Source organism: Camelus bactrianus, chromosome 8 (assembly GCF_048773025.1).
Source record: "Camelus bactrianus isolate YW-2024 breed Bactrian camel chromosome 8, ASM4877302v1, whole genome shotgun sequence".
Lineage (NCBI taxonomy): Eukaryota > Metazoa > Chordata > Mammalia > Artiodactyla > Camelidae > Camelus > Camelus bactrianus.
The window spans coordinates 63123060-63267238 of NC_133546.1; the positions used below are offsets into that span (position 1 = coordinate 63123060).

Sequence of the window (144179 nt, forward strand, 5' to 3'; positions counted from 1 at the left end):
AAAAGACCACTGGAAGGATGAGAGAATGGAAGTTGGATAAGGAAGTAAGTAAAAACAAGGCTTGAATTCTAGTTCAGCCACTACGACTTTGAGCAAGTTATTTACTTAACCTCTGTGCTTCACTTGTCTGTAAAATGGGGGGATAACATAGAGACTTTGTGTATCTTTTCACATGGGCTTTTTCTCACTGAAAGTGGCATGTTCCTCTTCATCAACCCTTGCTGCCTTATCCTTTAGGTAGTTTAAGTTTCAATTTAGCCTTTATTTCCTCTAGGAAGCTTTCTCCACCCTCCCAGGGGTTGAGGTAGCCTCTAACTCAACCACACGGTACCTCTCCTACAATAGTTGCTGTCATACAGAATTGCAATTGTCGATCACTTGTCTATCTGCTCCACTAGACCAAAGACTCCACTAGGGCAGGGGTTATGACTGTCCTAGCCCATTTAGCACATATTAGAAACAAAAATATAAATTTCATTGAATTCTCTTGTAGATTGTAAGGGTTAAGCGAAGTAATGCAGGTACAGCTCCTATCAATTTAAGTGCTCAACAAATAGTAGCTTTTTAAAAAATCCGTTATTTTTCACATCTTTATCAAACGGCACAGCTCCTGGCACATACACATTTGTACTGCAATAGCTACTTGCTGAATGAAAAGTTGAGGATGGACGTGATAAGGTCCTTAACTATGTCTGCTGGTAGCGATACATTCAACTGCTACTGATTTTACTTTCAGTATCCTAAATGCTGTCCTCTGAAACTCCAAAGTGCATTGTGTTATTTTCTTTGGAGGAAGCAATAGCAAAAGTAAAATTAAAAATCCAACATAATAATTGTAAGATGCCGCTATAGAATGGGGGGAAAGGACAGGTAGCGGGAAACCAGAGAGATGCTCTGAGATGAGTAGGGCTTGGGATGTGTCTGTGTATTTTCCATTTCTTGTCGGCTAAGGGTGAAACAGAGTCCCATATGCTGGTAACAGAGTTCTTTTCTCACAGGTTTGAGTTTCTTTCAGATGGAAAGTACAAACTGGAAATCACTCAATAAGTTATTTTTTTCCAGGCTTCCCCTTAGAAAGCAGAAGGCTGAAACGACACACAGAGGGGAAGGTTGAGAAGAAGATAAGCAGAGATGAGAAGCGCGGAAATACAAAGACTAGCGTAGCTAAACTACATTTCCCAGGAAGCCACGGGCCGGCGCACCGAACCCATCACGCCTCTTCCGGCTGTCGCGACCCTGCCGTCCATTCGCTACTCCCAGGAGCGCAGAGAAGGAGGCGGCATAGCTTCCACAGGTGCAGCAGTGACCGCTCCTGCCCGCCAGATTATCCTGGGAGACGGCGACCACTCCAACTGCGCCCGGAGAGGCGAAGAGACAGTAACCGCCGCCCCTCGGCGCCCGCGAGCCACGTGACCAGCTTGGGTCATGTGACTCCGGAGCGCGGCGGCTGAAGCCCGTTACCCCGGCAACCCCCAGGCCCTCCTTAGACCTTCCGGGAAAGCGCGGGATTCAGAGGCAAAGGTAGGCGAGGTGTGGATGCTTGCTTCCCGCTCCGGACTGCAGGGCCGCGACTGTCCTCAGACCCACTCCTCGCGCTTTAGTTTCGGGTCACTCCCCGTCGCCGCCCCTCTCCGCTGCAGATGCGTTTTTGTCCTCCCGCAGACTCCAGAACCCGCGCTTCCTGGGGCTGGGGACCCTTTGCTTGGGATCAGCCTTTGACCCAGAATTTGCGGTCAAGACCTTTACCGCCCTCACCCAGGACTGAACAGAAACGCAGGTGAGGGGGAGGAGGTGTTACTGTGCAGGTCTCCACACCTCCCGCCTCTGCGGAAGCGAGCGAGGGTTTGAGCTGCCTCAGGGAATTAAAGTCCGGAAGCCGGCGCAGAGCCGAAGTTTGATTCCTTAGGGAGACAGGAGAGGTTTTTGTTGCAAGTCACCATTGCATAGTTTTTGTTGGCCTTCCCTCGCCCCCAAAGAAACATAATTCGTCCTGATGTGTATATATCCCATTAACTGTCTTTTAGGTAGATTCAGAGTCTTTTAATTTACTAAAATTAATACAGAAATTTGTGCCTGGAAACGTCTCCAAATCAGGAACCAGTCTATTGGCAAAACTGTTAATGTAGATTGATAAATAACTAGCTGAATGACAAGGCTGCACAAATACTATCCTTTGCAAAAGGGGAATGGTCTTTTGGATTTGCTAGTTTATAATTTTTAAAAGATTCCTTGTTTGTGTAAGGGATGTTAAAATATCACACGCACACATACCACAGATATGCTTGATTTAGGAAATATTGTGGCGGCCACTTTAACAATTGGATGTTAAGAATAAAGGTGTAATTCTAAACCCTAAGTACAAGGCAAACTGTGAAAGCTGCGTTTCCAAATTGGTTTTATTAATGTATTAGAAACTTCTTGTCCAAAACACTGGTCAATAATTGTGCATATGAGCTAAATCAAAGGAGAAATGTCTAAAGTTTATGCCTCGTAGTTTTTATGATGTGATGAATTTCCTTAAAGGCTGTTTCTTTTCTCTTGTCATGTAGTGTTTCCAACGTAAATACCTTGGAATGTTTACTTTGGGTAATGAAAATTATTGATAATGGCGCATTATTCCAAAGAAGAGCTGGATGAAGAGTTTGAACAGTTCATGAAAGAGGTAAGTTTCTGTTTTTAAAAGCTATATTGTATTCATATTCTTTTGCATTGTAGGTTACTACAAAATATTGAATATAATTCCCTGTGCTGTACAGAAGAAACTTGTTGTTTATCCATTTTATACATAGTGGTTAGTATCTGCAAATCTTGAACTCCCAATTTATCCCTTCCCACCAAATTTATGTATGTATGTGTATGACTGGAACGTTATGCTGTACACCAGAAATTGACACAACATTGTAAACTGACTATACGTCAGTTTTTAAAAAAGCTATATTGTCAATTTGTCTCATGAGGAACTCCTTCAGTTCTCTCTTTCACCTCTAAGATACAGTCAGTCACCAAGCTCTGTCACCTCTGTCTCCAGAACATATCTATCATCCATCTAGTTCTCTCCTTTTCACTGCCACCGTCCTCATCCAGGACACCATCATCTCACCTAGGCCACTGAAACAGTTCCCAAATATTGTCCCAGCGTTCCTTCACCACAGTGCAGCCAGCGTGGTCTGTGACATAAATCAGACTCTGTTACTCCCCAGTGTAGAACACTCTGTTGGCCTCTCATCACATACAGAACAAAATCCAAACTTCTTCTTGTGGTTTGTAAAGCCCTGGGTTTTGCCCATGTCCACCTTCCTGACTTTATACCACTCTTCTCCCTTGTCCATTCATGCTACAGTGGCCTTTTTTCTCCCCAAACACACCAAGCTCATTTCATATTAGGAGCTTTGTACTAGCTGTTCCCTCTGTCAGTGGTGCTGTCTGTTTCCCTAATCTTCACCTGGCTGGTGAATATCTCTTCTTAAAAATGTCTACCTAAGAGAAGTTATTTTCTGTTGATCAAGTAAAAAAAGTAACCAAGTCCCTTCTTAGTACACTATGTACTTTAATTTCTCTATGTGGCACTTAGAACCATTCACTCTTTTACTTGTTTAGCTCTATGTCCTGCCTCCCATAAGAATGAATGATCTATGACATGATGGCTGTATTTTTTTTTTATTGAAGTATAGTGGATGTACAGTATTTGTTTCAGGAGTACAGCATAGTGCTTTTATATTTTTGTAAGTTATTGTAAAATACTGGCTATCTTCCTGTGGCATACAATAAATTCTTACAACATTTATTTTATACATAGTAGTTTGTACCTTTTAACCTGCTACACTTTTTCCTGTTTTGCCTCTCCCTGCTTCCTTCTCTTGCCGGTAACCACTGGTTTGTTCTCTCTATCTGTGAGTCTATTTCTGTTTTGTTATATTCATTCATTTAATTTTTTTAGATTCCACATGTAAGTGATTACTTACAGTATTTGTGTTTCTCTGTCTGACTTATTTCACTCAGCATATACCTTCCAGGTCCATCCATGTTGTTTCAAACAGCAAAATTTCATTCTTTTTATGGTTGAATAATACTCCATCATATGTATATATACACCACATCTTTATTCATTCTGTTGCTTCCATATCTTGGCTATTGTACGTAATGCTCCTGTTATCTTTAGAGTTAATGTTTTTTGTTTTCTTAGGATATATACCCAGGAGTGGAGTTGCTGGATCATATAATAGTTCTATTTTTAGTTTTTTGAGGAACCTCCATACTGTTTTCCATAGTAGCTGCACCAATTTACATTCCCACCAACAGTGCACAAGAGTTCCCTTTTCTCTACATCCTCACCAGCATTTGTTATTTTTAACCATTTTGACAAGTGTGAGGTGATACCTTTTTAGGGTTTTGATTTGCATTTCTCTGATGATTAGTGATGTTGAGCATCTTTTTATGTGCCTTTTGGCCGTCTGTGTATCTTTTTTGAAAAAATGTCTGTTCAGGTCTTCTGCCCACTTTTTAATCAGAATGGTTCTTTTTATATTGAGTTGTATGAGCTGTTTATATGTTTTAGTTGTTAACCTCTGTCATATGACTTGCAAATGCTTTCTCCCATTCTGTAGGTTGTCTTTTCATTTTTGTCAATAGTTTCTTTTTTTTTCCCCCGTATATTTTAAGTGTATTAAACATAATCACTTTTTTGTTTTTGTATTCTTTTTCATTATAGGCTAGTACAAGATATTAAATATAGTTCCCTGTGCCATGCAATGGAAACTTGCTGCTTATCTATCTTATATGTGTAGTACTGAGTACCTACAAATCTTGAACTCACAATTTATCCCTTCCCACCCCCTTCTCCTCCTGCTAACCATAAGTTCGTTTTCTACGTTTATGAGTCTGTTTCTGGTTTGTAAATAAATTCACTTGTCTTTTTTTTAGATTCCACATATGAGTGACATCATACAGTATTTTTCTTTCTCTTTCTGGCGTACTTCCCTTAGAATGATGATCTCCAGGTCCATCCATATTGCTGCAAATAGCATTATTCTATTCTTTGTATGGCTGAGTAGTATTTCATTATATAAATATACCACAACTTCTTTATCCAGTCATCTGTCAGTGGGCATTTGTGTTATTTCCATGTCTTGGCTATTGTAAATAGTGCTGCTGTGAACATTGGGGTGCATGTGTCTTTTTTTTTTTTAACTTTTTTTATTGAGTTATAGAAATTTTACAATGTTGTGTCAAATTCCAGTGTAGAGCACAATTTTTCCGTTATACATGAACATACATATATTCATTGTCACAGTTTTTTTTTGCTGTGAGCTACCACAAGATCTTGTATATATTTCCCCGTGCTAAACAAGATTATACTGTATAGCACAGGGATGGTTTCCTTTGTTGTGTAAAAGCTTTTAAGTTTGATGAGGTCCCATTAGTTTACTTTCCTTTTGTTTCCTTTGCCTTAGGAGACAGATCCAAAAAAATATTGCTACAGTTTATGTCAGAATGTTCTGCCTATTTTCTGCTAGGAGTTTTTATGATTTCAGGTCTTAACATTTAGGTATTTATCCATTTTGAGTTTATTTTTGTATATGGTGTGAGAAAAATGTTCTAATTTCATTCTTTTACATATAGCAGCTGTCCAGTTTTCCCAGCATTATTTATTGAAGATGCTGTCTTTCCTCCATTGTGTATTCTTCCCTTTTGTGTTGTAGATTAGTTGACCATAAGTGCATGGGTTTATTTCTGGGTTCTCTATTTTCCCTTGAGTTAAGTGTCTGCTTTTGTGCCAATATTACACTGTTGTGATTACTTTAGATTTTTAGTAGAATCTGAAGTCAGGGAGCTCAACATCTCCAGCTTCTTTTTTCTCAAGATCGCTTTGGCTATTTGAGGTCTTTTGTGGTGTTATATAAATTTTAGGGTTATTTTATCTAGTTCTGTGAAAAATGCCATGAGGTACATTAAATCTGTAGATTGCTTTTGGGTAGTATGGGCATTTTAACAATATTAATGTTTCCAGTCCATGAACACGGGATATCTTTCCATTTCGTTGTATCATCTTCAGTTTCCTTCATCAATGTTTTATAGTTTTCAGACTGTGGGTCTTCTCCTCTTTGGATAAGTTTATTCTTAGATATTTTATTCTTTCGGATGTGAGGTAGAATTATTTGCTTGGCAGGTGGAAATGTGTGTGTAGTCATTTCGGAAGTTTAAAAAGTCACCTAGGTAAGACCGTCCTGGTTGGGGGACTGTATAGTGTATTCCAAAGTGGATTTAGTCAGAGAAACCCGAGTTTGAATCCCAGCTCTGTATCACTTAATACCAGTAGCAACTTGGGCAAGTTTCTTAACTTCTCTGAGTTTATTTCTCCATTAGTAAATCTCTACTGGATTGTTTGGAGACTGAGATAACCTGGGTATAGCTTCTGACATGGACCAGGCAAGTTATTAATAAATGTTGGTTTCTTCTCCAGGAAGAGTGTGTAGAATGAGGATGAAAAGGACCAAGAGCAAGTCCTGGGAAGTCTTGTGTTTAAAAGAAGGGAAAAGGGCTGAGAGCTATTAGAGTTGGTTAGAAAAGGTCACAGGCTGCAGTGTCACCTGGGCAGTGGTGCTGCGAAGTCGAGGGGGAGAGTTTGGGGAAGTGAGAGCTGGTCACGGATCCAGTTCTGTGGCGTGATCAGGGATGATGACTGACAGTGGTCCTTTACTTGTGGCGTTCAGGAGGCCTTTGGTTCCTGGAGGAGAGCTGTTCTGGATGGGAACCAGATTTCAGAGGGCTGAGCAGTGAACTTGTGAAGTTGGTATATACGTAAAAAAGAAGTGAAAGGGAGGTAGAAATAAGTCTGTTTGTTTTTGTTTTGCTTGCCTTTTTTTCCCCTTCTTTTTGGTAGAGTAGACTTGAGTGTTCATTCTTTTATTGCACAGTCGTGCCGTGTGCTGTGTGAGCCCTGGGGTGCAGGTTTATACTGTGAGGGAGGAGGGTGGGAAGATGGAGGAGGGAGTGGCCATACAGAGATGCGGTGGGATAACCAGGGAAGGGAGAGCCTGGCGAGGTGGGAAGTGACCCCTCTGCGGGGTCTCCTTGGAGTGGAGGAGCGAATTTCTCTTCTGAGAGAGGAAAGAAATGTCCTGAAAGGTGAGTTTAGTGGTGGAGTAAGGTTTTGACCAGAGGTCTTTATTTTCTCTGTGAAGAGAGAGACCAAGTTATTGACTGAGAGTAAGGGAAGTAGATTGGGGTTTAGAGTAGGGGATACAGGATTGTACTAAAATTTGGACCTGAAGAGTAGAAAAGGACAAATGAAAGTTCATTAATCATTGTGATGTATGCTAATTTCTCTGGTAAACACCTGACACTCAGTTCTTCTGGTCTTAGAATTTTTTGTTCTTCTAGAGTGATGCTAGGTAGTTTTTCTCAATCATTGTTTATTCCTAAACCCTAGAGAGGATTTTTATCCTTTATACAAGAGGATTTTATTCTTTTTTTTTTTTTTTACCTTTCCTGATTAAGATTCTTGATCAAGTTTTCTTTATTTCTTTGTGGTTTTTTTTTGATGTTTTTTTCCCTGGTTAATCGGCTTGTTTCATGCTGGGTGTGAAATCAGTATTCCGAGGTGTATTCTTGGTGTTTAAGTTATTTTGGCCACATATGTTTAGAGATATGAATATATACACTATTACTGAGAGGATTGTTTATGTGACAGCTGAACTGTGAGAGAACTAACAAGAAACGTTTTTAGTGGGAACTTTGGAATTCTTGAATTTAAAATTCAGTGGCTTATATCTGATTCAGCTTTCAGATGATTCTTTTGAAAATTCAAACAAAACACCTAGACAACCTAGAGAAGTGAAGAAGAAAGACGCAGTGCCGTGGTGGATAACTGAGGATGAATTTGAAGATGGTGGTAAATATTGGTTTTTAATTTTAAGTTATTTGACCACAAGGGGGCAGTCAAGACTTTAAATTCTGGATTTTCTTATTGTGCTCTAAATATATAAAGATAATAATCCTAATAGTGTGGATTTTTGAGATTTGAATTGATTTTCATATTTCATTTTATTATATATTTAGTGTATAATTGAGAACCTGTGTTTCTGTATTATCAGGTTATTTTACGTTGAGATAATTTATATGTACTCATATTAAGATGGTGAATAATGCAGGTATATTTATATATTATTGTGTTTAGTAGTAAATTGGTTTAGGGTGATTTAATAAGATATTCTGACTGTATTTTTTTAGCAAATCAAATGTACCTTTAAAAATATAAAATCATGCAACAGAAAGATTGTTCAGAATTTTTTTGTACATTAGATTTCAAACAGCATACCATCAACTAGGGAGAAAGAAAATATTAGTTTGAGAATCAAGAGATTATATGTCAAAGTTGGACTAAATCTTCAGTTGTCTCCAGATTTGAAGTTCTACATTATCTATTTTGTTTGTTTTCCTTTTATTTTATTTAGTTTTTTATTGAAGTATAGTCGATGTGTTAATTTTTGGTGTACAGCATAGTGATTCAGTTATACATATATATGACAATGTATTAATGTCATTGCAGTGGGAAGGTTTTAACAAATCTATGGATTTTGGTATCACTGTCTGTTAATAACAGTAGAAAAAATAATTTATTGCCCTAATGGTGAGGAACTCATTATTGATCCTGCCTGGCACATGTGTATACCTTTCCTAGAACTCTTCCTAGTCACATCTTTACAAATGGAAACTTCTCTCTTGAATATTTTCTTCAGTATACCTACTATATGTGATGTTGCCATTGTCTGTAAGGACCCCCAGGCTATCTCTAATAAGTATGTATGTTCACACTATTTGTGGATCATTAAGCACCATTTTATGAACTGATAGCATTTCTATATCTCTCTTCTAGGGGAGAAAAATTTACCTACAGCTTTTGTATTTTCCTCTAAAAATTGAGCCCAAATCCTTTAATGTGACGGTCAAGGCTCTACATCCCTAGCTAGAAAATGTGCTAGAAAAATCAGTGATTACTCTTCCCCAGGAGACACCACTGGCACCATGCCTCTGTGCAATAGCTCGGGCTTTCTTGCCATGGAGCCCTTCCTGTCGTCATCCTTGTCCAGTAAAGCCTGGTGTCACTTACAGTCCTTGCCTAACTGCTAGCTCTCTTGTCAGCATAGTTCCTTATTTTCTCCCTGATTTTGATGTCAGAACATCACGACAGTACTTACACATTGTGTTTTGGTCTGTAGGGCTACTCCTGAGGGTGGGAACTTTGTGAGGGTGGGAAGCACTTCTTTTTCCTTATATCCCCGACCCTCAACAGTCAATATAAATATGTTTATCAATGAATGTTACGGAGAGTCTGATAGTCACTCCTCTGGTTTTTTCTTAATACTATTTTAAAGGAATTACCTTTTTGAAAAATCTAGTGTGTTTTTTTCTTAAATCCCCAGACCATGCATAATGTTAAAATTTACATGTAAAAGATTCTTTTTGAGAATCTTTCCTTTTATTGGTGCTTGAGAAGGGCATCATATGATTAAGTACTATTGAAATTATTGACAAAGATTTGAGACTTAATTAACATTAAAGTCTCTTTTCTAGAAAGTAATGAATGAGATATAGAAGACACAAACTTACCCTAAAGGGAAAGAATAAGTTCTAGACCTATTCTATAACCTGACTAAAGATACTGAAAATATTTTTTGAAGAATGTATCAATCAGAGTGGATTTGATTATAAAGGATGCAAAGGATCCTGAAGAAGGAAACTCTGACAGTGTCCATTTAAACACAAGGGAGAAGGTACACAAGGGAGAAGGTTTCTCTGCCCAAGGGCATAACCTGGTCCCTGGTTCAATCACACTCAAACATGTTTTGAGTTCATGTTATGTTCTGAGTACTAGGCCCTAGTATACAAAGACAAAATATGGTTCCTGCCGTCAAGAGTGCAGAAGTTGCTAACGAAGAGTTGAACACCCCTTTTGTGGGGAATACATTCCCAATCTTAGGTAAATGCCATTAAACATCAGCATTGAGCTACTTTGACCTTTTGTGCTTTCCCTTTCGATTACCTTAAGGACAAAATGTTCTGCCTAGGTGGTGAAACTATCTAATTCTTCTACTGGCTGTACTCTTCATTAGAAATAACTAAATCATAGCTAAATCAGGTCTTGGTTTTGGATGTATTAGTCGCTTGTGAGGTTGGCTAGTGTGGGTCACATCCCTCAGTCCAGCCACAGAGCTGGGGTGAGACCCTGGACAGATGCCCCAACACACTCTGACCTTGGCATGTGTGTTTTCATTTAAAGTGCCTACAGATACATCTCTTGATTTTTTCCAGCTCTGTGGAAGTTATTATTTGATCCATTAAAACTATTATTCACACAAAGCCATAAAATAGTTTGATTCTGAACTCGTTCCACTTGTACACTAATTAGGAAATTGAAGTTAGAATTTGTGACTTAATAAAGCTTCCTTCTAAGCAAAAGTGATTTTTCTAATCTTAGTATTCATATCATACAATATAGTTACTTGTTTTTTCCATATATCAGTTTTTTTACAAGAAATACATACTACTAAGGTAAAGAAATTTGGATACTGTAGAACTTCATTGTTTTCTGGTGCTTTTGGATAAAGAGCAAAACCCTACCTCTGGCCTCTGAGGATGAGTGTGGTCTAACCATTGACCCCCGCCTGGGGGTTATTTCCTCCCAGACCACCCTGACTCTGCGGATCCAGCCTCAGTGGCCTTTCTGCATCCTCAGACGTGGCCTGTTCCCCCCAGTGTTGACCCTTGGGCCTCCTCATTGCCTGCAGTTGTCTCCCCTTCTCCTTCACATAAGGCAGGAGATACACTTTAAAGTGGCCTGGCGTACTGTATTAAGTGCTTCTGCTTCAAAATAATTTTTAAAAATCTTGTCTCATTATGCAAATTTTTGAATTATTCTATTTAATACAATGCAGTGCAATCAAATAGAATTGTAACTTTTTTGTGAATCTTCGGTCTGATGGATTTTTACTTAATAGACGATATTTATTTAGTAGATACTGTCTACGAGTATAACTAGTATAACTGGAAAAAACTAGTGTAACAGTACTACCATGTTGGCGTAATGATCAAAATAGTCTTCTTAATATAGATATCCAACTATATTAAATCCCATCCCTAGGACTGCGTGGAACAAATGTAAGCTATTTGAAAACGAAGAAGACTTCTCAGCCTGCTATGGAAGTAGAAGAGGAGTCTGCTGAAAGGATTCAATTTCTTAAGAGCAGTGGAACCTCTATCTTAAGTATTGACAGCTTGGAAGCCAATGGTAAGACATGTGAGGGCTGTGAGTTGACAGGTTACTATGCTTATTGTCAGAATTTTTAGAAAAATTAATTTATAACCGTTGTGGAGCCTCCTTTACTGAAGCATGTAGACAGTTGTAATATCTTCCTAGAGGGTTTAGAATTAAACCTCTGGAGAAGCCTTACATCTTTACATATCATTAAGAATGTAAAGCTATATTTAGTGGGTAAGAGTAAAGTAAAATATGTTTCAAATTTTTTGAAGTTTTATTATATATTATCAATAAATGCATCATTAAAATTAATTTTATCAAAATTCTGTATGTTAATAAAATATATTTGTGCTTTCCATTTAGACATAGTAGTTTCTGAGCTCAATCACAGTGTTCTCGGATTGGGATTGGACACATTAGAAGAACAAGAGGAAAAAGAGCAATTTTTTGCCAGGCTTGAGAAAGGCTTAACCTCCTCCATTGATTATTCAAGATTAAATAAGGAATTGGATTCCAATGACTCCATACATTTTAAAGCTTTACCTGGGTAATGTAAATATAATATAAACTAATCATTAAATGATTTTTGCGTCTCTCTGTATTTTTGGAAGGCTGGTATATGCATGGACTTAAATGTGCAAGTATTATAACAGGCGAAAGTTAAATCTTATTTTTAATTCTCTTCTCTGTTCATTAGTTTGGTTGGAATTTCATGTGTGTGTGTATACATATTCATATATACATATACATAAATGTGTATGGAATATGTTGATTTGTATTTGAGAACCTCCAAATATCTGAAATTTCATGCCTAAGATACTATCAAGTCTAATAGCACATTACCAAAGAGACGTAACTAAGTAGTTTATTAAGTGATTTTCCAAGATAAGGTAAATAAGAGAATCCAGGTAGCTCTTACAAACTCAGGGGAGATAGGAACAGAAAGGGAAGGAGGAACCAGGGAGCAAAGACTGATTTGGTTTGTGTCCTACCTTTGTGTGTGGTTGACCCTAATGATAATTAAGAAACCTCATTTATCTTGGAAATCCTACTCGTTGACCGAGCTGGTGCTGTGTAAGTGCAGTAGACCTTTGGCATTCTCAAGACTTTTGTGAAACCTGATCTCTTTAATTTCCTCAGTTTCAGTTTTTCATTTAATTTTTAAAAGTATAAAGGGAAGTCAGGTTATAATTTAAGACTTTAAGAATACCAAACTACAATTAAATGAAGGCTCAGGAGAATCATAGCCTCTGGTTACTAGAGTGCCTGTTCTCCTCAGGATGCTTAGTTTTTTTATACAGTGGACAAAGCAGTCATTGTCATGAGCTGCGTGGGATCTGAGATTTTCAGTCTACTTGCAAGCCAACAAGTTGTTGATTATTAAGCCAGTTTTATGGATACTGACAACAGATGCAAGATTCCTGGATCAGAAGCAAAAGGACTTTATTTCTTATCACAAAAGAAGTACCTGAATGTCACATTTATTTGCCTGGGTTTCCCATGCCCTTCAAGGTTCTTGTGGTCCGTGACGGCTGTCCCTCCATGCAGTGGCCTGCTTTACGGGAGAGGGTCTCTGAGCTTGGGGCATCTACTGCTATGACAGGAAGTGGAAACAAGCCTGCTTTGAGGGCAGAAACACTGCCTTGCCTCATGTCTCCAGGTTCCCCGCTGCAAACAACCCTGAGAAATAACCTAGAAAAGAGGAGTCCAGGCCTTGTGTTCCTGGCATACCCAGCAAAGATATGCAGAGACACTCAGGGCCCATGGTGATTGCCTGTTCTAACAGGGGATAGCACAGACTATAAGCATATGTAGGTTTGCTGGCCTCAAGTTTTTGCCCCTTTGTAATATTTCTTAATATTTTCTTATTTAACAATATTCTTTTTAAAATTTGATTGATTGATTGATTGATTTTTATTTATTTTTTTAATTGAAGTATAGTCAGTTACAGTGTATCAGTTTCTGGTGTATAGCACGATGTCCCAGTCATGCATATACATACGTATATTCGTTTTCGTATTCTTTTTCATTAAAGGTTATTACAAGATACTGAATATAGTTCTTTGTGCTATACAGAAGAAATTTGTTTTTTATCTATTTTTGTATAATGGCTAACATTTGTGAATCTTAAACTCCCAAATTTATCCTTTCCCACCCCCTTTCCCCAATAACCATAAGATTGTTTACTGTGTCTGCAAGTTTGTTTCTGTTTTCGTAGGTGAGTTCATTATTCTTAACTACTGATAGATATCTCTGTACTCAAGAACAGTATGGTATTGCTGTCAGAGCAGTGCAGTACTGAATGTGCAATAGTGTTTGCTATTAGAGTTTATAGTTTCTAGGATCTGCTAATGATCTCACTTAAGACCCAGCTAGGGGACTGAAGAGGTAGAACTGATTCCTTGGTTTGAAAGAAAGCAGTATATGAACTAACATATCCAATAGAATTAAAACTTGCTCAAGCTCCTTTGTCATCTTGCTGAATATTATTGGTTTAAGGCTCTTATTCAGCTTCCATTTCAGGATTAAATGACTTCTCAGCATGTAAATGCTGGCTCTGGCTTTTTTTCCTGACTTCTAGTAGACTTCACTGGTTCCCACAGCCTGTGGTCAGTTCCTAATCTTTAGTGTGGAAAGGCTATCTGGGCCCTGAGACATGAAATGTATATGCATTTATGTATAAAATTGTGTGTATTTGTGTATAGGGTTAAGAACTACAGCATTTTTTCCTTTGTATTACTTTGGCAGCTAGCTACAGTTAGTCTTAAACTTTGAATCTCCTTTATTTTCAAAACATTTTCCTCATAGCTTCCAAATATTTAGCTTTTGATAGAACAGGAGTTCTTGAGAAGACATTTGTATTGTTAGAGGTATATTTTAAATTTACACAAAAGATTGCATGGAAATGTACTGTTAACATGTAATACTCAATTAAGTAAATTTTTTTTAGTAATCAAGCTAATGTGGAACTTACTGAAGATAAACACGAGAATGAATCAAAACATGAAGAACTGGCAGGTAATTTCATTGGCTTTAAAATTTACAATATTTGAAAAGCTAATATAGCTTTCAATAAAGACATTAAGAGAAAAAAAAAGGAAAATTGTATTATTTTGAAAAGAGCTTGAACGGGTAGGTAGAGTTGCTTATGTTACAATCTGAACTACTAAGAAATTACAGGTGCACTGCTGCCTCATTCATTGGGAGTGGGTAGTGGACCCATTGGGAAGACAGAAGAAGGATTTTTATGCTTGGTTGGACCAGGGGAATTCGTGAAGCCAGGACAAATACCTCCAAAGCATGGTTGGGGAGGTATAACTTTTTCCGTCTCCAACTTTTAAGGTGTCTGTTTTTATATTTGAAATGGTTTTCTTATAGATAGCATATAGCTGAGTTTTGCTTTTATGTCCAATCTGACAATCTCTGACTTTTAATTGAAATATTTTACCTTTTGCAAAAATATATTCACTAGTATGAATGTGTTTATTTATTTTTGCCATTTATTTCTTTATCCTTCCATCTTTTTTTGTTACTGCTTTTTTGTCCTGCATTTTTTTGGATTGAGTATTTATAGTATTCCACCTTAACCCTTATTTTGGCTTGTTAGTTGAACTTCTCTGCTGTGTTTTCTCTTCGTTGTCGTATGATTCACAATATGCATCTTTATCTTATCAGAGTCTACTTTCAAATAACACTGTACCACTTTATATGAGTCGTAACAATGATAAACTCCCCCCAACCTTTTTGCCATTTTTGGCATATTTTTTTCTGTTTATCTTAGAAATCCATGATTCATTATTATTACTATTATTATTATTATTATTGCTTTCAATAGTCTGTTACCATTTTTTTTAATTTTAAGGAAGATTAAAAAATTATATAAAAATTTATATTTATCCACATACTTAGCATTTTCAATGACTTATATTCCTTTGCATAGATTTGAATTTTTTTTTTCTTTCACTTTTTAAAATAAGGTATAGTTGGTCTATATAACATTAGTTTCAGGTGTACAACATAGTAATTTAATATCTGTATACACTGTGAAATGATCACCACAATAAGTCTAGTTAACATCCGTCACCTTACCTAATTACAAGAAAATTATTTTTTCTTGTGATGAGAACTTCAAAGATCTATTCTCTTAGCATTTTTAAAATGGTTGCTGTCTAGTATTATTTTAAGTTTCTATCTAGTATTTTTCTTCAGCATGAAGAACCTATAACATTTCTTATAGTGAGATCTAGGAATAAATTCTCTCAGTGTTCATTTGTCTGAAAACATATTTTGCCTCTGGTTTTTTTTTTTTGTTTTTTTTTTTGGCTTGATTTAAAATTGTGGACTTTTTTTTTCTTTGAGCACTGTAATCATTTCATTCTCTTGTCCTCTTGACATTATTTCTCATGAGAAGTCAGTGGTAATTCCTGGTATTGTGATTTTGTACATAGTGTTTTTTCCCCTCTGTTTTCAAAATTTTCTCTTTATGCCAGTTTTGTGCCAGTTTGACTATGATGTAACTTGGTGTGCTTTTGCATTTATCCTGTTTGGAGCTGCTTGAGCATCAATTGATCTGTGAATTTATAGTTTCCATCAAAATGAAAAAAATGTTTCTGCCATTAATTCTTCAAGTATCATTTGCTTTCTGTTTCTAACGACAAGTATGTTAGAAAATTACATTTTTTCCCTCAGGTCACTAAGACTGTTTCATTTTTTAAAGCATTTTTCCTCTCTGCTTCAGTTTTTGTTGCTATGTCTGTCAAGTTCACTGATTTTTTTCTTTAATTTTCTGTTAATTCCTTAAATGATTCTTTTTTCTTTCTGAAAGTTTCTTTTGGATGTTTTTTCCATCTCTGTAGTATGTTTCCTCATGTCCTTTTTTTTTTTTTTTTAAAGTCTTCAACATTGAGCACATTCTGCTGATCCCAGTATTTGTTCATTTCTGGGTCTCTTTCTATTGACTGCTTCTTTTAATTGTGGTCACTTTTTCATCCTTGTAATTCTAGTGATTTTTTAATTCCTGTTGGATATATTGTAGATTTTTACATTGTTGAGTGTCTGGATTTTGTTACCTTCTTTTAAAGAGTGTTAAGCTTTGTGCTGGCTGGTAGCTTGATCCTTTCAAGGCTCTCCTATGCTTTGTTAGGGGACGTCTAGAGTAGTTTTTATTCTAGTAGAACTTGACACTGCTTCCAAGGCACAGCTGTTTAGAGGTTTCTACCGAATACCTCTCCTGAACAACAAGGACATTTTTCCACTCAAGCTGGTTAGAGCTTCAAAGTCCCTTACCCTGTGTGAGCTCTGGGAATTGCCTAGCCTGCAGCTTTTCAGCCGTTCTTTGCTCAGCCTGCACGTAAATGACTTGGTATTCAGGAAAAGACTCGAAGGGGCCCCATGCAGGTATCTAGTGCTCTGTTTCTGCATGGGTGCCTCCTCTCTTTGTCGCTGACCTGTGGCTTCTCATCAGCTCATCTTTTCTGTACTCTTTTATCTTTGTCTCCTTAACACGGTGATACTGTCCTGATCTCCCCCTCCCTGCTCAGTACTCAGATACTCAGTACATGCACCTTCAAGTACTCCTCTCACTGGTTTATTTTTTCTTAGGAATCATATTTTTGCATTGCTGGCTGTTCAGTGTCTGAAAACAGTTGTTTTACATATTTTGACTCATTATTTACAAAGTCCTTGAAATTCAAGATGGCAGAGGAGAAAGTCCACTAATTACATCATAGTTAAATTAAAATTTTCAGCCAGATTTTCCAACAGAGAATGAAATATGTTTCCCAAATGTATCTTTTGGGTCTTTTACATTGAGTGTTATTTACTTATTTTCTGTTTATGCAAGTAATATTTTCAAAGTTGCAAGAGTGTGGAATATAATAGTAGAAATAGTACCTTGAATGGGTAACAGCTTCCTGCCAAAAAAATCAGAACAATAAAAATTAACTTTCTTACCAGTTTTCAGTGTGGAAGGGCTGGGTATTATTATCTCTGATAATTTCTCTTGTGAGAATCACCTTCTTAATTGGGTTTTATTCTTTCATTTTTATATAAACGTAATTTGCCTGTGTGTTTCTTTCGGTAATCTCTGATATGCTGTTTTCCTTCTTTTTATTTCTTGTCTGTCTCATTTCTCTGTGTCAACCAGTGATATTTCTTTCTTGCTTCAAACCTAGTTTATTCAAGACAAATTCCTGCAGAGGGAGTTGGTCACTTATATATTGGACAGTGTTTGCCGATAAACGATTCAGTTACTAAGTGCACCTAGCAAAATATAGTTTTGAAAAGTGCATATTAGATTAACACTTTACTTTTCTTAATCAGAAGTAATATTTGGCTTTATTAACTTTCAATTCAGAATAAGTGCAACACAAGCAATAATAATACTAACAAAGATAATTATTACTACTAAATATAATCAGCAACACTTTGAAATAAATACTATTATCATCCCCACTTTAGAGATGGGAAGAATGCGGCAAAGAGGGTTTGTGACCTGCTGATTGTTCTCTAGCTGAAAGTGATAGAACCAGGAATTGAATCCAAGTCTTCTGGCTCCTGGTTAGGCTCTTAAGCATTTTGCTGTCCCACCAGAACTGTATCTTATACTGCTTCTTTGTAGTGACACAAACACTACATCTCCTTACACTGATTTCAGATAGTTTCCAAATCCTAAGTAGTTGTCTGAGTTTATTGTCATACCCTCCCATATCTCCTCTCTCCTTGTTTATCGTCTTTAGTTAAACAAAACTAATCTCCGAGGTACTAAAATTCAATGATTCCTGCCTAGACTATTAGAATCTTAATCATTTGACATTGGTCCTAGCACCTAGAATTTGTCTAATACAAAGTAATTTCTCAGTAACTGTTTTGTGAATTTAATTATATCTACTGATACTTAGAAAACCCCTGGAAGAGGAACGAAGGTGAGCCTCTCAGCCTCAGAATATAGATATTGACATACTTAACCAACTCCAGTAGCTTTTCCACCTAAGTTACAGTGCCCATGCTGCTCCACTCTTGTATCCCTGTGAACTAAAATGGAGATATTTATGTAAGTAGGTCTCACGGGAAGCATCTCTAACTTACTCATTTTCATACTTTCTTTGTTAACTACACTCAAGTTGTCCCTCTATTCTAAGAGGAGACTGAAGGACAGTCATTCCAGAAGCAGACTCTCTAGTACCTCCTGCAGTCTTTCTCCCATCAGGCCATCCTGTCTCTGAATGTGATCTACTTTCTGAGATACAAATAAGATTATGTTTATTTCTAGAATGATAAGTTTCATACTGAAAAGGCCATTCTTGTCTACAGCCCACAGCCCACTTCAGTCTCAGTCAGTCCTTTGACTGAAGGGCTACAAACAACAAATTAAAAATGGACGAGGAGGTCCTGGCCGGGTGGTCCCTGCCCACTTTCACCACAAGTAGTCTGATGGCGTCGTGTTGACGTGGACACTTTTTCCTTCTGCTGCAAAGCCGTTGAGATATAAGTTGGGACTTGAGCTGAGAAGTGCCCAGGAATAGGAAACAGTAGAAGTCATATAAGGCTAGTATTTACCTGAGGGAGGGGTCAGAGACAACTTTCCATGAGTACTGCTGAAGGGTTACAGGAGAGATACCTGTAAAGACCAAACAAACAAACAAATAAGAAATCAACTTAAAAACGTAAGCAAGATCTAACCTTTTGTTGAGTGTCTCCATTTCACACTAGTGGTGCCTTTTGTAAGCAGTATGAGATTTTTATCTTTAAAAATCAAGTAATTAAAGTTTATTCTAAAGATATGAAATCCTTTGAACAGCTCTAGAAGTTTTTAGTTGGTTAATAATGCAAAATATTAAAGATATAAAACTCATAACTATTTGAAAGTGCAATACACAAAATAAACCTAAATCTTATGGACTGCATTCTCATTAAATCTTTGCCCCCAAAGTATGTTCTTAGAAGTATCTTTATGTTTAAATAAATTATTCTTATGCAGATTTCTTTTGGAAATCAACAATCTTTTCTTGAAATTTGACGTGCCAGTATGATCCTTGAATTTTTTTAAAACCATTTTCTTCAGAATATTACAGTGATGATTTTGAAGATGAGGAGGATCTTGATGCACCGTTGGCTCCTAAAGAAGAGACAAATTCCAAAGAAAATTCCAAATCAGAAAAAATAAATGTGCCCAAACAGGTATGTGTCAATTACACGTTTGACAGTCTAGAAGCTGCTTTCATCACCTTAGCTGACTGTTGTTGTATGAAGAGCTGTACAGCAGAGTTCTTTATAGTCTTGCTCATTGCTGTAAAGTTACAGGTCTCCTAACTCTCAATTAGATGTGTTCTTAACTCAGGATGTCAATGTAAGTCTGAATGAAATAACATGGCAGTTGGTGATTTTCTAAAGGATTTCTTTTGGCAAGTTTCCTTAAGCTTTAGAAATTGAAAACTTTATGAAGATCTCAAATCTAATTTTTGAGCAGGTATATTAAATTATACTTTTCCTTGGTAGGTCTTAGTCTCATGAAATGCAGTACATACCCTCCTCGGTATTTGTGCTAATAGTGACATTACTCCCTAAAATTTACTTAGCTAAGATTGTGACCTCAGTTATTCTGTTCACACTCATTGTCACTGTACCCTAGTTCTCTCATTTCTCAGTTCCTGCCAAGAACTGGCCACCAAGATTGGCTAAGGGTGCTGCTCCATATTCCCTGCCAGACAGAACTTACCCTTGAAGCTGTCTAAAAGTAGCCAGTAGGACAGATCCTTACTATCTGTTGTGTTGGTCTTGACTGTGTGTTAGGACTGGATGTTTTGAACATGTATGAAAACATAGACCCTCTAAATAAAAGCAAGGATCACTTTCTGGGTATTAAGACATGCTCTGGTTTTTTTAATTTGCCTAAAGCTTTGTCCTTGGGTGTCTTTATGTCACTCAGTTTGGGGGAGAAAAGAAGATGACCTTGGAAGTACATGAAGATTAATGTGATCTGATGATTATTCTTGGAAATTTAATGGGATTCATACTAGGAATATGGCAATTACAGTGTTTTGTATTATGATCATTTCTATTAGAAAAATGAAAGGTTACGCAGAAGGCACACAATAGTTTCGTATATTAAGAAAATCTAGCCTGTGTAAAAATGTGTCAGCCTAAATGTGGAAGCCTAGTAGAGAGCCATCTGGGTAAAGGTCAAAATAGGAAGGAATTAGAGCTGTGCTGTTATGGGTTGCTCCTACACACGGCCTATCCAAGTGGAGGATATAGGTGACACCAATGAGAAAACTTGCTCTAAAGGAACCTCTAATTTTGACAAATTTCAGCTATTGCTGTTTGATGACCTGCCTTTTTGAAGATTTTTGTGTCAAAATGTAGGTGAAACAATGAGTACCTGTTCTATTTGATCATTAATTTTGAACAATAGGATAAAGTGATCGGTGATGTTATAATAGCAGGAATCTTACGTAATTAGACATCTTATCTTGGAGTTCAAAAAATGGGAGAATTTCTGAGTGAGGCAGATGAACAGATGGGATCTAGATACTTTAATCAAGGCTCCTAAAGACTTGAATTATTTCCTGGTAATTGCCTAGATTCTGGAGAGGCTTTTAGAAGTTCTCTCACAGCTACATTCTCTAGTCTTACAGTATTGTTAGTGAATGAGAGCGATGAGAGAAACCTAGAAAGCACATTTCTTGATCTTTTCATAATGGAGTAAAGCACTGGCTCTCAAATTTTGTTACTGTTTGCATTGTGATTATTTTATATAACTTTGATTTCAAATCATAAATCATTTTCTTTTTTTAACTTAGGAAGAAGAGAAAACTGGCATGCTGGCCAATGGTAAATATTATGTTCATGGATTTTAGTTGACAAAAACTGATCTGTTTAGAATTACATATAAGTAATTCTGAATAAATTACTATCTTTGTTTTTAAATATCTTTAATGACACAAGTTTGTAAGTTTTCTCAATAATATGTTCTTTACACCTACCTTAAATCCTTCCTGTTGTATTTGAGAATATTTCTTTTTTTAAAAGCCCAGGACCAGATGCCTTTATGGGTAAATTCTACCAAACTTTCAAAGATGAGTTGATATCAGTCCTTGTTAAACTCTCGAAAAATAGAAGAGGGAATTCTTCCAAATTCATTCTATAAGGCCAGCATCACCCTGATACAAAAACCAGACAAGACAAATACACCTCAAGAAAGCAATTCCACTTGCAGTAGCATCAAAAAGAATAAAATACTTAGGAGTACATTTCATGAAGGAGATAAATTTACATAAAAGTATAAAACATTGATGAAAGAAATTGAAGAACATGCAAATTAATGGAACGATAATCTGTCCTCGTGGATTAGAAGAAATAATACTGTTAAAATGTCCATGCTTTCCAAAGTGATCTACAGATTCAATATAGTCCCTCTCAAATTCCAGTGACATTTTGCACAGAAATAGAAAAAACAGTCCTAAAATTTATATGAAACTTCAGAAGACCCCAGCTAGCCAAAGCAAGCTTAAGAACGAACAAAGCATGGAGGCTTCACATTCCCTAATTTCAGAATATATTACAAAGCTATAGTAACCAAAGCAGTATGGTACTAGCATAAAAACAGACATATAAAACCATTGAAACAGAATAGCCCGGAAATAAAGCCGTGTATCGATGGACATCTGATCTTTAACAGGGGTGCCAAGAATTTACAGTGAGGGAAGATGGTCTCTTCAACACTTTGTGTTCATAAAACTAGGCATCCACATACAGAGACTGAAATTGGACCCTTACCTCACACCACATACAAAAATCTACTCAGAATGGATCGAAGACTTAAATATAAGACTGGAAACTGCAAAACCACTAGAAGAAAACAAAGGAAATAAGCTTCTTGACATTGCACTGGGCATTAATTTTTTGGATATGACCTCAAAAGCACAGGCAACAGAAGGAAAAACAGACAAATGGGACTGCATGGAACTAAAAAAAATTTACTGCATAACAAAGAAAACAGCAGAGTGAAAAGGCAGCCTATAAAATGGAAGAGAATATTTGTAAACCATTTATCTGGTAAAGGGTTAATATCCAAAATATACAGGGAACTCTTTCAATTCAGTAGCCAAAACAAACAAACAAAAAAGCAAAAGTGGGCAAAGGACCTGAATACACATTTCTTAAAAGAAGACATACAAGTGGGCAAACTGGTATGTAAAGAGACAACCTCAGTAGTCATCAGTGAAATGCAAATCAAAACCACAATGAGCCGCGCACCTGTTAGAATGGCTTATGAGGGAGGAAAGAAGTTTTGGTGAGAACGTGCAGAAGAGGGAACTCTTGTACACTGTTGGTAGGGATGTAAATTGGTGCAGCCCCTATGGGAAACAGTGTGGAGGCTCCTGAAAAAAATTTTAAAATGGAGCTACCTTATTCAGAATCCCACTTCTGGATATATATCTTGAAGAGATATCTTGTACTCCATATTTATTGCAGCGTTGCACAATAGCCGAGATACAGATATAACCTAAATGTCCACCAGTGGATGAATGGATAAATAAAATGTAGTATATTTAATATTATGCATGTATACATATGTACAGTGTAATATTTAGCTTTTAAAAAAAGAGGGAAATGCTTCCATTTGTGACAACATGGATGAATGTGGAGGACATAATATTAAGTGAGATAAGGCAGACAAAGAAGGACAAATGCTACATGATCTCACCTATCTATGGAATCTAAAAATGTCAAACTTCTAGAAACAGAGTAGAATGATAGTTACCAGGGGCTGATATTAGGGGATATGAGAAGATGTTGGTTAAGAGGTACAAAGTTTCAGTTACGGGAGATAAATAAGTTATGGAGATCCGGTGTACAACGATGTGACTGTAGTTAATGTAGGCTTGAAACTTGCTAAGAGGGGAGATCATAAGTGTTCTCATCACATATACAAAAAAGGGTAATTATATAAGGTAATGGGTATGTTAAATTAGCTTCGTTGTGATGACTGTTTCACAGTGCATACATTTATCAAATTAACAAGTTATGCATCTTAAATACATAGTTTTTAATTGGCAGTCATACCTCAATAAAGTTAGGGGTCAGGGAAAGAATGTTTCTTCTTTTCTAATTCTCTCAGGCCTTTTGCCTTTCGCATAAATGTACATTAGACCTGTATGTAAGCATAGATTTATGTAGATGTTAAGCCTACTCTTTTGTATGTAAAAAGAAAATCATGCTTGTTTTAGATATATGGTTATATATTCTTTATATGTAAATATTTGTCTTTATTTTTATAACAGATTGCATATGGTTTGAGTATTTTACTAATAGAATGGAGCCATACAAACTTGTCTATATTCCTAATATTTTTTCTTCTGTGTTATTCCAGTAGTGCTGCTTGACTCATTAGACTCTGTTGCAGAGGTCAACCTTGATGAGCAGGATAAAGCAACGACTAAGCCAAAGGCCTTGCCAGATGTGACTGATAATGAAATGACAGGAACAGGTAAAAGTGAAAAACTAGTTATTCTCTAAATATGTCAGAGTCTATGACTAATTGACTTCATTTCTAGGGAAATATATGTAATATTTAAAAATAGATATAATAACTATATCAACAATAAAATCTTACATTTCACATTTTCTGCCTCAATGCTAGTAGGCTGAGTAAAGTGTGTTTTAAAATAAATACTTTTTTAAAAAAATGAGTGAATGCTGTTGGTACAAAGTATAGCACTGTAGATGAATATTAACTAATTTTCTGTGCCCCCGAGAATATTCAGTTACATTTGCCATGTGTAAGACAATTGAGACTTCAGTTTTGGGCTTTTCCATAGTTACCTCTGTACAGGAAAAAAGCTAGCTCACATCCCAAAATTCTGCAATGTCTAGGACCATCTAGATTCCGCTAAAGGTTGTAAAGGTCTTTAAGACAATGCCTTTTCAAACTTCTTTAAAGCAGTGGAATCTTTATCTCCAAATGGAATCTTAGGTAGTACGCTCTATATAGATAAAAATGGTATTTTATCAGTATAAATATAAATGTTTACATTTGTGACATTTACTTAAAAAGTTAGTGATAACAGTAATAGCCTATTGAAATTTTTAAAATTAGAAGTTATAGATATTTGTTATATTCTTATATCATCAGGCTTCCAATATATTTGTATATTTTGTTTTTGTTGTATAATGCGAAAATATTCTTGGTTAATCACATAAATAGGTGCAGATGGGAACTTTTCAACTTGCTTTGCAAATCTCAGTTCACTAGTTTGGTCAACTAAACTAACCCAGACATTTTTCAAATGTTTACATTTGTGACATTAAAAAAAGAGCAATAGAAATAATAAATTACTAGCCAACTCTGAATGTTTGCTTGCATTTTATTTTTGCTTTATTTTTTATTTCTTTTTACTTTTTTATTGAGCTGTCATATACTTGTAGAAGAATTCATGTATCATCGTTGTGCAGATGATGAATTTTCAATTACTGAACACAGCCATGTAACTAGCAACCAGATCAAAAAAACAAAACATGATCAAAACCACAAAGTCCACTCATACCTCTTGTTTCTAGTCACTGCCATTCCAAGAATTACCACTATCTTGTTTGATCCACTTCCATTTTAAAATGCGAATATAAAAATTTTAAAGTTACAACAGAAACTTTCCATCAAGACACGTCACTCGTTTACTTATTACCCAATTGAATATTCCACCACGATGAAAGCATGTGCTCAGTCTTCCTGCTGTTTAAGTATATGTCACATATGTGCTGTGATAGTCCACTTGCACTGTTCTCAGTAAGCAGATATGAATTCTTTTAAAAGACCAATGTAGAGCTACAGCTTTTCAAATCAGTGATGCATTATAGGAGGTTCATTTATGTACAGGGTGGCCAGAGGAACTTTATTCTATGATGTGTGTGAAAACAAAGCTGGAGGTGAAAGTTATCATGCTGGTGGTCTTCAGAAATATTATAGTTACATAAAAGGCACATTTGAGTGTACAAATTAATTTCTATTATAGTTTTTATGTTTTAAAATGAAATTTCAATCAGATATCTGTGGAACCCATGACTTTCTCTGAAAACTATTTTATAAAACTCAATATGAAAACCACTGCTATAGATTATAAGAAAAACTCAGAAATAAAAACAGTATTACTGAAATTGGTTCAAGATTTACAGATACTAACTACTATGTATAAAATGGATAAATAAATTTTTACTGTATAGCATGGGGAACTATATTCAGTATCTTGTAGTAACCTATCATGAAAGAGAATATGGAAATGAACATATGTGTATATGTATACTGAAACATGCTGTAGACCAGAAAAACTGACACAACATTGTAAATTGACTATACTTCAATTAAAAGAAAAAGTCAAAAAACTGTATTACTGAAAGATAAAGTCTGTTAAGATGGTCTGGGCATTTATATAATGCTAATTTTTTTGGCCTTATTTCTTTAATGTTCTCAGTTCTGAAATAATTTGATGAGTCAGTTACTAGAAGAGTGTAGAGTATGATCTTATTGCCTTGTGGCCTTGGATCTAAATGCCGGCCTTGCCAGTTAGCAGCTGGGTGACCTTGGACAATTAATGCCTCTAAGCCCGTTTCCTCTTCTCTAAAATGAGACCATGTGATGATCAATGAGATAATGTTATAGAGCCTCGTATATTGCTGAGATTCCACAAGCAGTACCAACTGTATGGTTATTATTTGCATCAACCCTCTATTAATAGTACAGATTATATGAAAGAACCTGAAGGCACACAGTATAAATACCTATTGGCTGTGAGGTATTAAATTTACCTCGTATTTCAAAAATACACTTGAAAAATCTTCAAGTCAGCATCTGAACTTAGTTTAAAAACTGAAAAGATCAGTGGGTGGTTTTGTTTTTTTTTTTTTTACCATGTGTCTTCCAGGATTAAGCAGGCTTGGTTTAGGTGGTATGTTGTCAAAGATTTTCTCATTTTTAATTTTATTCATGAAATTCTTTGTGCTTTATTGTCTTTAAAAAGTTGGTAACTATAAAATGAGAGCCAGATGTAGCCTTTTGCTTGTTTTCATGTGTCTCACGGGCAGGCACTAATTGTGCTGTGGCCATGAGACCGGCGCAGTCACAGGTTGTGACAGTATTCTCCACATCGGGATCCTTGCCTCTGTACAGTAGGATTTGACTTGTAATAATATACAAAATAATTACACGATGTCTTCTCTTTTTAACGTAAAAGACAGAGAAGTCAGTCCTTTACTTTTCTCTCCGTAAAATGCATGAAAAAAAGTTAGCATACATGACCCTGGAATTATTTTTAATATCAGTTGGGTTAATGACTCAAATTAGGAGAAAAGTACCCTTCCCTTGCTCTGTTGTCTGAGCAGCCCCTGGTACCTCTCTATCTTCCATTTCTTATTTCTAACTTTTAGGTCATTTGCTTTTCTGCATATTTGCTCTGCTGTTGCTTTAAGCCAGAACCTCTTCTTTCTGACACCTCATGCTTGCCAAATTAGGCTGAGTGCTCAGTACTACTGTACTGCTTACCATTGGGGTCATTTCTTTTATCTAAGCAGATACTTAAACCCTCTGGTATTTCTATAGAGGAGAAAAAATACCTGTGCCTTTTTTCCTTTCTTCATAAAAATCAGTTCTCTCCTTCAGTCAGGCTACTCTGGATCTGATCGATGATGGTTTAGGGGGAGAATTAGGCTTACCTTAGCAGGCACAGTCTTTTCCTCAAGTTCTACTGAGTATCCCTGCCACTTAACTGTTAGTGATTCTCCTCTAATGGTGTCTCCTACTTTTTTGTTTTTAGTTTATTTAAACAAATCTGTTCCTTTTTTGGGCATGCTTCAGATAGCAGTGGTGACCTGAAGCATTAGATAGACAGATGGCCCATCGTCGGGCATTCTTACACAGTCGTATGTGGTACTTGGCCGCCTCTTATGTTTAAAGTTGAAAATAGTCCCTCACAATTTCATACTATGCAATTTACAGATTATACAGAGGAATAGGAGGCTGTATATAGTATTTTATTTTTAGGCATTAATTAATTAGTCATGGGTATCGAGAGAAAAGGAGACTGCTCACCCTATTTCTCTTTTTTTCCCACCCTTCCTCTTTTATTCTTTTCTCTAACTTTGAAAATTCCACTGTTAGTAATGAAAGGTACAAAATGAGTTAAGAAAACACTCATCAAAATCGTGGATCATTATTGTCATTAGATCCTTAGAATTCTTTTTCCAGAGTTTATTTCTCAGTTGGTGGGAAGAGGAGGAGTTTAATAGGGAAAGAAGAGTGAACGGTGACATCAAATTTTCTATCTTGGATGACTGGGTGAATAGTCATGCCACGGCCAAAACAGCAGATCCTGGGAGTAGAACAGGTTTTGTTGAGGAATATAATTAATTCACTTGAGGTTGTGTTAGATGTGATTTACTGATGGAACAGTCTGAATGTCTGTTTGGAAGTTTAATATTCAGGAAAGAGATAAGGACAAAAGACATAGATTTGCAAGTCACATGCATACAGGTAATAATTAAGCTAAGGGTCTTGATGAAATTAACCAGCCCTCCCCCCAAAAAAGAGAGGTTTTAAAAAGAGGGCTAAAGATAGAGTCCTGAGATGAACAGTGTACCATAAAAGATGGAGAAGTATCCGTCAGGGTGATCGGGAGAAGAAGGTGCTGTAGGGAAGAAACAATTCCCAGGGAAAGGGGGTGTCTGATGTCTCACAGGGTGAAGAAAATTAAAACGGTGGAAGAAATTTAAAGGCTGAATTTGGCCACTAGGAAATTACTTTTTTGTTATAGCAGCATTAACAGAATATTGGAACACATACCGGATTGCAAAGTTAGAGGATTGAATTTCAGTGGAAGACGTGCAGAAGACTACGAGATGCGTGGTGGCATCGGAGACAGAGAGCAAAAAAAGAGGCAGAGGAGAGACAGAATCCTTGAAAAGTTGTGTCAGTTTGAGAAATTTCGGAGTAGTTTTATCCAGTGCAGAGACAGATTACGGATGGTAGGAAGAGACAGTAACTAGCGGAGTGAGATTCTACAACGACCATGTCAGACACACCTCCGCCTGCTGACAGGGGTTACTGAGCCCGCCGTGGTTTCATTCTGGTGGGCTGTGCCACATATTACCAAGGTTTCTATTTCACTCTGTCTTTATCACGTCATGTTGTCCCACAGCCTTGTTCACCATTCCTGGTAGATTAAGGGATGACATTAATGTTGTTTTCATGTGTTCATGTGGTCATACTAGAGATTACATTTATTTCAACAGGTGTTTCTTACGGACAGAGCAGCAGTGACATTGAAGCTCTACGTCAGGCTTATTGTCACGTAGCCCATTCTTTGGAAGATGCAGATGAACAAAGAACTGAGAGTGACGCAGGGGGAAATACCAAGAGCTCAGTGAAAGATCATCTTCAAGAAAATGAAGGGTCCTCTAAAAACATCTCTACTACAGAATCTGGTAAAAGCTTCTTTGTTTGAGACCCTCTCTGAACAGTTTCCATTATGGTGTAATTTAAATACAGTTCGCTATAGTGATTGTTTCTCAGTCTGTGAATTTAAAGGATTTGTTTAAATGGAATCTGGGAATCATCAGTTTAACTATAAAATTAGAGCTGAACATAGGATAAAATTTCAGTTCCTCCTGTAATATGTCTTCCCAAATTAAGAAATCACTTAAGTATTTTCACATTTTTTACACATTTCCATGAACATATGCTAAAGTTATTTTTTAAATGGGGAATGGTATTTGGGGATTGATTAAATACATTACTTAGTGTGTGTGTGTGTGTGTCGTGTACACCCATACACATGTATTTGATGTGTGTACATAAATGAGGGGAGGGAGAGAAAATATATAGATGTATATATTTCTAATATAAACATCAAAGAAGATTTTCTTGTACAAACAGGTGTATACTGGGAAACTGGGATTATTATATGTGCCATTTTGTTAACTATGTCAACCAGAGAAAATGTAATCTTGTTGGTATTTGATATTAAATTAAGCAATTTACATAACTTTTTTGGTTGATGTTTTAACTTTTGTCCCCTCTTAGACCTGCCCACTGTAGAGGAGCTGATGAAACCTATCAGAATAGATGCCTTTGAGGTCGGTGATTTTGATTTACAACCTGTCAGGTATGAGTTTTTTGGAATGGATTGTGCAGGGTGTTTATTTCTTTATTGTTTTGTCACTGGAAGCTTGTGGCATCATTTGTTCTATGTAGCCCTCCCTAGTGAATGATTAATGGTAGCTAGTATGAGTCTACCTGTGAGATACTCCTCTCTTCTTTTAATATTAGTTTCTATCAACTTGTTTATCAAAATTCTTCTAGTGCTAAATTTTTTTTTAAAAAATGGATGCTACCAAAATGTTAATACCATTAGGCAGGTAATCTTAAAGCTTTTCACTGGAAAATAAAATCCCTTCAGCTTTAAATAGCTCAGGGACAGTCAATTCTAATAGTGAGAGGGAACATGAATTTTATTCTGTATACAAGTCATCCATTTGCTTCTTTTTTAAACCAGTTAGTTTTGCAATTAGTCACAGACCATCTGTGATCTCCCAGAGTGAGTTCTTTGATCACAAGAGTAACGGGCTTTGTGAAAACGTTCCAGCTCCAGTACCTTTTAATGGAAGCTTGTGGGACCTTGCTGTCATTCACCAGCACAGAGTAGCATGTCACAGTAACCTTGTCGTAAGACAAGTGTCACATCCATTATCTCATGAGATGTGCACAATAAGTAGGTCAGGCATCTTTATCCCCATCATTCAAGTGATGAAACTGAGGTCAACCAACTTAGTGGGGCTCTCACAAGAAATAGATGATGATAGCTAGCATTTTTACCACATGCTTACTGTGGGCTTGATATTGTACAGGGTTCTTTACGTACTAAATTTCATTTAATCTTACAGCAGCCCCATGAGGTATATTCCATTATCACCTGCATTTCATAGGTAAGAAACTCAGGCTTAAAGAGGTTAAATAAATTGTTCAAGACCACATGGCCATAACCCAGCAATGCACTTGGATTGTCAGGTCTTTGATCTCCATAAAATATTTCTGTGAAAAGCCTGTCATCCAGTCTTGTATTCATTTGTTCATTTGTGTTTTCAACGGACAAGTTTTTGAACCCCATCCTCATCATGAAATCCATTTGCAGTGATTTCTTGGCTTTGTTTGTATTATCTGTGCTAGTTGAGAGAAAATGATGCACTGTAACTTACCCTAAACCCCATCTACATGAACGCTAAGCCTAGTATTGTCCACTGACCTGCAGTGCTAGTTAGTGTTTTTACAAGGCTGTCTGATATCATTGCTGTTAGGGGGTAAGCTTGTGTCACCAAAGGGATTTTTTTTTTACACGTCTCATGTCTTTGTTGGCATAGCTGACACCATTTTAGTAATGTCAGTTCTAAATAGAGATGTTTACATTTTTGTTTAAAAGCTGAAAACAAGTATACTTACATTAAAGGCATAACAATAGTTACAGGAATGTCAGTAGTAGAAACTTGAGTACACATATCCCAAAACTCTTAAACTATAAGATAAGTAATCCTAGCTGCTGTAACACATAATCCTTGAAATTTTAGTAATTTAACATCATCAACAGTTTATTTCTTGCTCACATCATACTTCCACGTGTCTCAGTGAAGTTGGGGTGGGACTCTGCTCCACATAGTCATTAGGGACCTAGGCGTCTTTCTGTCATCAACACATGGTTTTAAGGTCCTCCTGGCCTCATCAGTCGATAAGGAAAAGAAAAGGAGGGTTAGCATACTTCCTTTTAACTGCCTAAACACAGGAGTGTTACCTCACTTTGGCCCACATTTTGTTGTTAAGAACCATCACATCTAGCTGACAAGGTCCAAGAGGGCTAGGAAGTATGGTTTGTTCGTGTGCCCAGAAGGAAAAGTAAATGCTTCTGGTAGACATCTAGCCAGTCTCTACCAGAATCTCCCCTTCTAACAACCAAATATCCATTCCACTCTTCCTCAGACAAAGACCTACTCGGCCCCTCCCCAAAGCAAACAGCCCAGAGTCCCATTCAGAACTGGATCCATCTGGAAGGCCAGGCTTTCCAGGTGAAGCACAGTTCTCTTTGCCAGGTTTGAATGTAGCTCCTCATTGTCTACTAATCAATGAATTAAAAGACAAGTTACTTCCTCACCCCACCTAATATATGGTGTGAAACTGTGAGGACACTCCTATCCAGAAAGGGAAAGAGTGAGGAAGCTACAGCAATCAGTAGTGCAGCTTGGAGATCCACTGAAAGGCCTTACAAAGACCCCCTACCTTCAGATTGGGCAGTTGGGCTTATTTAGGCCATTATTCTGCTCTTAAGGAGGAACTGCTTTATAAATACATTGTTCCTTGGAGCTCCTGGTTCCAGTAGTCTTCTGTTTCTTTACCACTGGCTTCAGCTGAAGTGGGCGCTGCAGGGGGTGGGCATGCCCATCTTCAAGGATGCACTCTTTTCTCCATGCACTTTCTGCCTGCAGGTTTTAAGTCTGCCAGCAAGTCTCTAGCCTTTTTTTTTTTCCCTTAAAGTAGAGTTGTGGTTTCTTTGTCATCTTTGTCTTTACAGTTCCTTCAAAAAGTTTATTAGGCTTTGATCTATTTCCAGTCAGTTCCAGTCAGTTCTGTGTGCCAGAAATTACATTTAAAGAACATTAGTTTTTGTTGGTTTCTCAGTTTAATTGCAACTTTCTGGTTATTATGAGGAACAATAATCTTAAGTTTGAAGATGACACTTCTAATGTAATATTTTCCAAGGAACTGAGTCACTCTTTTCAACCAAGAATTCTCATGAAATCTTGCTTTTTCTCAATTTCTCAATGCTGAATCGTACTGTTTAAGTCCAGACACAGAGTGAACCTGAGAGGTCCTGAGTTTCTAGACTCTGTTCCCTTTGTTTCCTTCTTTAAAAACCAGCCTGTTCTGGCTTGCTCTCATCTTTTTCCCATAGTGTCTTGTCGAAAGTAGCCAGTAGTAGCTAGCATTTACAGACTTCCTGTCCTCTCCTGCCGTTTACAGGCTCTGCTGAGGACCCCAGACTTGGGAGCCAGTGGTCTGCCTTATAAACTACTGTAGGTGACAGTTTAGCAGATGTTTTGTCACTTTACATAGAACGTGAGTTTGCCACCTCTCCAGCCTCTAATATCAGTTTCCTTGCCACCCAGAACCCAACCACTAAGCCCATGACGCATATTTTAGGTTCTGTTTGCTGTAGCACTCACATTCTAAAGGCAGGAACTAGTGACGGTCCGTCTAGATTCAAGGTGGTGAGGAATGTGGTTTAGCTGGTGCACAGCAAGCATGGGAAACAGTGTTAATGAGCAGCTAGCCAGGTTCTGCTGCTATAAAGAAAGAGCTATTGTATTTTCTGATGATTCCAGCTACTTCTAACAGTTATTTCTAGCAATTATTGAGAAACCAGTCTATCTTACATGAAAATGGTAGCCTCTTAAACTTTCCTTTAATCTTATTTTATAAGTCATAAAATTAAATGACCTAATTGACTGTGGTTAAGTAATTTGAAAATGACAATATCCATATTTTTGGAGCTCCCATAATATGCTGATATTCACCCATAGTTATAACATTTCCTTAAGGGATATTTCTCATCTTTTAAAATTTAATGATCTAAAGTGTTACAGTGCATTTAAGTGTTTTAAACTACAGAAATAATTTCATCTAAAAATCCTACTGATTTTGTTCTAAGATTTGCCTGTACATGATGGAATTTATGCATTTTAATACTTGTATTTTATGTTTCATTGATATAAATTATCGTTGCTTGTTTAGTTTCTACTGGAAATGTATGAAATGTTTTTCCTACCTCAAATATATGTTGACTTTATAATATGGATAAAAGATATATTACAAAAAATCCATTTAGAAATTCATTTTTTGTTTTTCTTAAACAAAAGCAATCTCAGTCTTACTTGGTTTGGCTTTCCTTTGAAGTAGGTCATCGGGTCAGCATGAAATCCCTTATATTATACTGCATTAAAATTATTATCTGAAATTTAAAACAGTTATGTGACACTATGTGAGTGTATTCTGTTAACCAGGATGGTAAGTAATATATTCAACATTAATGACCTAATTTTAATAGTTACAGATATTCAATAAATTTAATAGTGTATATATATATATTAATAATATAAATGTGTTTTTACATATATCTCACATGTATACATATATATTAATAAAACTGATATTTGAGGAGTTATATAGTGTTCATTCTCTGTGTCCTATTTTATTTTATAGCTTTAAGAAATTGGATGAGAATAAAGAAACTGAATTGGCTAGCCCTTTACCCCTGAAGATGAATCCAAATGTTATGTCTCAGGAACCACAAAATGTGAACCAATTTTTGCACAAAAATGAAGAGAATATAGTTTTACAAAAGATAACAAATGAAGGTACAGAAAATAATTGTCCAAGAGTAAATACTGTGGAAGAACAAATAGATAAAATGTACCTTGATATTTTGAAGAAAAAAATATCTGTTGGTGACAGATTACCTCAGGATGACAGAATAAATAAGGTAAGTTTTATAATAAATAAGGTAAATTTTATAATTTAAATTCATTTGACATATTGATAAATGAAGTTATATACATACTGCTGATAGGTATGTACTTCTTAAGCCAGCTGGATTGATTATAGACTAACTCCACAGGGATCCTGGGTATCTGAGCAGTGTCTGTTACAACACCCTTAGTCCCCAGATTTCAAAATGCCATTGTAGCATTAGTTTTTTTTAGAAGCCATTCTTGCATTTTTAATTTTTTAAATAAATGTAGTCCAGAATATGAGTAGCATAAGAAAATTAAGTTTATTCATCATTCTAGTGTTTTTTATTCAGTCTTACCAGTAATCTGTGTTCTGCAAAAGGAAGTGAGTTGGCATTTCATATAAATGCTGTCAGCAGCTGTTGAGAAACTTAACATTACTGTTCCTTTTTTCTGTGTTCTTGATTTGTTCTGGTTTATGGGTTCCATAACCCCAGTATTCCATTTTTATTTTACAGTTTTGATTTAAATGTTTACCATAAACTATCTCCAGTTCCTTGTGGAATAAGGCAGGGTTCTGATCAGTTTTTACCTTAAGAAATCTGGAGAAAAAGATAAGATTTTAAGTCATTTCAAACTATGTTCTTCCCACGTCCATTCTCGCAATTATATGTCTTGCTTTCTGGCAAGCCTATTTTGTTTTATTATTTTGCTTTGTTTTACTTCTGACTTTGAAGATGTGCTTCAGAATACTAAAATTCTGATAAATTAGGCTTGGAGACCTTTAATTTAATGTCATGGCTTGCCTTCTATGAACTGTGTTCTTCAATAATCGCTATGGTTTTGCAGTCTGTTAAATCTTACAACTGTAGTTGAAGTTTGTTTAAGTATTAAGAGTTTATACTTGTACACAGACTCTTAGGTCTCAGCTGAGTTCCGGAGAAGAAGGGGCTGGGATTGGTACACAGCTACAACACAAGAAGGCCAGGAGTGCCCCTCCTTTATTTAAAAGAAAACCCCAGAGTGGATTATATGCATCAGTGAGGAGCTCAGGCTACGGCAAACCCAGTTCACCATTCAAGACATTTTCTAATCTTGAAAAGAAAACTTCAAAGGACATTATGAAAAGCAAAAACTTGAGATCTATCCCTGCCTCAAATCAAGCTAGGAAAAAAGGTAATTATACACACTTCATAATAAAATTCTGTACATATAATGTATTATTCCATCTTCCTTATTCTCTGCTTTCCCTGTTTCCCTCTCTCCTTCTGTGAACTTTCCTTATTCATAGAAAAAAATCAATCTTAAGGTACTACATTCCATTTCTGAAAGATGGATTCAGCTCAGGAGGTTTTTCATCATTAGTTCTAGGTTTTCCTGAATGAGACCCAGAAAGTATGGGATGTGAATATAAGATAGGAGAGAGTCAAACCCTTCCTCAGCTGGTTGGCTTTGTGATATCTGAAATATTTGCCAGAAAAGAGCTATAAGTTTAGAATGCAAAGGGCAACATACAAATGAAGGCTGATACAGAGGGAAATACCTGGATATGAGTCGGTCTAGTCCAGTGGTTTTACAAATCACATGCGTGCACTTATACATCACGGGGCCTCTCTTAGTTATTTCCTGGTGGAGTCATTATTGGGGCGGTAGGAAATGGTGGTTTCCTGTGTAAAAGCCCATGCCACTCTTAAGAGAAATAGAAGTGTTCAAGTCAGACCAACATTTCTGTTGCCTTTAGACTCCAGTGGGGCAAGGAGACCAGTAGAACCAGAAGCGTTTTGTCCTTTCCTTTGTGATTAAATCGAATAGGTGACCAGTTCCATCACTGCTGTCTGCTGTGATAGAGGAGAACTAACCTCATTGGAAAATTCATTTCTAGCTTAAAGTGTCTCCCTTTCCTTTCCCTACAGCGGTCAATTCCAGGAGCAGGACTCTATTAAAATTCTTTCAGCATTAGAGACTCTCCTCTTCTCTCTGTGTGGTTGTGTGTTCCCTGCAGCAGCCTATCCATGTCAGATGGGAAGGGCTCACCTCTGTCAGAGTTTAAGAGAACAGCAGGAGGGGCTGGTTATTCCGAACAGACAGGACTTAGATTCTGTTAGCTTAATAGCAGCATCCTTTCCTCTTGTTCTTAACGTAGGGACCTCTGATCCCTTCCCCTAAGAAGTGTCTCGTTCACTTATTTCCTCTCACTTTTTTGTGGAACATCTACTTGTGCTGTTGTCATCTGTTCATTGTTATTAATAACTAACCATCCATTGGATCTAGTGCTTAATGTTAAGAAAAAACACTCAGAACGTTTCCCAAATTTAAGAATCATCAAGAGGCATGTGAAAGTTTTTCATTAATGTTTTAGGAGTATTCTTTCTGTCTGTACTTTTGAGAGCAAGAAAATGAAATTTTGTTTTTAATATTATATTTATTTTAGATAAACTAAACCCCAACATTTTTGAAGTTTGCTTTATCCAAATTCATTCATTTAACAAATATTTTTGAGTACTGACCTTGATCTAGGCAGTGTTGGAGGCCTTCTAGATATATTGGTAAACAAAAAAGGCAGCGACACCTCCCCTCCCCCATCTTGTGGAGCTGTCATCTGATGAGAGACAGACATTTGACAACAAGCATAATAAATCAGTAAATGATGCTATATACTAAGGAGAAATAGAAAGCAGAGCAAGAGTGTCAGTGGTGGAGTCCAGCAGGTCACCATTTGACATAAGATAGAGTAGTCCTCAGTGAGAGAGAGCCCCTTGAACAAAGACTTGTAGGAAGAATCAGAATTGGCTGTGTGGTTGTGCAGGGGAAGCGTATTTCCCAAAAATGAAACAGTCAGTGCAAAAGTCCAAAGAGGGAGGAATGCCTGTCATTTCAGGGATCAGCCTAGAAGCCGATGTGGCTGGGGCAGAGTGGGCAGAGAGGGCAGGAGGAGGAGGTGAGATCGGGGCATCACAGGGACAGGCACAGCAGGCTTTCTGGGGCATTAGAAGCCTTGGGCTCTCACTCTCAGTGTGGAGAGGCGAGCACCTGGCAAGTTGTGAGCATGGGAGTGGCTTCATCTGACTTCCCTTCAGACAGATTCCTCTGGCTGATGTCATTGACCGTATGCATACAAATACAGACCCACACCATAAGGGCACAGGAAGAAGCACAGAGACCAGTTAAAAGGGGGTTTTAAGAATCCGGGCTGGGAGTGATGGGGCTCGACCCAGGGTGGTGGCAGTGGTGGTAATGAGAAGCAGTTGGATGGGGATGTATTCAGAAGATGGAGCCAGAAGTCTAAAAGATTGGTTTGGGGTTGTGAGGGAGGAGTCACAGATGATGGCAGGGTTTTTGGCTTGAGCAAATGAAAGAATGCGGTTCCTCTCCAGCTGGGATAGAAGGTGAGGTAGAGTGGTTTTGGGGGTGGAGAGAAGACCAGGAGTTGAGTTGCTGAGATGATGTTTTTGAGATGCCTGTTCTGCATGCAAATGGAGTTGGCAAGGAGGCAGTTGGAAAGAAGAGTCTAGAGTTAAGAGAGAGATGTGGACTGTAGGTATCAAATGTTGTTAAAAATGAATATTTTTGAAGCCATGGGTTCTTTTTAATTGAAGTATAATTGATTTGCAGTATTGTATTAGTTTCAGGAGTACAGAAAAGTGAATTGGTTTTTTGCAGATTATATTCTGTTATAGGTTATTGCAAGATATTGGGTAGAATTCCCTGTGCTGTACAGTGAATCCTTGTTGCTTGTCTATTTTATGTACAGTAGTTTGTATCCATTAATCCCATACCCTTAATTTGTCCTTCCCCCCGCCTCCCCTTGGTAACCACAGGTCTGTTTTCTGTGTCTGTGAGTCTTTCTGCTTTCATATATATTCATTTGTATTATTTTTGAGATAGCACAGATAAGTGATATATAGTATTTGTCGTTCTCCGTCTGACTTACTTCATTACATGCAATATTCTCTGAGACTAACAAAGATTATCAAGGGAGCATATACAGAGAGAAAAAGCAAACCAAGGCCTGAGCCCTGGGTGTGCTGACCTAAAGAGGTCAGGAGGAAGAGGAGTAACGTGCAAGGACAGAGCAAGGCTGGAGGAAACCTGAGTATGTGCACTCCTGAAGCCAAGGGGAGAGCGTATATAAAAGAGAGTTGATCTGCTCTATTTGTTGCTGCTGAGAGAGAGAAAATGAGGACTGACAGCTGACCTTTGGGTTTAGCAAGAAGGCCATCGGCATTGGACAAGCAATTTCCGTGGGGAGGTGACTGTGAAAGGCAAATTGAGTGGGAACAGGAGAAGTGGAATTGGCTACTTTAAGATACAGACACCCCTGGAGGAAAGGGTGTAAAAGGTGGGGGGAAAAATGGGGCAGTAGCTGGCAGGAGGGTGGAGTCAGGGGAAGTCTTTTGCTTTGTCTTGATTTTAATGAGAGAAATCACGGTATGAGTGAATAACAGTATGTTTATGCTTTTTGGAAAGATGCAGTAGACAGGAAGCAATGCGTGATGAGAGGGGAGAGTTGTAGAGCAGTGTCCTCGAGTAGAGGGGCTGTAACGGGGTCCAGTGCACATTGGGAGAGTTGGCTTCAGATGGGAACGTGGTCAGTTCATCTGTGGAAAAGCAGAGAGGAGGGAAGAGGTGGGTCTGGATACTGGTAGGGGTAGAAGTGGTGAGAGATGGGGGTGAGTTCCTCTGATTGCCTCCACTTCCTCTGAGAAGTAAAATGTGCTGTAATGAGGTGGCAGTGAGGATGGGGCCGGGGTGCTGGAGGAGAGCGGACATTAAAGAGCTCTCCTGGGGGGCTGGACTCCCAGCAGCAAGAAGAGTCTGCTCGAAGTTGTGACCATGAATGTGAGTTGAGACCAGGCAGGCAGGAGGTGTGTGTGTTAATCTGTGTGCACAGCCACTTTCTCCCACATGATTGCAGGTGTTAGGTAGCTGTGTAGTTGGATTTACCGAGAGAAGTGGTTTTACCAAATGAGTGCAGTGAACTGAGAGAGACTGAGATTCAGGAGTGATTGCATTACTGGTAACAGAAAAAGACCTAGAAAGCCAGTGGGGGAGAGCAGCTGGGGCAGAGAGATGCATACAGGAAGGGAGTTGAAACGATCTCTGGTGAGTAGTTGGAAATTGCTAAGAGTGAAGCCAGAAGTCAGGTCACAGTGGGTAGAAACGAGGGGGATGGCATAGAGGTTGATGGATGAAAGCAACGATATTTTTATGAGTATTTTCCCTAATTTCAAAATTTAATAGTGTTTGTGATTGCCAAAATTAACATGAATTTTTAAAATTCTTATTAAAGTACAGTGACAAACTATGATTGTCTGTTTTTGTACTGAGCTACTTTTTTCTCATTAGACTTTCTGTTAAGTAGGATTTTTTTTTTTAAATCTCTGTCTTTTTGTTGGAAAATTGCCCAGAGTGATTTTAGTTTTATTCCAAAGAACTGGAATTTCTTGGGGGTGGTTGTTACCTGTCGTAGGTTGGGTGTCAGAGAAGCAGCCTCTGAGTCGGAGGTGAGAGTACAGAAAGTCTAGAGAACGTGCTTGGCATCAAAACTGGTTCCGAGGAAGCAGCACCCCCCCCCCATGACTGCGGCTGATGCATTTCAAAGGCTTCTCTTTTTCCCGTAACCAGGAAGGCAGAGCCAGTCAGTTCTGAGCTGGTGCGCCTGTGCAAGGAAACAAACCTCCTTATTTCCTCCTGCAAAATCCCTAGTCTGTGACTTTAGTCTTCCTTGTCACCAGACAGCTACACAACCTCCAGCCTTTCAGGAGGAGGAGAGGTGGAACGTCAAAGGTGCATGCCAGTTAATTCAGCAGCTTAATCAGAAAAGGTAGTCGCTTTCCTGGAAGCCCTGTGTTGGAATCTTTTGCTTTCATCTTATTGGTCAGAACTTTGATCCTGTACCCCTGCCCCCCACCCCCATCTCAATTGCATGGAGTCCAGGGAAATGGGTGGTTTTAACTGGCACAGTGCTGCCCGGGGCAAAATTAGGTGTCTTTTAGTGGGGAGGAAGAGGAGATTGGCAGCTAGCAGTGTCTGCCATGTGGTGATTTTCCTTTTTATTCTAAAATTAATTTTCTTTGGCTATCGACTCTTGTGTTTTTATTTTTAGATTAGGAAGTTTATTGTCACAAAAGGAATAGTTGCTCATTATTTAAATTCAAAAATACAGAAAAGTAAAAAGGAAGCAATAATTGAGCCAGAAACAGCTGGTGTCATACTGGTGAGCCTCATTCCGTGCCTCTCCTGTGTGGGTCCGCATGCAGATGGGAGGAAGCAGGGATGAGAGCTGGAAGGAAGGAGAAAGGCAGATACGTGGACAAATAAAAATGGACAAAACATTTTATAAGAACAGATCACACTTTATCAGTTCTTTTAAATAAAATACTAGATTTTGTTCTACTTAAATCTCTAAGAAGAAAAAGAAACTTCATCCTGAGGAATGTTACATCCCAAAAGATCCCTTCAACAAAATAGATTATAAAAACCCCTGAAAGATTGCCAAAACCATGTTATTTTTAACTGCATTTTCCAATTTTTATATGTTATCAATTTTCCCTTCTATTAAATATGTAGTAAAACTCTTACATCCCCCATCGCATGCCTCCTACCCATTTTTGTTGGCTTTATTTCTAATAAATATAGTGTATATTATAGTATAGGATATGGGTTACATATCCTGTTATACATGTTATATTTATATATAATTATATTATTTATAATCAACATATTTATTATATTCTCTCCAGCAGCTGTAATTCCCTTCAGCTTTTGAATGTGGATCTTGGTTCTGGTTATTACAGAGTCCGAATGCTTTTCCCCAGTCCCTTAGCCATCACTTCTCCATTCTGGAATTATTTTGATTGCCTTATTGTTTGACTGAATTTTTTGAATCCATTGTTTTTTTTTTAAGAAGGGTTCAGAAGTCTCAGTGTTCTCATGTTTGAATTTTATATCCAAGCAACTTTTCTTTCCTGTATAAAGGGGAAAGATACTGTCCATGTACTGTTACTGAAAATAACAACTTAGAGAAGTCAAAATTAAGAACTCAGGGTGGGAAAATTCTGGGGTAAAAGCACTGGCTGACTGCAGCTGGAGCAAGAACCACCTGCCACATTCTTGGCTGCCCTGTGCTAGGGAGAATCACAGTGCTGGCAGGTCTGACCCCTTCACTGGCCACATTAATGGACCTCCAGTGACTTGGAAGGATTAATTCCTGCTTTTACAATGACTCAAACAGGTCCTTTATGAATGCTATAAGAGATTTCTCTAGAAAACCTTCTACATCAAACTGTCCAATTGAATATGGTTACTACTCTATAAGGAAAACCTGGGAAAGATTAGAAGGAACTGTTGGGTGAAGTACTACTGGGGGCACTTGTTTCTTCTTCTGACTTTTCTGTATTTTGCAAATCTTCAAGAACCATGTATTTCACTTTTAACAAAAAAGTAAACTTTGCGTTTAAAAAGCTAACATCTTAAAGAAATTATATGAAAAATATTAATTTTTAATTCTTCATTTCCCTCTAAGGTGATCAGATAAATGTTCACTGGGGGTTCAGTTCAGAACCTGTAGTGTTTGAATATGGGCCTTGAGATCTCTTTTAGGTATTTCCCATAAGCTTTTTTTTTTTTTTTTGTATTATTAACTGAATAATTTATTGGCCTCAGAACTATTTATGCTGTTTGGGGATTTATGAGGTACCTTAAAAGCTAAAAAGTTGACCAAAATATATATGTGAATAACATTGTTTCTAACGTAATGTATAATATCACAGTATTAGAGCAGTAATACCATTTATTTTGTAATCAAACTTAAACTAGTTGTTATAAAGTTTCCATGCAATTTATATGATTCCATTGACACTGTATCTTGACATGCATTATATAGAAAACTGTGCTTTGAAAGCACACTTAATCTGAACTAAAATGCTTCATAAAGTTATCAGCTTCTCTTTAATTCATCTTTTAGATATTTCTAGTTGTTATTGCTATGAACATTTAAAAGAGTAATTTATTTAAAAGGGATAAAAGCTGAAATTACCCCAGTCCACATTCTCCTCACATTTATTTAGCTCCACGTGTCATTTGACATGGACCGTGGGTCAGTCGGTCTCTGTGTCAGGTGGAGTAGAATGCCGATTCCGGGCAGCGGTTCTGAGCGTGGGGGGACAGCTGTGTGAGGGTGTTTGTTTGTTGTGTATCAGCCTGTTTTGAGATCCTCGCTTGTCTTAGTGTCCCCGTGTATTAGTACTTCTGGTTACGTAATTGCTGAATACACATTCAACTTAGTTTGTATTTGTGGTGCTTTTATCCATTGTTTACAATATTTAGAAATCTTATCTGGAACAAGACTCATCAAGCCTGCAGCTGTGGGTAACCCATCTTCCCCCAGAGAACGTGGCGTGGCTACCCCTGAGAAGTCTGAGGGCCCCGCAGAAACGGATTCCTGTGTTCAGTTTCCAAAGGTAGGTATTGAATTTCAAAATAATATTCAGAATGTTTTCATGATCTATAATTATATATTGAAACTAGAGTATAAATAATGAAATATATGAAATTTCTTCTGCATTGAGTAATACTCTAATCACTCACTCTTACTGAACATGTATTGATTTTCTTGTGTAGAACATTGTTAACCATGTCATTTTCATCCTTGGTGGGGTTTTTTTCCTAACTACCTGTGTGCAAATCTAATGTTAACTCTACGTAATGAAACAGTGCTTTTCCTTAAAAGGATTCTTCAGGATACGGTGGTGGGAACAAGGAAGCAGAACTGACTATGTTTGAAAGAGTTCAGGAAGCAGAGGGAAGATGGAGAGGGGCACAAGCCCTCATTGAGCAAATCAAAGTCACATTCGCAGAAAAAGAGCGAGAGCTGGAAAATCAGATGGAAGAACTAAAGAGACAGCAGGAAAAGGAACTCTTCAAACTGAATCAAGACAATTATATTCTTCAAGCCAAGGTACTAGACACCTTGTCCTATTTTTCCTTTTATTTATGAAAAAAGAACTTGTACTTCCCGTGAAATGCATTGTCATCCTCTGTCCTTGCGGCTCTTTGACTTGTTGTATTTGCTGAATCAAACATCAACATGTTTCCAGAGAGTGCCTCCTTCCCCTGGGCGGGTATCAGAATTTAAATTGGCTCATTTTGATTGTTCTCTTGTTAACAGTCCGATTTGAAAACAAATCCCTTGGTTCACAGTGACCTTCAAGGAAGACAAAGTTTCAGAAAAATTGCTATGGAAGGTCTAATTTCAGAGAATGACACTGGGTAGCATTTCTGAGTTAATTCCATCATCAGAACCATCAGCACAGAACATCCTGTAATGATTTAACTGTGCCTGGTGTTACCTTAATTCCAGTGTGGTTATAAGACAGTTTTAGGTCTGTGCACCTTGAGTTTTCTTTTGTTCTTCCTTACTTCATCATTTCCTTTCCCAAATAAAACAATTTCTGCATTTTCTCAAAGTTAAATAGCTTTGAAGAATCAAACAAAAAACAAAGGTGGTTGCATTTGGGGGAAACATCTGATCCTGTCACCGAAGAAAAATTGAAGCAAATCCAAAAAGAAATAGAAGAACAAGAGACACTTCTTCAGGGATATCAACAGGTAACAGTTCTTCAACACATAATGAGTTTGTTATGAGATCCTTTGGTTATAAACATAAGGCATTTAGAAATATTTGTGTCCATTTAACAGGTAATGGGAATTCTGCCATTGTGAGGAAGTAATGATTTGGCTGGTCTGCACATTTTTCATGAGCAAAATTAAAGTGGTTAAGAGCATGGGTTCTGGATTCAAAAAATCTGGTTTTAGGCTTTGCTTCACTACCTGCTGTGCAGCCTTAGGCAAATCATATTTAGCCTCTCTAAGCCAGTTTCCCCATCTGTGAAATGGGAATGAGAATGACAGTACCTGTCTCGGAAGATGGTTGTGCAATTAAAACAAGACAGCGCAGACCAACCTTAGTGCCTTCCACACAGTAACCAGTTAATGAATGTTGCCTGTTACTAATTTTAATAGCCATATTTCCTTAGAAACTGTCCTATTTTTCTTTCATTTTCTATGTTTTTCAGTAGATAATATTGGCTAGTTTTGATATTATATTCAGAAATACGAATCTGAAATCAATTGCCAGTGCCCTGAGATTGAAAAATATTTGACTTAAGTGGAAGAAAATGTCTGTGTCCTATAGTCAGACATCTGTTCTGTGTGATGGCATCTTGGTGACACTGATCTGACAGGCAGGACAGGTTTGGTGATCTCCAACATCAGACTTCATCTTCATCTCACTCCCCTTTTTTTCTTTAACTTCTCTCCCCTTCCCCTTCTGTCTCATTACCTTTCTCTCTTTTGACAACAGTAAAGAGAGAAAGGCATTACCGCATCAGAGATGACAGCGTTCACTATAAAGGAAATAGTACTGATTTTGCAGGACACTCTGCCCTAGAGTTAGTGAGAACCTTTCAGACCCTCTGCTTGCCATTCAGAGCTTGCCGTGTAGAGCATGCATTTTAAGGAGGGTTTCACAGACCCACAAGTATGCCAACCCCCCCCCCACACACACAAAAAATCCCACAAAATTTGTATATCAACATATGTACATATTTTTCTGGGTTTCATGAATTCTGCAGATAATTAAGCACAGACTATCTGCCAAGCATTAGGCCAGACACAGTGAGACAGTTCAGAATTTATATTAGATCCAGAAAGTTCTTTGGTTTTCATCAGATTCTTAATTTTAAAGAGGTCAATAAACCAGAGCATGTAACAAGCACAGAGTGGGACTGATCCCTGATCTTCCAGAAACACCTAGTCTCCAACTCCCTGCTCACAGTTCCAGAAACAAGCATGGTTACCCACTGTGGCTCCCTCCAGTTACCTCACCACAGAAAGATGGGCCAAAAACAGAAAAAAAAAGAATGTACAGTCCCGCTGGCCTTTCCATCCCTTATACGCAAAGTCGGGATGTGGTTACTCCTGCAGTCATTCGCCCACTTACGCCTGTGAAATGGAGTACATTATACTGACAGGCTCTTTGGCTTTGGGAATTTTTGCAACTTTTTTTTTCAACTAAGCATTTTGAGCATTTTGGAAAGAATTGTTTTTAGCTAACAAATTTTCTTCCAAGATAATCAAAAGATTTTTGAAAAAGATTTGAAGGCTTACTCAAAAATTGAAGAAATTTAATAAAAGACTTTTAAAATGTTTAAAGGATGTATCTTTTATGAGCACATACACTAATATTATATAAGTACTACTGACTTTTAACTAAAATGTAATTTTTTATTTATAAAAAGGAAAATGAAAAATTGTATAATCAAGTGAAAGATCTTCAAGAACAAAACAAGAAAAATGAGGAGCGAATGTTCAAGGAAAACCAGAGCTTATTCAGCGAATTAGCTTCCTTAAAGTAAGTCCTTTTTAAATTATTAAAATCAAATCAATTCTTTCTAAGCACTTTATTGTTATATTAATAATACATTTAGTTATACCTAGAAATTTTAAAAATTATACACTGGTTTACAGTTCTACAGCTTTCATATTTTTAATTTTCAATGGATTTTCTTTTGGCATTAGATGACTAGTACACACTTCAGTATTTTCAGCATATTCATATTTGAATTTGACCTCAGTTTTAGGAAATTGAACAGTCCTCGTGATCAGTCATTAACCCTGAGATACTTATGTAATGCATCTCAGTAATGATGCTTTTAGTAATAATAGTAATATATATATACAGTATTATTTACTGTCTTAGGTCAGGTTCCAAATAAGTAGAGCCTGATCTGGGGGTCCTTGTGGAGGTGATTTCCTGGAGGATAACTCTTAGAAGAAGGGGCAGGAGAAGCAAGATGTAGGGGTGGGGAAGGCGAGTAGGACCATGGTCTCAGCCAGAGGCTGGCTTCATTCTTCTCTCACCAGGAAGCTCAGAAGAACAGACTGCACCCCAGAGTTGGTCCCCAGTTGAGGCAGATGGGGGAAAGCCTTTGTGCCCCACAGCCAGTCAGTCCCCAGCTGAAGTGTGCCCCGAGAAGTGGGTGGCGGGTATCCTCTGGGCGGGGGCCGGGGCTGCTGTTTGGCAAGTGCGTTTCTCCAGAGAAGGAGAGCCTGTGAGTTGTGAGAACCAGCACTCACCGTGACAGACTGGCAGAGCACCAGCACCTACTTAGGAATCATACTTCACACTATAAGGTCTTTTGGATGTTATTACATCCATCTTTAATACGTTAAGTGAAGGAGCTGAGCCAACAAACATGGGCAAGTTAGGGTCCTGTCTTTTAGGAAGTAACTAATCATTTCACCTAATATTCAAATAGGACGGCTGTCAGAAGAAACTTCTTTGGCTGTGAATGTCATGTCTGTTACATTTATTCACATATTTCTTCCATTTTTTTGTAAGATAACTTAGGGCGTAAGAGGCAGGGCTGCTGTTAGCTCACACTGATCTTTCATGTAAAATAGAAAAAAGCACACATATACAGACAAAGCTAGAAAGTACACAAGTTGGCAAGCAAGGGCACTTCTGTGTAAATTAGGGGGGAAAAAAGCTCCTCTCCCTGGGCCAAGGCTAATAAACCAATACTCTCAGGGTTTCCATTCTTTTAGATTACACATAAACATTTCCCTTAAAGTATACTCCTCTTTTAGTATTTTAGTATTTTATTCTTTAGAGTAAATAAACTTTTTATCTTCAGTGACTCACAGAGTTCCACTGTGCATTAGTTTTTAATTTTTAAGAATTGAATATTTTATATTGAAAGGAGTACCTTGTAAAAAATATTTTTTTTTTCCAAAATAAATCAGAGAACAGATGCACAAAAGCCATTTCCTCTCTCAAGCAGTAGAAGGTGCAGAACCCACCCAAAACCAGAATTTTACAGATCTGTTAGCAGAACTACGGGTGGCACAGGTAAGTTGCATAAGAATTTTAACTATTAATGATAGTGAAGATTATTATAAAAATCCCCATATGTGTAAAAAAATATGTTTTTGTAATTATGAATAAATAAAATCCATTTATAAATTCCATGCCTTTTAAAAATTAAGAAATATCTAAGATGAGCATTTGGCATACATGTGACCTTAATATAGAGGCAGCAGTGTAATACCAGATTTAGATGGCTTCCTCTTTGTAATCCAGCCTCTTATCAGGCATTTATCACATGCCTGGCATATTAGAGACATAACCTTATCTGGGGGTGTATGCCTGACTTCAAATTCATCATTGGAAATGTACAGCTAAAATGGGAGAATAATCTGAAGATGACTATTCAGCTTAAAAAGTTGATTGGCTTTTTCCCTGTCTTCCTAAGTGGACTGTGCACTTCTAGGGGGCAGAGACTATAGCTGCAAATACTTGTATATGATGTGCCTAACACAAAGGTAAAATGTGTAACTTTTTTCTTTATTTTTATTAATTTGTGTTGTAGAGAATATAGCCGAGAACTTTCTAAAGTAGTATTTATCAATGAGAGAAGCTCTGAAATTTAGGGCAGGTTAATTCTATATTAAGCAGAACAGTTCTATGAATTGCATGATTTTTATCATCCCTGTCCCCAGGAACTATGGTCACAGCACCCAGCAGTCATTGTAGCACTTAGAACCACTGCCGCGTTTCCAGACATCCCCTGTGGGAAGGCAGTTAAGCCTCCACTCCCTCCCATAAAGAACCATAGCACTAAACTAAAAAGCCTTTTCAATCTATTTGATTGATTATGTAAATTAGAAAAATTCCAGTTACATAGCACTTTTTAAATAGAAATTCATTATATAAAGTTTAGGTTACACAGAAATTTAAACATGCCATAATTTAATAATTGACGTTTAACAGATTTTTGTAGTATATAAAATGCAGCTTCAAATATGAATCCATTAGAGAAGTTTCTTCAGCTGCATGTATGTATTGAATGATTAGATAGCCAGGCAGATAGGTAGAATGGATGATTGGGCACCCTCACCTATCAGTGGGCCTCAAAACTGAGCGAGTTAAAAGAGAAATTAATATTGCTGTGGTTCATGAAGGCTTGGGAAAACACGGTAAGGCTTTAAGCATAGGATTAGTTTCATTTAAAGGCTGTTGTTAGTGACCTTTTAAAAGTGCTGTTTTGAACACATTTTTCTGACAAGTAGGAAACTAACACTGCCACTGAAATCACTGGAAAACGCCGGATAAAATATAATAAACATCATGTAAATTCATAACTCACACGCATACTTCTCTCCAGAAAGTAAAGAGAATCTCGGGGGGTCAGAAGTGGACAGGCATACAACCTAACGGTAAGCATCTGCTCCCAGGCTGCCAGTGCAGTAACCGCGGGTCTGGGCTCTAACAGCAAAGTGCACACGGGGCCCCGGGACTTCAGAGGGCCACATCCTTCAGTAAAACAGTGGACTAGGAAAGAATCCACCCATCTTCAAAAGGGGCTGAGACGTCAAGGAAGCTTTTTTGTCTTAACTTGATCTCTAGAAAGAGAAGAGGCAAAAGTCTCCTTTGCTCAGTACTTTACTGGTTGTTCAGTTTAAATGTCATCCCTTCGGCCTTCATTTGTGTTTTAATATTTGAAATGACTACCGGTTAGGGTTGGTTATGCTCAAACTGAAAAAAAAAAAAATAGCATAAACTGTGGTCCTAAGTCAGTTATCTCTAGTGTGTCCAGAAGAAATAAGTGCAAACCAATTCTTAGAGGTGTCTGCCTTCAACCCAGCTCACACAGTGTCCCTACTCCTGCTGACCGTACGTTCACAATGCAGAATCTAATTACAAAACCCAGAGAAACAAGCCCCCATGAGCAGGCATGGGGTGATTTAATAAACAGCAGGGTTAGAACCCCAATGGAATTACTGAATAGACTATAAAATAAATAGACTTAAAATGATTAAATATAGAAAATAAATAAGGAACATGTGAGGAAAGAACAAAATAGACCAGGAAAATTCAGAAAAAAATAAACAGTTCTGGAAATAAAATATATTCCTGGAAAGTAAAAAATAAGTAGAAAAGTTAAATAGATGATCATAAACAAATAAGAAATTGGTAAACTAGAAGATAGATCTAAGGAGTTTAAAGTGAAACAGAAAAATAGAGAAATGGAAAATAGAAATGTGATGCTTATAGCATATATTTAAATATTTTTAGGTGATGACTAAGAATGTTCTAGAAATTATAAAAGGGATGAGTTCTCAAATTTAGGAAGCACAGTGAGTTCTGCTTAGTATATGTAAGTATGAATCTACACGTGGGCCTATCTTGGTGAAAACACCAAGGGCAAGGAGAGCCTTAAAAGAAGTCAGGGGAGAAAAGTTTAAGATAAAAATGAGTAGAAATTCTTGGAAGATTTGTGCAAATACTGAAAGATGGAATGCAAATATACCTTTATTTCCATTCACTTTGACATTCTGAGTTTAAATAGTTTAAGAGCAAAAATTCATACTTGGCTAAATATGTAATATTCATATCAAACCTACTCGTGTACAGTCTAATTTGTACCTTAAAAATGAATACCAGTTAGTGCAGTCTTAAGATGTGAGTTCGGGTGGACACGTACTGAAAGCCAAGGCCTAAGCCCTTTCCTTCTAGCTCCCCGGGATGGGGAGGAGGACGGGCTGCCCGCGGCTCAGTCGGGCAGCCAGGAACTCATCCTGGTGTTGGAAGAACGGCAGGTAACAAGACAGGCATGGGCCTTGCTCGCTGGGAACATACAGTCTCCCAGGGAACACAAGGAATAAGCAAACAAGAGTTACTCACAGAGGTAAGTTCTTTGAGGATAATGAGAATACAGACGAACAGTAGGCAGGGCAGTGTAAGGAGCACTGGGTGTGGTCGAGGAGGCACTCTTTGAGCAAGTCGTGTCTGCGTCAGGAGCTGAAGAGAAGCAGCGGCTAACCATGCAGCTGTCGAGCCTTCTAGCCAAGGGGAAAGTCAGGAGTGGGCTTGGTACCTCCCAGAAGCAGAGGCCTCGGAGGCAGAAGTGGATGAGTCAGGACCAGAGTGGTGGACGATGAGATCAGAGAGGCAGGCGCAGCCCTGAGTGTGTCTCCACAGTAAAACCTTGAAGAACCTCAGTGCTCTCCTGAAAAGGCATCCACAGAAGGTCACACAGAAGATTCAACAGTGAAATGATGCAGCCGGAAACTGTGATTATCCAGGGCTTTATGGAAGGATTTATTTTCTTTGTAAGATTGGATTTTAGATCATAAGGCAGTGTGATGCGGAACTTCTAACAATTTTTATTTTGAAACAACTATACCAAGTGTACTGCCATGAATCCAAGAGTTTCTTCTGCCGTTACGAGTTGAGTTTATTGAATACCTGCCCTCTGCTTAGTGCCACACAGTAAACAGGTAGTGACATCAGTCTCGGTCCCCAAAGAGCTTTCAGCTTATTAAAGAGAAAAGGCCTGTGCACAAGTCAGCGTCATATGAAACAAAACACTGAATGCTGTGCTAGAGGTACATGGGAAGTTTGTGGCAGTGCCGGGGGAGGGGGGGTTATCAGGAAAGGCTGCATTTGAACTAAGCTTGGAAGGATGAGAAGTGACTGTGTCAAGCAGAGGAAGGAGGCTATTGAGGGTTGTGTGGAATGTTGGGCACATTGAGATTTCCACTTTATTTTTTTCTAATGTGCCAGGCTTTTTTTTTTTTTTTTTTTTTTTGCATTTGTGATAGAAGGATGAGCAAAATCAAGTTCTGCTTTCAAGTAAACATGTTCTGTGTCAGGTGCTGATGAGTATTTTGAGAAGAAAATAAAGCAACACACTGGGGCCAGGATGGGGGCTGCTGTTCTAGGAAGAGGGATCAGGGAAGGCCTTCCTGGGGCCTCACCTGAGCAGAAATCCTGAGAAAGAGTGGAGTGAGACACCTGGCTCTGTGGGGGCAGAGCTATAGGCAGAGGAAACAGTAAGTGCGAACACCCTGCGGTAGGAATGTGCCAGGTGTGTTCAAAGAACAGCCAAGAAGTCTCTGCGGCTGGAGTGGAGCAGGAGGGGGAAGAATTGTGGGAGATGCATCAGAGGAGCGGGCAAGACTGGGTTATGCAACACCGAAGGTCATGGGAAGGACTTTGGGTTTACCCTAAGAGAGAGGGAGCCACCAGAGAGTTTCAAATGGAGGAATGATACTGACTCTTCAGAACAATTGGTCTGCTTCCTGTGCGGAGGACAGACTGTAGTGCCGGGAGTGGAAGAGGCAGACTGGTTAGGAGGCCGTAGTAATCCAGAAGTCAGAATGGTAGATTGGAAGGGCTTTGAAGCTGTGTTGAGTTACGTGACTAGAACTGATTCTGGTAGGCTCTGGGAAGCTCGTAATCATTCGGAGGGGGCAGTGATAAAATCAGAGCTTAAATTTAGGAAAAATAATGAGCAGCAGTATTTATGATGAATTGAATGAAAGAGAGCCTATACCACAATCTGTTATGGTTAGAAGTCATTTGTTTCTGTATTTCTATGAATGTCAAGAAAGAAAAAACCAGTTTATTGGAAGACCTCAAAAGACTGAAGCAAGACAAGCAAGCTCTCGAAGTAGACGTGGAGAAAATGAAGAAAGAGAGGGACCAAGCCAAAGAGCAGATTGCTTACGTCACAGGTAACTCACGGCGCTGCAGCAGCTGCCTTTATCCTCGTAACCCGAGGGTGGACATGGCCTTCCCCACCGGGAAAGACAAAGGAGAAGTAAGATAAGTATGCGGAAAAGTTTAATATTAAAAAAATTAGAAATAAACAGGAGGGTGCTAGTAAGAGTTTCAGGGAGGAGGGGCATTTGAGCTGGGTCCTGACAGGTGGAGGGGCTCAGGGGTAAAGGAGTGGGGGGAGGCCGCTCAGGTGTGTTTCATGGGCATGTTACTGATCGCACCTATTGTGGAGCGTGGATGGGCAGAACACAGGGCTGGAAAGGTCCATCAGAGGAGCCCTTGTTTGCCGAAGTAAGGATCTTTCCTCTGTGATTTTATGATCTTCAGTGTAAGATGTACAGTAAAATCCACTTACCTGTTTGTAAGAAATTTGCTTTCCTTGTCTGCAAAATAGAATAATAATAATCCTTCCCATCATGTATTTGTTGTGTTAAATAAAATCATACGAACTTTGAGGACTGGGACTATGAACACAGTCTCCTTTCACTAACACACTAGACTAGACACAACCTTGTATATACCTCAGTTGTTTTTTTGCCTCTTATTTTTTCATAATGCTTTCATTAGTTAGGCATTGGTTTTCTTGTAAAATCTTTTAGTTATTTCCATATTTTGAAAAATTACGGTCGGGTTATTGAGTTACTGTATCTTATAGGTGAAAAGTTATATGAAATAAAAATTTTAGAAGAAACACATAAACAAGAAATCAGTCGCCTGCAGAAAAGATTACAGTGGTATGCTGAAAATCAGGAACTTCTGGACAAAGATGCTGTTCGACTTAAAGAAGCAAATGAAGAAATTGAGAAGCTCAAACTTGAGGTAATAAATCACTTCAGAATGTGTTTCTGTAGATGAACTCTGTTATGTTTAACAGTCAGTTCTTAGCCTTGTGTCATTGAATCAGTACTCTAAATTCTGTTAATTAAAACAGCTGATTTGGTTTTAGTTTGCTTTTATTTGTGTAGTCTATTTTAAACTGAGAATACAGTCAGCTCTCCATATCCAGGGGTTCCCTATCCAGCAGATTCAACCAACTGTGGATTGAAAATACTTGGAAAAAAACAAAGTTCCAAAAGGCAAAACTTGAATTTGCCACACGCTGGCAAATATTTACATAGCATTCACATTGCATTAGATATCATGAGTAATCGAGTGATGATTTAAAGTATATGGGAGGATGTGAATAAGTTCCGTGCAAGTATTATGCCGTTTTATACAAGAGGCTTGACATCCATGGACGTTGGCATCTGAGGGGAGTCCTGCCCCATGGTTATCGAGGGATGACTGTAAGTCCAGGCTCCTTATATCACAGCCTGTCAGGTCCCCACGTGGTCTGAATCCTGCCTGTACCGCACTCCCCTAGTCACTCCTCCAGCCACGCCAGACCGCCCTCTGGTTCTTGAACAGGCAAGCTCACCCCACTTGTTGCCTTGGCCCATGTCTCCCTCCTTGTTCAAGTCTCAGCTCAGATTTCTACTTCTAAGAAAGGTCTTTCCTGATCTCTTTATCTCATGTAGCAACCACTCTCGCCCTCTCTGACTCTTCTCATTCCTTCACCTATTTTCTTCATGGTACTTGTCACTCTCTGATATTATTTACTTTTTTAGCTTCTCAACTGTCTCCTTCCATTAGAGCATAAACACCATGAAAGCAGGGATCTGGCTTGTTTTCCTCTGTATCTGCAGCACAGCGCCCTCTCTGGGAAGCAGTAAATAAGTGAATGAATAAACTGCCATTTTGTGTCCCTCCTGTTGTTCCTCTGCTATGTTTTAATTCTTTTTTTTTAATTGAAATATAGTCAGTTTACAGTGTTGTGTCAATTTCTGGTATACAGCATAATAGTTCAGTCATACTGATACATACATATATTCCTTTTCATATTCTTTTTCATTATAGGTGACTACAAGATACTGAATACAGTTCCCTGTACTGTATAGTAAAGACTTACTGATTGCCTATGCTATGTATAGTAGTTAGTGTCAGCAAATCAAAATAAGCTTCTTGGAGGGATAAATTAAGAGTTTGGGATTAACATATACAACTACTATGTATAAAATAGATAAACAACAAGGACCTATTATATAGCACAGGGACTTATATTCAATATCTTGTAATAACCTATAATGGAAAAGCATCTGAAAAAGAATGTATATATATGTAAGCACATATATATGTACATGTATAATTGAGTCACTTTGCTGTGCACCTAAAACTAACACATTATAAATCAACTATACTTCAATAAGAAAATAACATAAGTAAGCTTCTTAACAAGGTCTTTACTTATTAATAGGTTGAGAAACTGAAAGCCGAATCTGGAAATCCATCCATTCAGCAGAAGATTCGTTTAAAAGAAAAAGCAGCTGATGCCAAAAAAATTCAGGATCTAGAACGACAAGTATGTGTTCAGAATAAATTTTCATTAAGGTATTTCATATACAGTGCATTTTTGTTTTCTCTTTTGTTTCAGGAGTTCCTACAGGATATAGTCAACCTGGAAATTCTTGTTTTTATTTATTCATTTTAATATAGAATGATACCTACTTTAAATATGCCTGATATACATTATTTAAAGGAACATTAATAAAAGCAGTAAACAACATCATTTTATATAATCTATGGCTTGATGCATGAGGAATTTTTAGAGTAATGTGTCTCATTAGATGGTAGACCTACTGAAGAAAGGTTATTTTGCATCCCAGCTTATTTGACATCCAGGAAAAAGGAAAGAGAACTTGAAAACTCTGGTGTAGAGCTAGGATTCCTTCTCCTGACAAAGGGTAGGTGAGAGAGCAGGACAGGAAAGGAGATCCTCAGGTTGGGAACTTGTTAGTAGCACTGGGGAAATCTTGCAGGACACTCTGGAAACAGAACAGCCAGCCTCCCAGAGAGCCGGCCATAACTTTGAGCTATTGCTCACCGTTTAGGCTTAGAAATACTCATTTCATTGCCAGTGTGGCTGGAGGACCTTTTAAAAAACCATATGGTGATGCTTATAAATTAAGATAAAGTTTTTTTTCATTAAAATAGTTGTTTTGTAGGCTGGACTATTAATTAACTTTTTCCTTATGTTGTTGAAACCTTGTATAATGTAGTGTTTGTATTCATAACTAAATACTGAAACAAAATTAGAATTTCCAGCCCTTCATAAAGGAACACAATGCTGTAGTCACGTCGTGACGCTGAAACACACCGCTATTATTCCGTCACACACCTAGAACTGTGAGGTCATCAGTGGGCTGAATATTATCCCAGTTTTATGAGAAGAAGGAAAACTAAGCAAAAAATTAGCTTTGTTATTACAGGACCTGTTATATTAAAAGGTGTGATTTGGTAGTTTGGTTCAGTGGCCAGGAAAGGAACAGAACAAAGGTGGTTTGAAGAGCTAGAAATATTCCAAAATAACTATAGTCCAGGATTGCCTGGCTTCTTTTTCAGTGCTTAAGGCTCAAATTAGCCCACGTAGAAGAAGCCATCCAGAATTGCAAGAGAGAAAACCCCAAAGGGACTATTTCTCCACTAGATGATTTTAAGAGAATCATGTGGAATGGAATTACAGAAAGATCATGTAATATGTTATTGTTTAATAGACTAAATGAAAAGCAGTTTTTATGAAGACTTCATTTAATGTCATTTAATCCTCTTTGCTTCCTAATTGAAAGAAGGCATTTTAAAGTAGATTAAACTTTATTTGGAGGAGGGTTGGGATGGGAGGATTGTTGCAGGTAGGAGCAGGTGCTTAGGAAGCTACACGTTTATTACAAAAATTGTGCACATCCATGTGCATATAAGTAATTTTTCAGTCAATAGATAAACACTATTATCTGAGAGGGGTCTGTGGAAGAAAGAGAGGGGAAAGAGCTTTGTCCTCAAAAAAACTGGTTAATACTAGTATAATAAGATCTATTTCACATAAATATAAGAAGATTTCTATAAATTAACCAGTATTAAATTAGATTTCATGCTATAGTGTTGTTTGATCAGATAATCTAGGATATGAAACCTGAAATTAATTTGGGCTACTGTGCATTTGATTCAGTCTTGAGATGTGATGTAAACATCTCTTTGAAATCTAGACCTGACTACAGCATAATCTAAGTTTATATATTAAACTGCTTAATTTTAAAATATTAGTGACCTTACCTGTATACAAAAATATTTTAATAGGTTAAAGAAATGGAAGGAATTCTAAAGAGAAGATATCCCAATTCCTTACCTGCTTTAATACTGGCTGCATCAGCCGCTGGTGATACAGTGGATAGAAACACAGTGGAATTTATGGAAAAAAGGGTAAAAAAGCTAGAAGCTGATCTGGAGGGCAGAGATGAAGAAGCAAAGAAAAGTCTTCGTACCATGGAACAGCAGTTTCAGAAAATGAAGGTGAGCGCCTGGTAGCCTTGGAGGTGGGGCTCAGAGGTGCACCGTGGGGGTTGGGGGCTTCTTAGATCTCATTTTAACAAATAGCTCTAAATAGCTTTTCCCGCAAAACCTTTACCACAAGTGTCAATAGATGAAAAAGAAGCCTAGAGCCCTCCTGTCTTTCTGTCTTCCTTCGGTGACTTCTGTTTTAAACACATAATAATCAGGCATAGGATAATCTTTACATAAGCCCCTCTCAATGATATTAGACTTAGTGGAAATTAAGTCATGAAAGGGCAGAGTAAAACACCGCTAATGTGCATTAAATATAATTTTTTAAGTACTATGGTTGAAAATACTTTTCTGCAGTTCACCCAGACAAGAGGGAACGAGACGAGACAGAAGACTGTGTTTCTAGGGCAGAGCAGGGAGCAGGGCAGTGTCTGCTGAAACTGTCTTCCTGTATGAGTTTTCTGATCCTTGATCAGGAGTGAATCAGAAAATACAGATGCTGGTGTGACCAAATATGAAACAGGGCATTATATTTAATTTACTTAAAAAAATGTATTGAGTGCACAGTTTCTGCAGTAATTCATGCTAGACGCTTTCTCAGAAATTCTTGTTCATCCTGTGTACTCCTTCCAATCACCCATGAGAAATAGATATTTTACCCTGTATTACAGACACTTCAGTCCAGGCCTAGTTTCACCATTTATAGCTCCATGACTTTCCACGAATTAACCTCTCTGAGCCACAGTCTCCTCATATGTGAGAGAGATAGTAGCTGATTGATTGCCAGTTACGCCACTTTTACTCCTAAATTTCTTTCAATTCCTCTGTTCCTCTTAATCACCGTGTCACTCTACTGCCATCATTAATACCACATGGCCTGAATTACTGTCATAACCTCCTGACCTATCCACTTCATCCCGTCCACTCATCAGCTTTTGACACTGAAGTCAGAATTTTCATCTCTATCTGTCTTACACACACACACATCTTTGTTTATACCCCTCAAATAACTTAGGATAAAGAAATAGCCCATAAACCCATGAACAGCCAGGCCCCTCCTTTCTCTCCAGTGTTTCCTCACACCAGGCTTCCTCTGTCCAGTCCACTGACCTGTCTCTCCTATTTGCCATGTTTCCTATGGCCACAAAAATGAGTGTGCTCTGCAGCCTCTGCCCAATGTCCCCTGCCCCCCTCTTCCACAGTGAGGGCCTTCCTAGCTTTGGCTCTCAACCCAGGTGTTGCTTCCCCAGAAAACCCCTGGCCTCCCCGGTAAGCAGATGGCCCCATGCGCCTCTCCTCCACTGCAGTCTCCACATGTCCGGCCGTTTTCATTGATCTCTCCCCACCCAGCTTCTGCACTTCTTGATGGCTGGGACTGTTCTGCTTTCACTCACTGTTTGATTCCATCACTGAGCAGAATCATCTCTAACTCATAGGATTGAGGCTGAGTACATGCAGAGCCCTGGTACCATGCCTGAAGTGTAGCAAACACTCAGTAAACAATTATAATAATTACAATTACTAGTACTATTTCACTGACCAATAAAGGAATGAATTCCAAACCCCCCTTTTTATCTATCTACACCTACCTACCTTTTCCCTTTTCCCAGTCCTACCCTACTCCCCCTCCTGCCCCTGCTCACTTTTGCCACTTCCTCCTTTCACGTCTGGTTCCCAGGACACACTGAGCATTCAGATGCCTTTGCATGTGCTCTTCCTGCTTCCAAAATGTCCCTGCTTTCACTCACCCCAGATTCACACTCACCCCTCAAGGCTGAACTTGAGTGTGCTCTCTTCACCCTGTCTTCCCACATTCCCTCGGGCCTCCAGACACACTCAGGTGCCTTGTCCCCTCTGCGCCATGTTCCTGGCCTGTCATCACCGTTGTCAGAGGGCATTGAAATGGTTGCCATGACGTGCTCTCCCCAGGCCGTGAAGTGTGTGCAGGCAGAGCTGAGTGTGTCTCCAGAGTCCGACACAGTGCCTGGCATGCAGTTACAGCTCAGTACATACTCACTGAATGGACAAACAGAACTCTGTCACACTTCCCTCATGGAGTACACTGTTAGGTTATTTCACTTATAAATACTAAAGCTCCAGTATGCAAATTCTGAGCTGACTTACTCCGTATGAGATTCCTAAATTGATGTTAGAAAGTTGGAAATGTACTGTTTCTTACAGACATCAGTAATCCCAGTTGCTTTCCTTATTTATCCTCGAGGAGTATGGTTTGTCAGTTTGCATAGAGAAAGGTACACGATAATAGGTTTGCTTGTGAGGTTTGAAATAAGTTTCAGTATACAAAAATGTGTCATCTAATGTTTACAAAGCACCAGATAATTATGAAATTATATAACATACACTGAGAATATATAACAGTATGTATGCCCTTCAAGATTAGGACTTAAGCATATTTGACCGACTCGAGGAACATGGAATTGGGGAGGTCAAAATACGTGGTGAGTGCCTGAGGGAAGGAAGAGGCAGGCCCTGGGAGGACGCGGGGCGTGGGTAACTAATGAGGCATTTAGCAGTGGTCTGGCATTACGTGCAGTCTTTTCTTCAGATTCAGTATGAACAGAGACTGGAGGAGCAGGAGCAGCTACTTGCCTGCAAATTGAAGGAGGCAGCCCAGAACCAACATGACAACTCCTCCAGGGTTCAAGCACTAGAGAAGGAACTCGACGACATTAAGGAAGCCCATCAGATCACCGTGAGAAACCTTGAAGCCGAAATCGATGCTCTTAAACATCAGAATGCTGAATTAGAACGCAAGAAAAATGCTAAGGATGGTAAAGATTTCCAGTCTATAGAATTCCAGGTGGAGCAGGCTCATTCTAAAGCTAAACTGGCCAGACTCAATGAGGAGCTGGCGGCCAAGGGGAGAGAGATACAGGACCTTTCGAAAACGGTGGAGAGGCTTCAGAGAGAGAGAAGAACCATGCTCTGTAATCAGAACTCTAAGGGTAGAGAGGAGATAACTGCAAAAAGGGTGAAGAGAGATGCTCTGCACCCAGGTAAAGGAAACGCTGCCTCCCTCCCTGGGGCCCTAGAGGACAAGCTTTACCAACCACAGACTTTCACTGATTCCCGTGTTTCAGAGGTTTTACAAGAAAACTGCAGATTGAAAAATGAACTGGAGAGATTAATTGAGGAGAGGAATGAGCTGAAGATGAAATCTGACGTAGCAGTGAGCCAATATGAAAACTCCATGAAAAGGTAAGAATGAACGTGTCAACGTAGGGGGACATAAAAAGATAAAAATGTAAAGGTTGTAAGATACATTTCTCCTAGGTATTAGTTTGATCCTGAACTAAATTCATAACTAGAGTCGAGGAAACTATTACATTGCTAAGCAGCGATCTGGTTCAGTTGGATCCTCTCCCTGTTGGAAGCCCAGGTTCTGATGAACTTGAATCTCCATGTCAACCCGATCCTTGCACAGACCAGTCTTATCTTTCTGCATGCGTCCCAATGGTGTCAGTAAGCTGGCCCGTTGGGCCTTCCTGCAAATTGAGTATCATCCTTTATTATTGCCGCAGGCAGATGGCTGTCAGAGGACAGCGTACTAAAACTAGTTGACGTTATAAGAGGAAATGTCCTCTTTTCCGGAATAACTCTTTGCAAATTAATCATGATCACATCTATTCATGCCTTTGTTGAACTTTGTTTAACTTTCCTTCTCAGAATCTGCAAGTACTCCCTCCTGTCTCTGCTCTGAGCCCTTTCACATGCTCAGATTAACTTTTTTTAACATCATTTATTGTTTTTTTTACTGAAGTATGGTTGATTTACTCAGATGTCTTTCACCCGATCAAACCAAGTTCTAGGCCTCTTTCTGCCTTTTCTTTCCATTTTCCCACAAGTAGCCTCCTTTTGGTCCCACCTCACTTCCTCTAAACACGGCTCTCCGCCTCACTCTTTTGAACCTGGCCTCTCAGCAGCTGGTCTTTCTCGGCCAGTGGAGTGGTCTCCATCCTCATTTTCCGGGACCTTGTTGACCACACTCCCTTTCCCGCAGTGGTTTCCTCCCTTAACCTCCATGACTTGGCAGCTCTGACCAAAGCATCTTTTCTGCTCCTTTTAACTGACTCCTGACTCTTCCATCCTCCCTCCTCCAAAATCTGACTTTCTGCCAAAGTCCAGATCTTGGCTTTCTGTCCTTCTCCATGGCCGCACTCATCCATTCTTACAACTTCTGTGAACCACGACTCCTAGATTTACTCTTCAAGGCTTGTTCTCTTCCCTGAGTTCAGATGTTTAAGTCTAAGAATTTTTGGATTGTTTCTCTTGGAATCAGTAGTATCTCAAACTGTCTCTCTTACCTGTAAACTAGCTCCCCCTCCCAATTTCCCCATCTGTCTATGACCATGTATTTTCGATTGCCAGGCCCAGCTTTTACCTCCTTCATTCCTTGGGTTCACAGTCTCTGGGGTGCTTCCTTGTAAGTATTTATTTTGCTTTCTTCCTCCTGTAGTGTGGTTTTCCTGGTTTACTAGGCAGTTTCCTCACCCTCATCTCCCCAGCCATCTTGCTTAAAAACCGTGAATATTCTTTAAATGTTCCTGTGTTTGAGTCACTCAGCCCTCCAGTGACTCCCAACTTCTTGAAGTATCAGGACTGAATTTCTCTCTGTCGCCTCAAGTCCCATCACCATTCTAATCCTGCTATATTAGAGTAGATTACTTGCCAAATGTCTTCATTGCTTTTTGCCTGTTTGTGTTTCATTTTCTAGGAAAAATCTTACCTCAGGCTTCCTAGAAACTTCCTGCTCCTCCCTCCAGCTCCTGGGTAACTTACATAAGAAAGCACGAGTCATACACCACTTAATAGCTCCTTGAGAACTGATGTCAGATTATACCTCTTTTGCAATCTATAGAAAATAATAGGTGTGATTATGAGGTTTAAAATAAGCTTTGGGCTGTACAAAAACACATGTAGTTTAATGTTTATCAAGTAACGTATTATGGAATCCTACAACATATATTGACAATATATATAACCGTATGCCCTTCAAACATTAGGATTTCAATACATGTGACCGACATAAGGAACCTAGAGTTGGAAACATCAGAATACGTAACAAGTACCTGAAGGAAGAGGCAGAACCTGGCAGAAAGCAGGGCTCCTACCAGAGCATGAGCTGTAGGAAGCACCTAGCAAATGCTTATTGGTTGATTGGCAGCCACTCTTGATTGAGTCGTCATGGCAGCCATATTGCTTCCAGTTTGAAACCTTGTTTCTTTAGTCCTGATTGTGATAGTAGTCATGAAGCTATTTGGAAATATCTTCCTATTTGAAAATGTTCTTTCCTAGAAATAATTTAAAATGTAGGTTTTTCCTATAAATTTTCCTATACAGAATTTATAATTTTTTAGTATCCTTAATCGATTTTCAGACAGCTCTGGACCTGAGAAGTGAAAAGTAACTTTTCCTAGTCCCAGATTTAGGCTGCTTTTTACATGGTTCAGTTATCTCATGGATGCTTTAGATTTTTATGCTTTTCCTAGGACCCTAATCACACTGTTTCAGTGAAGAATTATTCATATTGTCAAATAAGCAACTGATATATTTGTTTGTAGTTTGGGAATTGCCATATTAATAACTATCAAATTTACTAAATATCTGCTTTGAGAAAAATACCTGCTTTGAGTACCAGCTCTGTAGCTTACTGATCTGAGACCCTAGACTTACCACTCAATTCCTAAACTCAATGTTTGCCCTTACAAAATGGAATAAATAAGAGTGAGCCCAGGGAGTGGTTGTAAGAACTCATGGCAGTAATGCACTAAGCACAGTGCAGTAGATATTGGTGACTTCTCTCCCTTTGCTTCTCTAATTTCCAGGCTTCTTATGCTATTTTTGTGCGAACTCTGAATTGGAGGTTGAAGAGCCACTTTTATGTGTGGTTTTCTTTCATTTGCTCTAAAGGTTCAAGGAAGATACTGCAGCGCACATCACATCTCTCAAAGCATCTCATCAGAGGGAAGTAGAGAAACTCCTTTGCCAAAATGCAGTAGAAAATTCTTCTTCCAAAGTAGCTGAACTAAATCGTAAAATAGCAACTCAAGAGGTAAAAGACTTTAATGAACTTTCTTTGACTGGAATATGATTGTGTTTTCAGGACTGTTGACAGAAGATTTGTTTTGTAAATATTTTAACTTCAGGTTGGTGATAGAAGCGGGAAATTATTGTTGCCTTGATTTCTTTTAATAGGAGATGATGCCACTACCATATATGTGTCTAACTATTCTACTTTGCAGTTATACCTCTGAATAAGCGTTTTTGCAATTGTGGCCCCACCATTTCTCAAATAGCTCTTCCCCTAAATAGGTTGTAACAGATGGCCGAGGGGCACATCCAGTGGGACTGGGACCTTAGTCCTGGGACCTTAAACCTGAATGTTGAACCAGCTCCCTCCACCCTAAGTCCCAGCTGACAAGTAGTTATTCTAGTCATTCTTCTTTCCCCCTTACCTTTCAGTCGTTAAATGATTTGTGGTCTACAGACAGTCAGGCACTGGGGATAAAATAATGAGGCAGGTACACAGCTGTAGCCATTATGAAGCACAGACTTCTGAGAACTATGACAGGGTGTGGTGACAGCTCATCTGCATGTCCTCAAGTGTGTCTTCTTGGATAGCATGTATGTCTACTTGGAATATTTATGAATATCTACTGCGTGGCCTATCTTCTGTGGTGTTTGCAGGTTGAAAAAACAGCATTACTTGCAACTTACTTTGAAATAGTATATCCAAGAAAAAAAGAAGAAAGCAGAGATGTTAGCAGCTGGTAATTCAGGTTGAAGATTATATGAATGTTCATCGTGTTCTTCATCTTTTCTGTAGGTTTTCATTCTAAAAACTAAGCTGAGGGAGAAAAAATTTCAAGAATTATCTCATCACCACTTCTCCCACCTGTAATTGTTGAATAGTATCTTAATTGAAAACAAATCCATAAATTGGGGAAGTTTGAATATGGACAGGATATGAGAGAGATTATAATTATTGTAAATTTTCTTAGGTATAAAAATGTTATTTTGGTTTTGTGAGAAAATGTCCTTATTATAAGGAGATGCATGTTGAGGTGTGTGGGGTCTCTAAGGATGAGATACAGTGAGGTCTGTAATTTAATTTCAGATTGCTTAGAAACAAAGAACTTCGTTTTAATGCTCCAATGAAAAAGATTTAAAGTGCTTTTCAAAAGTAACCATTATACAGCCTTGCAGATTGCTTCTGTAGCTTTTTTACCCGAAGGAGCTGGGTGTCAGTGGGCTGTGTAAGCACTGTGTCGAGTGATTATATCATAAGGAGAGGTCTGAGGGATGGGAAAAGTAGTGACATTTTGCCACAGTGCCATAAATATGTTATTTTCCCAGACGTCTAAGTGTGATATTGTAAATTGGGAGTTAAATGACATCAGCATAGTCTGATTGTAAAAACAGTGAAGTAAATCATTAGAGATAAGAGATGAGGTTTTCCTAAGTTTTTACAGTTTTTTTGATGGAAGTATTTATGTACCTCAGTTTCTTTGTCTAAAAATATGAGACATTTCACAGATACTAGGTTTTATCTTTTTTTAGTCAATAACTCTTTGATAAAAGCTACTATCTTAATTACAAAGTACAGTGATAATATTGGCCACTTTCTTCACAATGTTTAGACTTTAGAGAGGTTTATTTTAAATGCTATTTTTCAGGCCTTCAGAAGAAAAGTACTAGAGATAAAGAAGCCAAGTAGTTACATAGTGATTAATTTATAATGCATAGTATTATGTATAAAATGTTGAAACAGAATAATGAATTTATTTGAGTTTAATTCATTCCATGAACTTAATTTCAGTGGCAATTTATTTGTGTTAGATTTTGGCAATTTTAAAATAGGATCCTTTTTATTTTTTAGTACAAACAAAATTCATTAGTTCATTTTCTTAAAAAGCTGTTTTAACACAGTACTTCTAACATAATTTCCTAGGTACTTATAAAACATTTCCAAAATCAAGTTAATGAGCTACAGGGAAAACAAGAATCTCTTGTAGTTTCTCAAGTTCGAGAAGAAATCCTACAGAAGGAGGTAAGAAATAACCAAAATATTGGGTTAACATAAGCTTTTCTTACTCATTTCAGACATATTTGTATTTCTGTATAAATTTTTTAACTTAAAGGTACACATAGACATAACCCAAAGATACCTATCATGTCAATAAAATATTAATAAAAATCTCCTTACCCCAGACGACACTCACATATTAAGTTATTTGTATGTTTGTATTTGTTACTGGGATTTTCTTGGCAGTGGGGAAATGGCGTGGGGTTGGTTTGGTTCTTTTGTTTGAATTTTTAAGGGGTAAAATTGGATGGTTAAGGCCATTTCTGCATTAAGTACTAAGACTAATTTGGTTAAGAAATAGGTAAAGAAATTATGACAGTGAGGCTGGTTCACCAAGAACAATATCACTACAAGAAATAGGTCTTTCTGAAAACTCACCATTTTTATTACTCTAAGATCCTTTTGATTCTAGAAAGTATGAAAAACCAGATAAGCTATGCATTCTATTCTTTGGAACATATACATTATTTTTTTATTATTCAAAGATTTATTAAATCACATGGTATAAGCAAAACCATCCAGCTAAATTGCATCATGAAAAGATTAATGTAAAAATACTCCACAATTATGCAACTCTGTTTTAAAAATCTTGTTCTAGTAGTTGAAAGGCTGTCATCCAGCATTGTGTATTCTTTTCAGTGTCTAAGAGGTACGTAAACTTTGTTGTGTAAGCAGTGAATTTACAGACCCTCACAGACCTGGAGTAAAGTTTTTAAGAAAGCAGTAAAAGGAAGTATGTGTTCATGTTCATGTTTGCAAGATAAAGAACAGGGTCAATTTTGGTCAGGTTACAGTGTTCTGAGTTTGAGAATAGCTAAGTATTTTGAAAATAGAAAAGCTGTGACGCAGGATTTTTAAAGCTGTTTACGGGAAAACTAAGTAAAGCAGTCTGTCCTTGAATAAAACTAGTGACGGCCTGCCTTTCGCTGTGGAGCGTGTTTATAACAGCTGGTTTAACAGGGCGGATTTATTCCCACTACTGCTCACCCCCGAGGGCCCTCTCTGGTGCCCCATGCTGTGAGGCATTCCCTCTCAAGCCCGTGGGAATACGAGCCACCCCAAGCCTGTGTGAGCCCAGGAGTCCTTCAGACTGCTTCCTCCAGCTTCGAAACTGCGTCCGGGCAGCAAACAACGCGGCAGCCCGTCTTGTTTGCTTCCCTCTCCCGTGAACCCCGGCCGTGCAGTGCTGTTAGCCAGTGTCCAGGGACAGTCATCTCATGTGTTGTCTGGTTTTTCAGTTGTTTAAGGAAAGAAGGTAGAGCCCTGTCTCTTATTCCATTGTGGCCGCTGGTGAAAAGCACACTGTACATGTTTAAACAGTGATAAATTCTGTTCTGTGGTTTTGACTGCTTGTTTTTAATTTTATAGACCTCTAAGAAAACGGAGGGATTTCAAATGTTTCAACATAGTTCAAGTCTGTTGTTGGAGCTTTTTAGGTTCCTTTGGCGGTGTTCCTTTGGCTGATTTGTGTGTGTGTGTGTGTGTGTGTCTGACCCTTGATCCCTTGCATCTGAGTAAATGGTGTCCTCTTCCAGACTTTGCAGGTTTGCTTTGGCAGAGGCAGCTCTTCGCCAGTCAGCTCAGTTTGCGTTTCTGGATGTGTCTGCTGCATAGGTGGGGCCTGCTGTTAGGTTGTGTTTTGGGGCAAGGCCACTGCCCAGGCTCTGAGGCTGGGGGGAGAGGAACGCCGCTTACTCAGGACAGTTGGGCAGGATTTCTGGTTCAGTCCCCTGCCTAAGTGAGTCTGTTTCCTGGCCTTTATCCAGAGTATCAAGTGTGACCTAGGATCACCTCATGACTCTAAATGTTTACTTGAACCTACATTTTCTAATAGAGGAGTCAAAATAGTAAGAATGATAGTTACTATTTATTAAGTGTTTATGGTATGCTAGGCACTGTGTTAAATGGCTCTATGTGGTTCTCACAATGACCCAAAAGAGCAGGTACTATTATTCTCATTTTATAGATGAGAAATTGATGCTAAGAAAAATGAAATAACTTGCCTGAGGTTACCAAGCGGCAGTGCCAGCATTAGAACCCAGGGCCTCTGGCCCCAGGTCCCAGGCTCAGAATTGTTATACCAGTCCCCTGTTGCTGGACATTCAGGTTGTCACCAGTTTTCTCAATAGTATTCCAAGTAGCAGGAAGCATTTTTTCATGCATCTTTGCTTACCTATCCAGTTGCTTCCAATGGATAAATTCACTAAAATAGAAGGATTTTTAAAAAATAAACGCTCAACCGTAACTATACTCTTAAAGATGCTTTTACGTATGTACAATTGAAGGGAAGTTTACTCTGTCTAGAACCAGATTTCTGAATTTATGTAGTTTACAACTGAATTTTTAAGCTTTGAAAGGCAAATCCATTGATTTATTCATGGATAATTATTGAACGCCTGCTCTCTGCTGTGCACAGCTCTAGGTGCTAGGAATACTGAGGAGAACAAAGCAGACAAAATCCCTGCTCTCATGGAGCTTACATTTTATTTGGGGAATCAGCCAATAAACAAATGTATATTTTGATAAATAAGATTAACTGAAACAACATCCAGAAAGTACTCAGCATAGCACCTAGCACATGACAGTGCTCACTACTGCTTGTCTGTCCTTTAAGAGTCAGTTCAGACACAGCTGCCCCAGGTTAAGAATCCTGCAGCCCATCTCTGCTTCGAGTAAGGTGTCCTCACTTAGCACCTCACTACTTCTTGGGCATCACTCCGTCATAGCACGTCATGATAGAATTCTCATTCACCCAACTGCTTCTTCCACTAGACCAGAACTTCCCAGCTGGTGTACCCAGAATGGGTTACCCGTGGTCACAAGATAGTGACAGCTGGAAAGGTGGTCTACTGAGAAGCTCAGAGTCATTCTCCATCATTAAAAGTTTATAGAAGTTGAAGTGATATTTGACCATTCCATGTCTGACAGTGCCTCTGAGCTTTCTTAGGTCAATAATCATTGTTTTTTGTTTTGGGGGTTTTTTTGTTTGTTATTTACAATTTTGTACTGATCATTGTTTAGACATACAAGATTTTTATGCCCAGCATCCATCACCACAGCATGGTATATAAGGCCTCTCTCCCTGATCTTTCTGCAAATCATCCCAATTAAAGCCTGCTTATTTCTTTGGTCACTGATGATATCAAGGATATCCCACTTTTAAAATATTTCGGCTTGCCTCTGATTTAATTTCCAGATAAATTAAGAAGAATATATCAGTTCTTTTTTCTTTTTTTTTAGTGTTACCAGTGTTATTAGATACTGGGTATTTCCATGTAAAACATGATTGAATTTGTTAATTTTACCCATTTTCATTTGCTTATTATTTTCCCTTTTGATGTTAACAATTAGCAAGTTATCATAATTATATGGTGTAGAGAAAATGCAGTTAATTGTTTTATCAAGCCCAGTATAGAGTCCTCACATTCCCTCCATTTCACTCTCTGGTGCCATAAAAATAGTACCATTTTTTCTTTGTGCCATGGTATGAAAAAGGAGGTACTGCACTAGACCATCACCTCCGTGAGCACAGGGAGTACCTATGTCTTTCTTACATCTCTGCATCCTCAGGACCTAAGACAGCAGCCAGCACAGAAAGAGTTCAGCACTTCCTTATCTCTATTTTACATGAATACATTTACTAGTGGAAAGAATTATTATAATTATAAAATTATAAAACTCAGAAGAGAATTACAAATAGAATTATAGTGAGCTGACAAAGAAGATCCATATTTATTGAACTCTTTTTCTGTGTTAGGTGCTTTAAATATATTATATAATCCTTAAAATAATCATCCTATTAACACATGCCTTGTAGCAAGGCTGAATACATCAAAGAAAGTATCCAACTTCTGTTTGAGCATCACAACCAGCCTAGCTACGTGGGAGGGAGAAAGTGGTCCAGTTATCTGGAACCTTTTGGAATGTGAGGTCAGTTCAGAGCTAGGATGAGCCTTTACTTTCTGGACCCAGGGAATGAAAAGTATTAACTATTTTAACAACCCCAGATACCTTTATTGTTAACAAGAAGCCTCTTATCTAGAGAAATTTTATACAAAGAAGATGCAGTGAATGTTCTTACTTCTTATGACTGCCTGTTGAAAATGAGTTATTTCCTTATTATCATAATTTTCCACTTATTTCATATCTCAATTTTAGATAACAAAACTCTTAGAAGAATTGCGAGAAGCCAAAGAAAACCATACACCAGAGATGAAACATTTCATGGTCTTAGAAAAGAAAATTAAACAGATGGAAATGAGACATGAGCAGAGAGAGCAGGAGCTTCAGCAGGTGAAGTAGTAAATCACATTTATATTTGTATAGTTCTTCACGGTCAAGTACCTCCAGTTTGCAATGGTGTGGTCATCCTTAGCAATCACTTCTTAAAGTGTTTCCATTGTATATTGATTGTATTAAAAATAAATGTATAGCTTTTAAGAGAAATTAAGACTTTCTCAAATACCTGAAGATTGATTTGCCTTAAATCTAGACAAATGAGAAACAACTTTTGTATCATGTTTTTAATTTCTGATGGATGCCTAAAAGTTAGGCATTCTACCCTGGGAACAGGGCTCTTAGAAACCATGTTCCATATTTAAGTAATTTCAATAAATATTTGTAAAAACAGGTTTATATTTTTAAAAATGATAATTTAAAATATTATATGCCTAACACTAGTAACATTAGGATTACTACGCATAATTGCAAGTAGATAAATTAATAGAAATTAAAATGGCATAAGGGCATGGTGTGTTTTTAGTTACTAGCCTTTGTCCTGAGATTTGCTTGAACAGTGTATTGGTCTGCTTGGGCTGCCACAGAAAAATATAAACTGAGTGGCTTAAAAACAAATTAGTTTTTTCACAGATCTGGAGGCTGAAAGTCTAAGATCAAGGTTACAGCTGATCCGGTTTCTAGTGAGAGCTCTTTCTGGCTTACAGATTACCTTTTCTCTGTGTGTGCATTCAGTCTAAAACAGTATAAATTTATATACTCTTTGAAAACGACAAATATCACATACCTGCATTATGGTTGACCCAAATTCCACAAAGAAACCCTAGCACTGTTTAATCACATCAAGATTCTAGTTCTTTATCATCATAGAAACTACAAAATGTGACATGGAGGACAAAGAGATTAACTGATTTCTCATTCACTCTGAGACTTTTGTGGACTTTTCTTAAAAACACAGAGCAGCAAAGGGAAAAAATGAATGAAAAAATAATTGAATATAGGTTAAGGGACTTATGGAACACCATCAGATAGACCAACATTCACATTATAGGGTTCCCAGAAAGAGAAGAGAGAAAGGGGCAGAAAACTATTTGACAGAGTAATGGCTGAAAACTTAATAACTTGTGGAAGGAAACAGAATCCAGATCTAGGATGCCCCAAAAGTCCTAAATAAGATGAACCCAAAGAGATCTATATCAAGACACATTATAATTAAATTATGAAAAACTAAAGACAAGTGGAAAATCTTAAAAGCAGCAAGTGAAAAGCAACTTATTCCATAAAAGGAACCCCCATAAGACTATCTGCCGATTTTTCAGCAGAAACTTTGCAGGCCACAAGGGAGTGGCCTGATAGTCAAAGTGCTAAAGGGAAAAATCTTCCAACCAAGAATACTCTACCCATCAAAGCTGTCATGCAGACTTAAAGGAAAGATAAAGGGTTTTCTAGACAATAAAAAGCTAAAGGAGTTGAGCACTACTAGGCCAGCCTTAAAGGATGTTAAAAGGGCATCTTTAAGCTAAAACAAAGGGCACTAATTAGTAACAAGACAATGTGTGAAAGCATAAATCTCACTGGTAAAGGTAAATGTATGGTAATATTCAGAACCATCTAGTGTTAGAAGGGTGGTGAGTTAATCACTTATAAAAATGAAGGTTAGAATGCAGATGGTAGTCAAAATACAACTACACTAATTTCAGGGATACACCACATAAAAAGATATAAATTGTAACATCAAAAACATAAAACATGACAAGAAGGAGTAAAAATGTAGAGCTGTAGGATGTGTTCAAACTTAAATTATCACCTTAAAATAAACTGTTAAAAATATAAGTTGTCTTATGTATGACACAGTAACCACAAAGCAAATATTTTCAAAAGAAAAATGGAATCTAAGCATACCACTAAGAAAATCATCAGGTGACAAAGGAAAAGCACAAGAAAGGAACAAAAGAACTACAAAACACCCAGGAAATAATTAACAAAATGACAATAAGTACATATCCATCAGTAATTACTTTAAACGTAAATGGGCTAACTTTTCCCTTGAAAAGACAGATTATTTGAATGGTTAAAAAACAAGACCCATCTATATGCTGCCTACTTGAGACTCACTTCAGACGTAGGGACACAGACTGAAAGTGAAGGGGTGGAAAAATTTCATGCAAACAGAAACCAAAAGAAAGCGTGGGTAGCTACACTTAAATTAAACAAAATTGACTTTAATAAGACAAAGAGGGTTATTACATCATGTAAAGGGTCAATCCTACAAGAATATACAATATCAGCAAATATGAGCACCCAACATAAGAGCACCTAATATAGAAAGTAAGTATTAACAAGCCTAAAAGGAGAAAGATATAGCAATACAATAATGGTAGGAGACTTTAATACCCTACTTTCATCAATGGATATATCATGCAGACAGAAAATCTGTAAGGAAATAATGACCTTAAACAGTCTTAGACCAGATGCACTTAACATATAGAGGGTATTCCATCCAAAAACAACATACGCTTTCTTCTCAGACACATATGGACAATTCTCTAGTATAGATCATCTAAGAGATCACAGAACAAGTCTTAATAAATTTAGGAAGATTGAAATCATATCAGGCATCTTTCCTGACCACAATGGAATGAAAATGGAAATCATTTACAAGAAAAGAACTAGAAAATTCGCAAACATGTGGAGTAAAACCACGTGCTCCCAAGCAACCAGTGGGTTAAAGAACAAATCAAAAAATAAATTTAAAAATATCTTGAGACAATGGAAAATGGAAACACAATATATACCAAAACTTGTGGGATGCAGTAAAGCAGTTCAGAGAGGGAAGTTCATTGCAATAAATGCCTATATCAAGAAACAAGTCAAAGACAAAGAATTTTTAAAACAGCAAGAGGAAAACAGCATGTTACATACAAGGGAACCCCCCATAAGACCATGTGCATATTTCTCTACGGAGAATTTATAGGCCAGGAGGCAATGGATTGATAAATTCAAAATATTGAAAGACTGTCAGCCAAGAATACAAAACCTGGCAAAGCTGTCCTTCAGGAAAAAAATAAAGGGTCAAAAAAAATTGGGGATGAGGGGAGCGGGGAAGCCAAGGGAATGCATCACCACTCGCCCTGCCTTACAAGAAATACTAAAGGGAATTCATCAAGTGGAAATAAAAGGATGCTAATAAACATCATAAAAAATATGAATGTAGGTGTAAAACTCATTGGTATTAGTAAATATATGATCAAAGTCAGATTCTATAATCTTGTAATGGTGGTGCATAATTCACTTAAAACTTAGTTTAAAATTTAAAAAGCAAACATTAAAAATCATAATTATATTTGTTATTGGACACATAATATTAAAAATACATAAATTGTAATATCAGTAACCTAAAATTGAGGTGGAAAGAAGCAAAAGTGTCAAGTTTAGGTATGCTATTGAAGTTTTTATCATCTTAAAATAGGATGTTATAAATGTATCACATTTTATGTAAGCCTCATGGTAACCACTATAAAAAAGTCATCAAAAGAACCCTAGAAATGTAAGAAGCAAGGATCTACAAAACAGAAAATAACAAAATGGCAATATTAAGTTCTTATCTATCAATAATTACCTTAAATATAAAGTTTAAATTCTCCATTCAAAATAATGAATTGCTGAAGAGATAAAAAACAGGATCCAAACAATAAGCTACCAAAAAGAGGCTCAGTTTAGCTTTAAAAACACACATAGACTGAGAGTGAATGGGATGGAAAAAGATACTTCAAGCAAATGGTAACCAAAAGAAAGCAGGAGTAACTACAGGTACATCAGACAAAACAGATTTTAAGCAAAAAATCGTCAAAAAAGACAAGGTAATTATATAGTGATAAAGGACTCTATCCTTCAGTAAGATATAACACATAAATATTTATGCAACCAACATCAGAGCACCTAAATATATAAAACAAATGCTAACAGAACTAAAAGGAGAAATAAATAGTAATACAGTAATAATTGGGGACTTTAATACCCCGCTCTCAACAGTGAACATTTCATCCAGAGAATCAATAGGAAGCAGCAGAATTCAAATGATACTAGAGAAAAATGGATCTAAGAGATACATACAATACCTTCCCCCTAACAACAGCAAAATATGCATTTTTATCAAGCATACAAGGAACATTTTCTAAGGTAGAGCCTGTGTTAATGCCTCCAAACAAGTCTTAGCAAACTTAAGAAGACTGAAATCATAGCGAGTATCTTTTCTGACCACAATGATATGAAACTAGAAATCAACAGGAGGAAAACTGGAAATTTGACAAACGCATGGAAATTAAACTGCATACTCCTAAATAACCAATGGACCAAAGAAGAAATTGAAAGGAAAATTAAGAAATATCTTGACATAAATGAAACTTGAAACACAACATACTAAAACTAATGGAATGCAGCAAAAACATTTCTAAGAGGGAAGGTTATAGTGATAAATGCATATATCAAGAAAAAGAAAGATATCAAATAAAAAAAAAACCTAGCTTTATACCTCAAGGAACTAAAAAAAAGAACAAACTAAGCCCAAAGTTAACAGAAGGAAGGAAATAAAGATTAGAGCAGAAATAAATGAAATAGAGAACAGGGAAATAGAAAAGATTAACAAAACAAAGGGTTGATTCTTTAAAAAGGATAAGCAAAATTCACAAAGCTTTAGCTAGACTAACCAAGAAAAAAAGTGAGAGGACTCAAAATTATGAATGAAAGCAGAGACATTACAGCTGATACCACAGGACAACGGTCAGAGGAGACTACTATGAACAACTTAGAGGAAATGCTAGAAACACACAGCCTACCAAGACTGGGTCATTAAGAAATAGAAAATCTTGAAAAGGCTATGCTAGAAAGGAGATTTAATTAGTAATCAAAAATCTCCCAAGAAAGAAAATTGCAGAACAGATGTCTTCACCGGTGAATTCCAGATTTTTAAAGAATTTATGCCAGTCCTTCTCAAACATTTCCAAAAAGTAGAAGAGGAGGGAACACTCTCAAATTCATTTTACAAGACCGGCATTATCCAGATAACAAAGCCAGTTAAGGACACAACAAGAAGAGAAAACTACAGACTGATTTCCCTGATGAATACAGATGCAAAAATTCTCCAAAAAAAATTACAAATTATTAGCAAACCGAATTCAACAGCACATTATACACCATTGACCACACACCATTATCAAGTGGGGCTCATCCCTGGGATGTAAAGATGGTTCAGCATATGCAGATCAATAAATTGAATGAAAAATAAAAATCATGATCCTCTCAATAGATGTAGAAAGAGCATTTGACAAAATTCAGAATTGACAGAATTCATGAATTGACCCTTTCATGATAAAGAAAAAAACTCAACAAATTAGGTATAAAAAGAATGTACGTCAACATAATAAAGGTCATAAATAAGAAGACTACAGCTAACATCACATTCAACAGTGAGGTTGGAAGCTTTTCCACTAAGATCAGGAACGAGATAAAGGTGCTCACTCTTATCACTCCTATTCAACATAGTACAGGAAGTCTTAGCCAGAGCAGTCAGACAAGAAAAAGAAACAAAGGCATCAGAATTAGAAGGGAGTAAAATTGTTTCCATTTGTGAATGACATGATTTTATATACAGAAAACCCTAAAAACTCCACCAAAAAACTGCTGGTTAGCCAACAAATTCATCAAAGTTGCAGGATATCAAAATCAGTGTACAAAGATCAGTAATGTTTCTATATACTAACAACAAATTATCTGAAGAACAATCCCATTTATGGTAGCATCAAAAACAATCTTGAAAAACGGATTCACATAAGCAAGGCGATCTGATTTGGTAGTTAAGAGCAGGGGCTCTGGGGCCAGCCTGCCTGGGTGTAAATTCTCACTCTGCCCAGCAGGTGAATCTTTTTTACACATCTGTGCCTCTGTTTCCCTACCTGTTAAATGGGGAGGGGGCAATATGTAGACTCTATCTCCTAGTGTGTTGATAGGATTAAGTGAGTTAACATATGTAAAATGCTTAAAACCAAGCCTGGCACAGGATAGATGTGTGTGCTTTTCTCTTAATTCCTACTGCTACAGTGTGTGGTTCATTAATGACAGGGGTTGCATTAAAACTGTCTTGATTGTATCTCAAGCTCATTTTGGGGATGTTTGGATTCATTCCAAGGTATTAGAAATGTGATGCTTTAAATGGTACCCTTTTCCCCTACTTAAGGACGTTAAAGTCTTTTTCTCTTTTTAACTCCCTATCGGAATTAGGAAGTTAAATTTCCCACTTACTCTCTTCACTTGCAAGCCTATTTATTGACGCTGTGGAGGCTGTTAGGTAAAGCTCCCCTCCCTCCGCGATATTTAGGTCACCAGTTTACCACTGCCCCACTTGAGCTCTTCGAGGTTGTTAGATGGTCTTCACCCCCACTACGAACTTAACAATAACATGGCTTTTTTTTAATTTGCAGATAATACAGCAGACACACCAAGTAGTAGAAACCGAGCAAAACAAAGAAATCGAGAAATGGAAAAGACTTGCACAGCTGAAGAATCGTGAGCTGGACAAGTTCCGCACAGAATTAGACTCAATACTAGATGTTCTCCGAGAGCTGCAGCGGCAGGGCGTGGTTGTGCCGGTTGCTTTAGCAGATGAAGTGAACGCACGAGAGCATTGCTAGACACTCGCGTTTCACGGGACCTCACAGAAAGGCCTGAAGATGTACAGTGGATGGGGTCCCTGCCAGAAGGAGGCTTTGAAAAAAAAAGTGTGCCAGTATCTTGCCAGAATGCAAACAACACAAAAGCAACATTTCAAAATAAATTACCCTTAACCAATTAGAAAAAAAGAGCAGCACAAATGGTCTATGTTACTGAAAAATCATGAACTGGTCACATTTTAAATAATTTGTGGACAAGTCCTTTTATATCAGAAGATTAGAACTAGTAAGATTTATTGTAAAAGTTCTCATTTACATACTAGATATGGAAAGCCGAAATTGCACATACTTTGCCATCATTGACTAAGTGTGTATTCTTAATTCTCAGTGCCTGAAAAACAGCTCCCCTTTCTCATGAAACACAGGAGGAAAGTGAGCACCGTGGCTTGGAAAGTCACAGTCACCTGAGTGGTGGCGCTTCCGTGATTTTACTGTGAGGAGAATTGTAACTTCTGTACAAGTAGACAGCAAACTCTTGTTCTCCCAGATTCCAATCCTACTCTAGGTGCCTCATTTTGCACCTGATGTAAGGTGCAAAGTATATTTCCCAAGTAACAGGAGAATTTGATTTATTCATTGTTTTAATCTTTTATGCTACATGTCTTAAATTCCAGCCCCTTTTTTTTGTAACTAAGAATATAAACAAAATGTGACATTTTTACTTCCTCCATTTAAAAAGTAATGTATGCTCATTAGGAAAAAAAATTAAAAGCATACATAAAAGCCAGATAGCTACTTTATTTTACAATTCCATTTCCAAAAGCAGAGAGTGGGCATATGAGATACTGATAAGTTCAAGTTCTAGCTACTTTGTTTTTAAATGTTCTAGCCTGGTGCTGTCCTATAGAAGTACAGTGTGAGCCACAGGGAATTGTAAATTTTCTTATAGCCATTTTTAAAAAGATAAACAAATGAAATTAATTTTGGTAATTTATGTAATATATCTAAAATAATATAAAAATTGGGTTTTTATATTTTTTTTCATACTAAGTCTCCAAAATCTAGTAAGTTCTACAGCACATCTCAGTTTGGACCAGCCACATTCCAAGTGCTCGATAACCACATGCCAGCAAGTGCAATTCTAGAATAATCTTTACAGAGTGAAATACTTTATAGAGGATAGATGAAATGGATACTGGTGAAATTACAGGTAGCAAATGTGAAATGTGGAGATTAAATACAGGAATGCAATTAATGTCTTAATGTTCATTTTTTTAATGTCCTTTTCCTAAGAGGGTAGAAAGCATTAATTATAGTTTGCCATTTTTTATGTGAAAGAATTTTATAAGTTATAAACTTTTGGTTATTATGAGTGTGCTTTGTATATTTTTTATCTGCAAGCCTGTTGATTTATAGCTATACCCTCCCACCCTTCGCCCTTTTGACTCTCTCTGGGCCATTTGTTCCAAGCACAAACATGACTGATTCTGAAACACAGGTAGTACAGACATCCAATAGAGCATCACTTACAGAGAAAGCACATCCTATTTTAATGAGGAGTCCATATTCTGTACATAAGCTGTGTACATGGCAGACTCAATTTTATCTACAGATTAAAGATCCATAAGTACTATCAGAACTATCAGCTACAACTAAAACCCTTGGGGACCAAGCCCTCTTCCTTAGTTACTGCACTATGGGTCTGCGATGAGAACACAGAAGGTAGACACGTTTAGGCTGTCTTGAAAAGGAAATCTTCGATGAAGATTTCAACTCCAGAAATTTCTTCTTCTAAAACCAGAACTTCTACCGGTGCCATCCCCCTCACTGTGGCATTAAGACACCTGCATCCACAGGACTTCCCTTTAGGAACCATATTAAGATCCATGGTTGCTGCTCACACCACTGCTTTTGTGCAGAGAGGTTTCTGATCGGATCTGTCACGTGTGAGCCCACCGTGTTCTATAACTAGTATCTGTCTACCCATCAGCCCACAGAAATCCAGGCTTTAGTATTAGGGTCCCATTCCATACTGCAAGAATCCTAAACTTGTGACTGAATGCCAAAAAAGACGGAAACATTCCTCTTTCCCGCCCACAGCTACTCAGAGCTCTAATTAGGTAGGTCTAAACTCTACAGGCACATTGTGTAACAGGTCATCTTAGACACTGCAGTTATGCAGCTGTTCAATGGCCACCCTGTTTTGAAGAGCTTCTTAGTGATGAATGGTGGGAAGAATGAAGTTTGAGAGTTCTAATCCAGGTTACTGATAATTCTATTTTAAACATTTGAACCCATTAATTATAGCCTTCCCTTTTGGTTTCTATGAGTCTTTAATGAAAAGCACATGTATTCCTTCTCAGCATCTGCCCAGCTTGGTAAAGGATTAGGTCCCAGCCCTAATTAACGTATTTCCTCCCCTCCAAACCACAGTAGGTCCATTTTTCTCTCCAGGTTTGCCAACAGCTTCAATCACAACCACCTAAATAGAGCAAATAGGAGGAAACATTCTTTCCCACTGACACCTACTTTATAGGATTGTTGCAAGAAATTTAAGTTTGAAAGGAAGTATTAATCAGAGGGGAAATCTACAGGAGGAGAGGAAGAGGCATCAAATTTCATTCGTAGAATAAAACGAGTTGTTAGTAAATTCAGCAATGAGACTAGACTGGAGAACCAGGCCAAAAAAAAGGGGGAGGGAGGGGGTAATTGTACCGGATGTGCATCCTTGGAGCACAGAAGTGAAGAGGCAAGAACACAGCAGGAGTGACCCAGTGGGGCCAGTCTCTGTAAACCTGCCCTGCATTTGAATGCCTCCTGGTCACCTGCCAATGGTCCCCACCCACCTCAGGGTATTGCTATTACAGTGAGAAATTCCCGATGCAAAGGGCGGATAATAGAATTGCAAATAGTCTGTGTAAGTCCTTGGAGAAAGGTCTGCAAGGGATTTGGGGGAAGGATGTGTGAAGTAGGAAAAGTGAAGTCATGAGAGAAAGAATGTTTATAAAAGTGTTAAACTGAGCCTCATTGGAGAATCTTGAGTGGAACGAAGCACCTTTTTTCTCCCACCAGCTCCAGGCAGGCAGTGTCAGTAATCAAAGATAGTTGCAAGCCCAGGTCTTGCTCACTATCATGGCCACGTGCAAAGAGCCCTAATGAGAGCAGGCAAGTGTTCACCCACCCAGCTTGAGGCCAGAGCCTTCACGGCAGCCTCATTCCTCACACGTGGCAGGGGCTTAAGAAATGCATCACCTTCTGTTGTCCTTTGACCACCACCTACATACAGCCCTGTCCTCCCTCCAGTCCCTGGAGATCACATCTTTGCTCACACTCACGGCACAGCTACCACACCAGCAGGAGAACAGGATCATGCTGGATCTGCATCTCTACCTTTCCTCACTCCTGAGTGCCAGACCTATTAACCAATTCCTGCCAGAATTACCACTGTTCTCATAAAAAGTCAACGTGTTTGAAACCAGCTCCTTACTTTTCTCCCTGAATCCAGCTGCTCGCTTCCCTGGGTTTCAACATTCTCCTGTCAATCAATTCCAAACTGAAGCGTTCTCCACTGTCTTCGTCAGTCTGGGATGCTATAACAAACTACCATGGGTTGGGTGGCTTAGACAACCAGCATATTCCTCAAGTTTTGGAGGCTGAGACATTCAAGATCAAGGTATCTGGGAGAGGATTCGCTTCCTGGTTGAAGATGGCTGTCTTCCCTCTATCTTCATGGGGCAGAGAGCAGAGAGAACCAAGCTCTCTTGGGCCCCTTATAAGGGCACTAATCCCATTCATGAGGGCTCTACTCTCATGACCTCATTTTATCCTAATCACCTCCCAAAGGCCCCGCCTCCTAATACCATCACACTGGGAGAGAGGGTTTCAACGTGAATTTCAAAGGGACGCAAACATTCAGTCCACACAGCGACTAACTCTCCCCAACGTGGAGTCGTCAAGCCTGTAGCTAATTTCTTCAAAATAATGCTTATCTCTATCTGCCTATTTCCATTCCTACATCCACTACCACTGAAGCCCTGTTACATTTCACTCCTCATGTTTCTGGTAGAGGTTTAGTTGATTCCTCTACTCCAATGTTCTCCTCACTCCGAATAGTCTGCTCAACAGCCCTGCCAGGTAGTTCTTCCCAAAACTCGGCTTGAGGATACCACCTTCCCACTTCATCCGGTTGTTCCTTAGGTTTAAGTGTCAGAACCCTCTCCACACCCCATCCCAGACCTTTAATCCCGTACACAACCCCTCCCTATGTTAGTTTTCTATGACTACTGTAACAAATTTCCATAAATTTAATGGCTTAAACCAGCACGGGTTTATCACCTGATGGCTCTGGAGGTCAGAGATCCAACGCAGTTCTCATGGGGCTAAATTCAAGGTACCAGCAGAGTGTATTCTTTCTGGAGTCTCTAGAAGAGAATGTTTCCTTGTTTTTTTCCAGTTCCCAGAGGCCACCCACCTTCCTTAGCTTCTGCCCCACAACTTCCTCCATCTTCTTGGCCAGCAACCTTTCTGAATGGCTACACCTCCCTCTGACTCTAAACTCAGCTGGGACGTGTTCTCTGCTTTTAAGGACCCCTGTGATTAGACTGGGCCCACCTGGACAATCCAGGCCACTTGCCCCATTGCCTCATCTCAGGACCCTCTTTTCCCATCCCACTCAGGCATTATGTAGCTGTGACACTCACCTTGGGTAACATTTCCTCTCATGAGCAATTTAAGGTTCAAGACACTTATGAATAATTTTTGTTTTTCTTCCTTAGCCTCTCCACACTCATTATGTCTGGTGAGACTGTATGAATCCTGTTATTTGTAACCCAGCACTAATCTTTAATAATGAATCATGTGTTTAAAAGGCTAATGGACAATTTAGAAGATAGAAATCCTCAGATTTTTTTGTCCTAAAATATCTGCCGTCCCTTTTGCCATGTACAGTAGCATTTCACAGAAGGCTACCCTGAGGGGGAGGAAGGGACATTATTCTGCCCACCACACTCCCCTCATTCACACCAACGTGCTGATCTTCTAACCGAGGATCTATGCCCCCGACTTTGCTCACTTCCTCCTCCTTTCCATTGACCATCCCATTCCCACCACTTTCTTTGTTCACCACATCAGGATTTCATGGCCACATTCTTCTCTAAATGGAACATTTATTCTGCATCTAATGTCTGATCATTGTTCTCAGTGTATATGCACACACTCACATACACACATCCCCTAGCCATCTCTTTATTTTTCTAGAATCTTCTAGAGGAATCCATTCCACATTCCATGATGACATTGACAATGATGACAGGGGCCTCTCTAGGACTCTAATAAAGAGGGAATCAAAAAAAAAAAAAAAAGAGGGAGTCACTGCAAAATTGCCACAGAAACAGGCTTAAAGGTAAATAACTGCTATAGTATTTAATGAAATCGACTAATATTTAATTATGTTTAAATTTTTATATCACTGAATTTAAAGTTTTCACAAGAATTTTCATTCACCACTAACCAAGATTCGACTTCAGGAGAAAAATCTAAGAGTATTTCTAACTTCTAACAAATTGTCCATTAGCCTTTCAAACACGTGATCCTTTTAAAAAAATTAGTGCTGGGCTGCAGATAAACAGGATTCATATAATCTCACCAGACGTAATGAATGTGGAAAGACTAAGGAAGAAAAACAAAAAGCTATTCACAGTGTCTTGAACCTGACGTTGCTCACAGGAGAAAACATTAGCCAATGTGAGTGTCACATCAACACAACGCCTGAGTGTGACGGGAAAGCTGATTTCCCTAACCACACGGTCATGCTGCTAATTTGTTAGGCGCCAAAACAATTTCCTCACTGTATTTGCTCCTAATAAGTATGGAACAGTTTAGGCTCTACAAAAAGCAGACTAAACATTTTCCCCTGCTGTCAGATCCCTGGACTGAATGTCCCCATAAGAAGGACATGATTATATTTCACACAAAACTTCCTGAGAAACGACTGGCTTTCAAAGGGCATAACTGCAGTTCCTCCGGTGGAGGGCTGGAGGAGGAAAGAGGGAGCCACTGGAAATATTGCAGGAGTGAATTAAGATACTGCTGCTCAGGCAGCCAAACATACCATTGCTATCTCTAAGGATATGACATTCTCCCAAACATTAGACAATAGATGCAAACCCACAGGTGATGTGGGTGTTAGAGTTAACAACAAAGACAATAAACTAATTACTTTAATGTATTCAAGAAAATAAAGGCAATGCTGGGACCAAAGATAATAGGATAAAAATTCTCACCAGAGAAACACACTGGGATATATTTTTAAGAAACATCAAACAAGATACTCTAGAAGTGAAGCTTTCAGTTCTGGAAACAGGTGAATAGGATCCATTTTAAGTAAAACTTTTAGTAATGCTGGATAAAATACAACAACAAAAATAACATAGAGCTAACTATGGAGAGAGACGTTCCCAGGCGACCATATAAAGAAGAAACTTAGAACCAGAATGGTAATCCTGTGAGCTGACGCCACAGCACCCTGGAGGGAAGGGGTTTTACTCTGCACATGAATAGGGCTGTAAGGTCCATTTAGAAAAAAAAGCTTCATACCAGACATAGAAGAGTCTTCCTTTACAGAAACCCCACACATAAAGTCTATTGGAAGAATTGCCTCTTGACTGAAAGGAAGACTCGAAGTTCTCCACATGCACGTACAGGAAAGGGGTGAAGAAGCTGGTTCTTCAGGAAAGAACAAAGTCTCTCTTAAAAAATCTAAACTCCAAGCCCCTGCTTCATATGAATGCGGAATCCAAATTGATGCTCCACTTATGATTCAGGAATTCCCAAACAAAAAATGTAACAATTCCAGGTTGATCAAATCACTTGGGGCCTTAGGATAAGCAACACAAAACTGTTTTCTAGGGAGACTTTAAATCCAGGATATAAGGAAAAAATTGTACTTGCTGAAGAGAAGCTTACACACAGACAACTAAAAGCAGAAAGAAATGATTGGCCACGGGGAAGAAATAGTTAACCCTAAAACCCAGGATGATTAATATTCCAGAGCCTAAAATTATGAAACAATCTAAGAGAGCATAAAATAAGTATGACTGAATCATTAAAAAAATAAATTACAGAAAACATAATGAAAAAAATCAGGACATCATGAAAAATAAAACATCAATTTTTTAAAGAACTAAACAGAACTTACGGAAATAAAATACATAACATTTGGCATATAAAATTCAATGGGTGGGTTAAACAACATTTTAACCTTTAATATCTAGTATGGTTCATTAAACTTCAAGAGTAATCTCTAAAATAATTGTTTAAAAAGAGACTAAAAATACAGAAGTCAAAGTGAATCATGCAGAATAGGCCAGTCACTGTTCTAAGTTCTTTACCTGTTTTATCACTTAATGCTCACAAACTCTGAGGTGGACAGTATCCCTCTTTGTATATGAGGAATGTGAGTCTCAAAGAGATTAGGTCTCCTGGTAAAGACCGCACGGTTAGCAGGTGAGGGAACCAAGCCCAGATAGGCTCTCTCTAGACGCCATGCTCGTAACCATGACTGCAAGGCATTAAACAGGTAGGAGAGAAGCAGAGAAAGCAAATAGGAATCACAAAATAAGATGCCAGAAGTAAAACATCATCACTAATCACAATATATTTAGATGAAATAAATAATGAGCTCAAAGATTGACAGATTTCATTTGTTTACCTGAAACCAAGCTAAATTAAAACTTAAAACAGATTGAAAGTTTGAAAGAATAACAGAAAGAGGTCAAAAGTTAGAGAGACAGAAAAAAGAGACACCTGAGAAATACTAATCAACAGAAAGGGAATCATTCAAGCCTCCCCTAGGCTCCTATGTACTTGAAACCCGACTTGGTCTGCCGCTTACTAGCCCTGTGCCTGGGTGAAACTCAGTCTGCCAGAACCCTAGTTCACTCACCTGTGAATGTAAGTTATGGTCCCTCCCTCCATCCAGCCTGTTCTTATTGACTGCTGAGTCCCAGGTACTGGTCAAGCCACCTGAGGCCCATCAGTGAACAAATAATGATCTGTGTCCTGCAGGACTTACATTCTGGTAGGAGGAGCAGAACATAAACTAGTCGTAACAGTCACGTGAAATGTACGGTATTCTAGAAGGTGACAGAAAGAGTATGATCAGGGAGGGGGGGGTTCTGGGGCAGAGATAACAGGAAGGCAGCTTCCAGTTTAAAATGAGATGGCCAGAGCTGGCCTCACTGAGGACACGGAGAAGGGGTGCTAGTTGCTAGGGGCTTCGTCTACCAAAGCACCACAAACTGGGTGAAGCAAACCAGTTCTGGAGGCTGGAAGTCAGCAGGCAAGGTGTCAGCAGGGTTGGTTCCTTCTGTGGGCTGCGAGGGAGAGGCTGGTCCAGGCCTCTCTCCTTGGCTTGTGGATGGCCATCTTCTCTCCACATCCCTTCACATCATCTCCCGTCTATGTGTGTCTCTGTGTCCACATTTCCCCTTTTTATAAGGACACACATCGGACTGGATTAGAGCCCACCCTAATGACCTCATCTTAACCAGTTACATCTGCAACAACCCTATTTTCAAACAAGGTCATGTTCTGTAGTGTATGAATTGGACAGACCAGCCAGGGCAACAGCCCTGTGGGCGCACGTCTGATGTTGCAAAGGGACGGCAGGGAGGCCAGTGTGGCTGGAGCAGAGTGAGTCAGGGAGAAAACAGGAGACGAGATCAGCTGGAGGTGGGGGAGGAAAGCTTTGAGGTCATTGTAAGGACTCCTGCTTCTTCACTGAGAGAAATGAGAAGCCACTGCAGGGTTTTGAGCAGAGAAGTATCACACCCAGGGACACGCATGCCTGACTTAGAGGATCAGGATGACAATATTTAGGCTTTTGAGCTGATAACACTTAGACTACATATTGGACTTTGAGTTGATGGTGTAGTAATTGAGACTCTGGAGAGTGCTGGGATGAGATGCATGCATTTTGCCTGTGGGATGGACATGGATCTGTGGGGCCAAAGGAAAAATGTGGTAGAATAATAATGTTCTAATCCTTAGAACCCGTGAATACGTTACCTTGCTTGGCAGAAGGGACTCTGCAGACGTGATTAAGTCAAGGATCCTGAGATGGGAGATTACTGTGGGGAAGCAAATATAATCACAAAGGTCCTTACGGGAGAGAGGCTGGACGGTCAGAGGCAGAGACGTACAGCAGAAGCAGAGGTCACAGCGACACAGGGCCCTGGGCCAGGGAGGGTGAGCAAAGGCGGGAAAGCGCATCCCTCCCTAGGGCCTCTGTGTGGAGCGCAGCCCTGCCCACACCTGGGTTTCAGCCCACTGACACTGACTTCTGCACTCTAGAACGGTCAGACAGCGAATGCGTGTTGCTTTAAGCCACTGAGTTTGTGGTCCTTTGTTACAACAGCAAGAGGAAATGAACTCAGGAGCCAACAGGAGCATGAATCACAGGCTGCCTGCTGTGCGGGCAGGAAGCTCTTTGTCTCTGACCTGGGAGGGAGCCTCTGTCTTCCAGCAGCATCCACAAAGCTGAGTCATGTGCTAATTTGCCAGCTTGCAAGAGGGGTCAAATCTTAGACCCTGCACAGTTCTTGACATTTAGTTAATATAAATGATGGTGTCATCATGGGTATTTTTCCATCTTTTAAATACCCTTCAGTCTTCTAAGAAATCCACTCCTAAACAAGAGACCACTTAAATAGTTTTGCATCTTAACAATAAATAACCATGGTTTTATTTGGTTACTTAAATTATGAATAATAATATTCACATTAGTAAAAGTTATTAAAGTCAACATTCTTTCATGAAAATACCACGTTTCTTTTTGCATGAACAGGTATTAACTACAAGAAATGTTTCATGCTTCGTTCTGCAGTTTAGTGTTAGGGTCTTAAAGAATAGTATTTTCCTCAAAAGACATTATGGGAAAGGGGTTTCTTTTGGTGGAACAGTTCTGACATGAAACCTGGTGCATAACTCAGACCACTGGGGTCCTAGAGATGATAGAAATTAGGAGGCATTATAAACACGGAATCATTTTTAAAGGACTTAAAAAACTGGATGTGTGAAAACAAAGAACCAGAGAAAACTGTGGTGCAATAAATGTATTTATTTTTCAGCTTAAGCAAGGCAGGGTGGAGAAAAAATCCATTATGAAAATGCCACCTGGAGATCAGCAGTGGGCCACGCATGCAACGTGACTGAGCAAAACCAAGTTGTTTCCAAACCTGTGTGCAGGTTTGATTCCTTCATGAAGCAACTCTGCGTGGCACCAGGACACCTTGAATAAGTGTTAATGGGGTATTTATAACCCCTTCACCATCTCAGCTTAAAGCCCACACACCAGCCACACAACCATCACCTATACAAGTGCAAAGTACACAGCCTGGCGAATAGCACTTGTCTTGTAGCCAATGGCAGGGCAGCGTGAGCAGACAGAGTTCACTGACACAGACACAGAAGGCACCTCCCCTCACTGACAACCTTCCATGCATTTCTGGGGACAGGACGGTCATAAAGATGTACCATGGATTGAGACTCATCCCAGGAGAAGAAAGGTAGGGCTGGCCTCAGGTTTGAGCACGGGTGGCCGGAGGGTCTCAGAAGAGCTGTTTCAGCACAACCAATAGAAATGTGGGCCACCATGTCCATGAGAGACAAGTCTCCTGCCATCCCGGTACACACTCGTGCTCCTGACAAAAGCTGGGCTCGGTTAAGGGTTGAGTGGATGGTACAGACCTGAGGGATGCTCCAACAAGAGACAGGAGGCAGCACCTGGTTATGCTGCTCTGGGTGCATCCCAGCCTCATCTGAATATGAAGTCAGAAATTCGCAAAACAGCAGGGCTGGGATGGATCATCTACTCCAGACTCCTCACCCTACTGTTAAACGTGGCGGCCCCGAGAGGCAAAGCAACGTGCTAAAGGCAGAGCGTGGAGGTGGCAGCGCCAGGTAACAGCGCACCGTGCCAACCCCCATTCAAGGACGCTGACACTGAGTACGGGGCCGAGGTTTCAACGAGGAAAATGAGACAGTGTAAATACTTCTTTCCCCCGTAAACCCCAAATGTGTTTTAAAGGCATAAAAACTCAGCGTAACTAGCTCTCTTCTGAGGGGGCTCTCTTCTCTGTCTCTTCATCTTTCTGTCTCTCTGTCTCCATTTCTCTCTCAGACACAAACACATACACACACTAGTCTGTGAAAGGAGACTTCTTGCCATACAAAGACAAACTCCGCATCTTGAGAAAGACACTTGACAAAACATGTTCTCAATCCAAGTCTTTGCGTGAGGTCTGGGCAACTGGCTTATTTTCTAGAACAGTCGGTGGTTCTGAAATCAGGAGATCATCTTCCCCAAAGGAGGAGTTCTGGTCCGTGTTGACGAAGTTGGGGATATCAAATTTCATGAGTCTGTTCAGCTCCTCCTCTGGCTGCCCGCTGCGTCTGATGGCTTCCTGGAGCTGAATGTCACTGTCGAGGGCTGTGGTCTGGAGACCAGCTTTGGCCTTGTCCAAGTGGTCCACTTCATTGATGTAGCAGTGAAAGAAGGACCTAGATTCCTCATTGCCCTGTCGAGAAAACACCTTGTCGGGCTCCAGTGGTCTTCCAAAGTCTGACACAAAGCTGTTCATTCTGAGTCTCTTCTCGGAAGACTCGGCATTGCTATAAAGAAAAGCAGAATAAGCGACTGCTTACACTTTAGCTCAGTGACCTGCAGAATCACGATTTTTGCCGTCTACTGAGTGCAAGTCCCTGCACAGAGCGTGCTTACAAGCATCGGAAGTGAGAAACATCACTTCTGAACACATACAAATAAACCCAAGGTGAGGGCCCTTGGACCATCCTGAAAAGACATCTTCCCCTGGGGAATGCCGGAGAGCATGTATCACACACCAGTGCTTCTCAGTGGGACCCTCAGATCATCTGCATCAGAATTACCTGAAGTGCTTCTTAAAATGCAGAATTCTGGGGTGCAGACACTCAGAATCTCCGGAGGCAGGGACCAGTAGTCTGTATTTTCATAGAATCCCCAAGGATCACTGCTCATGCTCAGGTTTAGAACCACTGGTCTGCATCAGGCCACCAGCACTATGTCACAGGGGTGGGTCTCATGTTTGCCAAAGCTCTGTCATGCCCGCGTACCTCACCTGAATCTCAGAACTGACCAGTGCAGTCCTGAAGGGCAAAAACTACTCCATCTCACAGAGGCATACGCAGGTCGCCCAACTGATGGATACAATCAGTGACAGGAGAGGGGACAAAGCAAGGTTCCTAATCCTTGCTTCATTTACTGTGGGACAAATTAGCAATTCAAGGGTAGGAAATCGGTGAATGAAAGAATAACGTATCTCTCAGTTAGTCCCAGAAGAGCCTGGAAGAAAGAGCCTGGGCACACTGAACGACCTGAGAGCCCATCTGCTTTAATCGCCATCCTTCCCAGGTTTATACAAAGGTTCCTCCCACCCAGGCAGTGACTCCTGGAGGGCAGGGATTATGTCTGAACACCCTCTCAAGTCCAGAACAGAACCTGACAGAAAGGAGGCCCTGGAGTCTGAGTTCAGTGAGTGTGGGCTCTCAGTGATTCCAGCTTTTACCCCTCTGCCTCCCCCCTCATCCCTCACCATGCAGCCCTGTGACCAAGCTCTCCCGGGGCTGGGGCCACGGAATCCATTTATGGAACTGGAAAAACCTGACCATGTACACTAACCTCCAAATTATTATCAAGAGTCACCTGGATTTCAGGGATCAGTAATCCCAGAAGCTTTGCAGTTCAGGCAGCCGAGGGATTTTTATATCAGATCTATTTCCTACTGTGATTACCTGGGTGATACGAGACAAGGAATTCTTCTCAGAAGCCTGAGTTTCTCCTTTCAGGAATAAGCCTGATTAACAAATCTCATTGCCCACTCAACAAGTGTGATGTGAAGATCAGTGACTGACACAGGAGTACAGCACTCACTAGGTCATGGATTTAGAATTCAGAAAAAAGTCATTTTAGAGAGACTAACAGAATGCGGCTTTAATGCCAACTTAAGTAGTCTTATCCTTCAGTAAATCATCTTCTTCCCCTACTTCTCACTTCACCCAAGTTTAAAAGATGTTTGAGAAAGGGATGAGTGTGCCAGCAATCTGTGACCCGATAAGCTAAAATGTCACCTAGGAAAAAGGGAGGAGTAACACGTTTGGGAAAAGCCTGGGGAGGATGGCGGGGCCACATCATCCCCCAGTTCCAGGCTAAGAAGCTCTGAGTAACAGCTTTCCTGCCTGCCTGGAGCATCACCTGATGTGAAAGTCAAACCAGAAACCCCACAGTGTCCAGCAGCTCTTCCATAACCCAGGCTATACTTTCTCAGGATTAAGAACTGGGTCCACTGACCCGCTTGCTGAAGAACAAAGACACAGGAGACCAAGAGAGTTCTGACCCTCCCCAGGGAAGAGCCCAGACCGTGGACAGGACGATGCCTTCCCTGCCCGACCCCGCTCCCACTGGTCTTTCTCCCCATGATCTACCTGTGATAACATTGCAATTTGTCTGATTCTCCCTCGCTGCGAGCAAGGGAAAAGGTCATCTTGGTACTCTGAGAGTCTGGTAAACATTAAATACTCAGGAGACCATCCTTTTATTCCTTTTTTCTTTCCTTGACTGATACACGAAAAAACATGCATGAGAAAAGCTGTGACCCTGGACACAGCCTGCCTCCATTCAGTTTCTCTTCATCCCACCGTTGGGTAAAGTTTATGTACTGAAATCCACAGATCTCAAGTACAAAATTCAATGTGTTTTTATTAATGTATACATCCATGCAACCGCCCCTCCCACCAATCAAGATATAGATATTTCCTTTCTCCCGGAGAGTTTCCTTCCTTTCAACGTCCACCCCTTTGGGTAACCCTGCTCTGATTTCCATTTTTATTGATTAGCTTTGCCTGTTCTTGAATTGCCGGTCAATTTCCACCTGGAGGAGGCAATCTGTTTTGATTTGCACCGTCACAGATTAGTCTAGCCTGTTCTTGAAATTCATATAAATGGAATCATGCCATATATGTTGTTTCGTGCCTGGATTCTTTTGCTCACCATAACATTTTCTGAGATTCGTTCTTGTTGTCGCACATAACATTAGTTTGTCCATTTTCTTGCTCAGAAACATTCTGTTATACAAATAGACTACAATTTGTTTACTCATTCTTCTGTTAAAGGGCATTTCAGTTGTGTCCAGTTTGGGGCTGCTGTAAGCAAAGCTGCTATGAACATTCTTAAAAACTCTTTGTAGATACACACTTGTATTGCTCTCAAGTAAATCCTAAGAGTAGAATTACTGGGTCATATAGTAGATGTTTCTTTATAAGAAACTGCAGAGCTTCTTACTTGTCTAGTAACACTGAGCATCTTCTCATGTCCTTGTTGGCTCTCGGTTTACCTTCTTTTGTGAAGTGCCTGCCCATTTAAAAACGTGGGTGGTTTATCTTTTGCTATTGATCTGCAGAAGTTTTTACTATATTGTGAATATAAGTCTTTTGGTAGATTTATGTGTTGCAAACATTTTCTCTTGATCTGTGACTTGCATTTTCATTTTCTTAAAGATGTCTTTTGATAAGAAGACGCTTTAAATATCAGTTAAGTCCAAATTATTAACTTTTATCTCCTCTGTTGGTGCTTTTTATATCCTCTCTAAGAAATAACTGCCGACCCCAAAATCACAAAGATACTCTCCTATGCTTTCTTCCAGAACCATGCTGTCCAACACAAGAGCCACTAGCCACAAGCTATTTAAATTTTTTTAATTTAAATTAAGTAAAATTAAATAAAGTAAAAACTTTGGTTTCTCAGTCATATTACCCACATTTCAAGGGGTCAAGAGCCATGCATGGCCAGTGGCTACCTAATTAGACAGCACAGAGAACATTTCTGTCATCACGGAAAGTCCTATTGGACAGAGGAGATTTTATTCTGGGTATGTAGTCTATGTGGAGATAGGAGTCAAGGCTCATTTTTTCCCTATATGAGTATCCTGTTGTTCCAGCACTGTTGTTAAAAAAAAAAAAAAAAAACTTTCTTTTCAATTGACCTTATATAAAAACCACTGTATTTCTACATACTGGTAACGAACAGCAAGAAAATGAAAAAATAATTCCATTCACAACAGCATCAAAACATAGAACACTGAATTTAACAAAGGATGCGTAAGACCTGTTCACTGAAAATTTCAACACTGCAAAGGGAAATGAAGGAAGACCTCAGTATATGAAGAGATGTATCGGGCTTGTGGACTGGGAGACGTTAGGTGAAAAGCCATGTTACCATCGATATAAACTATCGAAGCTTCCTTCCTTCGAGGGACAAAAGCCTTTTTCCTTTCTGTTTCTGTCTGCTAATGTTCACTCTCCAGTGCCTTCCAACAGTCATTCTTTATATTTTTCCCGGATTTTATCATTACTGTTGCTAAGAGGCTCACATGCCCTGACTGTCCTCAGGTTCACCCCATTCAGGAAAAGCGGTGGGCAGTCCAGCCTGCGGGCACCTAGTATTTCCAGCAGTCACTCCCAGTGCACTCTTAGAGATGCATAAGCCAGGCAAAGACCGACTAAGCGAGAAACCACCAGCGAGAAAATAACAATGACCGTGAACGGACCCACAGCCTGTGCTGAGAGCCTTCTCCCACGTAACGAGCCCTCACAGAGGCACCAACCAAACTGTTCTCTGTGTGGTGACTTTTGGTTGCTTTGGCTGGTAGTTCTGCCTTGCCAGGGAGATGTCAGTCTCTCTGAGGCAGGACTCTACTACCTTAGAATGACCCTTGTCACATTCAGGGCAACACTTCTTAATTGATGGGGAATTAGAAGTGACTCCTAAACACAGGTGTATAACTTGAATCAGACACCTAGGGCAGGTGGATATTTTTTCACCTGTTGATATATGGAACATCTTTCAGAACGACAGGCCTTCCTCAGGAACCACTTACAACATGTGCACTTACCTGGTTCCTGTGAGCTTGGTCATTATCAAAGACCTTGAGCACATTCTCCTGTCATTCGCTTTCGGGTGCACTGTACCCATTCTTTAGTCAATGTCATATTCAGGTAAATTACATCTCAAGGTAAAGTGTCACTTCCATTTTTACAAGGTCATGAGTAATCCTGAACTCGCCCCTAGAAGAAGACCATCCCCACCTGTTCAAAAACTACAAAAGGAGGTATCTGAGGTGTATGATATCTGGGGTTTGATCATTTTTTAAGAAGTCCGGAACACTCAACATAGAAATGTGATCCAAGCCTTTCCCATACTCTTTCTCTCCGGCAGATTTATGATAATGGGGCTATAATGCCTTAACAAGACGGCAAAGAGAGTAAATGGCTCCTTAGCGGAGAAAGCATGGGGAAAAATGGTTCTTTTATCTTCACTGTCCAAAAAGGATCCAGGTAAGAGGGTTTCCCCACCCACCCAATAATTCAGCAAATATCCTGTGGGAAAAATAATCCTCATTAAAGCTGCTTCTTGAGCCTAAAAGCTTTTAAGTAAGGTGCTGTCAGCTTTATAGGAGTCTTTCTCCCTCTACAGTCAGCTTTATTCATGCTCCCCCCCCCCCCCCCAATATCTGGTTGTCTTCTCCTTCTGGACACAGAGATTACCCTCCCCAGCCTGGCAGTCAGATGGGTGCCACTCGTTCTAGCCAAGGAGCTGTGAGGGGAAGGCACGTGCGCCACCTACAGGCAGAAGAACGGAAGGGCAGGTGTGAGGTCTCCACGTGCTCCCTTCCCCTTCACAGTACCCCAGGAGGCTGTGCATTGGAGACACTGCAGCTACAGCGGAGAAGCTTCTGTCCACCCCTTGCTGACCCTCGGAAGATGTGTAGCTTGAGCCAGAAACAAGCCCGTGTTACATTATACTGAGATTTGGGGAGCTGTTTGGTGCTGTCTCACAACCTAGTCCGACCATGACACATCCTCTCCTTCCCAGAAGCCTTTGAGGAGTCAGTGACTCCAGAACTGAAGTTCTTAAGCTAATACGATCCCAAGTTGAAAACTTCAGGGAAGCAGCCTGTCTGCCATCCTTGTTCTTAGTACTTTCAAGGGGATGCACGCACTCCTTCCATGGTCGGCAATGACCGGATGCTGGGGAGCTGTCCAGCCTGCCCGGATGCCTCCATGGAGAAAGAGACAGCACTCGGTGGCAGGGTTAGCACTAGTCCACTCTGAGCTCACAGATTTGATCGGGTATCTTAACCAGAATGTTGGAGTCATATTCCAAAAGGGTGCTGCCCGAAACCCCACTTGAGGAAGTAACCGTTCTCCGTGACGAACCACCCCGAGGGCCCCTTATATAAAGCAGTCAGAACTCAGACACGTCGGTCCTTCCAACCCATCACCAACATCTTCTACTTAACTTCCTTTCTAAAACCATCTGTTTCACTGAGAGACCCACCCAAGGGGAAGCCAGGGTAGAGTGAGGCCACATTTTGGCACGTGTAGCTCAACATGAATGCTTAGGGCCTGGCTGTCCCGTGGGGGGATGGGTTTCTTCTTCCCCCTCCTGCCCTTTACTTGCACCCCTCAGCTCCCACCAGGACGCCACCAGCCGCAGCCGGACTCATCCGCACTGAGTGCCACCCTCTGTGAGCCCAGCGCGCACCAGCAGCCCCGCCGGCATCAGCTCGCTTCACCTTTAGAATAATCCTAGGGAGGCAGACAGTTTTACTTTCACAAACCAGAAAACCCAAGCATAGAGAGGTTAAGAATCCAGCCCAAATCTGGAAATGTTTGACTCCAGAGCTCTGCTTGATCCAATATGTGATAAAAGAGAACAACCGTGATTGCCTGCTAATATCTTTGACTCAATAGAAGGGGGAGATTAAAAATGACTGATATGAGATAATTAAATGCAGCGTTAACAGGAGCTTCAGAGTCAAAGAGGCTTTAGTTTAAGGTCTGGCTCCACAGGTTTGTTTTTTTTAACCTGTGAATCCTCCTATGAGTGATTCAGCCTCATTTTCCTCATCTGTAAAGTGGGAACACTTAGAGGATTTACTTCATCTTTCTGTGTGGACTTAGTGAGAATGTATAAAGTGATTAGCAGACTCTGGCAATGGTAAACATTAAAAAAAATGTTCTTAGTGTTATTCTCAATGATGTATCATGCTTTCCTCCATGTCTAATTACCACAGGCAAATGTAAAACTGATTGATTGTTTTATAACAAAGTTGGCTGAATGGAAAAAATAATGTCTATTTTAGTAAAAATTCTTGCCAAATAAATGCCAAGTTTACTAAATCTAAAAGCCTTTTAAAACTGATCCATTTGGGGATTTTTCCACATGTCTGTTTCTTTCAGTTTGATTATGATATACTGCCGCCAAATGCCATGTCTTACACTGCCTCAGACTCAAAAAAGCATTTAAAGTGTGACCCTGAGGGCTGATCCATTATTTTATTAAAAGTGAAAAAAGGTTAGACTTTCTCCTTAACCTCATTAAGAGCATGTAGAGTTACAATGACCCCTGTTCTTTGAGATGACTCAGAATTGCCATCAAAAGAGAAACAGTCTATTAGAAGGATGAACTGCCAATTGGAAGACTGGAAAGGCGGTCTTAGCTACCCAGCGTCAACGTGAAATGCTAAGGAAATGTATTAGTCAGTGTTCTCCAGAGAAACAGAACGAGCAGGGTGTGTGTGTGTGTGTGTGTGTGTGTGTGTGTCTGTGTGTGTGTGTTTCTAAATCTATCTATTTTTCTATCTATCCACCCACCCATCCATCCACCTATCCACCCATCCAGCCATCCATCCAGGATAGGTCAGCAGAGAGAGACATATTTATTTTAAGGAAATGGTTCATGTGATGGTAGAGGCTGGCAAGTCCAAAATCCGTAGAGTAGGCTGGCAGGATGGAGACCCAGGAAAGAGTTACAGTCTCTGCCAGAATTCCTTTTTGCTCGAGGGTAGTCATTCTGTTTCTAGGAAGGCCTTCCACTGCTTGGGTGGGGCCTACTTACATTATGGAGGATGATCAACTTTACTCAGAAAAGCCATCACATCTAAAGAAAAACCTTCACAGAAATATCTAAAGTAATGTTTGACCAAATATCTGGATACCATGGCCTAGACATGTTGACAAATAATATTCATCACTACAGGAAGTCATGTTCTGTTTGGGGCTAGGGTGTTACCGTGGGTAAAATCACCTGCATCCTACATCAAATAAATACACCTCAATAACCCCACAAAAATCCATCTGTCCCTCTAAGGAGAAGGAAGCTAAGGGGGTTATCGTCCCCTGACCACTCTACAAGATGTGTGCTAATCTGAGTTTGTCCTTGGCTTCTCTTACTACTGCTGTAATCCACACCATAGTTTTCAATTCCCTGGACCAACACAATGATGCAAAGGCAAGTGTAGATGCTTATGAGAACAAGGAGTGAGAAAAGGGAAAGTTCATATTTTTTAGTGGCTATTAAAGAGATTCTCAGCTATATATCTTCAGATGCTTCAATAAAATGGTATTTCCCTTTCATTTAAAATGTTTAATTTTTTCACAGACTTTAACATCTGCATGTAGCTGAGTGATGGGCAGAAGTGTTCCCTTTACCTATAACTAGCTGTTACAGTTCAAGTGCAGGCTGAAGACTGAACAGCAGACGCCATAGACTGTATGATGAGATACAAGAAGAACATTGCTGCCAGGCCGTGAGGATTAAGGGAGGTCCTGAACATAAATGTTGGGATTTATGCTAAATGTCTTCCATTTACTTCCCTGGTCACCCTCTACCCTTCCCCAACCCCTGTTCTGTGCTCCGGGAAACTGACCTTTGGTGGAGGTTCTGGCTACTGGTTGTGTTGTGATGTTCAGCCAGTGGCGAGCAATGGTGAGAAATGGGAAGGAGAGAGGGAAGTAAGGTCTGGGTATTTATTTGAGTCTCCCCTCTCCGAGAGGTCACATTGGGCTAGCTGTGTCCCTTAACCTAGGTGACTGAGATCACTCTCTCAGCCAGCCCCTGCAGGATTCCTGGGTGCCAATCAGCGCCCCCTTCAGACCTAGGGTGGTACTTACTCTTCAATGACCTGCACCCTGGCGTCCTGCACTATCCTGGGGGGTTGTCCCCTTCCCTGACCACAACTTGTGAATAGTCCCTTTATCAAAAGCTCTCCTAATTACCTAGTTTGGGTGTGCTACATGTTGCCAACACACATTATTTTTCCCTTTTTGGGAAGAGTTGGGATAAAAAAAAAATCCTCTAGGTATAGAGAAAAGGGAACTCTCCTACACTGTTGGTGGGAATGTAAATTTGTGCAACCACTATTAAGAATAGTGTAGAGGTTCCTCAAAAAACTAAAAGTAGAGTTACCATAAGATCCAGCAACCCTACTCCTGGACATGTACCTGGAGAAAACTCTAGTTTGAAAGATACAACATTCATAGCAACACTATTTACAACAGCCAAGACATGAAAGCAACCTATGCATCCATCAACAGATGACTGGATAAAGAAGACGTGATACACACACACACACACACACACACACACACACACACACAAAATGGAATATTACTCAGCCATAAAAAGAATGAAATGCCATTTGCAGCAACATGGATGGATCTAGAGATTATCATATTAAGTGAAAAGTCAGACAGAGAAAGACAAATATTATGTGATACCACTTGTATGTGGAATCTAAAAAAATGATACAAATGAACTTATTTACAAACTAGAAATAGACTCACAGACACAGAAAACAAACTGATGATTACCAAAGGGAAAAAGAGGGAAGGGATAAATTAGGAGTTTGGGATTAACATATACAAACTACTATTTATAAAATAGATAAACAATAAGGACCTACTGTATAGCACAGGAAACTATATTCAATATTTTGTAATAACCTATAATAGAAAAGAATCTGAAAAAGAATATATGCATACATATGTGTAAAATCAAATCACTTTGCTGTACACCTGAAACCAACATAACATTGTAAATCAATTATACTATACTTAAATAAAAATAAATACATTTTTTTAAATCCTCTAAAAACTTTCTGAATTTTTTGCAGAACAAAACTGACCAAATATGCTTTGATGTCACTCAGTGTTCTTTAAGCATCTAGGTAATCATTCCTTCCATTAATCCAATGCCTGACACAAGTGTGCTTTATATGCCATGAGAATTACATAATCCCAGTGTTTCCACTTTTCAATTGTTTCAAGAAATGTGTTGAACTCAGTGATTATTGTCAATAATTAATTTAGCAATTAATTAATTCAGTAACAACTATTTCCCAGCTACTTGAAATGCTTTTTAAAACTAGTTTTCAATCCTATTTTTACTATTGTCTTTTTTCATTGTTTTCAGTCTCATGAGTCATCTAAATTCTTTTGGGCATACAGAGAAAATACATCCTAATTAATAAACCTTTCAAAATAAAAATCAAGCCTAAATCAGCATTAAGGAAAGAACAGGAAAGAACAAAGAAACCCAGATACACAGGGGTTTACTTGAAAACGAGCCCCAGAGGCAAGAGGCTAAGTACCAGGAAGAAGGCAGATCCTACCTACCAGCACCCAGGTCCAGACAGCAAATCCTTAACCAGCTGCATCTCTCCACCTACTAGAAGCAACCCCAGCCCTGGATACTATTTCTGCTTCTTCAGGTCCCTGTGGGGTTTAACAAACATTTAGGAACAGCTTACTCTTGGTGTGGGGCTCCAGTCTTGGTCAGCAAGGTCAGCACAAAAAACATGAAAATCACGAAGACGGCGAGACCAACCCAAAATCCAATCACAATGGAATCTGCAAGACAGTTAATGCTGGGGTTAGTATTTCCTGGCAGTTTAAAACTGAAATACTCAGGGAATCTGTGCTTTTTGATGCATGAAATGGGAGAGGACATCAGCCATCCTATGAGGTAATCTTGACCCATCAGTCATCGGGGGAAAAGCTCACATGTAGGGGATGAGGGAGACAAAGGAATCTGGGTGCCGCCGGGTTCCTGTCTCAGGTAACACTGAGAGACACCAGCCTCACTGAAGCTTGGTTTCCATATCCCTCTGGAGGAATCTAGGATGGAAAATAGGCCATCTAGGTCCTCAAGATTCCACTGAAGGGTCTTGAGTAGGAAAATCCAATTTTTAGCAGAAGCTGCAATATGAATTTTAAAATGACTTCTGATTCAAACCAACCCAATTTTGCATTTTCACTTACATTCATGCTGGAGTAACTCAGGTCTTCATTACTTCTTGCAGGGAACATACAGATGGCCTCTTGAGTGATCTTTCTGCCTTGTCTTTCCCTGTGCCTCATCTCCCTATGAGTCTGCTTAATTACAGCTCTGATAATATTGCTCTTTTATGAAAAACTCTTCAACAAAAATAGACCTGACCTTTTCCAGATGAGAAGAGACTCCGTATACAGAGCACTCTGACAATGGCTGGCATCGGAGAAGAAGGTGGCCCACATTTGCTGGCTATTACTATTAAAATGATCATTTTTCTCCTAGCTTAGCCCTACTTTAAAACCCCTGTTTCCAATTGGACTAGGGGATATTGTATCCCTGTGTTTACCTGAACTCTTAGGCATAGTTTCCTAACACCCACACCTTTTCAGGGGTTCCTGCCTTCACCTGGCTGGAATGACTTTCCCCAATCTGGAGCTAATAAAAATCTAACCATCCTTCAAAGCCCATTCTTCACACCATCTCCACCACAAAGCCTGACTCCCCCAGCTGATGTCCTTACTCCGTCCTGTGAACCCCAAGGCACTTTTGTCTGTACTTCTCTACAGGGGGCCCCTTCTTGATTCTATCGTGGGTGTTAGTCACTCGTGTGTGTCTCTGGGACGGGGACGGGACTAGACTGTCCACAGAACCAGGCATGTACATCACAGGGTCCCAAGTCTGGGGGTGGCAACAGAGTTGAATTATTTTACATTTTCTGATCTATTCTAAGAAGTTTACCTATGTGGCAATACACTGAGGGTGCTTAGCAATTTAATAAAAGAGGCAGGGAGAGGGTATAGCTCAGTGGTAGAGAGCATGCTTAGCATGCATGGTTCTGGGTTCAGTCCCCAGTATCTCCATTAAAAAAACAACAACTTAAAAAAAAAGGTGAACAGAACTTATGCACTAAATACAAAGCATTACTCTAATTAAATTATCTATATATGTAAGTTTTCTAGTATGAAGAAATCAGATTAGCAACTGACTCTGCATAATTCATTCTACATAAACTATAACCCAGAGGTTAACAACTTTAATTCAACAACATTTATTCAGCACTCTGGATGCAAAACTAATGTATCTCTCCTGGGGTTAAAAGTGCCAAAGAAACAGAAACTGTAGACTTTGCCTTACAACATAACGGCAGTGAGGCCAAAACAATGTAAGGACAAGTACCAAAAAACACATGTGCACAAGTGCAACTAACGTGTAACCACAACTCCTGACCGCGGGGCACAGGCTGGGAAGCACCCCTGTGTGGAGAAAGGGCAGCTCAGCACACTGTACTTCACTGACTGTCTGCACAGCAAAAGCAAATTCTAAAATGACACACCAGCGTTATGCAAGTCCTCAATTGAGAATTTAATCTAGCCGAGTTGATTCATTTTCAAATCTGTTTACTAGGAAGGGGTTCCCTGAGGACAGCTTTCACACTGCCAGTGGTGGCTGGATCCCCATCTGTGCTCCAGTCCCCTAATCCAGGGTGGACAGAGGAGCCCAGCCCAGCCCCTCTCCCTGTCCCCATCCTTCTAGGGCCCCAGGGAGCTGATTCAAAAGCAACAATAACGGGCATGGGGGGGATCACAGCCCTCAGAGAAGTCGTGGGGGAGCAACGTGGGAAGGAGGAGGGCTTTGGTTAGAATTTGAGACTCCCTGTGATTCAGTGGCATTCTCCAGTGTTTTCTTAATAATGTGGTATCCACGTTTCTCATCACAATATGCTTTATGTATTTGCTTATTCACATTATCTATCAAAGGAAATTCTGCTTCCTTGAATTATTTCCATTCATTCTTCTCTACCTCATCCTCTGTCACATGACGCAATCCCAGGGCACAGTCTCACCCTGAGCCCCTTTCAGAGAACATCAGAGATCTCCATCTCAACCCAGGAATAACCAAACTCTCTTAAAGCTTCATTTATATGCCAAGTTTCATGGGCACGAGCACGGCAGCAAAACAAGGAATGCAGAGCCTCTAGTCTTCCCCAAAGCACCCTTCCTTGAGAGGAAGTCAGAACAGCAGTTTACACAGAGGGAAGCTCCAGTGACGTCAGCTGGTTAAGGAAGCCACAAAAGCCTTCCAAAGAGGTTTCTGATAGAGCCAAACAGCAATGGACAGAGAACTTGAAGAGACATTTTTCCAAAAAGGACACACAAATGGCCAACAGGCACATGAAAAGATGCTCAACATCACTAATCATCAGGGAAATGCAAATCAAAACCACAATGAGATAGCACCTCACACCTGTCAGGATGGCTATAATCAAAAAGACAAAAGATAAAAAGTATTGGTGAGGATGTGGAGAAAGGAGAACACTTGTGCACTGAGGTGGGAACATTAACTTGGTGCAGCCATTATTGAGAATAGTATGGAGGTTCCTCAAAAAACTAAAAATAGAACTACAAAAACTGTACTGAAAAACTAAAAATAGAACTACAAAAACTGTACTGTCTAGAGACTGAGCTACTTAGAGACCATTACAGTTAGAGGGTAGAGCAAATTGCCCAGGGGAATTCCAAATAAAATGTGTCCTAATAAAATAATTCCCTTAACTTGGCCGCTAATGAATGAAATGAAACCAGAGAGCTGAAAGCTGACAGCTGCACGGTTTTCACTGGTCTGATCTTTTTCTCCACATATTATCTTTTCCGCTCTATGGTAGGACTAAAGCAACCATCCCATCCCATTCCCCCTGCTCTCCACCCCTTAGGAATAAACTGTGACTCTTCCATCTCGTGGTTGTACAGAAAATGAGAGTTAATGCTTAATTTGAAAGAGAGGGCTCATGTCTACGGCCACACCACCCTGAACGCACCAGATCTCGCGTTTTGAAAGAGAGGGCTCAGGGTGCCAGAGCCAGCCTTGTCTTCATACCACTTCTGCTTCCTAAGGTGTCAGGGTCAGTTTTGTGAAATGAATTCCTGGCAGGGATCCAACAGCGTAGTTCCAACCATGGTACCTACCGTGCTCCCGAGGACACGCCTTACTCCCAGCCTTCGTAAGCTCTAGCTCTGCTTCCCACCTTGATGACATAGCTTCCGGCTGACTCACCCATGCATGTATCTGGTATGATCTGCTAGTTGGCACATGACAAGAGTACGTGAACTGTGGCCACCACTGATGGGTTAGAATGAGAGGATGCTCCTTCAGTCTTATCTCAACCCAGCAGCCAGAGTAGTCCTGCTAAAATGTAAATGTGTCCACTCATTGACCCATAGACTTGTCCACTCATAGACCCATAGAGTTTTGCTTCTGCTTCTCTAAGAACAGCCTGATTCACCCAGCCAAGCCCTTCACAAATGCCCCATTTCTCACCTTCCCTTCACAGCACAATTCTTGAGAGATCCCTCTGTACTTGCTGTCTCTAATCCCTCTCTTCTCATTTTTTCTTGCACAAATTCTAGCAACTTTTACTCCTAATGCTCCACTTTTAAGATCGTTGACAATAACGTCTACATTGTAAAATTCCTACAGTCAAGTCTCAGTCCTCAATTTATTTGATCTTAACAGCAGCATGAGACGCAGACCATTGTCTCATTCTTGAAATTCTCTCTTCACTAGGCTTCCAGGAAACCACGATGACACAGTTTTCTGCCTACCTTTCTATAAATTCCATTCAGGCTCCTTTGCTGATTTCTTCTGAGCACCCCCCAGTTCCTAAAGGCTAGTATGCCCCAGGACTCAGTGCTGGGACCACTTTGATTTTCTAACAATACACATTCATCCAGCTTCTGGGGTTTGAATACAATTTATATGCTGATGACTCTCAAATTTATACCTTCACTGTACACCTCTCTCCCCATATCCTCCTGAAAGTCTGTCAGTCTCAATTTAATCGGTCCAAGACTAGCTTCTGATGGTTCTGCTTCTCTCAAAGTCTTCCCCACCTCAGTTAATGGCAATTCATCTCACCAACTATTCAAATCTCAAGGCTTCACCTCATCCTTGGCTCTTCTCTTTCTCTTGCTCCCCATTGCCAATCCATTGACAAATCCTATCTTCAAAAATACCCAGAATATATGCACTCCTTAACCACTCCACTGCCCCCACCATGGTCCAAACCACCTCAGCAGCTGCCTGGAGTACTGCAGTAGCCCCCTGCCTGGTCTCTGCTCCCAATCTCATCTCCTTCCTTCCCCAGTTACAGAGTAAACTCATTGAAAACTAAGCTACATGCTACCCTTCCACTCCAAACCCTCAAATGACTTCCCAGAGAAAAAGTCTGGTCCTTATCATGGCCTCCAAGGCCTCAATGCCCTCTTCCCCATTCCCTGACGACACCTCCTCTGTTCTGCCTCTGATTCATGCCCCTGGCACCACGCTGGCCTTCTCACTGTTCCTTGCATGTTCTATTTCACATTTGCCATGGAGCATTTTTCTAGAATGTTCTTCCCTAGGCATCTTATAGCTCAATCTCTCACTTCCTTCAGGTCTTTTCTTAAATTTCTTCTCAGTAAGGCCTTCCATGACCACTCTGTCTATACGTTAACCTCCACATCTCCTTTCCCTACTTTATATTTTTATCACCATCTGGTGTAGTTTGTTTATATAATAATGTATTTACTGTATGCCTCTTCCACTAGAATGCAAGATCCATAATAGAAGGTTCTTTTTTTTTTTTTGTCTTTTCTTTTCACTGTTGTATCTCCAGTGCTTAAAACAATGCTGCACAAGATAGGTGCTCAATATATATGCGCTGAAAGAATGAATGAATGAATGTCCATGCTGCTGGTACTAAACGTGTGTCAGATACATGTCCACTTCTGATGCCTTATAAGGTTTAACACCAGATTCAAAACTGAGGACAAAAGGAGAATTCACAGTGACCATCAGAAGTTGTTTCTCAGATGAAAGGCACCCTTTGAAGGTAGGCATCTTAATTTCGGCAGGCAGAAGACCTTAGTCTCACGAGAGATGCAGCTGTTGTTGCTAAGAATGATTCATTACAGGTAAAGAAAATGAAGATAATTGTCTTGTTCTTTCCTATCATCATAAGTGCTTCCCTTTGAAATGACTTGCTTCTATTTTTTTTAAACCCACACCTAACTGGCTTTGAATTTTGGCTCAGCAAAACAGGGAGACGCACTTGAAGGCCAGAACCATAGCATTTGGAAATGGAAGAGACTATATACCAAGGTGCACAGTGCAATAGTTGACTAAATCTTTTTATTTTCCCGCATGTCTGGGGGTTTGTTTGGTTGGTTGGTTTTTATCCTTCTCTATAGATCTCATATATCGTCAGATCCCTGAAGTTAAGTGCCTCTACTTTAATCAGATCTCTTACAGCAGAACAGTAAGGACTCACCCAGGAATTTTTTCTTTTTCCTAATGTGAATGTTAAAACTAACAAAAGCACTCCTTATTGTTGGTATAGTGGTAAAGTATACACGTGATGTATCACACTTCTGCCTACATTCTGCAGGACTTTTTTCCAGCTATCATCATTTCTAAATGTAAAATGCCCCAAGGGATTTTTAACTGTCTCAGGAAATGCACCAACCAAAATTACAGCAGCAGGCCTGTTTTCTTTGCCCCTTAAACTAAGAAAAAGAGACAGGGGCAAAATGACACAAAAATAAAATCTGTGTCACCGAGCTGTAAAAGCTCAGATTACAGGGACACATATGGCAATTTGCCCAGTCATTCTGGTTTCCACTAAAATTCTTACCAGTAAGAATCCTTACCTAAAGATTATTCCAGAAAAATAACAGATTAAAGAATTAAAGTATATTAAGGAGGATGATTTCACACCCTGACGGCAACAGCCATCCGTCAGATAATCGATGACAGCACATCCTAGTGGATTCCATGTGCTTTTATCTTTTTTTACTTCCATAAAGAACTACTGAGCAGACTGATCAATAAAGGAATGAGTGAAAGCATTTAATCGTTACTGTCACTTCAGGGGTAAAGGATGTGTGGTTTAGTTTATGATTTTTAAGGAATAAAAATAGAAAGCTCTTGATTCAGGAAATTAGTAACTCCAAAGCCCTTTACAGCCCCGTCGATGGAGACGAGAAGGCAGGAACCAGCCAGAGAATCGCTGCCCCTGTCACTCTCATTGCCCAGCCAGATGCTTTGCTACAGGCACCAGCAGTCAGGCATCCAGACCCTCAGGACCCACACGTGAAGCCTGGGCTCCTGCGGTCCTTCCTGCAATGAGGAAGCGGGAACAAAGGCTAAGCACTTAACCAGATGGAATTGGGAGTTGACCAAGACGGAGGCTTAGGAAGCCCCCGAGCTCCCCTCCTCCCACGGACACACCGAATAGACAGCTACCCATGGAGCCATTTCTTCTGAAAGAGATCCAAAAACTGACTGAGCGACTCCTCCACGTCTGACAAATGAGAAAATACCCATATTGAAATGAGGAGGAAGGGCTGAGACACACTGTTACCACAAGCTCCAGCCCCAGCACAGCAACACACACTGAGAGGTAACCCCCAGCTCCCGCGTTCTCCTTGAGGAAGGACTGGGACCACACCACTGGAGCCCACTGGAGGCAGTGCAGGTGGTGGTGTAGGAGGATCCTGAATTCACCTCCTCCCACAGACACAACAAAGCTACAGAATCGTTTCCTCTAAAAAAGCCAAAAACAAGACGAGCTGAGCTGCCACAACAAAAGATAAAAAGACGGTATTGAGACAGTTAGGAGAGGCAGAAACAGTCTCACCTAAAAAAATTTTTTTTAAAAATCCCTACCCTAGTTGCAGCGACCCACAATCTTAGAGCATCTGCTACAGAGGCAGGAGCCTGTTGGGACTCTTCCCAATGATGGAAACCCTGGCAGATGCCATTTGTGTGATCTCATTCTGCCTTACTAATGCCAGCACCAATGGGTGCCACTTTGGAACTCTCCCTCTAACTTGCTAGTGCCAGTGGGTGTGCCCCTGAGTTTCCAGTCTGCCCCTGTGCCACAGCTGCATGCCTCAGGTCCTGCCCAGCCCACTCCTGCATGGCAGCAGGCAAGCACATGCAGCCCATGCAGGGGACACCCCTCGAGTGCCTAGCGTGGGTAGCCAGCACTTCTGAGCCCCACAGAACATTTTCTGCACAAGGCCGCTCCTTCAAGACTAAGAGAAGTAGCTTTTTTGCCCTATATAATAGAAATAAACACAGAGAGTCAGGCAAAATGAGGAGACAGAGGAATACGTCTCAAACAAAAGAACAAGACAAAAACCTCAGAAAAAGACCTTAATGAAATGGAGATAAGCAATCTACCTGATAAAGAGATCAAAGCTTTGGTCATAAAGCTGCTCACCGAACCTGGGAGAACACTGGGTGGGTGCAGTAAGTGCTTCAACAAAGAAAGAGAAAATATAAGAAAGCACTAAACAGAAGTTAGAGAGTTGAAGAATACAATAACTGAACTGAAAAATTAACTCGAGGGGTTCAACAGCAGACTGGATGAAGCAGAAGAGCAGATCAGCAAGCAGAGAGAGAAAGCCATGGAGCTCACCAAGACAGAGGGACAAAAATTAGAAAGAATTTTACAAAGTAAAAGATATTTTAAGGGAACTTTGGGATAATGTCCAGAAGAATAACATTCCCATCACAGAGGTCCCAGAAGGAGGAGAAAAACACCAGAAAGCTTATTTGAAGACATAATAGCTGAAAACATTCCTAGTCTGAAGAAGGGAACACATTCAGGTTTAGTAAGTTCAGAGAGTTCTACATAAAATGAACCCAAAGAGAGCCACACCAAGACACATCATAATTAAAATGATAAAAGTCAAAGGTAAAGACAAAGAGAGAATCTTAAATGCAAAAAGAGAAAAAGACTTCTTAAATGAAAGGGAAACCCCATAAGGCTATCAGTAGATTCTTCAGCAGAAACTTAGCAGACCAGAAGGGAATGCTATGATATATTCAAAGTGCTGAAAGGAAAAAAATTCCAACCAAACATTCTCTATCTGGTAAGGTTATCAGTCAGAACTGAAGGAGAGATTAAGAGTTTCCCAGATAAACAAAAGCTAAAGGAATCCATCACCTCTAAGCCAGACTTACAAAAACGTCAAAGGGACTTTAAGTTGAAAAGAAATGGCACTAATTAATAACACAAAAATGCACCAGAGCAAAAATCTCACTGGAAAAGGTAAATCTATAGTAAAGGTAACGGACCAATCACTTATAAAGCAACTTTAATCAAAAAACAAAAGTAGTAAAGTTAACTAAAACTACAATAATTAGTTAAAAGATGCATAAAATAAAATGATATAAAAGGGATTATCAAAAATATAAAACATGAGGGGAGGGTAAAAAATGTAACCTTCTGGGATGTGTTTAAATTCAAGTTGTTATCAACTTAAAACAGACTATTATACACATAGGATGTTATATGTAAACCTCATGGTAACCATAAGCAATAACCAGGAGCTCAGGCCTGGCTGAATGGTAAGGTTGATCTCCAACACTGTTAAGCCGGCTGTTTTATCCAGCGTGTGGAAACCCACATAGAGAGTAAAGGAGAACGATGAGCTAGAGAAACACGTGCCAAACCGAAGAAGAAGATAAATCTCCAGAAACAGATGTTAGTGAAATAGAGATAAGTGAGAGTTCAAAATAATGGTCACAAACACAGGGGGAAACGTCTTTCTTGTTTTTTTTGTATTTTCTTTTCATTTTATTGTTGTCCCCCTTGTGATGAGAACTCTTAAGATATACTCTTAACAACTTTCATATGTAATATACAGTAGTGTTCATTATATTTATCATGTTGTACATTACATCCCCAGTACCTCCTGACATCACTCTTGGTAATGATTTTTTTGGATTTAACACCCAGTGCAAAGGCAGCAAAGGCAAAAATAAACAAGTGGGACTACATCAAACTAAAAGGCTTCAGCACAGCAAAAGAAACCATCAACAAAATGAAGAGGAAACCTTTGAAAGGGGAGAAAACGTTTGCAAACCACCTATCTGATAAAGGGCTAATACCCAAAATATACAAGGAACTCACACAACTCAGTCGCAAAAAGAAAACCCAATTTAAAAATGAGCAAAAGACCTGAATAGACACTGTTCCAAAATAGACATTTAAATGGCCAACAGGCACATGAAAAGGTGCTCAGCATCACTTAAAGGAGATGACATCTCACCCCTGTTAGAATGTCCATTACCAAAAAGACAAGAGATAACAAATGCTGGTGAGGATGTGGAGAAAAGGGAATCTTTGTACACTGTTGGTGGTGATGTAACTGGTACAGCCACTGTGGAACAGTGGTATGGAAGTGCCTCAGGAAATTAAAAACAGAACTACCATGTGATCCAGCTTCCCCACTTTGGGATATATATCTAAAGAAAGCAAAAACATTATCTGGAAGAGGATGTCTTCTCCCATGTTCATTGTAGCAATATTCACAATAGCCAAGTTATGGAAACAATCTAACTGTCCATCAATGGATAAATGGATTAAGAAAATGTGATGATACATAGGTAGATAGATAGATAGATAGATAAGTAGATAGATAGATATTTGAATATTATACAGCCTTTAAGAAGAAGGAAATGCTGTCATTTATGACATGGATGAAACTGGATGGTATTATATTAAGTGAAATAAGCCAGACAGAGAAAGATAAATAGTGCACAGTATCACTTATATATGGAATCGAAACAAAAAAGAAGTCAAATTCATAGAAACAGAGAGTAGAAAAGTGGCTGCCAAGGGCTGGAGGTGAGGGAAATAGGGAGAAGTTGGTAAAAAAAAAAGTACAAACTTTCAGCTATAAGGTGAATAAAGTCTGTGGACCTAATGTATAACATGGAAAGTATAGTTGGTAACACTGGCTTGTACAATTGAAATTTGCAATATATGTTCTCACCAATAAGCAAATAAACAAACAAACAAATACATGTATCTGAGGTGATGGAAGTGTGAATTAACTCGATGCGAAGCATCCTTTCACAATATATACATATTGTGTCTGTTTCATACACTTTATTACAATTTTATTTGTCAAGTATACCTCAACAAAGCTGAAAAAAAGAAAGGCCATCTCACAAGGGAGCAGCAAGAAGGGGTGAGGGGTCATGAATGCCAAGGCAGCCCTGAGTGGCAGCGGCCAGGAAACACTAACAGCGTGAAACCAATTTCTTGGCCACATTTGCGTCTCCAGTTCTAATCTCTCTTCTATTTCCTCATGTGCCCCATGAATCCGAGCCAGTTAAGAACCTACCACTTTTATGGTGCTGCAGTTACTCATTCTGAGAGAACCAAACATCTCTCGAACGTCGATGGGGTCACCGGGACAGGACCGGGAAGTGGACAGCAGTTCCTGCTTGTTACATCAACTCTACTTAAGGGAACTGCCTCATGGCAGCCAGTCAGCGTGCAGCCATGACTAGAGTTGGCCAGTCACCTTTCATAGAATTATATTTCCTTTCTCTGTGCTGGATCATTAATCACTCCAATAACATGAAGCACAATTCATGCCTATAACACGGAGCTGGGAATAATCGCAGGCTATTCTGGTTTGCTCCTAATAACACACCCAAGCAGACTTGTCTGCACAGCCCTGGAAAACCAGCGGGGTGGAAAGGATGCCGTGGACTGTTACAAAAGAAGGTTCTTCAAATAAGAGTTCCAGATTCTATTTTGATAGTCCCAATGTCCCCACAGTTTTGGAGAGCTGGAATCATTAATACTGGTTTTAACCTCAGTTTGAAAGTAACTTCAACCCATGTTCCCCAATGAAGGGAATATTTCAAGTTCTTTGTCACTCATGTTATATCCTTGAGCAAAGACCCTACACTTGGAGGGAGTGTTTTCTGAGCGTCTGAGGGGTAGAGGACAGATTTCTATAAAAAGATAGCAAGTTTGGGAACAAAAACCACTGGGGATTTCATAGGTTAAGGCAAACACATACTTACAATGGAGAACTGCATAAGACTTACATTTGTGAGCCTTGAGTCCTTCAAAGGAAACTGGTCCAATCTCATAATACTCATATTCCCAGGTGTAATCAGAATTAGATGCAGATTGCTGGGACGTTCTGTTAGAGATCAGCCTCTGCGCAGACATCTCCACCTGCACACGTGGGGAAAGGCAAGAGTCGGGTCTGTGTGCTCACCCACAGCAGGTGCTCCCACCACTCTTGAGCACCATGTTCAAGAGATCAGCAGGAGAAGGAGGTCCAAGCCACCAGGTCAGGGGGAGGCCTTCCCTGGCTGCCCCCGCCTCAGCCCAAATGGCCATCATTTCCTTTCCCCTCTCCACTAGCCTGGCACGCCTCTGCAGCCAGACACGATGTCTTCTTTGGTGGTTGTCCCGCTGAACTTAACCCAGCGCCCAGCACACAAACAACCTTCAATAACTGATGAAAGAAGGAAGGAAGCAGGGAGCGTGTCAACATCTCTGAGCTCACACCGTCAGCCTCACCACCTGTCCCTGCATTAGTATGTAAAGAGCTACGGAGAATAAATAAATTCAGGGTCAGAAGAGAAGTCGCTCAGGTGATGTCGATTAAGCACCTACCCAGCACCAATTAAGACCCAAGGCCTAAGTGTGGGGAAACGGGGTGGGGAAAAGATGAGCGGACCATAAACGTGACATAACTGGAGAAGATCCTCGGTGCAAATCCCAATGTTGGCGACTGCTAACTCCTGAAATTTGTCCTATCTTCAGGATGTCCCAATGCCTTGCGTGAGATGATTTTAGGTTAAAAAATGCCGACTTCTTTAAGAGAAGAGATTGCACTGTGCAGCACGGACGCTAGAGGTGGCAAGTCCACCAAGCCAGTATTCAGTCCTGAGCACCTGCTGCGTGTGAGGCACTGCACGTTGTGGGACAGGAATAGGCGCTAGAGACACAGACCAGGACCCCACAGACCTTCCCTAACAATGGGGAAAGAATACAAAGTGACAAATAACAGTAACATAAGGGAAAATCTGGATGAAGTACCAGCCAAAATGAAGATTCCCTGAGCAGTATAATCACTGGGTTCCACCCCCACCAAGAAGTTTCTGAAACTCCCCTGCCCCTACCCACCATGGATCAAGTACCACTCACCACTGCCTCTAGGCACAACCCCCAGAGAAACTGAGGCAAAATCCCCACCACCCTGCTGCCCAGGCAATGAGTCTTACCTTTCCCTCTTCCTTTCCTCCCCAGGCCTAGTCCTGAACTCCAGGGAACCAGACTCCAACCCCTTGGCATCATATTGCTCAAAAGATGATTGCTCTGAGCCAGAGAGGCATGTCAGTGTCAGAATTAGAGGGTGATTCTGAGCCCCCAGTCAGATGAGTCACTCCTCCGAATGTAGAAGAGAATGTATCCAATTCTCGTTTGGGAAAGGAAGCTTCACAAACTCCAAGAAGAGCTGACCTTTAAGTATTCAGTTCCCTTTCTAACACCAGCACAAAGGTAACATAAGACTATTACCACAGTCCCTTCTTTGGCATTTCTATGATTTGAACAAGAGTTTAACCTCCCTCGACAATGAAATAAATTACCTCGGGAAATGAAAATTAACAACTCAACCCAAGAAACACTGTCCTCATTTATATGCACTCTCTCGGGAAGAAACGCATCGCGTGAGGGAGAGGGGTAGCTCTTCAGCTGTGAGGTCCAGAGAGAAATGGCAGATTAGGATGAAACATAACTTTCATTTGAGAATATTAAGAACATCACTCAACATAGAAAAAAAGGCACTGGATTTGAAGCCAGAACACAAAGGTCTTCCTCTTTGCTCTGCCTCCAATTGTTGCCAGCAAGACACTTCATCTCTCTCCGACATATTTTCCTCATCTGCAAAACTGATCATCCCAACCTCCTGAAGTTGTCATCAGGAAGTGGTTCTGGCTAGTCACTGACAGACATCAAAACATCACCCACCTGGACCACTTCTCGAGCCTCCTGTTGTTTGGCTTTTGTTCTGTATTTTTTTCTTCTACTCTTACTGACCTGTTGCAATCCATTCTCTACACATCAGCCAACAATGTTTTAAAAAAACAAACTGCCCTTGTCTTTCCTTTCCTTAATACTTTAAAATAGCTTTCGATTGCTCTGAGGACAAAGTCCAAAATCCTTAAAATGTCCTGCGAAGTTATGCCTTAGGCTCTGCCATCTCCTCTTGTCTCACCTCATAGCCTATCAAGCTGTACTTGGATTTCCTGCAGCTCCTCAGACATGTCTTGCTCCCTGCAACCTGCACACATACCGTTCCCCCCTGCAGGAGTACTCTTCCCATCACTTCAGCCTAACCTCTCCCTCCTTCCCTGCATCCTCTCATCGTCCGCACTGGGGTCGGCACATCCAGCCCACCATCTGTTTTTGTACAGCCTGCAAGTGCAGAATGTTTTTCCATTCTTTCATGGTTGGGGAAAAAAAAATCAAAAGAATGATAACAGTCCGTGACCTGAGAGAATTGTATGAAATTCAAATACCAGAGTCCATAAATAAGGTTTCCTTGGAGCACAGCTACCCTTGTTTGCTTTTGTGTTTTTTGTGCCTCTCTAGTGCTGCAAGGGCAGGGCTGAGCAGTCGGTACAGAGTGAGTGCCACCCCCAAAACCCAAAAATATTTACTTTCTGGTATTTTATAGGAAACATTTGCCAACCCCCTCCTCTAGAGCCATGGGAAAAAAATGATCTGAGCTTCGGTTTTTCCCATCAGGAGAATAAAGGTGATAACAGTTCTCACTTCATGGAGTTGCAGTAAAGATTAAACGTGATGTTGCATGAAACATGTGCAGCCAGCACGCAGGTTAAGATCAATCAAGAGCAGCCAACACTGTGAGAATAAGCTAAGAAATGCTGGTCTGGGATAGAAAAGCCTCGATCTGTTCTTCAGACAATACCAACTCTCCTGTGAGCTCATTCCTTTCAAATTCACCACGTGCTTAATTGATCTATGTGGTCTAGACAAATGAATAAAACTAGTATAATAAAGAATAAGTCAAAAGGCGTTCATTTCGATGGTGGAAAAGTTGTAACAAGAAATATGTATGTCATGGGATTCGTGATGTTTCATCAAGTCAAAAATAAGGTAATAATCTCTGTCTCTCTCTTTCTGAGGAAAATAAGATGAAGCCTGGCTTGATCATATCATTTTTATTGGAAATCAGCATTACAGATAATGTAATAAACAGAACAGAAGGAGGCCCTGGGCTTTATTTCACGTCCAAATAGAAAACAGAAAAATAGCAAAAAGTACATAAGACAATGAAGAAAATAAAGATGGGAGAGTGTTTCCCATGATCTAAGCATCACGCCCCTTGGCTGTGCTCTTCTCCACATCTGAGCTCAGTGGCCCCTCATCTGTGGCTGCCCAGGCTTATGAGACCAGTGTGTTTTCCTGCTATTCTGTGGGCTCAGAAAGAAGCACCAACACCACCTTCACAGGGCCAGCCGGGAGCTAGCAAGTAAAATATCTGTAACAGTGTCAGGTATCAGGAAGCATCCACCATTTAGCTACCACAGGGAAAGAGTTTTTCCATTCCTTCTTTTTTTTTTTTTCTCCCTTACATCCTTCCTGTTCATCTAAATGAACTATTAAAGGATGGCTAGAGACCAAAGGGTAATGAGAGTCACACGTGCAAAGGTCCTGAGGTGGGAAGGCTGTCCTTTACGAGGAGCAATGCCTGGCAAATGCCTGGAGACAAGAGGTTCCCCGGGGAAGCAGAATGGGATATGCCAGCCCCCATACCCTGCCCCCTCGCGAGCAGCCGCCACAGTGGTAACCTTCAGATAAAAGGAGCAGCTTGTGTTTTCACTGGCTGGTTCCTCTCGGTTCCTGAATCCCAAAGATGGGTTTAGAGGACAGAACCTCCAGCTTCCCTTTTCACATCACACCCTCAAGGAAGTCCATCAGGCAGTATTTTTTTCATCCAAGTCTCAAATAAACCACCTTGGGCCATCACATGCACAAAGACAACACGCAGAACGCAGCATTTTGTGTAACGTCCATTATCAAAGCCCAGGGTAGCCTTTCTGAGCTTTGCCAATACTTAAGCTGGCACTGTTTCACCATCTGGAAACTTCCAGTAGGTCTGGGTAGCAGCCCCCGAGTCTGATACTCTCACTGCAGTGAGGACTGGCTGGGCCTTGGCACACGGGGAGGGAGAGGCGGTCGCGCACCCGGGCTGACTCACAGGGGTGCAGGAATCACACAGCTGCTCTCAGAACACAGCAAACAGGAAAACAGGAAAAGCAGGGCTCAACCAGCAGCTGCCTTCTGCGCCCCCGGCCCCTCTCCGGCACCTGCTCCTGAGATTCTCTGCCGGTTTTCTTCATAATATTAGCATCATTAAAAACAACTTCTTGCAGGGGAAACATATCCTAAACAAGCTTTCTGGAGCTGCCCAGAGAGACTCACTGCTCTTCTGAGCAACCGAAAGCCCTCTTGCCAACGTCAATAATGAAAGATACGACTGTGTCTCAGAGCCCCACATGAAAAGGAAGCTGACCTTTCCCAGCTGTGCACAGGGTCATTTAGGCCAATTTACGGGGATGGGAGAAGGAGGGACGATCTCAAAGCAAGCACAGGCTGCAGATGAGCAAGGCCCCAGACACTGGGCATGGCGGCCTAGACATCCCCCTTCTCCCGCCCCCACCCCAACACTTTGATCCCTCCTTCCGATTATCCAGTCTTTCCTCCTCCAACCCAGGTTCCCACACCACTCCTGGGCATTCTCTTGCCTTTTTTTTTTTTTCTTAGTATATACATTTTTTATTGACGTAAGTCAGTTTACAATGTTGTGTCAATTTCTGGTGTACAGCACAGTGCTTCAGTCATACATGAACACACATATATTCCTTTTCAAATTCTTTTTCACCATAAGTTACCACAAGATATCGAATATAGTTCCCTGTGTTATACAGTATGAACTTGTTGTTTATCTAGTCTGTATCAGTTAGTATCTGCAAATCTCTAACTCCCAATTTATCCCTTCCCACCCACCTTCCCCCTGGTAACCACAAGTTTGTTCTCTATGTCTGAGAGTCTGTTTCTGTTTGGCAAATAAGTTCGTTTGTCTTTTCTTTCTTTTTTTTTTTTTTAGATTCCACATACAAGTGACATCATATGTATTTTTCTTTCTCTTTCTGGCTTACTTCACTTAGAATGACATTCTCCAGGTCCACCCACGTTTGTGCAAATGGCATTATTTTATTATTTTCATGGCTAAGTAGTATTCCATTATGTAAATACACCAAAGCTTCTTTATCCAGTCATATTTTGATGGACATTTAAGTTGTTTCCATGTCTTGGCTATTATAAATAGTGCTGCTGTGAACATTGGGGCACAGGTATCCTTTTGAATTAAGGCTCCCTCTGGATATATGCCCAGGGGTGGGACTGCTGGATCATATGGTAACTCTATTTTTAGTCTTTTGAGGAACCTCCATACTGTTTTCCACAGTGGCTGCACCAAACTACATTCCTACCAACAGTGTAGGCGGGTTCCCTTTTCTCCACACTCTCTTCAGCATTTATCATTTGTGGACTTCTCCTGCCTTCTTAAAGACAGGTCAAGCAATTCTCTCCACCTCCTGAATATGGAAGATGTACATGGACATGGAACCTCTCATGGAGTGAATAAACTCTTCATCAATATCCTTGGTGGGTCATGATGGGGACACGTGCCAGGGGAGCTGTTTCCTTGGAACTGGACCTTTATTTCCATGTTAAGGGGTAAACATCAGTAGATGAGTTTTCCAGGTGACCACCAACTTAGGCATGGGACTAGCATATTAAAGAGAGATTCAAAAGATGCCTATAAATCCTAAAAAACAAGGGCACACATGTGCACATGCGCGCACACACACACCTGACAGCACAGCCAGGAAGACACTCCACGCAGCTGCCTGCCAATGGCACAGATCCAAAGACCCACTAGAAAGACCTAATGACCTGTTCATATTTGAGACCAAAATTCCCAGTCAGAGTCATAGCCATTCTAGCTTCTTCCTCTTCAATTCCCAAATCCCCAACATGGGCACGCCGCCCAGGATGCCAACCCCTGCTCTGACCTTGGCCACGAAGGTCTCATCAGTTACTTGTTCTTATCTCTTTCTTCCTTCTATCCCTAGGAACAACTATCTCCATCACAAGAGAGAAGTCACCCTCTTGACCCATCACTGTTACTCTCTCCCAGCAAAGGCATCTGAGAAACCATAGGTAAAGTCTACCCAGGCTGCATTCTGCTCACTGAGGAGCCAAAGATCAGAACGTCAGAATCACAGCTTTAGAAGCTTAATTCCTTCCTTGCACGGAAGTGTGACCAGGCACCCAAGTCAGAACTGACGGCGTACCCAACTTACCTGCATCTAAATGGGGAGAACCACGCAGAGATCAAATGAGAGTCTGCAAGGTTCTGAGTCAGGCCCACCAGAAGAGCAGAGCCAGCTGCATATTCCTAAAGCATCTCTAAAAGGCACCACATCCCCACAAGGAATCGTGCTGGACCCTCTGACATCAGAGCCTCCCCGGGCCCCTCCCAGGTCGGCGCTTATCAAACGCTGACACGGTCTTCTTCCCGTTTACTCCTCTTTATTGTAGGTACCATGTGAACCACCACCTTCTCCTTGCACTTGGCACTTTAATTCTCAAGTTTGCAGATGACTTTTCTATGAATTCATCTTAAGTCAGCAACTTCCTTCACAGAGTGTGGATTTTAACTTCCTTCAATTAAAGAGGCCATGTTTCCGGGACAGTAGACTTCAGTCCTCTTCCTATTATCTTTGGACTTGAGTAAACATCTTACTTTTGAAGTCTGAGACTCTGGCCACTCAATTCAGGTTAGAGATATTATACACACACACACACACACGCTGGGTTCCTCTTCCCTTCTCAAATGGACAAACTTCCCAAATTTCTTTACACTCCCAAGGTTTCTGCCACTCTTGGGCATTTTCAGTTACCCAGCAGACCTCAAAAATGTGGTAACTGACTGACAGCTGGCAGAGAAGTTCTCGATGCATCCGTTTCCTGTCTCTCTCTACTTCTCTACTGCACACCAGCAACTTATATCCAGGGACAAAACATGGAACAGAAAGTGTTTGCAAGCCTGAGGATTTCCTGCCTTAAAATCAGAATCAATGCCAATGGAAGAGTAACTTCCAAATGCAGAGATGGGACTTAATATTGTGTGCAGCTGGGCATGCAGCCAACACCTGAAATGGAGGGAAACTGAATTAATGAGTGGGCACCCTTCCTCCATCAGCTGGTACCTCAAAGAAGACAAGGGGTCAGGACTCCTAAATCCACCTCCTTCAGTTATGTCCTGGGCACCTACATAGTCGTAAACAGGCAAGAAGGTACTTTCTAAAGGTAGCACCTCCTGGCTCTGTGGTACTCCCTGCTTCAGCCCAGCACATGCTTATTACATACATGGTACACAATGGCTGTCCTTGAGCTCTTCAGAGAGGTCTTTGGAAATGGTGACAGATCTCTGAAATACACCACAGTACACACAGGCTATGCCAGGACTGCACGAACCAACCCTCCAGTGACATTCTCTTTCCTTTGATCTCTATTCCATCAGGGCAGGGCCCTCCCCCCTCGCTCACACTGTCTTACTTCCAGCAACCCACCCAAAACCTGGCTCATAGCAGACATGCGATAAATACTTGTTGAGTCAGTTTCTCCTGATGTGGACAAGCCACAAGATTATCTTTCACTCTCTTTCTCAATCCTGAGCCGAGAGCAGAGTTCTCCCATTCTAACAGAGACTTCAGCTGGACAGCGGGAAGCACATCATGGCCATGCAGGGGAAAAACACCCCAGAAAGGCGCTGTAAAGCCTCCATCAGGAAGGACTTCCTGAGAAGTGCCGAGGCGCAGCTCTGAGATACGTGTGGGGGCGGCAGGCACACTGCCCTCAGCTCTGCAGATGGAGGAAGCTGGGTTTTCACAGTCCTCCGAACTGAGTCACGCTGACCAAGCATAGGAGAATGATTTATAACCAGAGCATCAATTTGTTGAATTATGATAAAGATAAAATAATCAAGCAGACCAGAGCACATGTTTTCTACGGTCTGGGAAACAAAACAGCAGATGAGAAAATTAGCTGATGAATGTGGAATCAGGGCAAAGGAGTCAGGTAATATAACAGAACCTCCTACACACGTGTCAGGATATCCTTTTGTCTGTCTTGCATCCCAACCCAGATGTCCTGTTGCAGCCACAAAGTGAGGCCACACTCACCCACAGTGGGATTGGGGTCCCCATCACAGAAATATCATAAGGTTAACTCCTGCCTCTTCTGGACCTTGCTTTTCTTGGTCTGGACTTCAAAAAATTCTAGGTCTGTTGAGGACACCAGTAGAATCCCAACTTGACCAGTTTGTTACAGTTCGGTTTTCTGGGTTCCTATTGCTGTCCATTTATTTTAGCTCTACAGCTGAGCCTTCCATAAAAGTATGGTTAAAAGTACTAGAGTCAAGGCAAAGAACCAGCTATCAAAACTCAGTGCTTTGTAACGAAATACCATTTCACATCCATTAGAATGGTTATTACAAATACAACAACAAAAACAGAAAACAAGTATTAGCAAGGATGCAGAGAAATTGGAACCTTTGTGTGTTGCTGGTAGGAATATAAAATGGCACATGAAATACAGTACAGTGGTTCCTCAAAAACTGAAATATGGCATACCTTACGACCCAGCAGTTCCGCCTCTGGCATATACTCAAAAGAACTGAAAGCAGGGGCCCCAAAAGATATTTGTACATAAATGTCCATAGACGCATGATTCACAATAGTCAAAAGGAGGAAGCAACCCAAATGTACATTGGTGGACAAATGGATAAACAAAATGTAGTATGTACATGCAATGGAATATTACTCAGCCTTAAAAAAGGGAATGTTGACATATGCCGCAACATGGATGAATGGTCACAACATTATGCTAAGTGAAATAAACACAAGGACGAATATTGCATGATTCCACCTATTGAGGCACCTAGAACAGTCAAATTCATACATACAAAAAGTAGAACAGTAGTTGCCAAGGGCTGGGAAAGGGGGGGATGGAGAGTTATTGTTTAATGGATAGGGAGTTTCAGTTTGGGAAGATGAAAAACTTTGAGAAGTGGATGGTGGTGATGGTTGCACAACAGTATGAATCTACCTAATGCTGGTACTTGCTATCTGGTACATTTCCTATAATTTTCTATTGGGTGTAAATAAAAGCAAATGTTAAAACTATGATACAGAGAAAATTAAAATGAACAATGAAAATAATAAAATTTATAAATAATGCCTAGATTATTTGTGCTAACATGACTCCAAAACACTAAGTTGGACACTGAAAAATGGTAAATTTCATGTTATATATATTTGACCCCAAAAAGTATAATTTTTAAAATCAGAAAATAATAATAATAAAAATCAGCACTTCCTGACCCATGTAGGGTGGGGGCAGGGTAATTGAGAGCTCCCCAAAGTAAAAGACCACAAACCCAGGGGACAAAAGATGGTGCTGGGACATCCTGGCACCCTCCCCATGTGGGTCCTTCCTCCACGGCCAGCCTTCCAGGATCCAGCGTGGCTCTGTTCAAGAGCCCTTGTGGCACTTCCTTGCCACACAGCAGGAGTACTCTGCCCAGGCTGTGGGGAATCACACGTCCCCATGCCAGCGAGAAGCTGGGACAGCTGTGCCAGCCATGGTCCTGTCACTCTAACTAGTCCTGGAAATACAGACTGCTTCCCAACCCCTAAGTCTTTTGGCCCAAACAACAGAATTGTTTCCCCTTCCTGTGGCCCTGGTCATTAGCCCACCTCACTCCAGCATAAGTCTATTACCAGTTATCATTCCAAAGCTGCCAGGGTCTCCTCATGCATTACATTTAAAGTCAGTTGCTTCCCAATGACAAAAAGGAAGCAACTTAATCTCAGAAAGCTGGCTCCAGTGTCTGAGAAATGTTTCATGGAGGCCAGTTGGATTTCATGGACCTGGAAAGTAGGGATGTTGACGTTATTTTGCTGAGTAAGAAAATTTTTTAAAAACGATGACCATTAACAATGATCTTTCCCCAGACAAAAATGTTTAAGCACTCTCCAGGCAGGGGAGAATCTCACAACAAAAATAGTCAGTCCTCTGCAAGAGAAGAGAGGCGGCTGTCTAGCATCAGTATTTCATAGCGAGCAGGTATTGCCCTGCAGGTTGGAACTACGTTGCCTCTGTCCACTGCGTCCACATGGTAGTTACCCGGAATGGCTGAAATATTCACTCTCTCTGAAAGCAAAGGAAAAGGACTGAGAGGGATGTGGTGAAATTCCCTTCCAGATCCATTACTCTAGAATGTAACAAAATACCAAGCTCCTTTCCACTTGTATCACAAACTCAATGATGTGTGTCTGTTTGTAAAACTCATGTGTGTGTATAGTGCAATATGGAGAAGGTGTTGTTATGGGCTGAGTTGTATACTGAAGTCTTAACTTCCAGTACCTTTGAATGTGACTATTTTTGGAGACAAGGTCTTCAAAGAGGTGATTAAGTTAAAATGAGACTGTCAGGGTGGGCTCTAATGAAATCTGACTGGTATTCTTATAAGAAGAGATGATAAGGACACATGGAGAGACAACAGGAGCACACATGCACACAGGGACAACCATGTGAAAAGGCCAATACAGCCCAAGGCAATCTACAGATTTAATGCAATCTCTATCAAGTTACCCATGACATTTTTCACAGAACTAGAACAAATAATCCTAAAATTTATATAGAATTACAAAAGACCCAGAATTACCAAAGCAGTACTGAAGAAAAAGAATGAAGCTGGAGGAATAACCCTCCCAGACTTCAGACAATACTACAGAGCTACAGTAATCAAAACAGCATGGTATTGGTACAAAAACAGACATATGGATCAATGGAATAGAATAGAGAATCCAGAAATAAACCCACAAACTTTTGGTCAATTAATCTTCAAAAGAGGAGGCAAGAATATACAGTGGGGAAAAGACAGTCTCTTCAGCAAGTGGTGTTGGGAAAACTGGACAGCAGCATGTAAGTCAATGAAGTTAGAGCACTCTCTCACTCCACACACAAAAATACATCCAAAATGGCTTAAAGACGTATAAAATGCAAGACAAGACACTATAAAACTCCCAGAAGAAAACACAAGCAAAACATTCTCTGACATAAATCTTAACAATGTTTTCCTAGGGCAGTCTACCTAGCCAATAGAAATAAAAGCAACAATAAACAAATGGGACCTAATTAAACTTATAAGCTTCTGTACAGCAAAGGAAACCATAAGCAAAACAAAATGACATCCTACAGAATGGGAGAAAACATTTGCAGCTCATACAACTTAATAACAAAAAGCAAACAACCTAATCCAAAAATGGGCAGAAGACTTAAAAAAGCAATTCTCCAATGAAGACATACAAATGGCCAATAGGCACATGAAAAAATGCTCAATGTCATTAATTATCAAAGAAATGCAAATCAAAACTACAATTAGGTATCACCTCACACAAGTCAGAATGGCCATCATTCAAAAGTCCACAACCAATAAATGTTGGAGAGGCTGTGGAGAAAAGGGAACCCTCCTACACTGCTGGTGGGAATGTAGTTTGGTGCAGCCACTATGGAAAACAGTTTGGAGAGTCCTCAAAACACTAAAAACAGACTTACCATATGATCTAGCAACCCCACTCTTGGGCACATATCCAGAGGGAATTCTAATTCAAAAAGATATATACACCCCAATATTCATAGCAGCACTATTTACAATAGCCAAGACATGGAAACAGCCTAAATGTCTATCAGCAGATGACTGGATAAAGAAGTTGTGGTATGTTTATATAATGGAATATTACTCAATGATTTTTTAAAAAAGAACAAAATGCCATTTGCAGTAACATGGATGGACCTGGAGATTATCATTCTAAGTGAAGTAAGCCAGAAAGAGAAAGAAAAATACCATGCAATATCACTCATATGTGGAATCTAAAAAAAATGAAAGAAAGAAAAAAGAAGACACCAATGAACTCATCTACAAAACAGAAACAGACTCGAAGACATAGTAAACAATCATGGTTACTGGAGAAATGGGGTAGGAAGGGAAAAATTTGGGTGTTTGAGATTCGCAAATGTTAACCACTATATATAAAACTTGATAAAAAACAAATTTCTTCTGTATAGCACAGGGAACTATATTCAATATCTTGTAATAACATTTAATGAAAAAGTACATGAAAATGAATATATGTATGTATATGCATGACTGGGACATTGTGCTGTACACCAGAAATTGACACATTGTAATTGACTCTACTTCAATAAAAAAATAAATAAATAAAATAAAGTTCATGTGAAGAAGCCACAAAAGATGGTCATCTACAAGCCAAAGAGAGATGCCTGGAACAGATCCTTCCCTTATGATCCTCAGAGGAACCAACCCTGCTGACACCTTGAGCTTGGACTTGAGTCTCCAGAGCTATGAGAAAATAAATCTTTGTGATTGGAGCTACTCAGATTCAGGTATTTTGTTATGGCAGTCCTAGCAAACAAATAGAGCTGCTGAAATTAAATTTTGTCAAACTGACGTTCATTTTGATGAGTTCATTAGGTAAACTGTCCTAGAAAGGCCATTAACAGTAACTTACTTTATACCCATCACTCCTACTGCCACTAAATAACAAATACACTTTTGGAAAGAAAAGCAAATGCTATTAATCTACCCCACTATATGCCATCTTCAGCCGACACATTTATCACATTGTCATCAACATGACTTGCAAGCAGAAAGAACACTAGCTTTGAACATGCTAAAATTAGCATGAGTCAATGCAGCCCAATAAGGATATTCTAAACACTATGGCTTTGAAGATTTAGTGGAGGTTGAAAAGTCAAGGCCTGTACCCCCAAGGAATTCAGAGAATTCAGGCTTGTATTTAGAACCATGGTCTCCCTTGTTGAATTTCACCCTCCCAAACACACACACACACACACACACACACACACACACACACACACACAAGTTAAGCAGCATCACAGAAGCCTGATAACACCAACAGACAACAGGTGCAACACAGTCATTAAAAAAGGAAGGGCTCATAATGGCAGAGGGGCTTGGGGTCGGGGGACCCACATGGATGGTCCTCTGAGTCTCTGCCCACACTGTCCCGCCTGCCAGGTGGGGCTGCCACCTCCCTCTCTACAGATCCCGCCTACCTTTGAGGGCAGGGCTCCACGGAGTTCTGTCAACTGTCTCAGCCCCCAAGGACTCTCTCCCTTCTCCCAGATCTTGTCATGGGGATTACTTAAATCTCTCATTTTAATAACGAGAGAGTATATATAAGGATCAGCCTTTGCATCACACTGAACCCTCCTTCAGATTTATACAGATGCTATCACCAAGCATCACCGTCAGGTGAACTACCATTTTAATGGTACCAGGGAAACCACCGTCCTGTCCATTTTAATTAGTGGAGTGTTTGAAACACTGGGCACAATAAGACTGAGGAGGGTGAGACTGGCCATCCCTTAAGTCACTTTGAGGATGATTTGGCAAACAAGCCTACTTTGTATTTATCACCGAGGGTTTCTGTCTCCAAGCAACACACACTGTTCTTTACAGCCCGGAGCTGGATCATTCTTATGACAAACAAGCAAGAGAGGAGAGGGTATTTCCATCTCTGTTCCACAGAAAAGGCAATTTAAAGTTAAGTGGTGGTTTAAGAGCTCAAGACAGAGAAGCAGGAATGATCATCTTAACCTCCTAGGTCTGGGATTCTTAAACCAGCTGTATGTCTTTTCTAGTTTCTCCACCTACCCCACCCACTGCCACCGGAGTGCAGTCCCTGATTATAAGCAAACCAGGGCTTGGTCGAGCAAAGGCAGTCCGGCTGCAGCCACCCTAGGGCCTCCTGGACTTGCAGAAAGGGGCGGGGCCAGAAGTGAGCCAAAGAGGGCCTTGTAGAGCCTGGGGCAACCCCCTCAACCCCGCCCCCAACCCACTTGCCTAGAACTGAGGATGCCAAATAGCCCCAACTCTTGGAGCACACCTGGTTCAACCTCCTGGAGCATCAATTTTAAGAGAAACCTTGGAGGACATTTTTACATTAAAAAGTACAGATATGTTACAAAGTAAACTGCAAATATCAATGAAAGTTCAAGATAAACAAATACTTGCTTCTGGCGCCTTGGCCTTGACCTCACACTTCCAGAAAAATGTGTTAACTCTCCTCACCTATTGAGATAATTTAGTGGAAATTTAAAAGAAGCTCTTGTAGGCATATATGTAAGTTGACATGGTATAATTTCTAGTAGTTTCCAGATTTTCAGAACATCATCTTAAATTTGTTTTTTTCCTTTTTTTTTTTTTTAACAGAAGACAGAATTATATTTTCTGGGAAAACCTACACAAAGGTTGGTAGAAAGACAGGTGTTATATGTTTCTAACCACATATCTTTTAGTCATCTCCTAATTATTCTTTTTTTCTTGATCAACCAGGCAAATTCGGAGCCAACCCGTAAAGAAGTAGCTCCCTCAGCTGCCGGCCTTTGCCTTTAATCGTTTCTGCTGTTACCAAGTACACGCAGGAAGAAAACAAATGCACCTTTAGGGAGGATAATTATTTGAAGCTTATAAATAAGTTTCACTTGAAATTTTATGAAATGTACCAGTGTTCTCTAGTCAGGGGGACATTATACAGATCTTGGTAGAACAGACACAGATAACAATTAAACCGAGACTTTTAAAGAACATCCATCAATTTAGTATCTCACAAAGTCTCAACTTCTGCTTCTTCACATCTTCGCAACACTGCAATGGACTGAAGATTCCCGTTGGCAAAGAAGAAGCATCATATGCATACTTGGCTTTCTTTCTGATAGGACTAAACACTTCATATACTTAGTCAAGACAGAAAAATCACTCTGTACCCTAAAATAAGCCAAAAATAACATGACCATCCTGTCTGGAAGTTGGTCTCCAAAATAATAAAACTTGGAATGCATCCAATAAACCTGGACTCCCTAAAAAAAATTCTTTCCCTGAGTGTTTGCCCTAGGGACGGCTGAAGATAAGTCATGACTTTGGGGAATGGGATCATCATGCAAGAAAATCGTTTTTAACCGAAACAGCAGACAGACATGCATTTGAGAACTCTGGTAACTTATGGAGTATTTTCCTTCATGTCTTCATTGCGTTTTTATTTGACAAGCCAGTCTGCTGAAGCCCGATTCTGTTGCACTCTTGGCAAGTAAACACTTTCTTCCCTTTTCTAAATTCTCCTACCTCGAAGTCTTCTTTTGTCTGGAAGGACACGTCACGTCAAGTCCAGACTGCAACTCTTTACCATTTCCCCTGAAGCGTAGAGAACGCACACTCTGAGCTGGTACAAATGTGGGACCTGATCACCTGTCAATTTTATGTTTTTTTTCCTGCTGCCCCTTAAAATGCATTCAGTGGATTCATCCTTCCTGCCCTCAGATGAATGCTTGGGTGGAATAACATGACTTTTCTGCTCATGCAACTACTTCCAAGTCCCAAAAGAATGAAAATGTGCAGTCTGGGAAATTAAAGAAAAAAAAAACCCCTCCAACCTGGTTATAACATTAAATCTCCTGCCTATGCCAGATTGCTTGCATGCTCGTCCCCTGTAGGGACTGAGGGACGGTGGACCCCTTTTCTTTCTCTACCTTATGCACAACTGCTGGGCAGCAACTCATCCCTCCAAGATCAAAGACTGAACTGTCTTCACACCCTCTGTTTATGGGTGCTTGAGTGGTATTCATTTTCCTTCAACTGACTGCTCACTCCTATCTTAGCCTCTAAACTTCTGGACACTACCTGCTGGGGTGCCCTCACTCCTGGGCTGAACTTGGAGTGGCCCCAGGCCAGTTATCTTTTCCACAAGGTCCCACCAAGTCCTTAGGAAATCCTCAGGCATCCTTTGCCTGACAAACTCTGGGAAGGCGGGTGAGCCTGCTACCTGGGCCACCACGTGAGCCCCAAATGTATGTCCAGCTCAACTAGTGGTCCCGTGACATCGCCCCCACACCAAGTTTGGGATGAAGGAAGTGACTACGGAGGTCTCTGAAGAAATCCCTTTCACAAAGCTTCCTCTCTCAATCTCCGTATCCTTGAAGAGGCCAGTGGAGTTCAGGAGTTGGGAAAAGTTCTCAAATATCTACACTGAAATTTCTTCTTGCTCATCTAGCACTTTCCTTTACAAAGTCACATAACTTGAGTGGGTGCCTCAATCAAAACTTTGACTGAGTAACCAATTTTTTTTTATACACACACAGAAATGTTTAGGCTAGATTGTTCATTTCCAATTATTTTCAAGTTCATTTTACTCTTGTAGAGCTAATAAAATTGAGGAAGTTGAGCATTAAAAGGGGTGTTCTGAGACATAAAATTCAACTCCCCCTTCACCCAGTGGGGAATCCTCTCTGCAATCCTGACAGAAGGTCACCTGGCATCGGCTTAACCTGCCTCTGGAAATAAACCTACTTCTTCCTCAGGTGTCTGAGGAATGGCCTCAGAATTGGCCAAGGCTCCTTTTTGCCAGGTGAAATGTTCTCTGCTCCTCACACAGCCCGGTATTCAGACCCAGATCACCTTCCTCTGGCTCCTCTGAAGTTGATCTCTGTCCTCTGCAAAGGAGCCACCCAGGATGGGCCCCTGAGTAGAGTGGACCCCAGCCCCTTTGCTCCAGATGCCACAGGTTGGAGGTAGAGGGCAATGGTTAAGCACCCGGGTTCTAATCCCAGCTCTACTATTTACTGGCTCTGTCATCTTGGACCAATGACCTAATCCCTCTGTCCCTCAGCCTCGCCATTTGTTAAGTGGGAATGGTGACAGTTCCTTACTTCATGGAGGTGCTACAGGATTGAGATCAAATTGTGAAACACTCAGAACTGTGCCTGGCACATAATAAGCCCCATGCAAATGTCTATTTTTTTAAAAGGCCCATTCTTATCACTGCAACCCACACTGGCTATTGAGCAGCTGCTTCACACTATGGTTCGTGCAGGCCTGGTGGGCCACTGAGATCGCAGGTTTCTTCCCTCCCATGAAATGCTGCTTAGCAGGGCTACCCCACCCGTTACTTTCTTGACTGATTCTGTGAATGTAAATGCAGAACGAGACCTTCAACCCTACTGTGAGCTCAACATTCTATAAACGATCTCTTGTCCAGAGACAAAAATGGGTCTCAGAGAGTAACCAGATTTATGGTTGCCACAACTCTGATCAATGTCCCCTCTATGTCTCTCTCCTGGTGAGTGACACCAGGGAGGTGCAGGGACAGAGACAGAGCCTTGGGGTATGTGCATCCTCCTGCGCCTTATCCTTTGGGATAGTATGAGATTTCAAGAAATGCTCCTGCAAAAGTAGGACCCACTTTACATCGAACACCATGGGGAGGGGGCCAGTGACTGAATTATGTGTAGGTCCCCAGCTTTGGGAACCTTGGTTTGTGAAATGTAAACAACCACAGCCACCAAGCTACAAGGACCAAAGGGAGCTGTGGGTTAGAAATCATCCAGCCAAGTTATGATCACACCAAAGTCATCACAAGGTCAAAAATAAAGGGTTCAGAGATGGATTCTGATTGACCAAAATACCTCAACATCTGGGGGCCTGGAGAAAGTGGGTGGAGGAGGACTGTATTTTCCACAAGGTGCTGATGGTATTTGCAAGGTAAAAGACGGCCCCCACTGTCAGCAGACGGTGTTCCTCCGGAAGAAACAAAGGGGGCAACCAGGGATAAGTAGGCACACCCTTGCAGAGGCAATAGGATAAACAAGGCAGAACAACACACACACATTCAGAAAACAATACCTGCCCTTGTGCATACAATGCACTCTGGTGCTTTCTCTTCCCTTCTATTGAATTTCATGCTTTAAAAAATGCTGGTGAGACTTACTATACTGATATCATAACACAGCTGAAAACTGTGTTTATGGCATGTCCCAATCTACAGCCCAGGAGGTTGCCAGAAAAGAAAAAGAAGTCAGTTTGGCATAAATTGAATTTGTAAATCCTTTCCTAGGTGGTCTTGAGCTAGCTTCTTTAAGAATTTGTTCTAGAGGGTTGCCAGGATTCAGTGTTTCCTTGTTTGAAGTCTGCTGGCTCTGCTCCCACCGCTCAAGCCGGCTCAGAGGGACTGTGAACACTTCACTGCTCTGCGATGCTTGTTATTTGGGCTTTGAACCATCCAGCCCAGATTCAGTTTCCAGAACCTGTTAAAGGGGTTTGGTCTGGTCTTTCCATATTGAAAAGAAGGAAACAGACTGGAAGCAACTCTGCCTTCCCCTGTCACCTGTCAGTATCCCCTCATCTTCCATAAACACTGGAGGATCTTCCTGATTAGAACAAAACTCTTTGCGGCTGGGCACCCAGCTCATGGCAGCCTCTCCTGCACCAGGACTGTATTCTTTCCGGGCCATGCCTTACCTGCCTGCGTTCTTGGTGATGCTTCCCATGTGATGTACGTAAGGGCCACAGCGTCACAGTCCTAGTTTCCAGATCCCACCTCCCCACTATTAACTAGGGGATCCAGCTGGGAAATTTTATTTACTGTTTCAACCCAATTTTCTTCACATGTAAACTGGAAATACTACCACTTACCTTTGGGGCTTTCAGGAGAATTAATTTATATATGAGGGGTCCCTTCTCTTCCCTGGAGTACCAAGAACACCTTCCCCCAAGTGCTTTGCTCCCTCTGCTTTCAAAACACCACGAAAGGTTTCATTTGCGTCGGATTAAATCTAGAGTGTTATCTGGGACTGTCCATGTCTTCTGTACCGCAACGGAAACCGCAAAGCCTCCAAACAAGTTTCTAATGAGGCGATTCTTTGTCTTCCTCATTAATTACACAGAAACGAGAGAAAACCGAAACGGGTATTTCCCTCTAATCAGTAAAATGACCTGCGGGCATTAATTCATTAACAAGCATCAGACCGGCATTTTTCCCGAGAGCCCGGCCCCGGGGGCTGCGGGGCAGTGCGTCCTGCCTGGACCCTGGACCGGCAGGTCCCCCGCGCCGGGAGTGGCGCTCTCGGTTACCGGGCGCATCGGGGCAGGCCGGCCGGAGCCAGGAAAGTTTTCCCTGGCGGGAGAAGGTGTGGCCGGCCCCATGAGCGGGAACGAGATGCGGCAGCCCACCCCAGCCCCGAGTGCCGCGCTTCCAGCCTCTTCGGATGCCCTGGGGCCGGACGCGCACATCAACCCGCTGTAAGGAATGCGTTAAACTTGGGGTGCTCACCAGGGGTCCTCACTCTTCCCCGGGTCACAGTCCAGCCCCAAGTCTTCCCTCCCTGCTCCCATCCTCCAACCCCCCCAAACTAAAACCCACCCCCAAACCCTAGCGAGCCCAACCATAGGAGCCTGAGGCTCCGATCGGCCCGGGCGCCCCGTCCCGCCCGCGGTTACCGGCTCCTGCGAGGTGCGTGAGCGCCGCCGCCGCCTCCAGCCGCCCGTCCGGCCGGTCGCTCCCCGCGCTGCGGTGCGGCGGCGGCGCGCGCTCCCGACCTGCGGCGGAGGCGGCGCGGGGCGAGGGGCCGCCTCCCGAGCCCGAGGGCGCCGGGGCCCGGCGGAGGCGAGCTCTGCGGAACCCTCTGCCCACGCGGCCCTCACTCACCGTCTGGATAAGAGCCTGCCGCCAGCAGGCGAAGCGGACCAGAGAGAATGCTTTGCCCTGCGGCTCAGCAGGGTGTCCTCTGGCCAACTTTGGGTGACAGGAGCCCGAGAGCTGAGCTAGCAGGAGTGTGGCAGGGTGAATGAGGGTTAGAAAAAATCCTCAGCATTGGGATCAAGTTCAGTAAGGCTGGGCTCCATCATGTGCTACTTAAATTACGACTTCCAATTGACTTCCTGCTCCTGCCCCGTGGTACGGGTGCCCACCCAGTCAGATGTCCCCCAGACAGGGCATTTGGGGCTGGGCCTGGAATAGTTTAAGTTAGAGACTTGACTCCCTTCTCCCTTTCCGTAAGTAATTATCGAGTCCAGTCCATTGCCGACACTGATCTGGGCGCTGGGAAACAGCCTCCTGGAGCTTGTGTTCTAGAGAAGAGACAGGCAATAAACATAACAAACCAGTACAACGTGTCCCGTGTGGATAATGATAAGTGCTGTAGAGAAAAAATAACTCAGGAACGGGACGGAACGGGACAGAGAATGTTGATTCAACAGGGGGACGGCGTGGGGTGGGGGGGGGTATAGCTTTAAACCAGGTGCGGGAGATGGCCTCACAGCGGAGATGGCTTTTAAATAAAGAACTAAAGATGAGGGAGCTGATGGTGAGTGAAGACAAAGCAACTGCTGTGGGCCCGGCGCTGAGACGGGCTTTACTGAAGGCGTCATTTCTTTACCACGCTCAGGCACCCTATCAGGTGTTACCATTACCATTTACATTTTAGAGATGGGGAAAACTGTAGCTTAGAGACGTTCAGTGAATTGCCCAAGGTCACATGTGAGTACACGGAGGGGCTTGCCTTGCTCAGGAAGCCTGGTGCCACAGAACCATAATTTAACCAGGACTGTACTGCAGTGGGGGAAACAGCAAGAACGGCACCCAGGCAGGCTGATGGCTGTGTGATTAACTCTGTCTGCCGGTGCCAGGAAAGGATTCCTGGAAATGACAGCTGATTCATTTTTTTGAAAGCTAGCTTCATTACTACACGTAAAATGAGATATTTTGCAAAGCCACTTTACAGCTGTCCTCATCAGCCTCATCCACATCATGTAACTTGACCTAGTCCTTGCCTAACCAGCCGCACTGGTTCCAGCTGCACATTCCTGGTCAGGCGTAGGGAGTCGGTCTATCCCCTGCGCAGTACAGCCTGCGCTGTGTGTGGGCCAGGCATGGTGAAGCCGCGCAGAGAGCAGAGCCACAGAACCAAGCTGCTGACAGGCAGCCGTGTAAACAGGCCCGTCTCTGCCTTAGCCCTCAGAATCAGGTGGCCTCTTTCGGGCAGAGTGCCAATGGCTCATGAGGCAGAGAACAAGGTCACGCTGTCCTGCATGGAAAAGGCTACCAACCATCAGTTTCAGAGGCTGAAACCACAGCATCCAGCGGGAGCAGCAGCATCAAGAGGATGATGGCAGAGCTCCCAATTCTGTCCTCCGTATCTCTGCCTCCCCACGGCTGCATCCGTTCCCTTTTTCCCTCCCCCAGTGCCAGCAACATTTTCCTACCCTCTCTTCAAGGTCCATCTCAAATGGCTCTTCTTCCAGGAAGCCTTCCTTGCTGCCTTAGCTACAAACACACTTTTTTTTTAATTGACATATAGTCAGTTTACAATGTTTGCTTGTTAATTTCTGGTACAAAATAGTGATGTGTATATATATATATACATACTCCTTTTCATATCCTTTTTCATTATAGGCTATTACAAAATACTGAATATAGTTCCTTGTGCTATACAGCAGGACCTTGTTGTTTATACAAATGAACTCTTATGCTAAAATCTGATACCTCTCTTATGGCACCTGTCATTTTCAAGTTTCACTCTAAAATAGGTTCCTCCTATTTCTCCATAGGCCTCCTTTATATTTAATTTCTCCACAGGTCCTAGCATAGTGCTTTGCATCCAGTAGACATTTAATGGGTAATTTAAAAAACAAATTTAGTAAGTTAATCTATGGGAGCACAGCTTTATTTTCCTTTTTTTTTTTTTATTGAAGTACAGTTGATGTGCAATGCTATATGTTACAGGTATATATTATAGTGATTCACAACATTTAAAGGTTATACTCCTTTACAGTTATTATAAAATATTGGCTACATTTCCTGTGTTATACAATACACCCTTGCAGCTTATTTTATACATAATAGGTCACACCTCTTACTCCCCTACCCCCTATCTTGCCCCTTCCCCTTCCCTCTCCCCACTGGTAACCACTAGTTTGTCCTCTTTATCTGTGAGTCTGCTTTTTTTAATTCATTCATTTGTTGTATTTTTTAGATTCCACATATAAGAGATATTACACTATATTTGTCTTTCTCTGGCCATTGTCCCTTAATTTTGTCTTTTCATTCTAAAACTGCCTTTCACACTCACAGTAATTTAGCGATAGGACTTAGTTATATGTAGCTGTAGCTGTTACTCGTCGATATAAACTGAACAGTTTACTTGGAGGTGAAGTCTATTTGCCCCATTTTGAAACTGGAAAACTGAGGTTTAAGGGTAATGTCCCCAAGGTCACAGTACCAGTTGCTGATAGAGCCAAGATTTATACCCAGGACTGTTTGACACCAAGGTGCAGGTCCTTCACCACAACCTCATGCATCTCCTGAATCAGTCAGCCATTCACAAGTGCATCCACCTGAGTGCTCAGCAAATATTTCTGTTTCCTGTGTTCAGCTCTTCATCAGGCACCGTGAAAATGGCAATGATTAAAACATAGTCTTGCCCTCAAAACTGGCTGCAATCTAGTAGAACAGACAGACAAGTTAGGAAATAATCAGACTTCAGTGTTGTAAATCTCATAAAAGAAATGCCAGAGAGGTCCTACAGGAGCACTTTATTTTACCTTTAAGTAATGACAGTAAGGATTCCCTGAGATAGACTATAATTTTAATTTTGAAGGCTATATAGTAGTCTGTTATAATGATAATGGAGAAAAACATATGGTAGGCAGAGTAAAGAGCATCTGCAAAACTACGGAAGCACAGGAGGAAAATTGCATTCAGAGAATGGCTACAATAATTTGGGAGAGCTGCTGCATGGTGAGACTGCTACTGAGATGAGGCTGGAAAGGTAAGCAGAGCCAGACCACAGGGGGTCCATCCATTAGTTTCATGGAGTCCGTTACTCCCTGAACATGTATAGAATCATGGATGTCGATGGAGAGGTTGGTTAGCTTTAGTCAAATTTTCAGAGGGGCTGACTGACCGGGGGCTGCAAGGTTAGGAAGTCAGTTTTCCTTGCCACAGCCTGCTGCCTGATCCACGGAGCACGGGGATCCCCCAAGGATCACAACGTCAGCTGGGATGCTCTGGATACCCGACGTGGGTGCAAGGCTCACCCATGCCAAATCACCTCCAAGCAGGCAGTGGTGCTTCCCATCCTGGGCAAGGATGGCTGGACCCTGACCCTCCTAGCATCTGCTCCTGGGTCTGCTCTTAAGGACAGGGTAGCTGGGCAGCTGGCAGGCCAGGAAGCAGGAAGCTGATGACAGAGAACACATCCCAGGGAGGCAGCAGAAAGCAGAACTACCTGGAGCCAAGATCCTAAGCTCCCAGCACATGCTCTACTGCCTGGCCAGACTTCACTTACTGTTACGGGCTGCACCGTGTCCCCCAAATTCCTGAGCTGAAGTCTTAACCACTGGTACCTCAGAATGTGACTGTATTTGGAGACAAGGTCTTTAAAGAGATAACTAAGTTAAAACGAGGCTCTTATGGGGAGCACTAATCTAATCTGATGGTGTCTTCATAAGAAGGAGAGATTAGGACACAGAGAGACACCCATGTGGAGAGGCAGCAAGAAGCTGGACATCTGCCAGCCGAGAGGAGAGACCTGGGACAGATCCCTCCCTTTCCTTCCCTCAGAGGAAACCAACCCAGCTGACATCTTGACCTTGGACTTGAGTCTCCAGAACTGTGAGAAAAAAAATTTCTGTTCTTTCAGCCATGCAATCTGTGGTTGTTATGGCGGCCCTAGCAAACCAATATGTTTACAAAACGCAAATTCAAAATTCAAAGATAACGTTTGTGAGAATTTCAATATGGTGGCCACAGAGCATTAAAGCTCAAATGGGGGCCCTCCAAAGCATGGAGTCCTATGCCCTGGCATTGGTCATGTGCCCATGATGCCAGGTCTTGGGAATATGGGAGCGGTGATCTGAAGACAGCTTGGAGAGATGTGGTTGAACCCCTGAGAAGGGGAGAGCTTGCTCCCTGGGAACACGAAGAGAAAACCCAAGAGGGTTGGGATCAGAAGCTTGGAACACAGACCTGGAAGGACGACAAAGAGTAACTAGAGAAATCGGGGGCGGACAAGAGGCGGAAGGTGGAACCCAATGGAGAAAGGACAGTAATGTCTAGGGCCCAAGGTCATGTGATTACCCAAAGCCCGCTGGCCTTTGCGTGGAGGTTGGACAGTGGGAACTGAGGCCAGCTTGCTGCTAGCTAAGGAATAAGGGCTGCCGTTCCAGGCACCTCCTTTAAGGAGGCTGGGTGTGAGGGGAAAGGGCAGTGGGACTGCCAGGGCCTTGGTGCAGGGGACCAGGAGACTGAACTCCAGCTCACTCTGTCACCAAGGCTGCACCAGCCTGCAGGAAGCGTCAATGGAAGATCTTCTAACAGCACCGAGTGGCCTCGCCTTGAATGATAGAGCTGCAGCCAGAGCTCTTCGTGTTTGCTTATGTGTTATCTGCAAACCCCCTCACCAGCTCCCTGAGAGCGGCAACTGTTCTGTCTCCATCTGGCACCACCAGCAGTACCAGCACATAGTAGGAACAGTAGTATATGTTGAATAAAGGAATGGGATGCAGAGTTAAAGGAAAGGTTTTGTGTATATTCATTTACTTGTTTGCAATGAAAGAGCCTTAAGCCTGTTTATAGATTGAGAGCAAGGACTCAGAAGGAAGAGAAAAGGTGAAGGCAGAGTTGAGAGAGGAAATAATTGATGAAATAAGATACTAGGGAAAGGGAATACTAGAGTAAGAATCAAGATAACTACTGGAGGCAGAAAAAAAAGTTATCTGAATTGCCTTGGAGAAATTCAGTCATTTGTTCATTCACTGGTGAGTACCTTGCTTTATCCTGAACCCTTCCAAGGATGGGGAACTTTTGGGAAGGGGAGGGTGGAGACTCAAGAAAACATGAGAGAGATTCCCTTCCAGCTGTTCAAGGTGACGACATCTACTTGAGAAATTTCTCCTGGAAAAAGATAAACAACAATGAAAGACAGCAGGGGTGTTCCCAAGTGTCTGAGTAACAAGGAAAGATTTGGAAGAAGAATGAACCGGGAAACAACCTGGAGGCATTAGGAAAATCACTGCAGAGATGGAGAGGAGACGGGAAACAGAAGGAGAGAGTCCAGGAGGGCGTGCGGGCTCTGGTGTGGCCCGCTGGCGATGGCTGATGGCAGCTTCCAGGACCTGAAGGCAGGGCTCAGTGTTGGCTCAAGACCTGGGACAGCTCCATTTATTTTCCAGTTGGCCAGGACCCATGCCAGCGAGCCAGCAGGAAGCAGTAAAAATCCAGACGTGTCTCAGAGAAGGACACATCGCTAACAGCTAGTGTGTCTGGGTGAGGGAAACTTGGCAGTGTTTCAGTAAGCCCCACAATGAGGCAAGGACACACTGGAGAAAAGGATGGGAACAAAAAATGGACATTGTTTTCAGATGTTAAAGTATATAATGCAACACAGTTAACCATGTCAATGTAACTCAGTTGTTTTCTTCAAACAATAGGATACTCTATACTCTATCATCAATCCAAACGGAAGGCAAAGTCATACACACACAGACACACACACACACGCAGGTCTCTACTGTGCACAGTTATCCAAGGCAGCAGCAAACACAACTCGCCTCTGTCTAGTTGCTCAATTAAGTTTCTGAAAATAAACAGAAGGGTGAGCATTCAGAAGTCTGCCAGGTGAGGATGCAGGCTGCAGCTGGCCACGTTCCAGTGGCGAAGCTCTCCCAGGTCGCTGATGGTAGGACCTCTCCACCAATTTTCTTAGGCGATTTAACAGTTGTCACCTTTTTCCTTCCTCTTTGCATAATTTGGATTTCATTGCCTTGTCTTGGTTATCATGTCATTCTTTTCAAATTAGCACACTTGTTCCTGAGTATATGTAAACTGCTCTCTTTTCCATGGAGCAAATGTGCGCCTGGGAACGCCGTACCCACACAGGTGCACACCCGGACCCCCTCCTCGGATTTCCGCCCCATTCCTTCCCTTCCGAGACTTGAGCATCTGTTTGGAGCTTCCTTTTGCTGTTCATCTGATTTTTCCTTCGGCAGAACTGCACAGACTTCCACCCACAGACGTGGCAGCAGGCAGACAAAACATCTCATGTATTTTAGTTCATGTTTGGCATTCAGTCTGGAAGACGGAGCTGCCAGCTACTCTGAAATGCCAACTGGAATATATTTTACACTATCAGGGAGAGAGAGACAGCACGCCTGGGAGAAACTGTAGCCTCACGGTGATAACTTGTAGCTGGAGGCCCTAATGCTTGCATGTTTCTTTTCCTCAAAATCAAATTGTGCTTTTTGGAGTGAATTTCTGGTGGCTGCTTATTTGTTTTCTATCACACAATAACGAGGACGTTTCAGTCTGTTGGCTCTGGGCTCGTTGACTCTGACAGCAAATGGAAAAGAAAGATTGGTTTGTCCTGGCTACTTGCTCCTTATTTTTCCTTAAATTGTATCGCAGCCAATATAAGGCCTGCAAGAATGCCAAAGTGGAAAAACGTATTGACCCCAGCTCTGATATCGGAGGCTAGTGCCATGTGGGTGTCCCTGGCGTTTGCACGCCTCTCTGTCTTCACGCCTCCTGACCTGCGTGGCAACCCCACCACTGAGCGCAAGATGGGGTCTTGAACCTGCGTGGCTTCATCTTCCCACGGAGCCACCTTCTCTCCACCTTTCTCTTCCTGGTCCCTTTGCCTCAGGGGAATTTTTGCACTCAGTATCTTGGTAAGGAAGGGTTTCATTCTCTGGTTTCTGTTCATGTCCGAGCCAGTGTATCCCTGCCATCATAGAACACAGACTGACCCTGATGCAGCCCCCAAAATTCCCTTGCTTAAATGCGAGCCCACCACCACCTGCCTTCATGGAATTCCTGCAGGCTCCTTAGCACTGCTGGCCCAGAACCTGTCCAGTGTGCTCCACACCCTCCGTGTTTCTCTCGCACCTCCCAGGAACATCAGGCAGCCTGGCCCTCGGGTGAACTTGCCTGGGAGAGGCTGCCTCCACCTCTCAGCCACAGTCCTGTCACCCTGGGCCCCCTCCTCTCTGGCCGTCCTTGATAGCTCACACACACACACACACACACACACACACACAATTTCAATCCACTGCAATTTTGCAGTGATCTCAGAGAATGGCCCAGTAATACTCTGAGCACTTACTCCGCGCCATGCCAGGTGCTTGGTGGACAGCACATTTGATCCTCACAACAACCCTATGATACAGCTGCTGCTGTTGTTGTATCCCCATTTTACAGATGGGGAAACTAACACCTAACGAGGGGAAGCCATGGAACCCCCTCCCCACACACTGAAAGCATTCAGCTTACTTCTCCCTCTCCTCAAATTACCACCAAAACCATTCTTGATATTTCTGACTCCACCAGAATGTATGTCTCGATTTCATAGAAACTGACTCAGTGTGAAAAAGATGAATAATGAGGAAGAGATGATTGTGTGTGGGGGGGGGGGTATGTGTGTTCGTGTAGAGAATCTCAGAAAGAAATATTTAAATAAATGTAAAAGCATTTATATTTTTACTATTTTAAAAGTACCATTAGTACTTTATAGAAAGATAAAAAGAACATGATAAATAACTTCACTACCATAAAAATACCAATGACAGCATTTTGCACTTTCCTTGAGACTGTTGTAAAGCATTGCTGTTTACAACTGTGTTTACATAGTAATCATATAGTTCTTACAAATTTGTATGTTTTTTCACTTAATCCTATTGTATGGTAGGCATTTTCTATTTTATTATATAATCTTTAAGAGTATAAGCTTCTTTTTATTTTATTTTTTTTTCACCAAAAGGCCCTTTATTGTTTTTATACAACTTAATACTGAATAATGAGATTTTACCCACACAGTTCCTCAGGCCTCAGCTGGTAAGATTTCTTTCTTTATTTCAGAAGCCTGGATAGCTGCAATTGCTCTTCCTATCCCCACTCCTCCCTTCTTAAGAGAGGAAGATAAAATAAGATTCATCTATAGTTAAGGTCTGTGGGGTAACATCTTCCAAAGGTGGGGTGCAATACAGCCTTACTCATTCTTTTATAACCCAGATGAATGGTAGCACTGGTATACAATTACAATGTTTCTCATTTGGGACACTAAGAGGTCGGTTTTCACCATTTTCTAACTTAATAAAAACACAAAGAATAAAATAATGTCATTTGCTGCGATATGGATGGACCTGGAGATTAAGTGAAGTAAGACAAAAAAAGAGAAAGAAAAAATACCATATGATGTCACTCATATGTGGAATCTAAAAAAAAAAGACACAATGAACTTGTTTACAAGACAGAAACAGACTCACAGACATAGAAAACAAACTGATGGTTACTGGGGCAGTGGGGAATGAGGGTGGGAAGAGATAAATTGGGAGATCGAGGTTTGCAGACGCTAACTACTGTATATAAAATAGATAAACAACAAGGTCCTACTGTAGAGCCCAGGGAACTATATTCAATACCTTGCAGTCACCCATAATGGAAAAGAATATGAAAAGGAATATATATATGTACATGTACGACTGAAACATTGTGCTGTACACCAGAAATGGACACAACATTGTAAACTGACTATACTTCAATAAAAAATTGAAAAAAAAACCACAAAGAGTGTCAACTTTTAATAGCTGTAATATTTCACTGAGTAGGTGCCACAACTTAACTATCTTGTTATTAACAGGTGGATTTCAGATTTGTTCTTCTACGAGTTTTCCTGCAATGATATTTGCATTTATCTTATATAATGGCAGATATGACAAAATTCATAGTAATTTTCTCTCTGTGCTTGAATATTCATTTTACATTTGCAGACATTTTCCACACGTCTGCCAGTAGGTGGTGCCAGCAATGCCCACCTTTGCAAGAGCCTGCCCTGGGGACAGCAGGCATGTACTAGTAAAAGGTTTTGTTTTGCTCAAAAATTCTGTCTGCGCTTATCTTATTAACAAGAAATACAGTTATTAAGTACCCTAAGTTTACTGATGAGAAATTATTTAATTTAGCCTGGACGTGAGAAATCTGAGGGCAGAGAGAGATGATAATTGTCTTTAAATATGTGAAGGTGGAGGAACTGGGGGAGGATTATTCTGTGGCCCCAGGTGGAGGCAGGTTTCAGCCGAGTGAGGGAATTTCTGCCGAGTGATCTGGAGAGCAACCCCTTCCGTGGTTGTGATCTGGAACAGGCTGAACAGACCCCTAGCAAGGACTGAAAGGGAATTCAAGTCACCCTGCAAGGCTGGACTGGGACTTCTGTAAGACCATGCCTAAGAGGCAGTGACTCTAGAAGTTATACAAAACAAGTGTTACCTTTTGAAAATAGAAAAGCATCAATTACCGTAATGTTGCACAGTTAAAGTGAGAAGGCAAGTTATTTGATTGTGGAGTGCATTCATGCAGTAAACACTCATGGTGCATCTATCATGACTCAGGCATTGTATGAGACACTGGGGATGCAGGAGTGAGCAAAAGAGAGACCAAAAAAAAAAAAAAAAAAGCAGCCTTCGCAGAGCTTACACCAATACCTAGCACAGTTTTCAAAATGTTTTTGCGTGTATTTTCTTATTTGACCTCACGATGATTGTGCGAGGTGAGCAGAGCAGGGATTCTCCCCCCATGCACGAGGAGAGCTTAGAGGGTCCAGTGACTGGCCCAGGAGCACACCCGGAGTGATGGGGAAGGAGGAAAACCCAGCCCCATGAGCCCCAGCCCCAGCGCTCCGTGTGCCAGGCTGTCCTGACCTGTGGGCCCTGCGTGCCCAGAGGGACCTGTGTCTCTACTGTCCCACCTCCGACTTCTGGAGTGGGCTACGCATCCTGAATTCCCTCAAAATGACTGCATCTTTAACACAGGCAAAGAGATCAAATCTCAGAAGTAGAGCAAGCCTAATATTTTCATTTCTAAGCTGAGATTCTCAAAGGCTGACACTGCCTTTAATCCATTAAAAAAACAAATACAAAAACATCTCCATGCCTGGCACACAGCACGTGCTTCGCCAGCGTTTGCTGACAGAGAACCACAACTCCTACTTACCGAACACTCTTCTCATACTGTTTTTAGGTGTACTCTTCTCATGAATACACAGTACCTCGGAAATGGGATGTTATGCCATTTCACACGACTTTGAGGAAACTAGAAGGAGAAGATATGGAAAAAAAAAGAAATGCTTGGTAAAACTCACGCAGGACTGACGCCTGGGTGGGACAGGGGTCTGACTTCATCTTGGTTCTCAGCGTTGGTTATTCTGAGAGTTGCGTGATTATTTTTCAGTGATTTCACTCTGTTCTGTTGAATTAAATTCTGGCCTTTCATTTTCCAATTGTTTATTTAACTAAGTCTTTTGTTATTATCATTGGATTGTATTTACCCGGAAGTAGAGTCATCTTGTGACATCACATTCTCTGTGCCTGAAAATTAAGGTAGGTTTCTAGCCAGTCTCTGTCTAGGGGGAGAAGTTAATGCAAAGATGGCAGCTTGCTCCCTCTTCAAGTCCTCATTACCCAAGGACAAAGCCGTAGCAGACGTAGAAGAGGAGATATATGCGTGTATATGTTCATATGGACCTACACATATACAGATGCATGTGTATGCACACATGCATAACATAAATACATGTTTATAAATAGATATACTACATTTACATACTATATGTGATTTATGAGAGAGGGAATATTCAGTGGAACAGAAGAGATGTCAGGTGAAAACAAGGTAAAACTCGCTTATCTAGGTAGACGGGAAAACTTGTAAAAACTCAGTCCTGAAGAGAGCTCTAAACTCACGGTGTCTGTACCCTGGCAGGATAGTTGCTCACCCTTGTTCATTTGAGAAAAAAAAATGTTAAAAATCAGTTAACGTTTGGTGGGATCCAAGCAGTGAAGGAGACGTGATGTAGCAGGTGGTGAGAAGGCAGGGTTGGAGTTAGAGAGACCTGGGTTCGAATCCTTGCTCTGCCACTCACTTGTTCTGTGCCTCAGTTTTCTAACTGCAAAGTAGGGGTAAGCACGGTGTCCCAGGATTGTTGCAACTAGAATGAGATCACTCACATGAGGAGCTTAGGACGGCCTCTGTCCCAGGGCAGATACTCATCACACTGCAGCAGCCGTTGTCCCTGGTTATGCATGACATTAGCAGTAGCCACATGGGCACAGTCTGGCCTTGTGGAGAAAAGATATTTTGAATCTGGACTTTTGAGTTTGAGTCCAAAAGTAAATAATGTTGTGCTCTGGGCAAATCAGTGAATCTATTCATGCTCCTCTTGGTGACAAAGCATCAGCCATCCAATCCTTAGAAGTTACAATCAATTTTGTTCCAATTCCAGGGTCACATGAAAAGTGGAATCAACATGGCCTACTTCAAACCAGCCTCATTCCAGAAAAGGGAACCGCCCTACACTGCCGGTGGGGATGTAAGTTGGTGCAGGCACTATGGAGAATAGTAGGGAGGTTCCTTAAAAAAACTAAAAACTGAGCTACTGTATGATCCAGCAATCCCACTCCTGGGCATATATCCAGATAAAACTCCAATTCGAAAAGACACGTGTACCCCAGTGTTCATAGTAGCACTAGTTACAATAGCCAAGACAGGGAAGGAAACTAAGTGTCCATTGACAGATGGATGGATAAAAATGTGGTGTATATACACAATGGAATACTATGCAATGATAAAAGAGAATGAAATAATGACGTTTGCAGCAACATGGATGGATCTAGAGATTATCATATTAAGTGAAGTAAGTCAGACAAAGATAAATATCATTTGATATCACTCGTAAGTGGAATCTTAAAAAAATGATACAAATAAACTTATTTATAAAACAGAAATAGACTTGTAGACATAGAAAACAAACTTATGGTTACCAAAGAGGAAGAGGGGGGAGGGAGAAATTAGGAGCTTGGGATTAACAGATACACACTACTATGTATAAAAATAGATAAACCACAAGGACCTACTGTATAGCACAGGGAGCTATATTCAATATCTTGTTATAACCTATAATAGAAAAGAATCTGAAAAAGAATACATATACATGTATATGTACAACTGAATCATTATGCTATATACCAGAAACTAACACAATATTGTAAATCAACTATACTTCAAAAAAATAAAAATAAAAAACCAGCCTCACCCCAAGATCTGAGTGGGTTTTGCCTCCAACAGGCTTTCCATGGAAGTAGACCATCTCCCCCAGAGATGACACAGCCGTTCCCTGTGGTTCATGTCTGTGCTGTGGTTTTTCTCGGTGCCCAAGAGCACTTTCTAGAGCTGGGTTGCTTCCTTCTCAGAAGACGTGATGATGGCTTGGAGAACTCAAACTCTTACACACAAGCAGAACATAATGAGGGGGAAATTCCTGCGCAGAAATATTCTCATCTCAAAGCAGTTTTTCACCGTCTGCCATTTGGGAGCTCTTATCACAAGGCTTTTTCCTTTGATGGGAAGAATGGACTCAAGGACACTTTCTTTCAATGTGGGCTGTTTGTTGTAGGGCTCCTCAGGCTTCCCAAGTGAGAAGCCACTGTATCTCCTGGAGGATAAGATCAAACAGCAAGTCCGCAGCTCACTCTCCTCATTAAGGGGACAGAGGTGCCCCCAGGAAACAAGGAAGGTAGCTTGGTCTAATCTCCTTGTCCAGATGCTAATGACAGTTCTCCTGCCGAGCACAGTAATTGAATTGCTGTCGGGAGCGTCCTTCTCTAAGGAGAGGTTTAGCCGCATGCACCAGCTTGTGCAGGATGGCTTCTGGTAAACACCCCAGGGCTTTGTGAACTTCTGGGGCAGGGCTCCCTGTAACAGTCATGTGAGCTGATTCAATTCAGAATAGGAATATGTCTGTAGTTCCTTGAGTCACCAGAAATAGTTATCCATAGAGTGCGGGTGAGAAACTGAGCTGTCAATTCCCTCCCAAGACCAGGTGAAATTATCTCACTCCAAATCAGACAAACTGAGCAAGGCGTGTCTTTGGGTGGCCATTACATTGTCAGTTCTTTCCTCCAGCTTCTGGGGAAAACTCAGGGCTTGTCATGCTGACTAGAGAGCAGAGATTTTTGCCAAACTCTGACGGATGTTCCCCCAGATTTCGGAAGCAGGATGGAAACTGAATCATCAAAGTGCAATCAGCTATGGGCTCCATTTCAGATGCCTCTTTGGGTGGGAGAGATTCAGCTCTACATCAGATGCAGGGTTTCAATCAATAACTCACGCTTCCTTAAATCCCATGGAGACAGAATATTTGCAGCAGAATGAGACATCTTGGATGCTAATATACATGGGAACATCCTTATCTTCTTTCTCCCCAAAATGACTGCTTGTTTATGTAAATTTTTTTAACTTTTTTTTTAGTAGAGGTACTGGGGATCGAACCCTGGACCTTGTGCTTGCTAAGCATGGCTCTACCACTGAGCTATGCACACCCCCAATTGTTTGTTTATATTTAATAAAACACTTAGCCATCATTTACTGTTTTTAGTACTTTATAAAGATGAACTCACTTTGCCCCCATTTCAACTGTGTGAAGTAGTATGGTTATTATTTTACCTTCATTACCATTTTACAGCTGAGGAAATGGAGGCACAGAGAGCTTAAAGAACTTGCCCGAGGTCCCACAGCCTGCCTGATTCACATCCAGTCTGCTCCAGAATCTATGCTCTTATCCACTCAGCTGTGCTGCCTGATTCAATATTTTAATGACACAATTTAAAAGCATTTAATTCACTCTCTATCTTGAAATATTTCCTCCACACACAGGGAAACCTCAGCATGTGCACTGGGGAGCCGCCAGCAGGAAGTGGGCGGAGATCACTCACAAGATGTTGGACCAAGTGGGCACCTGCTGCCTTGATTCAGCCGTCTCACTGAGGCCTGGAAAGTTCCCTACTGTCCCAGGTCTCAGTGGAGGGAGGTCCCTGCCTTCCTGCCCTCTGCTCCATGCCCAGGTTTTCAAATTATTGTTGTCTGTGAGTTGCCAAAAAACCCTCCCATGGTCACATATTCATTTATTCCATAAACTTCTTCAAAGTACCAAGCCTGTACTTGGCATGCATGAAGAATAATTGAAAGCATCTTCTGGGAGAGTTAAAATATGAGGATGCTACTGGAACTATAATATAATAAAATGAAAAATATAATTAAAAACGGGGCTAGAAAGCCCTGAACTTAATGCAAGTTAATCCAGCCTGGATCAGACAGACCAAAAGACAGCAATTCCTCCCTCTTTTATTGAGCACCGATGCTAGACACTATAATGGGACACATCAAAACTAATGTTATTAACCACCTTTACGTTCCTGCCTCTGTACTGCTCTGTTCTGGGGATATATTAATGAACAAAAGAAACTCAGCTGCTGCTTCAAAGAATGCACAGTCTTTGCAGAAGACTGCCAATAAAAAAGTAATTATAGGTGAAGTATAAATCACAAACATTCTGAATTATTTTTCTAGGTTTGACTTTGTCAAATTCAGAGACTCACTGATCTGGCGCTTATATTCTCAGGAGCTCTTTCTCCAGTCTGGTGATTCAAGTCCTCATTTTAAAACTTTTGGAACACAAACGATAATGGGCAGTAATTTAATTTTAACTTGTGGAGTTGACATTGCTGGGGAAGGAGAAAGATCCGAAAGCTCCACAGGCAGTGTCATGGTGGGGTGCCCTGGGGGGTTCTCAGTGGGGAAGGATTCCTTTCATCAAAGATGCTAGAGGCAGAAAGTCAGCAAAAGCCAGCACAGACTTGGCGGGGAGCAAACCCTCCCTTAGAAGTCAACTGACAGTGAGTCGTTGTTGTTTATCTGTTTTATATATAGTACTGTATATCTGTTAATCCCAAACTTCTAATTTATCCCTCCCCTGCCCTTTCCCCTTATATATAAAATAAAGACCAAGGACCTATTGTATACCACAGGGAACTATATTCAATTTGTTGTAATAACATATAATGGTAAAGAATACGAAAAGAAAAGAATCTATGTATGTACATGTATAACTGAATTGCTTTGCTGTATGCCTGAAACTAACATTGTAAATAAACTGCACTTCAATATAAAAAAGGATAAAAAAAAATTACTAATTATTATATCAATAGCAAAAAAAAAGGAAGTCAACTGATTAAAGATTCAGTATATAAACTCCATAATTGGAGCAAATTTTAAAAAATTCTTAAGATAGTGACTTGGTAATAAGGGCCCTGAGCAAAAGGAAGAAATTAATTCAGTACAGCTGGTGAGGACGAGAGCCACACGGGCACACACATGGATCCCCAGACTGTTCTGCAACCAACCAACTTGGAAGAATGAGAAGTGGTGCCTGGCACCAGGACCCCCCTGGCAGTCTTTGTAGAGTGTGTTACTTAAGTGCAATGAACTTACAGATTCTGCTTAGAGAGAATGGACTGTGATTTCTTCCTGTTAATCTTCATCACTTTTCATCTATGTTCCTGGAGAAGGTGAGCCCTTCCTAACTGGAACGGAACAAGGTAAGCAGAGCACCGAGGAGATATTTAGTCCTCTTCAGCAGAGCTGTGTTCTCTGTTCTCGGCCTCGTTCTGCTGCAAGTTGCAAGTGTTTGGAGAGGGGCCATCTCATCAAACAAGCATCTTTCTCTTTTAAGCTTTGTTATTTCCTCTCAGATGAGCATCTTGGCTCCAAGTGAAACAGTCAAGGCTGTAGCCTTAAGCCTTGCGTATCATTAACATTCCTGTTCACACTCTCTGGGCAAAGCCCCAGTACCTTTTGGACAACCTTATTCTTCTAAAAGAGATTTACTGAAATGTGTCTAAGTGTGTACAGCACATGATAGATGTGCCAACCAGTGTGACAGGGCGCATCCAACTGAAGTGTGTCTCCCTGTGAGAGATCTCAATGCCCTCAACAATTATGGGAAGAAGCCAAGCCCAAGGTACAGCTATGGACCGGTGACTGCCTAAGGCTGTTGGAGGAAAAGCTTTCAGGGCCTCTGTGTTCAGTGGCCCTTGGCAGGCCTTCAGCATTTGGTTAAACAAGTTCCAGGGCAGTGTGACTGCTTCTCTGGGACAATAGCAGGAGTTTGGAAAGGGAGGTAGGAGGAGAGATCTGAGCTGTGCCCTGCAGTAACCACAGGGCAACTGCCAGAGTCATGTGCCAACAATAAAGTTCTGAGATGCTCCCCAGGCCCATCAAACCCAGCACTGAGGGACAGTGAAATGTCCAAACAACAACAAGCACCAGAATACCCAGGCTTCGTGCTGACGGCAGATTTACTTTCTAAATAGACCAGCTTTCCCCCTTCCCCAGCAAAAATCAGGTGTGGGTAACGATATCTAGTCAAGTTATTGGTGTTGTATAAC

The 144179-nt window shown here is 40.7% G+C and overlaps 2 protein-coding genes across 8 annotated transcripts; one reads left to right on the forward strand and one right to left on the reverse strand.

Moving 5' to 3' along the window:
- Positions 1-1243: 1243 nt before the first annotated feature.
- CEP162 (centrosomal protein 162) lies at positions 1244-76177 on the forward strand. Of its 3 annotated transcripts, none has more exons than XM_045508612.2 (28): positions 1244-1521; positions 1663-1777; positions 2550-2662; positions 7780-7891; positions 11141-11287; positions 11621-11804; positions 14208-14275; positions 19320-19435; positions 21058-21088; positions 23631-23747; positions 28538-28729; positions 29328-29409; positions 33549-33828; positions 34711-34972; positions 42125-42258; positions 42528-42755; positions 43265-43405; positions 45097-45209; positions 46604-46709; positions 51253-51379; positions 52081-52244; positions 53719-53823; positions 55593-55805; positions 58363-59015; positions 61728-61869; positions 63769-63867; positions 68062-68196; positions 74616-76177. In XM_045508612.2, the coding sequence occupies exons 3-28, from the start codon at positions 2606-2608 to the stop codon at positions 74823-74825; spliced, it is 4218 nt and encodes a 1405-aa protein (XP_045364568.1). In that variant the 5' UTR covers positions 1244-1521; positions 1663-1777; positions 2550-2605; the 3' UTR covers positions 74826-76177. The 3 variants fall into 3 exon arrangements, with proteins under 3 accessions (XP_045364568.1, XP_045364570.1, XP_010971171.1); XM_045508614.2 differs by lacking the exon at positions 1663-1777 and having other exon boundaries at positions 58363-58813; positions 58898-59015; XM_010972869.3 differs by lacking the exon at positions 1663-1777.
- Positions 76178-84903: 8726 nt separating this feature from the next.
- MRAP2 (melanocortin 2 receptor accessory protein 2) lies at positions 84904-127984 on the reverse strand. 5 transcript variants are annotated; one of them, XM_010972868.3, is made up of 4 exons: positions 127561-127984; positions 107908-108040; positions 96488-96587; positions 84904-86474 (listed from the first exon to the last, which is right to left on the reverse strand). In XM_010972868.3, the coding sequence occupies exons 2-4, from the start codon at positions 108032-108034 to the stop codon at positions 86081-86083; spliced, it is 621 nt and encodes a 206-aa protein (XP_010971170.1). In that variant the 5' UTR covers positions 108035-108040; positions 127561-127984; the 3' UTR covers positions 84904-86080. The 5 variants fall into 5 exon arrangements, with proteins under 5 accessions (XP_010971170.1, XP_074224766.1, XP_074224768.1 ...); XM_074368665.1 differs by lacking the exon at positions 127561-127984 and adding an exon at positions 127353-127528; XM_074368667.1 differs by lacking the exon at positions 107908-108040 and having other exon boundaries at positions 127561-127980.
- Positions 127985-144179: the final 16195 nt, after the last annotated feature.

What these genes read in the sequence shown, in the direction of transcription:
- MRAP2 (XM_010972868.3), bottom strand. Translation starts at nt 108,034, where the DNA reads ATGTCTGCGCAGAGGCTGATCTCTAACAGAACGTCCCAGCAATCTGCA. An exon ending in AGGACTCAAGGCTCACAAAT is followed by an intron (nt 96,588 to 107,907) that starts GTAAGTCTTATG and finishes ACTGTCTTGCAG; the next exon opens with ATTCCATTGTGATTGGATTT. An exon ending in ACTGGAGCCCCACACCAAGA is followed by an intron (nt 86,475 to 96,487) that starts GTAAGCTGTTCC and finishes TTTTCTTTATAG; the next exon opens with CAATGCCGAGTCTTCCGAGA.
- CEP162 (XM_045508612.2), top strand. Translation starts at nt 2,606, where the DNA reads ATGGCGCATTATTCCAAAGAAGAGCTGGATGAAGAGTTTGAACAGTTC. An exon ending in CATCTCTACTACAGAATCTG is followed by an intron (nt 28,730 to 29,327) that starts GTAAAAGCTTCT and finishes GTCCCCTCTTAG; the next exon opens with ACCTGCCCACTGTAGAGGAG. An exon ending in TTGAGAAGCTCAAACTTGAG is followed by an intron (nt 52,245 to 53,718) that starts GTAATAAATCAC and finishes ACTTATTAATAG; the next exon opens with GTTGAGAAACTGAAAGCCGA.